Source organism: Fistularia commersonii, chromosome 10, assembly GCF_037954325.1.
Source record: "Fistularia commersonii isolate RoL2024-O1a breed Wild chromosome 10, RoL_Fcom_v1.0, whole genome shotgun sequence".
In the NCBI taxonomy this organism is placed as follows: domain Eukaryota; kingdom Metazoa; phylum Chordata; class Actinopteri; order Syngnathiformes; family Fistulariidae; genus Fistularia; species Fistularia commersonii.
Window position 1 is genome coordinate 17791038 of NC_141293.1, and position 124547 is coordinate 17915584.

Genomic DNA, 124547 nt, shown 5'->3' on the forward strand with positions numbered 1-124547 from the left:
TGGATCATTATTTCTCAAAATTACATGGGTACATAAGAGGTGTCGTGCCATTGGAAGAGCAGTCTGCACATGCAAAAATTTGTGGAGTTTAAGTTTCACCACATATTTCTTGGCTCTAGAAGCAACAAATGAAGAGAAAGTCAATACTTAAAAATAAGGATGCCGTTATTAGAAAATACGTGAGAAATGACTGATTGTTAGTAGCTATGTTACTCTTTTTAGTTAATCACTACTTTATTTTCACGACATTCCATCTTTCCATTTGAATCTGAATGTGATGTTTTTCAGAAAATATTTCAGATTTGTGTTTTTGTTTTTCACAAAATATATGAATTTTTTATTATCTTGCGTGTTTTATTGTTTCCAACCAGTCATTTATTGACAACTTTTTGTATGGCAACTAAATTCAAAATGAAAATTAGTCACGAGAGATAAGGAATAAAAATGTATCTAACTTTAGAAGTTTTATGACAGAATTTCTCCAAAAATCTTCCCTGGGTAATAGAGAATTAAAGGTTCTCAAACTTGCTGCAATTAAATAGACATGATGACATCTAGTGGCAACTGAGATCATTGAATGCACAGCAGCTTCCTGCAAACACTTTTCAGAAACAAATTGGTGAGCGTCAAGGATAAAACCCATTCTCTGTCAAACTAAAAAAGGTCTCAACAACTCTGATTATGACATCAATTCAAGCAAAAGTCCTTTACTGTTGACACTAGCTTGATAATAGTTTCAGAAGAACACCAAGTAGGCATGAAAACAAACCAGACAAGCACCTGCTCCCTAAATGGTCAGAGGCCATCGAACTGTCAAACATGAAAAAAAACACAATTGCTGTAAAATCAACTGACTTTTCGTTTCCCATACTCAAATTGTACTATGTCACAAAAAAGACAAAAAAAAATGTGGGGCACTCTTTGTATTCGAATTGTTGGATTTCTGTAGTTTGAAGATATTATATCATTTGTTGTTTTATTACTCATAATTTTGTACGTTGACATTTTGAACAGGAAAAAAATGAAATGAGTTACAGAAAACAGAAGCATTTACTTTTTACCATTTACCATTTACTTTAATTTCAGGTAAAACGTGCAATGAATAAAAATGATCATAAATGTCTACTTTTAATGTTACGGATACACAGCTACTTATGAGCAGTCATGATTTTCTGATGCGTTTTGTGATTTATTTGATTTTAATGAGGGGTAAAGTTTTAGATCCTTCAATCAATTGATGACATATTGATTAATATCAACTGGAAACCATCCCCAGGAAATAGCTGCAGCTAAAGGTTGCAGCAATTGGGAGATCAATCAAAACTCCATCTACTTACATTGGGGTTGTCCAGCATCAAAAAGTAGAAACCATCAAAACCATAACACCACCAGCTGTTTGAGAGGCAACCATAACTGGGAGTCTAATTCCAAAAATATTTGTAAAATTTTTTCCTCATGCGAATGTAGTATGTTGTGAATTTTATCACCTATGATAAAAAATGTGCACAAAATATAAAAGGTCCTCTTTAATTTAAGCCTTTTTTTAAGCCTGTAATGTAAATATTTAAAATTTTACCTTTCATTGTGGTTTTGCTGTATCGATAAAATTAGCCAGTTCTTTGGTTGAATAATTTAACAAATTGTTGACAAGCAGCTCATCACAATTACATTATGTGAGTCTATAACAATATATCGGTCTAAATACAAAGTAAACAACGGATGTAAACCCAGTAATCACATTGCAATTGCATGCACAAATTTTACAATCTGTAAAAAAGTATCTTATTTCATCTTATCAAAAAATATTTTTCTCCCAAATTGACTTTACAGAGTAAATAAAACCCAATAGCCAGTTTAAGTCACGAGTCAACATTAGAAAATAAAAACATTAACAAAATGCTCCGTGGAAGATTGGTCACGCAATTTTAAACAGCTTTGCTTGAAAGATTGTTACTTTGGATTTTCGCTTTTTTTTAGTCTAACCTGACTTTTGCACGGAGATCTAGAGGTTTTTATCGGATAAATCGGACCTGAACTTCAGCTTTTTCACAGACGAGCGCTGCACTCGGCGACCAAAAAAAAAAAAAGAAAAAAAAAAAAGAAAACAAACTATCGCGAGATGAACGCAGTTCGAACGGAAGGGGTCCAGGCAGAGCATTGTAATATTCCTATTTAGCAACAATCACAACCTTTACGAACGTGATTAACCCGCGGTGTTTACGGGACGAGTGCTTTGTCACCAAACAGTTTTACGCAAAAACATTGACTGAAACCATCGGCTGTGATTTACAGGTAGGTGAAACCTAGCCCGTTGTGGTGGAGCAATATTGATAGCCAGCTAACTGGTTTATTAATAGCTAGCTAGCCAGCCAGCTAGCTTGCTAACGGTTAGCTAGTGTTACAAATAATCTTCGTGATAATTGCTGCAAAACAATTCACCGTGTTGCAATTTCAGCAACATGTTACGAGAACACTCGCCACGGACCACACACCCCGTTTGCAAATTAAGATGTTAATTAGTGCCAGACACGTAAACAAGTTCACGTTTGATAGCTATTGTTAGCTAGCGAATGTTACACGTCTTTAAAGAAGCTGAATGAGCAAGACTCGCATTGCACGCGAGTTGGGAGTTGGCAGTGCAAAACATGTATTCAACTTAAATAGCTACAAGCTATAACGAAAAACATGTTACATGCTTCTGTAATAAACCTGCATTGGATGTTTGCACGTTTTGCTATATGAAATAGCAAGGAGTTAGTTCCAAAAGGCTTACAATGTAGTAATGACACGCCGAGGGTTTCACGTGACAGACGTGAAATGAAAACAATAACGAGGGAAAGGATCAGCCTCCAACTTCAGTTGGAAAATATAAAACCTACATGACAACATTTAGTGCAGGATGGACATAAAACGTCCCATAAACAGAGTGATGATATATTGCATTTGTTGTTAGCACATTTGGCCACCCATCTGTTAGACCGGGTGAGCTAGTGTCTCCATGCAGGGGTCAGGAATGTAAAAATCTTAAATATATGTTGTAGGTGTTTCCAAAATGATACAGGCTGTACTGTGATTAAAATGGTATAAAAGTACATGTAAGTCAGCAAAAACATGATGTTATTATGAGCAAGAGGGTTTCTTGGTAATCAATCAAAATCTAAATTTGACCTTGTTTTTTTGGTTTGCATATCTGATATATTCTAACACCACTATTTAATTTTTCTTTTGAAACATTCCTTACTAGTAAAATTGCTTGAGACATCAACTTTGGAGTTGAACATCCTGAATGTGAGGATTACATTACCCACAAATAAGCAAGAAATAAGGAAACATTGACAAACACTGGGAAATTAGCAAAACATGATTGAGAAGCTTGAAATAAAAAAGTAAGTTTGTGAAGTTCTATATTTATAGGTTATATTACTGATGGTGTGTCCGAATGTTTGTCCATGAAGGGATACACTTCACCAAGTTGACTTTGCTAACTGAAAAGAGGCCAATTAAGAATTACTGGCAAAATTGCTGTTTTATACTAATAGTGTTGCTGTATGTCATTCCTCTGTTCATGACATCATGTTCTTTGTGTTTTGTCAGGAGGGCTCCTCGCTTTTGTGGATGTATGTCAAATAATGAAGATGCAGCAGATGTCTTGAATCATCTCACCTCCTCCTCAAACGTCCCCTTGTCCCCCCCCCCCCCCCCCCAAAATGCCAAATTTCCTCTCCAAATGAGATTTTTTCACGAAAGAATGGCGCCCAAAGCTTCTAATTTGCAACATTTGAAAGGCCGCCATTTTGAGCATTTCCTCATTAAGTCTTAGATGGGATGCAAGCCGTCTCACAAATTTGCTCTCGTCTGTCAATGATCAGGCTGATGTTTTTACCCCAACTCAGTTTCCCTGAGTCACTTCGGGTCTCTGTTGTATGTTTTGAAGTGATTTGATCATCACTTAAGTCAGCCTTTCATAAAATGAACGGCTCCCTTTTGACGCCACCAAGCCCACGGGCGGCAGAGTCCTCCCCCTTACCTCCATCGCCCTCCCCTTCTCCATCCCCTCCATCCCCATCTCTGCTGCCCCTCTCCCAACGGCCACCGCCTCTCCCGCCTCTTGTCAGCCCCCCGCCGCAGGCCCACCCGTCTTCCCTGTCGGAAACGCCCACCCCGTCCCCTTCCCCTTGCCTAAGTTGGACCGAGTTCTGTGAGCTCCACGCCCGCGTAGCAGCAGGCGATTTTGCACGCCACTTTCGGGCTTTCTTGCTGGAAAACCCCCACTACTCACCGGATTCAGCAGCAGCTTTCTGCCGTCGCTTCACCGACCGCTTTGTCCGTCACTTCCAGAGTGAGCTGGAAGGGGCACTACCGTCAAGCTGTACCTCTGGAAGGGAGGACCTGGTAAGCTGGGCTCCACAGTCAGATGCCACGTCCTTGGAGGAAGAAGCGGTCTCGCCCCTGTCGGCATCCGGAGGTGGCCTCCTCCCGTGTCCCCCTTCCAACGCAACTCGGCTCGGCGCCAAACCCGCGCCGACGCGTCTCGTGTTGGAACACCGCGCAGGTGACAGGTTTCAAGATTCTTACGCTCACAGCCAAGTCCTGCCCCCATCCTCGTCGTCATCGTGCTGCTCTTCCGTGGGCGGGAACAACGGCCGGCGCGAAGAGCGGGGGGCTGTGATTGCCCCCGGGAACGGTGAAGCTCCGGTGGAGGAAGAGGAAGACAGCTGGCTAGGGGTGGCATCTGTGGGAGAAGACATTGAGTCAGAGGAGCGGGACGGCGAGTTGGCGGAGGCGGACGGCACAGACACTCCTCAGATAGCATCTTCCTCGCTCACGCCGCCACCCAGCTCCAAAGGAAGTAGCATGCCCAACTCCTCCAAAAACAAACTGAAGAAGCGCTTCTCCCTGCGCAATGTGGGCCGCAGCGTGCGGGGCAGCGTGCGGGGTATCTTACACTGGCGGAGCTCCTCCAGCGACTCGGCTCAAAGCCAGCTGCCCTCCAGCTACAGCTATACCATGGGCGTGCAGGACGCCACCAAGAGGAACTCTGGCACACAACCGCCCACTCCCACTTCCTCCATGCCGGTCTCCTTGTCCATGCCTCTGTCCCTCCCTCACTCGTCCTCTTCTTCCCTGCCCCCCTCGTCCTCGAGCAGCGCCACCTCCTTGTCTTTTTCGGAGGCGGCCCGGGATCGGCGGCGGAGCAACGGGGAAGGGGGCGAGAAGGAGAAGTGGAGCCACCGTCTGGAGAAACTCCGACTGTCTCGATCTCCCCCTCCCGTCCTCACCCCGACCGCAGCCGGCTCTCACCCCGCCTCATCCACGCTGCCCCCCAGCAGTTCGACCGCAGCTGTCCTGGGACCTCCGAGGAAGGTGGGCCGGCTGGTGCGAGAAGGTGGGGTGAGCGTGAGCTCGTCCAGCGACGAGCTGGGCGGAGGCCATAGCTTCTCTGGCTTCTCGTTCGGTCTGCTGCATCACGGGACAGACAACAACAACGCCGCCTCCGCCTCCGCCGCCGCCGCCTCCCATGTGGGGCCAGCGCAGCCCCTAGCAAGCGCCGGGAACGTGCCCTGGAGGGGAGGACGCTGGCATAAATGTCGCCTGGTCCTCAGAGAGCGGGAGAGAGAGGGCGGCGAGCATGGTGAAGAGTACTACTTGGAGTTCTTCGTCCCACCTAAAGTAAGTGTTAAACCCCGAAAACAGGTCGTTGCACGGTCGCTTGACCGCTTCAGGAATATTCCGGAGTCATTTTACTTGTTCTTCTTCGCGGAATCAACGTCAGATCCTAAACTATCAGGCAGATTTTTTTGTCACCGTCCGTCTTTCACCGATGAATATCCACATACTTAGATGAAATGAGAAATGTTCAGATTATATCCGCATTCCACGCAGGACACAGACACTGTTTCGGAGTTTATATAATGCTGAGATGAGGTGTTTAAAGGTCTGGATGTTTATAATGCTCACCATTTGGGAAATTGAAGCGTATGGCATGATGACATTTTTGAATTTTGTTTTTAACTTATGAAATTCCAATGTTCTGCAAATACTCTCACAAAAATTCCATCTTTACAGAAAGTTGTTTTTCTTTGTTTTGTTTTTTTCCATCCAATATAAGAATTTGGTTGTTTAGTTTCTCAGAGGGTTGCTGTTTAGATCCCCAACCCATCCCAAAGTGTGTGTGTGAGCACAAGACCGAACCTGTAACTCCTTATGATGCTCCGTTATCAGTGCAGCCCCGAACTCCCGGATGTGCGTTACTTCGGTTAAACCGTTGGCTAAATGAAATTCTTACATTGTTATAAATACCCTCATTAATATTTCATATGTCTGGAACATTTTTTAGAATATCAATTTTAAAACTGAGGCGTTTGCTTTTATTGCTCTCATTTTGGTTGTAAGGGTGTATCAGGAGATGTATTACTTCTGTCTCCAGTTAGTTTTTCCCTTTTTTGTTTGCCTGCTGGTTGCTGGTCTGACATTTGCTCACTGATTTATTAATCTATTTGATTTGCATTCCAGTCCTCAAAACCCCGTTTAACTATCCCATGCTGCTCCATCGTGGATGTGAGGAGCACCACGGCACTGGAGGTCCCAGACAAGGAAAATACCTTTCTGCTGCAGGTAGCTTATTAGTGACACGATGCGGTTAATTTAAATCCATGCTCAAGCAATCTACATTTTATTTCTACTCGACTGAATAAATCATGTGCAATGGCCTCGGTTTGCTTTTTTGACAATTTATAAATGGTATGACTAAGAGAATGGTAATTGTGGTATTAATCCTTTTCAACCTCATTGTTATATCTTAATTCTTTAAATTCCAGTTTAAGACCCTTAAAATTCATTGTTGAATCAGCTGAAAATAATCAAACTATAAGGACCTCTGCTGATTTTCTATTATTGAATTCTGAATTGGTTCTCACCTGTTTTTTTGTAGTTGTATTCATAGGTTTTGTTATTGATTTTTAAACAGTGTCCCAAAGATTTGGTACATTCTCAGTTTTTACACGATTTTCATGTCATGTCTGTTTTTGCAGATCTTTTAAATCTATAATTTATTTCTGTTTTTCTAGATGAAATATTAAGCAGTTTTTAAAGAAAACATCTAGCTATCAGACTGTCTTATAATTCAGAAAGTGCCTTTGATTTTTTTTTTTTTAGTTTTCCAGGTTATTTATATACTCAACGCTAGTCACTTATGTGTCGCTTATGTTGTTTTTTTTTAACAATACCCAGATATTCTGAAACTTTTCTTTCAATAACTCTGTAGCTGAGAATTTTCTTGAAATAGGTTAATCAGGTTATGAAAAGTATAGTACAATCAATTGCGACAAAACGACGCTTATTGTCACAATCAACATTTCACTTGATTATGCTGACGTTGGTATTTAGGTTCCCCATGACCAAGCAAGCAAGAAAAAAAAACAAAAAGGCCCATGATATACACTGCCCTCAAAAAGTATAAAAACAGGGAGTCCAGTTCTTTTATTTTTTGCCGTAGAAAAGAAAATATTTTGGTTGGACATAAAAGATGAGTATGAGAAAAGAGCTCAGCATCTTGGCTTTTGTCTCCAGGTATGTACATCTGCATAGGAAATGCAACTTAGATGAGAACGCGTTTTTCATGTGAGCAAAATTATGGGAACATGTGAGGTGTCATAAAACATCATATTTATTGGGTTTTGCCTGTGCAGACTGCATTTACAGATAGAGGTGTAACCAACATTAAATCCAGAGATCTGTCAATAGGTGGGGAAACAAGCAATTGCGAAGCTGAAAGAAGGAAAATATCTATCAGAGGCGTTGCACAAACACAAGACTTTTTGAACAAAAGCTCAGAGGATACACCAGGAGATGCGAACCTCTCTTTAGCGAGAAGAATAGGGAAGCCCAACTGGATTGAGCCAAAAAGAGACGAACCTCAAAGATTCTGGGATGAGGTTTAATTGACTGATGAGACAAAGACTAACCTTTCCCAAAAGGGGTGGAAAGGCTAAAAGTTTGGAGAATGTTTGGGATCCTGGGCAGATTTCGTCATACAGGCCCACCTATGAAGCACAGTGGAGGAAATGAAATGGCCTCTGCTTGCATGGCTTCTTCTGGGATGGTCGGTCTACTCCATCTTCCCTGATGTTGTTAAACATGATGGTAGCAGGAAAATGAAATCAGAAGCTGATAGAAACCTTTTGTCTGCCGGTTCACAAAGATGCATACATGCTGATTGGGAGATCCTTCATCATGGAGCAAGATAATGACCAAAAACATAGTGACAAAACAAGAAGGGAGTTAAAAGTTTTAGACTAGCCAAGTCAATCCCTAGACTTACATCCCGTGGAGGATACATTTCACATGCTAAAGAGGAGACCGAAGGGACAAACCCCTCAAAACAAACACTAGCTGAAAGCGACTGGTGAAATCCGGGAAAAGCATCTCAAAAGAATGCCAAAGTCTGGTGATGTCAGTGGGTCACAGTCCTAATATGGTCATTGGAAGCAAAGGACTTGCAACTAGATATTAAATACTATTCATTATTTTCTGTCTGGTCCAATACATTTGGTCAACTTAAATTTAGTAGTGTGTTATAAACAGCTCTGTCTCCAATCCAGATGTAAAAACCTGGAAATAAAAGCTGAAATGTCGATTTGTAGTTTGTTCGTCAAACCCAAATGATTTCAATCCACAGCAAAATTATAGGAATTTGCTTCACTATTCCAACCCCTTTTAGAGGGGTGCGTAATATCGCAGACAATATTCCCACCTAATCAGCCAATGAGTCAAGCTTATTCGTGGTGATCATATTTGCAGCGTTGTCCAAAATTGACAGTCGATTAGTTATACGATGACATTGTTCCGATGAAAGCAGGAAAATCCCAACGCCTCAGTCCTAAAAACCAACACATAATAGTTTAAGAAAGTCCCAACATTTTTATTATTATATTCCTATTTTTCTGACACACAGAAACAGCCAAGCATCACTCAATTCGGCAAGTTACTTTCACAGTTTTTCAGGTCTGGCGCAGAGCGATTATTTCGCGCAATTCAATGGAAATACTAACTTGGATGATTTTGCTGTGGTTTCTTTTCCGTTTCTTCTCAGCTGGAAGCGTCAGTGCAGTATGTGATTGAAACACGAGACGCTGTCCAGATGAGAGCTTGGCTGAGTGACATTCGCAACGGCATCTGCCTCAGGTAAGAAGGAACCAAGAGGAGATTCTTAGAAGGAGCCAGTTCCGCTAATCTGCTCCCATCTCCTGCAGTGAGCAGGAGGACCCAGAGGGGGTGAGCGGTGGCCCGTTAGACATCAGCGGGACGCCCGAGATTGTCGACCGTCTTTCACAAGGTCAGTTCACCACTCCTGAGCCCCAAACTAGCAGCAACAGAATGTTAAATAGTTATATCCTAAGCAAAACCTGTCATGGAAACGTCACGTTACTAAGTCACTTAACAGTTAAAAGGTATTGATTTCAATTTAAAAAATGTGACCTAAATGTGGCGAGTACGGGGAAAACAAAACTTTGATGGATAGAACCTCAGGTTCACGTCTCTTCGGTTAGATTAACTGGTCAGTGCATTTGCTCACCCTAATACCTGCTCATTGTGCCCATCTTATTATTGTATAATTTGAAACTTGTTGAAACAAACTAGCAAGAAGAATTCATGCAACCGCAGTCTTGGACCTCAGCTAAAACTTTCTGTAAGTACTACCTGTGTGAATAGAAGCAGGATTAAGTTTGTTGGTGGCTATATTTTTTATAATGTAATTAAAATAAAAAATGGCTTGTGTGTGTTTTTTTTTTTTTTTTTTTTAATTTTGTAATTACCATGCGGTGTAACCATTCTAGAACAGTCATGCAATACATGTACTGATTATACCACATGTGTCAAACCCAAGGCTTGCGGGCCAAATATGGCCTGTCACGTCAAGAATGCCTTAAACGGTCTGATTGTCTTAAAATAAATGAGTCAAACACGTGCATTGACCATAAACTACATTACCCACAATTCATACCAATCGTGTTCCCCTTGAAATGACGGCATCCCGCCATTAGATCGCAGTGTATCCACATTAATGTGATTTTCAATAAGTGGAATTGAGAAATACAAATGATCCCTAAATGTCTTGTTAGAGAAAAGCTGATGCAGATTGTAGGCTGTTTCAAGAAAGATGGGAATGCATATGTCACATTTTGGATTTGAATGAGTAGTAAATTCAGAGTAAGTTAACATTAAGGAGTACTTACCGTTATTTGACATTACATGTACAGTGATCCCTCGCTGTAACGCGGTTTACTTTTCACGGTTTCGCTACTTCACGGATTTGCATTGTGCATTGTGTTCTGCATTCTGATTGGCTAAAAAGTCACTCCGCCTCGTCTCTACCTGTGCGTCAATAACGATGCAGTTTAATATGTACACGTACGTAAAACAGCTTGCCAAATTTACATGACGTACGTGCAAATTCTCTTGCAATTTCAAGTTTCTCTAAAACCCATAATGTTGACAAAACGCTCTGGAGCGACAAAAGGGCCCAAAAGGCAGCGGAAGATGCTATCTATCGCAGATAAAGTTAAACTTCTGGACATGCTAAGGGAAGCTAAAAGGTATGCGGCTGTAGGTCGGCATTACGGAATGAATGAATCTTCCGTTCGTTCCATAAAGAAGGAAGAAAAAAACATAAGGACGACAGCAGCGATTAGTTTTAATAAGGATGCAAAAAGGGTTGCAACTGTCCGCGATTTTTATCATAATCATTTTTAATATTCTCCCGTTTAATCCAATGACTCGGGTTGCGGTGGGCGGTGCTAATCTCCGCAATTTGAAGCCTTCTGTTCACGTTGATGATTAAAATTATTATTTGACAGTACAGAAGTTATTTGTTGAAAAAAACGTTTCTCAAGTACAGTACTTTTATTTGTGAAACAAATGATTGAGCCTGTAAAATGGTTTGTTCTTTCTTTTCAATGTATAATAGAGTATTTAATTGTATAGCAATTGTAAAAAAATTCTTTTTTACGGGTTCTTTTTGGAACATAACCCCCGTGAAAAACAAGGGTATACTGTAGTTACATTTATACTGTTACTGGTAGATGTGGCCCTTTTGAGGGCAACCGTTATACTGATGTGGCCCTCGGTGAAAATGAGTTTGACACCCGTGGATTATAATTCTTTTAATCTGTGACTGTCAGTGTGTTATGGAGGGATCGGAGGTTCCTCTCCCCTCATGGATCCTCTGCCGCCTGAGTTGCCACCTCGAGCCCCGCTGGACGAACCAGACGGAAGGATCCTCGGGGCGGGCGGCGCCAGTCTGGGAACACAGTTTGCTGAGACGCCAGACACTACAGGTGAACCCAATTTTCGACATTACACAGTCAGGCGTTCAGGGAATATTTTACATCTGTAAATCCAGCTCGCTGAATTAAAACGCCATCGTATGACCGTCTGTTGTTTGACATTAATCTGTGTATGTGTGATCTCACCTAGACGCCCCTTTTAGCACCTGGGGTGGAAAAGAGAGAACAGTCTTTCACCGCTGGCTGAAAACAATAGCAACAGGCTCCCTTGCTTTTACAAAACTATTTGTCTCTTGAGACTTTTCAAAGTATTTCTTTCTGATGTGTTGGTATTTTCTTTTCAGGTTTTAGGTAGCAATCGTCATACTGCCGTCATGCCTTCTTTAAATGTGCCTTCGTCACGTCGCCACATTGCAATGCGCACTAACATCTCACATGCACTCTCGGCCCGTGCAGCCTCCTTCCTGTTCTCCGAGGTGATGTCAGCCGAGGCAGTGGAACACCCACTCAGTGAGTGTCAGTGGTTCCACGGCACTTTGTCACGTCTTAAAGCTGCCCAGCTGGTGTTGGCCGGCGGCCCGGCGAGCCATGGTGTCTTCCTGGTTCGTCAGAGTGAGACACGGCGTGGAGAGTACGTCCTCACTTTTAACTTCCAGGGCAAGGCCAAGGTGAGTTGGACATTAGATGGTCATAGTTTGAAAAAAAAAAAAACAACCAAAAACTAGCCACACACACACACACATATATATGCATATATATATATAAATATATATCAGTGACGTCAGTGCCTCACCAGCCATGAACCTCACAGCACGTCTCCTCCTCATATTCGGACGGTAAATATGATTTTTTTTTAGCGATTTTGAAAGAAAACAACTAAAAATAGTGAAACTACGTGGAAAAAAACTTGATAGTACAAATCACTGAATAAATATAACCATTTTAATTTTTTTTTTCATTTTGCATTATATATATGTGTGTGTGTGTGTGTATATGTGTATATAATATTTTTTGTATGTATATATATATAGGTATACATGACGTATGTATGTGTAGTGAAGCTACGTGGAAAAAAAACTTTATAGTACAAATCACTGAATAAATATAGCCATTTAGTTTTTTATTTTATTTTGCAATATATATATACATGTGTGTGTATATATGTATATAATTTTTTTGTATGTATATATATATATATATATATATAGGTATACATGATGTATGTATGTATGTGTATATATATATATATATATGTATGTATATATATATATATATATATATATATATATATATATATATATTTTTTTTTTTTGTATATTTACTGTCTTCACTCTTGCAGATGTTTATATTGATTTTAGCATTTTAAAAGGTTGTTCAAGCCTCCCAAGCCATTTCATTTTATCTTTAAGGCTTACTGCCCGTTATTGGAATCAGCAAATTAAGAATAAAGTAATTAAATAAGAGCAAAAAGCCTCGGAGATAATAATGACTAGACAACTCATTCATAGATATGTAGAACTTAATTATATCAATATTCATCTTAGTTGAGACTCATAATGAGATAATAGGAGTTCTGTCTATCAGCCAGCTCCATGCATGCAGATTTCATGGTTTTTATTGTAGGAACATTGATTTTTGAAGTTGATAGCTACAGTTGAAGTAGAAAAGCACAACAACTACAAGACTTTAGTTGCAAGGTTGAAGTCTCTTAACAGCTGACAGTCATGTTACACGTCACAACTCTGACAAAGCCAATGGAGGCAGGGCGGCGTAAAATAAAGACACTTGCAAGATTTCCAGTCATATTCCCTGCATCTTCAGCAGAAAGCCGTTGTCAACCATCGCTGAACTTGTAGGTGACAGTGAAAGCAAGATTGACAGAAGTCGCAGTCTGACTTTCCCTGCATCCCTCCAGCACCTCCGTCTGTCCCTCAATGAAGATGGCCAGTGTCGAGTCCAGCATCTCTGGTTCCAGTCCATTTTTGATATGCTGGAGCACTTCCGGGTGCATCCGATTCCTCTGGAGTCTGGCGGCGCCTCGGACGTCACACTCATCAGCTTTGTTGGAGCCACCGCTATTCGCCAGCCAGGTAGGAGGGACTGCAAACATGCCATGAGAAAAAAAAATCATTAACACCTAATATAATGGCTTCACTCGGTTGAAATGTTTTTTTTTTTTGTGAGGGGTTGGTTCTCAGACAGCTGTTTATGAACCCCCAAGTCAAGGTGTAACAGTTTGCCTCTGAGGGTGTTAAAATAGGTAAACGGTACAGCACCGTCTGTTCTTTAAAACCTGGAGATGAGTAAGGAAAAGCTGGCCCAAAGGAACACCTGAAGCAAGAACAAAAGCATTGTTTCCATCCTCGTCTAATTTCCCAAAGTCAGTCGAATCATTACTTTGAAATCTTGAAATAGTTTTTCCTCAAGGCATCTGAGATAGTCGATGACATTTAACATCGCTCTTTCAGTTTCCTACAGCTTGACGAGAGTAATAATGTAATTGGACTTAAATTGAAAATGTGTCACGTGTCTTTGTTAAAACTATTATTAAATCCGTCAAGTGTGTCTGTGCAACAGACGGGCCTTTTCCCCCCCCCACTTCATCACACACAAGCTGCATTATAACTACTTCCAGCATCTCCCTGGAGCCTCTTCATGTCCTTCATCCTCTCCTGCCCACCCATGTTCATCCAATCAGATGATTCAATGATCATTTGAACGTCTACATTTTTTGACATAATGTATGTATCAGAGAACCCCCCCGCCCCCCAATTCAACTAAACAACTATGGCATCAAAAATTATATGAATTATATATATAGTATAGATAATTCTTGGAATGTTCATGGACTCCCAAAGTATAAAAACGGCATTATCTAAAACATCCAACTACAGGTGGTCCTCACTTAACGACGGACTCGGTTAACGGCGACTTTGCGATAATATTAAAATACGCGTGGTATGCACTGGCAGCGGAGTTGTGAGCGAGTATGTATTGTACGTGTTTAAAATTGCCCTATATTCATACAGATATAAACATTAAAGCGAAAAAAAGGTAAAATAGCACAGTACAAATGGTCGATACGTATGCAAATACTGTACGGTAGAAACTCGTTGCTTTACCACAGACCCCTTGAAACGTAACCCCCGTATTTATATCCCTGATCTCCATTGGAGCTTCACCTCTGACAACAGAACTGATTTGTTTTTAAAAACGGTACCTTAAACAATGGTGCCTCCCAAATCAAGTTTCATGAATGTATAAGTACACTATAGTAGAGAATAACACCTTTCCCTGTTCACAGAATATGTACTCCTTAATTAAATGTCCTTGATTGTATACTTCTATAAGCATTGCATGTATGCATTCACCCCTGTGTGTATAGGCCAGGTTTTTTGTGAGCAAATGTGTGCGTGACATATATGTAAAACACATACACACCTTTGTGGTATGTATGTTGTACATGTCTACACCCTGACAATATATATATATAGAACATTTCCCACCTGTCCAGTGTGTTACTGTCCCATCACTGTTCTGACCTCTCTGTTGTATCGTTGACTCATCCCTTGCAGGCCGGGAAAGGGCAGGCAGCCGGCCTACAGTCTGTGACGTCATCACCACGCGCCATCCTGACCCTCCATCAACCCCCATCTCTGACTGTGTGTAAGTGAGACCGGACTCGGCTGAGAGCAAGTCTAGTGCGTGTTTGTGTGTGTGTGTGTTCGTGTGACTGGATGTAATGATGTTAATGATGTCTGTGTACAGATTATTTGTCATTCAGTCAAGTCCACTGAACTCTGTGTCCGCTAAAGGAACAAGAAGCGTTATAGATTTTTGTCTTGCCATGGGAAGTTGTTTTGGCCAAACTTAAGCCTGAAATGGGGGCAGCTGGCCTTTTTTTTTTTTTTTTTTTTCCAAATTCGAACCTCCTTAATACAGATTCAACCAAAAATTGCCCTTTTTTGATATCACCGCTCTGCGATTGGCTGGCAACCCATTCATAGACCCATTCACAGCTAGGATGCAGTTTGAGTAACTGATTCATGTAAAACCCTCAAAAAGTGACTTCAGTTATTTCATAGATTTACTGATGCTATACATGTTTTAGTCTGATAGACACTTAATTTCCAAATCAACCAATCGCTTAATGTTTCTTTCTTTGTACCCTTGCAAATTGAGTCAGCTCCCATAAACTTTTACCTAGAATTACTTACTTAGATTAGAATGTGCGGTGCCACTTAAAGGTGACTCACATAAACTGTCTTGAGTGCCTAGATCTTTTTTTTCCAGTCATATTGGACCTGCCGTGGTATCTGTCCAAGTCTTTAAATTGATTTCCGAGGAGATTGAATCTTCGACATTTCTGGTATTTCTACTGAGGTGTTCGGATATGCACGCTGAAAGTGTATGGTCAAGAGTGTGTGTGTGTGTGTGTGCGCGCGTGTGTATGTGTGTGTGTGTGAGAAAATGACTGCCTCCATGACTCCCATGGACTCACCGACTGCAGACATCTCCCACCTAACAGGCCGCTCACTGTCATTTTCTTTCTCTTTTTTTTTTTTTTTTTCCATCTTCTCTCCTCCAACTTCGTTGTGCCTCCCTTTTCACCTTCTTTTATTTACGCTTCTCTCTCGTTTCCCCTTTTCTGTCTTCCTCTCCTCTCATCTGCTGTGCCCCCCCCCCCCCTCTCCGCTCAGACTTGACCAGCAGACCCCGTAGCCCGCCTCAGCCCCCTCCCTTGCCACCGAGCCGGCCGCCACCCCCGACTCCCCCCCAAGAGAGAGCAGGAAGCGAGGTGGAGCTGGTCGGAGCGTCGGCTGCGACCGGAGCTGGAGCTGGAGCCGGAGCCGGAGCTGGAGCCGGAGCTGGAGCCGGAGCTGGAGCTGGAGCTGGAGCCGGAGCCGGAGCCGGAGCTGGAGCTGGAGCCGGAGCCGGAGCTGGAGCCGGAGGGGGAGGCGCAAGTGGAAGTGGCGGCAGTGGAGGTGGAAGCGGAGGAGGAGTGGAGGACTGGGAGGACCGGGACACTCCCCTCCGTCAACTGGAAGCTGTGGAGGGAGAGGAGCGAGACGGAGCAAGGGTGCCCCGAGCCATTGATAACCAGTACTCCTTCTTCTGATGGAGGGATCCGCAGCAGGACTGTTAGTTTGTGTGAGTGTTTATGTATGTTTGTATGTGGGATTGTTGGACTGTGTTTAGGTGGATGCGTGCGAGTAAATATGAAATTGGATGAGGCGGCGTACATCATAGCCATTCATAACCAGTATTTTTATTTTGTTAGCAAGGTGGAAGTGGAGACGTAAACGTACTAACACTATATGAGAAAGAGAGAGGGATCGCAAGAGAGTGAGAAAGAGAGAGAGACGAAACAGGTGGTTGAACAGTGATACCGGCTTTACAACACTAACTAGCTATTACTATTACCTTTATTTCTTAGTCAGATAAGCTTTGTCTGTAAAACTTTACAATAATGGGGAATTAATTAACATTAATTAAATAGACTGTAACTGTTAAGCCATGTGTTTGGCGATATTTGCTCAGTGTTTACCGAAATTCTTTTGCCTTTGATTTCCAGTTGGAATACATAAAGTCTTGTGCAAAACAAGCATTACTTACGAAGAATTGGCTGCTCATTATTGGAACCACAGATGATTTTATAACGTTTTTTGTAAACTTGTACAAAAAGCATTTTTAAGGATATGCTAGTTACTGTAATGTTTGAAACGAATACCTCAGATAACACAACGATAGCGAGCGAATCATTGCCAAATGCATTCATTAACAGCGAATCGAAGTTTAGTTAATGTTAATTATGCTACTGACTGTACCCTCATTTGTAAAATATTACGGCTTCTGTTTTGCCGGTACGCCTCGCAGTGGGCCGAGCCGAGCCCTGTGATGCCAGTGATACCTCACAGCGGTCCTGCCGACACAGCACTCGCTGGCCAAACTTTTAACAACCAACACATCACAGCCTCCCTGGTACGCAAACAAGGTCACAGGAGAAAATGGTTCGCTTTGGAACCTCAGCGTCATTAAAACGAATAACCATTTGTTGAAGCTGGGCTCAAATAATCAGAACTCAAAATATATGACGATTCATCCATTCGTTTGTTATCTACTGCATATCCTGCACTCAGGGTCGCGGGGATGCCGGTGCCTGGTTCACCCCGGACCAATCTCACAGTCATTCACCCAATCTGAAATGGATACAGTAGACAGATTTAGGGGGCGGCGTGACGCAGGAGGTAGAGCGATTCCCGGCTCCTCCAAGTGTGTTCGAAGTGTTATTGAAATCCTAACCGCTCCCCTGGCGCTGGTCGACGGCAGCCTACTGCTCATGGTTCATCCATGATGGGTTAATCGCAGAGAATGAACTTCCCCACGGGGATTAATAAAGGCTAAATTATTATTATTAGATTTGAAATAAATTAATCCAAGTTGCCAATTTTCAACAGTTACTCTGTAATATTCGTCAGCAAAAAAATGTATGTAAACTAACATCAAGTTTTACAATGTACATTTCCTTAACCTGTCATCTCAAACCACAAGGCTGTTTAAAGATGTCGGGTACCAGAGCTCAGCTTTGACGTCCTGTTTTCCTGTTAATGAGCAGTAGTCAAATGCACGGGTCCTTTTGGCACCACACTAAATCAGCGGATCGGTCGGGTCAGACGACGTATACACTGATTGACAGTGGAAGGGTACGTGTTGATTTTTACGTGTGAGTAGTGGAGAGTTCATTAAGTGCCTGTTCGGCAGCAACGCCACTGCAGCAGAAATGATGCTAATAATTATCTGTATTATCTGAGAGAGAAATGTGACTGAAACAAACACTTTTACTCTGCTGCGAACGCAGCTTACTGTAGAAATGAAGCATTCGTTCGGTCAGGAAGGGCACCCGGACGAGTTGTGTCTCCACAGGCATTTCAACCGTGTCAAATCATTCATAGACAGGAATAACATTTTTTGCACAATCGGGAAGTCAGCATGTAGTTTTCCTCTTAAGCTAGCTTACATTTGCTAATGTGTACCAAAAAAAAGCACGCTGTAAATCAACTGTCCTTTTCTTGTAGGAGTGACTTAACTGGCGACAGCATCTCCCAAAGTATAAGAGTGAATACACTAATAAAAATGAATAAGTAGCAGGAAACAGCTGAAATTTGTTAGTTTTATAAGCAAAGTAAATAAAATCCAAACGGCGTTGTACAGGAGAATGAAGAACAGCAATGATAATGACTAAAGCCATGTCATTTTTTTTTACAAAGAACCCAAAAATGGTTAAAAAAAAGTTTATGAAAATTTTGTTTCCAAGCAAAACATCTGTGTTACACAGCATTGCGTTTGCTACTACAGCACTACATGGTGTTGGTGGCTCTTTTCTTTCTTTTTTTGTTGTTGTTGTTTTTCAGTTTTTTACACATTTCTTTCACAAAATAAACAAAACACACATGCTTTAAGTCAAAATGACAATACATAGTAAAAGCGAGAGGGTGGCAATGTCCTTAATAACAGCACATTTGAATAATTTTTGCAACCAAGCCTCATGATTGACACTATTTTTGACTGAATTGAGAGAATTTTAACTGCAGTGTTGTACGAAGATGTAACGCCAGAGGGTGTGATGTATTGGTGCACAGATATGGTACAAGAGCTGGCAGGAAACATTTACCTCAGTCTCACTCAGCAGCATCACTCACGACTCCGTCTCTCTCTTTCTTTCTTTCTTTCTCTCTCTCTTTCTTTCTTTCTTTCTCTCTCTCTCTCTCTCTCTCTCTCTCTCTTTCTTTCTCTCTCTCTCTCTCTCTCTCTCTCTCTCTCTGCCGTCAAGCTGAGTATGGAGAGACTTCTTTCAGAGAAACTATTGATACCATTAATATTGATGGAAATATTAATAATGATGATAATAATAATAATAATAATAATGCTCAGAATGATAGTATTAATTTTATTTGTTTTTAAAACACCTTTTTATTTTATTGCTTACTCCATGAACTCTGACTACATCTTGTTATTCAGTTGAAAATGTCTTTGTGCCTTTTTTTTTTTTATTTTGGGGATATAAAGAAGGATTTAAAAAAAAAAAATTGCCTCATTCTCCAGGCGACCCCTCACTCTTCCACCTCTTCATCTTCCATTCATCAAGAGTAAGAAAATATAAAATTAGCAGAAATGTTAATGAGAATACCTACTTTTTCTACTCGTGCCTTTCTGTGTTGTCTGGTCATCAGCCTGCACTCTCGTCTTCATGCATCACTAAGTACTTAGTGCTCACCTGTTTTGTTCTTGCACCACATAGATGACCCAGTCATCTCCTCGTTTCTTTAGTCATGTGTTTGTCAATATGCCCCCCCACCCCCTGAAATCCCTAGACCATTATGTTCAGTGTCCTCTCAGTTTCAGAACTCTTTGTGCCTTTCTCTTTCTCTTTTCTCTCTTTGCTGGGACCGTGTGTTGAGGGCGGGCAGCAGCAGTTGCCACCCCCTCCGTGTGGTTAGTTTCAGGTACTACATTGAATTTAATGATAATGATATAATATAAATATAGTGAAACATGGTGCTTGTTGTGTTTTCATTTTTTTATTGACACGCTTGAAATATATTTTTTTTTGTAAGGCTCAGTCGCTGAGTGTGGTCACTTTATTAGTTACACAGGAGTCGGAAATATAATCCTGACTTTTTGTATTTGATGTCCTGAAAATTGATGCAGTTTGAACTGTAACCTGGTGTGTGCAGGTTGCCTTATTGAAAAGAATTCTGTTCAATTTTTTGATATAATTGCCTCTAAAAGTCCCTAGATACTCCAAATATTTTCAATGTATGAGGTCAAATTGACAACCCCACTCCCTTAGTTTAATTTAGAATTGAAAAGTAATCCCGCAGTGGGGAGATTTCAATTTCAATTTTTCAAGTGAAATTTGTGTGATGATACAAATCTTTAAACTACATAACCCAGTCTTTTTATTCTCAGCAGCTGTTGGAACAAGTGAAGTTAAATCAATCAACAAACCATTTTCCTTTGTACTACCTATCCGCATCAATGTCAAATTTTGAAATATTTGTTTAAAGAGTTGTTTGTTGTTTATTTTGGGTCAGGGTCCAGAGGACTTTCAGTTTTTCAATGTTTTGTCCTAAATAGTTTCAACGAGTAGGTACAATCAACTAGTATTTCCATACTGGCTAGCAATACGGGCATCAGTCAGCGCAGTTCAGTCAACCCTTAGAAAAAAACCCTTACAAATGCCGCCCCCTCCAAATATATAAGAAATATGAAAAGTATATGAGAAACCTACAGGCTTAAACAATAAATATATCAATTTAAACTAATCAGTTACAAGGAATCCAAAGTGTTATAATAGGGTGTGTGTGTGTGTGCGTGTGTGTAAATTAGCCCGAGCATAATTTGCAGAAAATGAGATGATCAGAATACAGAACATGAGGTTTGGTTAAAATAGCCGAGTATTAGCTGAGCCTCAGACACCTGTTGAATGAGGTGTCAAGCATATCAATATCATCAATAAACAAGTCCCTTATGGAGACAAGTTTTATGTTTATTCGGTTATAACATTATTGCAACAGAGAGAATCAAATTTTCTGAAAGAAAACAGTGGAAACATATCTGATGATGAAGCGCCGATCCATTTCGGTCCAATTCACCATTTCTGGTCGTATATTAATGCTAATGATAGAACGTTGCAAACCTATTCAGGCGCATTTTTTCTTTAAATAAAGAATATGTCTTTTTGTTTTATTATTTTTCCCATGTATCCACTGCCATGAAAATTTTGTGTTACAAATCTTCAGATGTTCTTATTGATTTAAAATGACAGAGCAATCAAATGAAAAGTTGGAGTAAAAGTCATTAATACAACAGAAACACAAAGGAAGAGAGTCAGTCGTATTCTCAATGAAATCACGCGTGCAGTATTCAATGTTTTGTATTTTTGGGGGTTAAAAATGTCAAATTCTTTTTGATGTTAGTTTAAAATGTTAAAAAGAAAAAGCTTTTACGTGGTCTATTTTGATGTATAAATATGAAAATTAGTCAAAATAACGAAGGTATCCTAGTTTTCTTTGTCAGTGATTTTTAAATGTATTCCAGTCATTCAAGAATCAGTTGTATCAACAACATGCTAATGTTTCACATCCCAATGATTAATTCGATAAAATTATTTCTCCATTTTCCATCACTACAACTCAAGTAACTTTAAAGCTAAATTAAAAAAAAATAAAAATAAAAATAAAAATAAATAAATGACGTCTTCCAAATGTATCGTGAGTTGGGCGGACTCCATAAATTCGACCGTGTGATCTTTGATTGACGTGACAGCGACCAAATTACAAGAGAGGTGAGAAGCGATCAGCAGGACAATCAACCAATCAGCTGTTTCTAAAAGTCAAGGGGCGGGGCGTATAAATATGGCGTTCCCTTTCACCACCCCGCTTCGCCCGGTTAATTCCGAGCCACGCGTTAATTACTGCAACTCCTCACCATTACCGATTGAATCTAAACAATATCTCGAATGCATAACATATATGTTTACGTGGTGATAGAAATGACAACTTAGTAAATGATTGAAAGTTATTGGAGTGTGTTCACCCCGCCCCGTGGCAGGCACGCATTTGTGACCGCGATGTGCCGGTGCAGAAACAAACACACCCGGCGCGGGTTTTGTTGTTGTTTTTCAGCGGCGTTTCATGTTCGGCCTGTCAAACCGTGTGACTTCAGACTGGGACGACGAAGCCGGGATAACAGGGATGCTAATGACTAAAAAGTAATATTTCCAACCGAAGACTTGCTCACCTGTTAGTTTCTAATGTACTGCCAATATTATCTCTAACGGTTCGTTTGTGTCTCTATCGGTTCGTTTGCTACTAATTCGACGTCTAGGCTAACGTGCTAGCTTACTGAGCTAGCTTTCTTTTTAATACCACTCCGAATGTAGCACCCTTGACCTTATCTACTTCAAGCAATTTAGATTAAAATAATTTTTATTATCATAATTAAATCATATCATGTCAGCCAGGAACCAAGCCGTCGTTCCTCTCATGTCCCGACTTGGGTTTTATTGTTCTCCCATGTTGTGAAGTATAATAATAATAAAAATGATGATAATAATAATAGTAATAATAATAATAATAATAAATCTCTTACAGGACGAGAACCACAATGAAACCACCGTCACAGACTCAGTCATCTTCTGTCAACAATTTAGTAAGTAGTGATTCGTCAATGTCAAGAAGCCGAGCCTTTTTTTAAAAAAAAAAAAATCCAACAAGCTAATGAATAATTCATGACAACGAGGTTTTTTTTGTTGCCTTGGCTTTTCCACCCTGAAATCAGTGTGTCTTGTACGTATTTCAAATATAAAAACGCCGCTTTATGACTAGAGTGTATCTTTAACCGTGCAGTTTTTCGGAGTATATTCGGTTAAACGCATCTCTTCCTTGCTGTTCACATTGGTAACTGGCTTCGGCGGAGCTGCAGGTTGTCCTGAAATGAACCGGCAGGGCCGGTGTGAATCACGGCCGGGCCCTGAGCTTCATGACAGGCCCCCCAACTCCAACCGGTTGGAATTAATTCATAACGCTGTGGAAAATCAAATTGAATGAAGAGGTTACTTCTTTTTAAAACGTGGAAAGCATTTCAGTTTGAGACATCTGACAAAGCATGACTGGTTTGAATTTTGAATAAATGGTTTTTAATGATATGCGGATTTTTGTCATTATTTAAGAGCTATATTTCATGGACTGTCTCGTACCTTTTGTCCGTTCTCTTGTAATTCTATGTTTGAAAGAAGATGAGAAAATGTGGTATGCATTTTTAAGAGCTCTGTTTGTAGTTTTCAAAGCATATGATTGGCAAAAGGATAAGCTTAAAGCGGTAGAGGTTTTCTGACATAAGAAGATATTACAATGAATGTAATATTGGCTTATTGACTGGCAATATTGGAAAATGATTGGAATTCAATCATAGAATGTCCCTAAAATTTCTTTCTAGTTTATCTTTATGTTGATTCTGGGAGAGCGTTTTATTTTCTTAGCTTTTCCTCAGGGTTTTGTGAAAAACAATTATAATTAATTATTGTAAATAATTAAAAAATGAAGTAAATATGCAAAAAAAGTCAAGAAGGAGTTCAACGGAAATATTTACTATAGCACCAGATACAACTACAATATTATATGCCAGGAAAGCATCTCAGCTTATTTGAAATAAGTTATTTTAGGTCAGATCAGTAATGCCGTATCTGTGTTTGTGTGTTAAGAGCTTGTGTGATTACCAATGACCATTCATTCATCTATTTTCTGACGCCTATCCGGGGTCGGGTTGTAGGGCAGCAACCTAAGCAGAGGGGCCTACAAATCCCTCTCCTCGACTACATCATCCAGCTCTTCCAGGAGAATCCTGAGATGCCTCTAGACCATCTGAGTGACATTATCCCTCTTGCATGTCCTGGTTTTTCCCTGGGGCCTCCTTTCAGTAGTATGTGCCCACAACACTTCACCAGTGAGGCTGCCAGGGGGCTTTTTGTCCAGAGCCACCTCTTCTGATTCCATGTGATGCAGAGGAGCTGCAGCTCTACTCCGAGCCCCTCCCAGATGACTGAGCTTCTCAATCTATCTTTGAGGGAGAGCCGGCACACCCCTTGGAGGAAACTCATTTCGATCCCTTGTATCTATGATCTTGCTTTTCAGTCACCACCCGTCGGTTGTGACCTTAAATGAGAGTGAGAATGTAGATTGACTGGTAAATGGAGAGTTTCACTTTTCGAATGCAGAGCCCACTTCTCTGCTGAAGCTGCAGCAGTCGGCATGTCAATCTCCCAGTCCATTCTTTCCTCAGTAGTGAACAAGACCCTAATATACTTGAACTCCTACACTTGGGGTAATAAACCAAAAGGTTCCCCTGGAAGAGGGAAGTTTCTAGAACCGATTTAAGCTGGACAGTTCTTTGAACTGAGTTATTAAAACTTTTCTGTTTGAAGGCGACTAATGAAGACATGGCCCGCTCTTACTCAATGTCTCTGGCATCCTTCTCTGCATTGGGGCCAACTAACTACCAGGTGGTGATCAGCTGGCAGCTCCGCCCCTCTCTTTACCCAAGTGTCCAATATATGCGGCTGCAAGTCTGATGAGATGACCACAAAGCGGATCATCGAACATGCGGATCATGTCCCAGTGCCAAGTGCACGTATGGACATATGGTTCCCAGAGTCAGCTCCCGCATCTGACGATCAGACCGCCAAGGTCAACTGTTTTCGGCCTGCTTTTGGCTTAATTCGCACCTGGCCCCCTTGGCCCTTCCTTGTGGGACCCATGTCGTAATTTCAGGCTGTATCCATCCTAGCTCTATGGTTCTGGATGTGGCCACCAGGTGCTTTAAGCGCCGCCCCCTGTGCATGAAAGGTACCCTGGTCAACCATGTCTGGGTGGGAGAAACAAGAGTGATTGGTTATTTGTCATAGGGGTGCATCTGAACTGCATTTTGTCCGGTCCCTCATTTGCCTTGGGTGACCCTACTGGGGGGGTAGAGCTAAAAACTTTGCTCCAGAGTTCATTTGAATATGCAAACCCCTCCACCAGGATAAGGTGGCTGCTCAAGGTGGGGCTAATTGTCAAGGAACTTGCAAAATTGGAAAAAAAAAAAATTACATTTCCACATTGTCATTTCTTTTTTTTTCAATAATTCAATGAAAATTTGTTGAAAACATGAAAGTGATTGGGAAAAACTTCTAGAAATTGAGAAAGAAAATGATCAAATATTCACAAGTTTTTTTTCAGGAAAGCACAAAACAGACAAATGGACCAACGTGAATCCCTAAATTTCAAGGAGTTGAATTAAAAGAGTGTAAAAGGTGTTATTGAGTATTTTTCAGTAGGTTAAAGTTACTTGGATTGAGAAGACACTTTCAGACAAAAGAAATTTTTTTCCCCAAACTGTCACAAGTTTTTTCTATCTCCAAACAAGTCATTAATGTATCAGAACAGTGAGCCTAAAACTGTATCTTGAATTGAAACCTAGCACATTAAGCCACTTTGTTTCATATCTCCCTGCAGATATTTGAGGGAGTCTACAACAATGCACGGATGCTTCATTTCCTAACAGCGGTTGTGGTGAGTTTTTCTTCACCTTTCATTCTCTGGACTGATTTATTTCATCGAGTCAGATCTCATCTTCCCTCTGACGCCTCCAGGGTTCCACCTGCAACGTGAGAGTGAAGAATGGCACGGTGTATGAGGGGATCTTCAAAACTCTGAGCTCACAGGTGACCTCGTCTTCACTTCGCATGTCTTGCTCGTCTTGTTCTCTCACTGATGTATTATAACTTTTATGACCATAGTGCGAGCTCGCTGTGGATGCTGTTCACAAGCGGTGTGACAGGGACGGCGGCGGGGGTGGAGACGAAGGAGGAGGAAGCCGGTCTTCACTGCCCAGGATAGAAGATATCACCGACACCATGATCTTCAGCACCGTGGACCTGGTGACCATGACCTGCCATGACGTCGATCTCAACTTTGCTGTCAGAGGTAGGACTTACTGTACATACACATTGCCTTACAGACACACAACATAATACTTGTGATTAAACCTTTACCAGAATCTTGGAATCGTCTATTTTGGTCAATAGACTTTGCAGATTTTCGGAAAAATGTATTCTTTCATTCTATCTATTTTAATACCTCATATTTCTCTGTTGGTACTTATCCTCAAATCAGAAGTTATTACCTATTGGCGTGATCCATTCAGTTGAGAAAAAAAAAACATTTTTCCTGTATTTACACTCATAATTCTGATCATTTGAAGCTTGAGATCATTATTTTTCCTTTTAATAACCACCAGCTGTTACACAAACATGTGAGGTCATTAAAAAAATAGTAAAACCATTCTTACCATTCTGCATACATGACAACAAGAACAAGAAGTAAGTGTATGTATTGTATGTGTATGGAATGTATGTGTGTGTTTATAATTATTGGTTAATTACACAATTCAAGGCTTATTGTGCAGCAGCTGGAAATTGGTTGTAATCTTGAATGTAATGTTAATTAACTGTCTCTGGTTGTAGATGAAAGTCAAGAGGAATCGCCCTTTTCAAATAGGGTATTCAATTGCTGGAAGGTGAAAAAAGCTAGAGCCATTAAGCTAAATTAATAAATGCTAAGGGTAAGTCCCTTAGGACTGGGGAGGTAACCCTTGAAATCCACTGAAATCCAGCTAAGATTGATTCTCTTGTTCAGGTGATTTTCGTTCCGTCCCCTAAAGAACAGCAGTCAAATAATGGAGTGATAGAAATGATAGAAACTTTTTTGTCAAACAGACCGTGGTGTGTGTGTGTGTGTGTGTGCGTGTGCGTGTGCGTGGTTGCAGACACGTTCACAGATGCTGCCATCAGTTCATCATGGGTCAATGGGGAGCATAAGGAGAAGGTTCTGCAGAGGTGGGAAGGAGAAGGCAATGGAGAAAACTATGACCTGGAGACAGACAATGTAAGGATACACACACACACACACACACACGCGCATGCACACACAAACTTGCTGTGAATAAGTGGAATAGGGGAAATTTTCCATTCACATTATATTCAAAGTGATTAAATGAAGTGAAAGTTTTTTTTCAGTTTGAAGGATTGACCAACGCACCTGGCGGAGATTCATTTTATTCATATTGTGAATTATGAAGAAACTAATCGCCCGGTTAAGCTAAATTGTATGATCTCGTTTGTTTTATTTGCAGTCCAATGGTTGGGATGCCAATGAAATGTTCAAGTTTAACGAAGAGACTTACGGCATCAAGTCCACCTATGATTCCAGCCTCTCCATGTACACGTGAGTGGCATAAACCAGCAAGAGTCAAACAGAATTACAGGTTCAATAGTTTTCTATGTCATTTCCCTTTGAAGACATGGCAGATTCATTTTTTGATCGTGAAATATCAAATCAGTGTATGGTAGCTAATGTATGTGTGTGGAGGTTCTCAGTCATACAGGTCATGGTGAATTCTTGTTTTGGCAACTAGACTTGAATTTCTTCACTTGAAGACGTTTCACCCCTCATCCGAGAGGCCTCTCCTGTTCTAATGACCCAAAAATCTGGCAGTCATATCGGGAAACTCCCAACAGGTCATTAGAACTTAAGAAGCCTCTCGGTTGAGGGGCGAAACATCTTCAAGTGAAGAAATTCAAGTCCAGTCGCCACAACAAGAAGATTTCGACAAGAAGTAGCTTATGTACATTCCCAGCAGACAGCTTGTGGGCTTGACCTCAGTGTCTGGATGTCTAATGCAACCATCTGATACAGTATGCTTGATATATTGTTACTTTTAAGCCATACTCTGGTTTCAACAAAACATCCGTCCAAATGGAGTCCAACATCAGTTTCTTGCTTTTATTCTGTAATACCAATGTGTGTCTATCTCAATTTGTTTTGATGTTTAAACACCCAGCGTGCCGTTGGAGAAAGGGAATTCAGATGTGTACCGGCAGCGGGAGCTCCGGGCGGCCCGATTAGCCAGCGAGATTGAGAGCAGCGTGCATTATCAGAGGCGTGTTTCTTTAGAAAATGAGGACGGCAGAAGTGAGGAGGAGCAATTCAGTGCCGTGATGCGAGAACGCGAGGAGCACGGCAGTCCCAAATTCCCCTCGGCCTGCAGGTACTATCTTTCACACACACAATGTGTGCATAAAACAATCACAGATTAAAGTTGATAAATGCATTACCCAGTAACGGTGTCTATTTTTTGCTCAATAATGCAAATTTCAGATATATTTTAACTGCTTGATATACATGTCATATTACATAAGTTCAGATATAGAATCAAGCTCAAATCATTGTCATGTCATTGTAAGCTAAAAAATATCACGTTGTTGTGTTTTAAGATAAGATAAGATAAGAACAACTTTATTTATCCCGTAGGACATTGTTGTGCTAGAGTTTCAAGTAAAACAAAACAATAATAGATAATAGTAGGAAGGAGGGAGAATAAGAAATACAGTAAAATATAAAGTGTCAAAGTTAAGGCTATCAAGTGTTTTATGGTCTTAAAAAGTACAAAGATTTGAATATTCCCTTCGGCTGATGGAAGAGGAATTAAAAAGTCTGATAGCCTCAGGTAGGAAAGACCTCCTGTGGCGTTCAGTGGAGCTCCTTGGTGGTATCAATCTACGACTGATCCTTTTTGAATCAGAACTTACCTGACAAACTTCAGCCACAGACTTTCCTCTCCGTCTGAAAACTCTTCCCTCTCCTGTATCCAGGGAAGGCAAATATATCCTCCACCCTCAGCGGGCCAGAGAGATCGGCCTGTCAGCCAACAGGCCCGGACCGCTCGGTCGAGCGGCCGGACCATCCTCCTCCAGACACCTTCCTTCTGGCCCATCTTCCCCAAAACCGGTCTCGGAAAGAAACAGCCAGATGTCTGTCAGGAGTGCCTACTCACCCCAACAGTCACAGGGCAGTCCGCCTTACACCTGCAGCCCTGCCGTTGCCAATCACACACTCCCTCACTCCCTCTCACACCCACAGGCTTTGGCTGACACTCACTCGACTGTCAATGGAGGTGAGGAACTGGCCAAACAGAGTAGATTTAACGACATGGATGTTTTATTCGCTTTAAACGATGAATGAAAATCACTCATTGTGTTACTTGTGATCGGTTGTTCGGCCGCACCGTTTGTCTCTGGTTGGTTGTTGGATCACATCTTCCTTTACTCTGAATAGTTGTGTGGCTAGATGGCTGTGTCCACTGTGGTGTTTGGTTTGTTCACCTTGACTGGAAATCTATTATAATCTGACCACACCTTCACAATTTTAGCTGACAATTCCACACTGAGATCTATAGATCATTTCTTGCCAATAGGCTGGAAGGAATATGCAAATTACAGCCTATGTTTGTATGTGTCTCAGTTGCATCCAGAACCTCCCCAAAATCCCAGAGAGTCCAAAGCAACAGATCCCCGCGGACCCCAAACTCCCATTCCTCCCCCGCAGGTAGGGACAACACACATATAAAATACACAGATTCAGTGATGCAGTTGCTTTTCAGTTTTAATTTTAATTTCAATCTCTTTGTATGTGTGTTTTGAACACCCTCTTTCCTCAGTCTTTCGTCCACCGAAGACAGACATCCCTCCCCAGGACGTACTCCTCTCTGGAAGTTCATTTGCAGACTCCTCCACTTCCAGCGTCCTCACAGCGACCGCCACCACCGCCAAACCCTCCGGCCCCACACCCCTCTTCTCTGTCGATGGTGAGGAAGACGAGCATTGACATAGTGTGTGTGTGTGTTTCCGTTATTTCCTCGGTGGTTGTTAAAAGCTGGAACAAATCAAGACTGAGATGGATGGTACAAAGATTACAATTCCTGATTATTTGTAAGCATTTTTTTATTTTATTTTATTTGAAGCCAATTTTCTGTGAATTTCTCAATCTTTATTGTTTTTTTTTAACTCTTGAGTCAATGGTTTCATGTTTTCTGTCAATTTTTTTAGATGTCCTATAAAAAAAAATATGTTTTTTTTGACTCATCTATTTGTAGAATTTTAGGGAGAAATTGCAGAATGTTAAAAAATCTCCCCTGCTTATTCTTGAATAAGATTTTAGGTCATTTTCTGGGCAAGCTTCATGTATTTTGGTGATTATCAAGGTAATCACTGTATCTTTTACATGGAGGGATTTCGATTTGTCTTCTTAGTATTTTGTGGATAATTCCTTGATACTAATGCTATGGAAATTTCAACACAGTTTGTTAGTTTTCCCTTAATCCTGAACAACTTTTTGCCAAATCTCATCTAATATGACAAGGAAAAGCCCCTTTCAAGTCATTTCATTGTAATAACAGGCAATCTTGAGCGACTTTGTAGGTTTTTCTTTTTTGCAAAGCTGAAATTGATCTTCTGTTATTTTTTCTGTAAATGTAAACATTTGTTTTCAGGTAATTGAAATAAAATTCAGTCTTTATGGATAGCATTGAGAGTCCATGATACACCAGTCATGCCGAACATCAAATCCACACCTATGTTCCTATCCTTAACTTGCATGCAGGACTTGCTGATAAGATGCCGCAGAATGGCCGAGTGAATGAGGGCATCTTTCAGGTAGATCTTCCAATATTTTTTCTATCCTGGAAGAATATGCGGGAGCTTTGGCACATCTTGTTACCTCCTCGTGCTTTCTTACATGTTGTACATCTAGTCTACACCCAGCCTTTTCAAGGTTGGCGTGTTCTCCACAAGGCCGAGGCCAGTCCTCCTGCACATCTCTTATTATATCATTGAAAAATGCTGTTGCACACCAAAAGCTTGACTGAGAGGAAGTGCTGTTGATGTTTATCTGATGATTTTCCAGCACCTCAGACAGATATTGTAATTCCTAGTAATTGGACCAGGTATATCTGTATTTATATATATTCATTTATTTAATCAACCCTACGACATTTTATGAATTTTTCGGGGACCAGGAGCCGATCCATGTGAGGGAACCCCTGTCCAAATTTGTTATCGTCCACTCCTTTTGCCATTTCCTGTCCAGGTTTTCAGGTCATCTACGTGTCAGCTGTCTTTTCTAGATGTCAACTTTAAGAATGTTGAAGTCTTTGTTTCTTTGTTTTCCTCCTCTGCGGCCACCACTTCAGCTGCTTCTTTTCACTGTTTTTCTTCCTACTGGGCTTGCTTCGGATATCTTTTCCATCTTTCTCCTCCGCTCCATATTTTTTTCACTCCTGAGCTGTAAATAATTTCCCACATTCTCATTAATCTCCCGAAGGCTGCGTCTGATTGCGATGCTGTTCCAGGATTTGGCCGCTTCCAACAGCAGCAGTTGACTGATGTGACTCATTAGGATATAATATCAATGCTTCTGATGGATTTTGTCTGATGCACGTGTCCTGTCACATCTGCTGTTGCTTCAGGTGATGAAACACCCTGCTGCTATCGTTCATGTCCCAGTTGCCTACAGTTGTTTGCTGAAATGTCACGTTGTGCGTTTTCTCTTGCTCACCGTGGTGCTTTCTATTCAAGGTTGGCTCCAAAGCAGCACCTCTCTGCAGTTTTCTGCTTCCGCGACTAACTAGCCTGCGGAAACCTCGATGGACTGTGTTCACTGACGAGAGCTTTCATTCCGAGTCAATTTTATATTATTTTGAAATTGTTGTAACGTATTACATGCCTACTGTAGGTGTTACCGGTTGAGAGCCGATGCTCTCTTATGGATCACGCTGTGAAAAGAAAAAAAAAAAAATGAATGCCAATTGTCTTGTGGTTGTCTGCAGTGAATGAAATCCTCAACACGGCTGTGAAGGAGCGGACTGAGTGTCTGTCTGGTCTCCAGGAAGGAAAAAACTCCAAAGGTAAATGTTTTTCCTATTACCATTACGTTATTTAATTTCTGTTTTTTTGTTGTTTTTTTTTTCACCAACCATCCCCTGCAGACTCACCCTTTTTGTTATGATTTACTAAAAACTACGATGTTAGAACAATGATGAAACTGATGTGTGTGTTCCCTTGTCCTCCCAGGTCCGACAGCCCAGCAAAGATCCCAGCTGGAGGAGCTCCGCAAGTTCGGCAAAGAGTTCAGAGTAAGAATACTGTGAAACATGTCTGGAAGTTCTCAGTCATCCTGGTCATGATGGATTCTTGTCGAAATCTTTTTGTCTTGGCAACTGGAGAGGCTTGTTGAGCCGCATTTTGTAATAACAGTGCATTTTGTAATAAACGTCCAAAATGTAATAACTTTTTCATTTCTTTTTGTAATGAAGCCGCATTTTGTAATAAACTGCCCCAACGCATTTTGTAATAAATTTTGCCGCATTTTGTAATAAGTCATTACATATTGAGAAGATTATGACAAAATGCACTTGCAACTTTATTATTTTCTAGGAAATGTAATAACATAGTGCATTATGTAATAACAATTCTAAAGCACAAGTTTGTTAATTGTATCTTATTTTACTTAAAAGTATTTGTAAAAGCTAGGCCTATTATTAGTATCACTGTATTAGCCTAGTAGCAGTACTTGGCAATTACTATCAGTACAATATTCAAAGGTTGCATTAACAGAGAATATTCTTTAAATTCCATGTTATTACATTTCCTAGAGAATAAAAAAGTTGCAAGTGCATTTTGTAATAATCTTCTCAAAATGTAATAACTTATTACATAATGTGGCAAAATTTATTACAAAATGCTTTGGGGCAGTTTATTACAAAATGCGGCAGTTTATTACAAAATGAAATGAAAAAGTTATTACAATTTGGACGTTTATTACAAAATGCACCGTTATTACAAAATGCGGCTCAACAGGCTTCTTCAGTTCTAATGACCTGTGAGGAGTTTCCAAATATAAGTGCCGGGGTTTTGGGCGGGTCTAGATTATGGTGGCTTGTTATGTAAATGTAGAGTTGATTGGCAGAAACTCGGTCTAAGAGGGTTGTGATGCTAATGGAGGTGTTGTTCGTTGGGACAAAAGAGCAACTTTTGTGGGATTATCTTGATTGGAATTCCAGGTAATCCCCCAAAGGTTGCTCTTTTAAAGGGAAGAAATTCAAGATTTTGACAAGAATACTGTGAAACTGCAGTCCAAATGAAGGGTTATTAAACTTTTAAGGTTCTAAGAACTAAAACATAGACAGTATCATTAAGTAGTGGACACATCGACAGTAAATCTTCCACTCGCATGTTGAGGCGAACACACATAGGCCTATAATGATGTGAAGTGTTTGAATTTCTTTGACATTTTCAATGTTTTGCAAAAATATAATTTTTGAATACATTATAGAGGAATTTCTGTAGTTTTGTGATTTTTAAAGTTTGCAAAAAATAACTATTTCTATTTATTTCTAACTGATCTTTATTCTGTTTATTAAAGGAACTTTCACACTAAAGGGAAATATGTAGATGCAAAAAAACAACCCCAAAAACCAACCCAACATTCTAATCCATAAATTATTTCGTAATGGAACAGTGGATATGCAAGTGGTGCATAAGAGTTCTAACCCAGGGGTCGGAAACCCCAAACACCCAAAGAGCCATTTAGACCCGCTTTCCTCGGAAAAGAAAACACCGGGAGCCACAATTACTTTTTGATGTCTAAAATAAAGGTACCACTGTATATATTGCTTTTTATTACCTTTACACTTTGTGAATTTCTAATGCAACACACTACACACTTGTTTATACAAAGTATTACGGAGAAAATTATATTTTATTTATGTAATGAACCCATTTTGAGCTTTGCGTGTAGCGGACGCTCGACCTGAATTTAAAAAAAAAATCGGGAAAAAAAATCACTGTCAGTAAACAATAAAAAATAAATGTTTGCAAAATATCTTCATAAATATTTATTTTACCTGGTTTATGGGACTTCTGCTCCTGAACTTCTGCGCACAGCATCTGCAAATTGGGACTTTACCGGGTGGCGGGTTTACCGGCTTCTACGAGTGTGACGTTATTTTGAGCAGCAGAAAATAATAAATATAATTTTATTTAATAATTCAAGATCACAATAATCTTCCAACTTAAAACTAAAAGTAAAAAAAAGGAATTAACACAAATGAAATACACTTCCATTAAATATTTATAATTTATTTTACTAAGACACTCGGACCCGCAGTGTAAAGATGAAAGAGCCGCGGGTTGCCGACCCCTGGCCTAACCAGTCTACCTTTGCTTTGTGGACTCGGCGAGGGCATTTGGCTGTGTCCCTCAGGGATTCCTGTTCTGGGTGTCTAGTCTACCGGGCCCTCTGGTAACGGGTCGTTGGGGTCCTGTAAAACTGGCGTCAGAGCCTGGTCCTCATTGCCGGCAGTAAGTTTCCATTGACGGCTGGATTCTTCCTAGTCTGCCTCTTGTAACTGATTCTGTTTATAATCTTTATGGACAAAGATTGGAGGTGCAGCCGGCGGCTAGGAGGCATCTGGTTGGCTTGCCTCAGGATTGGTTCTCTCCTTTTGGAGATGATGGAGTCTGATAAGCTCCATCTGACCCTGACCACTCGCGGCTGGGATGAAAACCAGCACTTCCAAGTTCCCTCCCCGGTTCGGGGATGAGATCCAGCCCGAAGTTCGGCCCAAGCTCATGTATCTTTGGATCTTATTCAGTAGTGAGGGAAGAATGGAGCAGGAGATTGATGGGCCGATCACCGCGGTGTCAGCAGTGATGCGGACTTTGCATTGGTTTTTCATGGTAATGAAAGAGGTGAGCTGAAAGAACGGCTGCTCCTCTGCATCAAGGGGAGCCAGATGAGGTGGCTCAAGCATCCAGAAGGCATTTGGTGAGGTCTTCTGGAGTCCTTCCTGGCATGTCCCACCCTGGGGGGACCCTGGAGTAGACCCAGGGCACACTCGAGGGTCTACGCCATGGCTGGCCTGGGAACTCCTCAGGATTCTCCTGGAAGAGCTGATTGTAGTAACCAGAGCTTGGGAAGTCAAGGTCTCTCTGCTCACGCTGCTGCCCAATCAGTTCCTCTTTGTTTCCCCAGCTGCAGTCCAGTTCCTCTCCCTCAGTGAGCCCATCCACGGCCGAACCTCCTCCTCAGCCTACCGATGCCTCAAAACCTAAACCTGCCCACTTTAAGGAATCGCAGGACAACACAGAACCCACAACTCCCTCTTCTCCCACCACCTCTGCAACACCCCCTGCCGGATGTGGCCCCCAGCCCTCTGCAAAAGAGGGGCCCCAGGACAGAACGTCACAGCTAAACGACGAGGAACCCGGTTCAGACTGCGCCAATGGAGCTAAAACTGCATCCGGAGCCGTAGCGTGAGTGAAAATCATTTCTGCTGAGTCATGATATATCTTCCAGGCCGACTGCTGGATTCTATGGGAACGAAACCCCGGGATTAGGACTCCTCACTGGGTTTACTGTATTGTTGCACCAAGAGCCTCGAAAGTATCCATCTGCTTCCCATTTAAGTGCAAATCAAATCCCACATCTTTTGAAAACAAGTGTGTTTCTTAGATGATTCCAGACTGCCACAACTTCCCGACACAATTCCAACATTGAAAATATTGTAGATTTATGTCTGTGAAGGTTCTCAGTCTGCCGTGTCTATGGTTGTCAAATGTTATTGTGGCTACTGGATTTTTTTCTCTGTGAAGACATTTTAAACTCTCATCTGAGAAGCCCATTCGGTTCTAACTGACTTTTGGACTTTCTGATATTTGATGTTTGGGGCTAGACTTGGACGTCGATCAAAGAGTTCCTTATGTTGATGGTTGATGTTGTGTAGCAATTGGGTTTAACAGGGTTGTTACATTTACATGTGGGTCATTAAGTGTGTCACATTTGGAGGAAAAAGACAAGAACTCTGGGGACTCACCTGAGCCGCAATCTGAAAAGGTCAACGTAATGCTAATGTGTAGATTGTTGAAAAGAAAAGGTCGATTAGTTTACTTAGGCCGAGGCTCGGGCCGGAGTCACCGGGGCCTGGTTTGGGTTCTTAACCTCTCCAGGTTAGTTGCAGGGCGCAGATAGATCCGTGTGTGCCGATCTGTCGGGTGCCGGAATCATCCCAAGTCGACGATTTGCGTACTATTTTCCTACATCATTTATGCAATAAGATGGGGTTATCACACTGTAAACAAACTGTACCTGCTTTAGTCCGACGTCGGCACCTACTCGCTGATATGGATCGCGGAACAAGGCATTGAAGTTAAAAATCGCTCAAGATTGCGGCACGTCGTCAACCCATTAAGACAATAGTCACTTCTTTTCTACAACAATGAAGTTTGATCAACCATTCAGTGATAACTAAAGAAGTTGGTGATGAATTCAAATTGGCAACTTATTGATAATTGTTGCAAGTCTCTTTCCAACCTTTAAAGGAAGGCTTTCTATTTTTTCCTGTCTTAAAGGCAAGTAAGATCTACATTAAACCCCAATGCGAAGGAGTTTCTGCCTGTCAAAGGAAATGCAGTGCAGGTTAGACACACACACACACACACACATGCACAGAACTCACAGTCGGATTTTCCGTGACATATTTCTTCCTTTCCTCTTCGGGCAGAAGCCACCGTCAACTCCCACCCCACCTCGACCCACGCTGCCCAGCCCCTCGGTGGTGTTGCCCGCCCCTGGACAGCCGGGCGGCGGGGCCGTCTACAGCAGCCCGCCAGGACACTACTTATCATACGTGTCCACCATCCCCATCCCAGGACACTCTATTCAGGTTTGTACTTCCCGGCAGAACATATGCTTTCGGTGGCATGACGGCGAGGGTGACGCTTGTGTTCCTCTGAAGGCCCCTCAGATGTACCAGTATGCGGTGTCAGCTGTCAGCCAGGGCAAATATCATCGAGCAAAAGGTAACCCTTCCAATAATCTACGGTTTAAATGATCAATCAGTGGGCTGCTTTGACCTCCTGATCTGTGCTTTCTGTATGAGCGATCTATATTTTTATATACCGTATTTTCTGGACTATAGAGTGCACCTGTAAATAATCTGCATCCGCTCTATTAAAAAAAAATATACTGCTCCAAAAAATAAAGGGAACACTTGAACAACACAATGTAACTCCAAGTCAATCACACTTGTGTAAAATCATAGTGTCCACTCAGGAAGCAACACAGATTCATTTTGACTTGTTTTAAGGACATTACATCAAAGTTGGATCAGCCTGGAGTTTGTTTTTACACTTTAATTTTGAGTGTGATTCCTAATCCAGACCTCCATGGGTTGATACAATTGATTTCCATTGATCATTTTGGTGTGATTTTGTTGTCAGCACATTTAACTGTGTAAAGAGGAAAGTATTTCAAAAGAATATTTCATTCATTTAGATCTAGGATGTGTTTTTTAAGTGTTCCCTTTATTTTTTTGAGCAGTGTATATACAAGTCGCACCAGGCTATAAGCCGCAGATATCTATGTTGAAAAGAAATGTCCTCCAGGACATTTTCAAGTTCAGGCCACCTGCTTTTATGTCCTCTGAAAGCTTTTTTCGACTTTTGGCATCGCATGAGCTCCTCCCGCTGCCGCCTCCAACGTCTTAGCATAGATTCATTGACGCTAAGCTTGCGTTTCCTTCGTGCTTCTTCTTGTGGTTTCCATGATGAAGGAGCGAGGATTTGAAAATAAGTACCAGTTAGTCATTTTTCGTGCGTGTTCCATCTGCTTTTTATCTCCTCTTTCTGCTATTCTTCTTTGCATTGATTTGTTCGTCTTATCTTATTTTGGATTCTACTTCCGCCCCCTAGCGATGGAAGAAAAATCCATAGAATAGCCGCACTAGTCGAGGCTTATAGTCCAGAAAATACGGTATATTATTTTCACGTTTATTCCATTTACCTTGGGATGTGACCGTCCCGATAGGTCAGTGCAATTCAGGGCTCGCGACTCACAATATCCCAGGATCTCAGAAACACAATTTATTTTTTTCAATGTCAGTCAGTTTACAAACATATCTTTTCTCCCTAAAATCCCAGTACAAAATTCGAGGCGTCGTTTGCACCCATATTTTTCAGTCCCCGTCGTCGGAACTCGCCCGGAACCCCACTCATCCCCCGCCTCCCCGATGATCTCGGCCTCAGCGTCGTCCGCAGGCCCTCCTCTGGTGGCCTCGCCCTTCCCACACTCGTACTTGCAGTACAGCCAGGTGATCCAGGCCGTTCCCCCCCACTACCACGGACAGGTAAGAGAAGCAGAGACGAGACCAAATGATCATAAAATCATTTAAACGGATGAATGAAAACATGCACGAAGGATACTTGCTGCATCGAGAAACGGCGGAATCGAGGATCGTCATCTTCACGTTTGTTATTTCTTGTGCGTTTGCTGTTTTAGCCGGTGTACTCCATGCTGCAGGGAGGCGCCAGGATGCTGACGTCCGCCGCTCCTCCCCAGCCGATCGGACCTCACGGGCCCCCGTACCAGGCGGAGGGCCCGCCCGGGCCCCAACAGGGCATCTTCAGTGAGTAGCGAGTAGTTTGGTTGTCATTTTAACGACGTAATCATTTTTGACTTTTTCATTTTTAGCTGCAGAAATATGTCTTAAATTGCGTTGTGCTCGATAAAATAATCGTTTGCCTTGTTTTGCTCCTCTCAGCCCCCCAGTCCTTCGCTCACTCTTCGGGGCCGCTCCACCCACCCCAGCCCTCCGGTACTCCCACCGGGAGCCAGCATGCTGCTCCTGCTGCAGGGCCCGGCCAGGTGAGACACCTGCCGGTGCTTCCCTCGCTCTCACTGGAGCATCAGATCAAGATCTGCGCCCAAATCAGTGGCGGATTTCCTATTTGATTTAACCCTCATATTATGTTAAGGGTCAATTTGACCCATTTCACCCATTGACCCAATGGGTCAATTTGACCCTTAACATAATATGAGGGTTAAATACTCCAGAAACGTCATTATCTCTTTCGTATGGTTTGTGTTATTTACATATTTCTGCATTTTTTTTTCCATTTTTTTTAGCGTTCAAACACTTCCCCGTTGATTCTAATGGAATAGTCATTCCAGATATAAAATGCATGGTCAAGCAATGAAATGCTTACAACAGAAAAAGCCTTCGTTTATAAATCTGCTTTGTCAGTCGCCAGTAAAATACTTTTATTCGCATTTTGATTCTTATAAAAACGAGCGCGTTAAATCGAGCACTTATTATAATTCTAAAGATGACGGCTCATCTGTTATGTCACAGTCCAATCAGGGGGGACCTCAACCTTCTTCCATGTTCCACTCCGGGGGTCTGACGGCCCCGACGGCCCCGAGCCTGCCGCAGGGCCACGCCTCCCCCGGGGCCTCCTTCGCCATGCAGAGCTACAGCCTCTCCCCCCAGCAGCTGGCCCACAGCTTCCCCTCCATCGGACAACTCACACAGGTGATCCATGACTTCATTCTGGGCCCTTCACCGCCGTTTATAGCTGGAACCGTCGTATTGTTTTATTTTCACCGTTCATCTGCTCTTAAAGCAGGGGTCTCAGTCTCGCGGCCCTCGGAACAATATTTTGTGGCCCCCTGCCTGAAATTGAATCTTTGCGTTAGTGCGGCCCACGTGTTTTTTTCTCACATGCATCTTGGGGTTTCATGCAGAGGGTTTAAAAAAGCAAAAAAAAAAGGGAAAGGAAAAAAATGAAAAAGTAACTTTGCGATGCTTTTTTTGCTTCAAAATTTGAAGAAAAAAAAAAGATTTGGGGATGAAAAAACATCAGGTGACATTGTTAAAACAATCTTTTCTTTTCTTATTTCTATAAAAAAAATCACAAAACCAATAGCACAAAGAAATGGCAATATTAAAAAGATTGCTTTAACAACCAGAATAGTCAGAAATTGGCCTTGTAAGCATTATATCTTCTCTTATACATGCTAACAATCAATTTTCTAATAAATTCTAGTGGCAAATTTTCCCTTTTAACCCAACAATATTTTTATGGTGTTATTTCATCCATTTTTTTTTTAATATTCATTTTTAATATTAATCCCCCATGTATTTTTTTTAGAGGAACAGTCATTACATATGAAGATTTTTACCTCCTTTACACTAAAACAAAGGAAAAATTTGGACTTAATTTTACTTGTTCGTCCCCCCTGACGTCAAATTCAAGTCCCCGGACCAAAGTGACACAGTTTTACATCCCCGTCTTAAAGTATCTTCTGACGTCCGGTTTGTACCTCGCAGGCTCACGTCCAGACCGCCATGCCGGGACCTCACCACCCCGCAGGCCACGGCCCCCCGCCGGTCATGCTGCACTACGCTACTCCTCATCAGAGCAGCGGCGCCACCCCACAGCATGGCCCACCCCAGCAGGGGGCGGCCCAACACTTCTATATTGGACCCCCCCAAGGTGAAACACAAGATATTTTGATATCGAAAAGTCGAGCGAGATTTTATTTATACGGTGCCAAACCACGACACAGTTGTTTGGATGTCACTTTCCATGTAGAGCAGGGTGGGGACACATTTTAAATGACTTTGGGAGACCTAACGTTCCCCAAGAGACAGTGGAGGCAGTGACGAGGACAAATATCCCCAAGGGGATTCATAAAATATAAATTATTATAAGAGTGCGAGAGGCAGAAAGGGTGTGAGGGTTTGCAGGGACAGACGCAAAAGCGCCTCTTGCTACTAATACCAACAGCATGGACATTGTTGCATAGTAATAGCTTTAAAATTCATAAAAGAAATGACAATGGTGGACGTTTAAACATTTTAACACACTCCTAAAATGGGTATCATGTGAACCATCTCTTTCCCCTAAAAAAAGAAACACATTTCAACTGAAACCTCGAACCCCAGCTTAGTTTGAAAAACATGCTTATCGGAGTAGATTAGTTGGAAATTTATGTCGGTATGGAGCCCTTGGAATGGATCAGTCATAAAACACGCAATAACAAGTCCTGGTTCTGATTTTGACCGTCTGTCGATGGATTATTCTCGTACCTTTTCCTTTGGCCGATAACGCGGTGTTTGTTGTCGCGATCCAGCGGTGCAGCTGCAGACTCACCACGGCCAGCAGCTGCCCTTCCACCCCTCCGCAAACTGAGGCGCCCCGTCACCCCCCCCGGGCACAGACCGGATCCAGGAGCCAGGACTCCTCATCACATTCCCGCCCCAAGACGTTACACCGATTTTACCACCCGGTTGATTTTTAGACACGGCAGACGAAGGCGATTTCAACGAGTCTTTTTACTCCTGGACTCCAAGCTGGATTGAAGACAGACTGGACCGACGACAGAGGGAATTTTGTTCTTTTCGCGCTTCCCATCTTTGTCCTTTTACAAATAAAATGAATGAAAAAGACCCCGAACCCGAGGTTTTCTGCATGGATTGGTTGTCTGAATGGAGCCGGGTCACAGCGACAACACTTCCACAAATTCAGATGCTGGGTCTGATGTGTGTGTGTGTGTGTGTGTGTGTGTGTGTGTGTGTGTGTGTGTGTGTCGTCACACAACGCAACATGTTGCATTGGTGAGAGCCGGTTTTGACAATTACAACGTCTCATCATCTCACAGAAATGCAGGAATGACCAGATTTTCCAGAGTCATTCAGTTTACATTTGATGTGTTTTGTTGGATTTTGGTTTCAGATTCTCTAACCACTTGGAAGTGGGCGTCTAATTACACACACACACACGTGCACACACACACATAGAAGAAATTGCATTTCACCTAGTTTTTACCTTCGGGATGGTGGCAATGAGAAATACATGAAAAGTTTGCGTTCCACTGCAGATTCTTGTTTCTTTAAACTTTCCTTTAGACCAGAAGAAAACCCAAGGCTTTATTTTCTTTATGACTTTATTTAATTGTAGTTACCACAGGAACATTAACACTTTACACAGTTTGGAAACGGAAAAGTGGTAAAAGATAGGAAAGAGATTCTCAGGAGTCGTCAGATAAAAAAAAAAAAAAAACAAACAACAAAAAAAAAAGGCTATCTTGAACATGAAATTTTCAATAAACCAGCGGTGAGAAGTCACGCCTTTTTCCAGTAAATAAACTGAACCGCTTTTTAAAACTATTGAAGTAAGTTCCACGTGAACTGCTGGTAATATTGAAAAATCAAAAGATTGCCAAAAATCCTCAATAAATTAGCAAAACTAAAAAATAGAATTAGCAAGAGAATGGTGCTTAATCGCAGGCAATGCTAAAGAAATTAATGTAATGGTATTTTGTCCGGCCCTCAGTGAAAAAATTAGATATTTTTTTAATGAGAGAGAGGAAAAAAAAAAAGGGATTTTGACCTCTTTGTGACGTTCTGTGAAAAAACAAACAAACTCCATGATAGGAGCAAGTTGGACGTCTGTGAAAGTGTGGCGGCGTCGGGTTTGTCGGGTCACTGGTCATCAGGTTCATCAGGTTCCAGCGGAGGCTGGTTGACGTAGTTGGCTTCTTCATCGTCGCTGTCGCTTTGATATGAAAGCTTAGGAGTTTCTGCTTGGAAACACGAGGGACAAAGTCTTTACATTAACACCAGTGTTTTCATTGAAATGCATTATATTTTTAATACCCGTCAAAAGACGCTTCGAGTTTGTAAGATTGCAACTTTGCCATCCGCGAAGAAATAATTATAAACATGCACGCAATTTCCTTATGCAGTTCCATAAATACAGTTTAAAAGTTACTTTAAAGGAATTAGTAAAGGAACTAGTGGATTTTAATCCCAAAGAATTAAGATGCACAAATTCTAGGTAATTCTGTGGATTCCCAGGAGTGATGGATCGATCGATAGATAGATAGATAGATAGATAGATAGATAGATAGATAGATAGATACTTTATACATATATATAAAGTATAGATCGATCGATAGATAGATAGATAGATAGATAGATAGATACTTTATACATATGTATAAAGTATAGATCGATAGATAGATAGATAGATGGATAGATAGATAGATAGATAGATAGATAGATAGATAGATAGATAGATAGATAGATAGATACTTTATACCAATATATATATACAGTATAGATAGATAGATACTTTATTTATACATATATATACAGTATATATACAGTATAGATAGATAGATAGAGGCTTTGTACATACACACATATATATATATATATATACACATATACAGTAGATAGATAGATAGATAGATAGATACAGCATATATATATACAGTATATATGCAGTATAGATAGATAGATAGATAGATAGATAGATAGATAGATAGATAGATAGATCATAAATATATATACAGGATAGACAGATAGATAGATAGATAGATAGATAAATAGATAGATAGATAGATAGATCATACATATATATACAGGATAGATAGATAGATAGATAGATAGATAGATAGATAGATAGATAGATAGATAGATAGATAGATAGATAGATAGATAGATAGATAGATAGATAGATAGATAGATAGATAGATAGATAGATAGATAGATAGATAGATAGATAGACAGACTCACCGCAGGCGGGGCTGAGCTCCACGTTCTCGTAGCTGTTCGCTGACGACAAAGAAGAAAAGCAGGTCAATGGATGAACAGAAAGAAGCCTCTGAATGATGAACGAGTGTTTCAGTGAGTCTGAATAAGGAAAGATGTTTTTTGTTGAAAAGTATGTTAATATATTCGGATTATTACTGAAGAAAACTAGGAACTCAAACTCCCACAACAAATAATAATATAGTCACTCCTCACTCTGCACAGCGACTCGGAGTTACGACTTACACCAATATTCATATTAGGAAAATATGTCAAAGTTGCGACGTCCACGTGAACATTTTTAAAAAGTTATAAGATACAAGAGATTGCGTGTCTGAACCGAAAAATCTGATTGTTTACATTTAGGTAGCAGTCGATGGCATGAGCACAGCACATGGAGAAGAATGGAAGATATACTATCATAATAAATATGATATAATAAAATTGACAATATGAGGCTCGGCTAACTTGTAACTTTTAACCGACAGTGAGTGAAAATCCGTCCCGTTTAGCTTTTTTAACCGGCCCGAACAATGTTCTTTGAATAATTTTTTTAAGTATTTTCAATCGTTATTTTATTTAGAAACGCCTTATTTTTTCCTCAGGTTTAATGTTGTATGGATGATTTCATAAGAAATGACATCGGTACATTTATATGACCATTAATGATTTTAAAATCAAATTAAAGGGCCATAAAAAATGTAAATATTTCAATAGCAATTTTCATTTTGTTCAATGTACATGATACCCAATCGGCCCTCGTATAAATAAGAAACGTGGCCCCCGAGTCAAAATAATTGTCATCAAACGATGAACCGTGAGCGGTTGACCGCCGTCCAGCGGTTCGGCGTCTTCAGAAACACCTCGTGACTCGGAGGAGCCGGGAAACTTTTAATTCCGAGGACGACGGCTTTGCCTTCTGACTGAAAGGTTTCCTGACCAGGAATCGAACCCAAGTGAATCCATGAGGTGAAAGAACAGAAACACCTCAAATAAACTGTGGGGACCAAGGTCACATTCCCGATAGATAGATAGATAGATACTTTTTATATATATATATATATATATACATAGATAGAATTGTACATATATATATATAGATAGATAGATAGATAGATAGATAGATACTATATTTATACATTTATATATATATATATACATACAAACAGTACATATGTGTATATAGATAGATAGATAGATAGATAGATAGATAGATACTTAATTTATAGATTTACATATATATACATATATACAGTATATATATAGATAGATAGATCGATAGATAGATAGATAGATAGACAGATAGATAGATAGATACTTAATTTATAGATTTATATATATATACATATATACAGTATATATATGTATATAGATTGATCGATAGATAGACAGATCGATAGATAGATAGATAGATAGATAGATAGATAGATAGATACTATATTTATACATTTATATATATATATGTATATACATACAAACAGTGCATATGTGTATATAGATAGATAGATAGATAGATAGATAGATAGATAGATAGATAGATAGATAGATACTTAATTATATAGATTTACATATATATACATATATACAGTATATATATATAGATAGATAGATCGATAGATAGATAGATAGATAGATACTTAATTTATATTTACATATATATACATATATACATATATACAGTATATATAGATAGATAGATAGATAGATAGATAGATAGATAGATAGATAGATAGATAGATAGATAGATACTTAATTTATAGATTTATATATATATACATATATACAGTATATATATGTATATAGATTGATCGATAGATCGATAGATCGATAGATCGATAGATAGATAGATAGATAGATAGATAGATAGATAGATAGATAGATAGATAGATAGATAGATAGATAGATAGATTGGACCCAATATTGAATGACAGCTCATTCAACCGTTACGATTGACCGAATCAGGGAAATGAAAGTGTGATTGTTTCCCCTCTGCTTCCTCAAACGGCTCTTAGGGTTTTTGCTGATTCTTTCACAGAATCCAAAAAAAATCTGCTCATTTTTTTGTAAACTCACACTCGGACAAGGATAAGGCGGGATCGGGGCCGAGGAGCTCACCTCCGTCCACGTTCACGTAGTAAGGAATATCTGCGGATGGAAAAAAAAAAACAAAAAAACATTCATTTTTGGACAGGAAAAAAACTCCAGGTAAACTCGTCTCTAAGCAACACCAAATCACTTATTTTATTTTAAATCAAGAATAAAGCAAAACGTGGAAATGAGGACGTGGGCTGCTGACTTGAGCTGGACGTAGACGCCAGGCTCTGGGCGTCCGGAGAGTTTTCTTTTTGGGGCAACACGATTCTGCGGTAGAAAAGGAAAAGACGGTCAAAAACGGGACGAGGAACGCGGGACGCCGATGCAAAGGTCACCTACATGTAGTCGTCGGCGTTGCTCTTCTGGTCGCCTTCAACTGCGGAGGAAACACGGCAGAGAATTTACAAAACATTGAAAACATGACATTTCAAACATTTTCTAAAAGTTTCTTTTTTTTTTTTTTTTTCATCCCTGTATTTTAGCATCAAATAAACATCACGCAATCTGTTTTACAGATATCAGCGGTCTCGAAACCTACTGATATTTACATATTTTGTCCATTTATTCGATTTTTATGAACGATTATTACTAAATTTTATTCACACATCATGAATTTGCATTATTTTATAGCAACGTGGATAACAGCCGGGCAGAGCTTGACTTGGTCCCGGCCTGCATGCATCCTGCCCATTTTTGTTTTTTTATTCTATACATTGCTATTGTCACTTTATTTATTTTGTTGTTTAATTCTGGTTGTGTATTTCTCCCCCTTATTGTTCCTTTATGTTGTCCACTATTTTCATCCCTGATGTTTTTTATTTATTCGCGGATGTCTTGCTATCCTCTGTCTTTTATCTTTCTAGCTATATTTACATTCAGATTTATTTTACCTTTTTATTCAGTGACATTATAACAACAAATTCCCCTATGGGGATCAATAAAGTAAAGGCTGCAAAGGCTGAACACCAGGATGTTAACATCCAATAAAATTCAACATTCTTTCTTTTTTTTTTTTTTTAATTATTTATTAAGTTACTTATTTATTTATTAGTTATTCATTAAAAGCAAACTTTCTCATGTTTTATTCAGTCCAATTTTTATATTTTTGTATTCACACTTTGTAAATACCAGGAGGATTGGATTTTTTTTTTTTTTAACCTTTTTCTATTTTTAAGAAACAAAGACTCGAGAGCTTCTCACCCGTTTCGGCCGACATGTAGGAGGACAAACGTCTTTGCTGACTTCCATGATTTGAGCTACTGAGAGAGAGCGAGAGACAGGTAATCCATATTAAAGAGAAAAAAATAAAAATAAAAAAAAAACAAAGCAAAGCCTCAGACAGTAGAAACCCATTTCTTCTCTCTACAGCCAGGATCCTTAAACAATAAACATTTACCATCTTCTTTCTTGTTAAAATTTTGAGAATATTTGTCATTGAACTCACTTTGGGGACAAAACCTTGGGGGCAGCGTTGGTGCTGCTCCACCTGAGGACCGGCTGAGCTGCAAAAATAAACAAAATCAAAATTTATTATCCAGACGTCATCGATATAGATTTCCAATGACACATTTACTGCCAGTCAAATTGATGCTTTGTAGCTGCAGTGAAAGTTTTGCAATAAATTCAATGACTCGGTCTCAATAAAACAAAAACATGCATCTTTAGTTTTGACCTTGAACTGGATGGATGAGTCGGAATTCGGGAGATCTGTGTGGAAGAAAAAAAAAAACAAAACTGCTGAAAATTGGACAAACTTGTGTAAAAGCAGCATGTTTGCCCTTGAGGGGCAAAGTCACTTCCAGGAAGCCGTTCATTTCTGTGAAATCTTGACAAAAGAAAGATTTGATCACGGAAATACTCTGTGTAATAAAATAGAATAGAATCAAATAATCTTTAAATCATCCCGCTGTGGGGAAATTTCAATACTACTACTACTATTACTACTACTACTACTAATAATAATAATTATAATGACAGTGATAATAATAATAATAATGGTAATAATGATAATAATAATTATCATTATAATGACAATGACAATAATACTACTACTACTAATAATAATGATAATCATAATTATAATTACAATAATAATAATACTAATAATAATAATAATGGTGATGATAGTGATAATGATAATAATAATAATAATAGTCACAGTAATGATACTGGTGATGATAGTGATAATAATAATAATAATAATAATAAGGACAATAATGATAATAGTAATAGTGGTGATGATGGATATAATAATAATAATAATAATGATAAAAATAACAATAATAATAATAATAGTGGTAATGATGGATATAATAATAATAGTAATGACAATAATAATAATACTGGTGATGATAGTGATAATAATAATAATAATAATAATAATAACAATAATGACAATAATAATAATAATAATAATAACAATAATGACAATACCAATAATAATAACAATAGTGGTAATAATAATAATAATAGTGGTAATAACAATAATAATGATAAGAATAATAACAACACATCAGGAACATATTAAAGGAGAACACGAGGGGACCGATGTGTCCCTGGTGTTATCGGGAGCTTCGAGACGGTTTTCCATCACAAACACATTCCAGATTCTCACTTAAATTTTCATCGAAAAGCTTGTCTTTGCAGATGCAAGGTGCAGATGCAGGTGCAAGAGGAAAATACTCACAGCATGTACTCCCCTGTGGGGTTCACTTGGGGGATGGACTCTGAGGGGAGAGGAAAATTGGGGACAAAAAATTGTTTGAGAATAATCTAACATGAAGAAAGTCAATTAAATATAACGAGGGTGAAGGCCGGCGGGTTCCTCACCTGGTGGGCCGTGATTTCTGCAGTCCAGACAGACGGCGGCCATGAGGATGACAGTGACAAAGATGGCGGCTGTCAGGAAAAGGAACCAGGTGACGTCCATGTTTGATCTGAGGAGGACACACACACATCTGTTGGGAGCTTTTGATGCACACACACACACACACACACACTCACTCACGCCAGTGGCGGCAGAGCTGCCATGCAAGGTGCTAACCAGGTCATCAATATCAACTTGGGGTTCAGTGTCTTGCAAAAAAGCTCTTTGGAACTGAACCGCCAAGGCGCTGATTGGAGGGACGTCTGCTCTATTTGTAATACATGCTATTTAATTTCTAATTCAATGCTTGTGATTCAAATTAAAAAAAAACAAACTTTAAGCTCTCTTAATGACGACGAGGCTCGTCTCTATCGCTGCAGCCGCGGCCACGAGCAGGAAACTGTGCCGAAGTCGAAACGCGCCGCTCTTTTTTTTTTTTCCTCAATAGGCCGCGGTTTCTTGTATTTTCCTGCAGCATCAGAAGAAACTGTTTATTTTCACCCTTCTATTGGTGTCACACAGGAAAAGACACCATCATGGGAACACGTGGTGTGAATGCATTCCTCCCTCCACGTTCCAGACCGAGACCCCCACACACACACACCTAAACTTAACAAACTGCAACACCTTCAATAGTGAAACTAACGCGATCTTATCATAATTACTTGAAGGTCTTTCTCTGCACCGACGAGCTTCAGCAAAGCACAGCGTGCAGGTTTTTTTTTTTTTTTTTGCTGGCGACATTTCGGTGACACAAGTTTGCTGTCATTTTATTTTCCCCCCCTGAATCCTCAGAGTTTCTCAGCCTTCCATAATCTGCAGACGCTTATTTGACCTAAAAATGCACTGATATATATTTGGTTATATTGTTTTTAATCTGTACTCTACATTGCCCGCATGCAAAGAAAAAAAAAAAGGATGTATTTTCTTTTTTATTTTTGTCTCGAATGCATCAGAATTTGCTATGAATATAAAAAAAAAAATATCTGTGATGCTCCTTTTAAGAATAAGAGGAACAAATTTATTTATCCCGCAGGAAATTGTTGTGCCAGAGTTTCAAGTAAAACATAACAATATATAAATAATAGTAGGCAATTGTCTAAAAAAAAGGGGGGAGAATAAAGAATACAAATAAAACCATAAAGTGTCAAAGTAACAAGTCATTTTAAAAAAATAAGAAAACTTGACTAAATTGTTACTAAAGCAAGAAGAAGTTAATAGAATAAAAAAAAAAAAAGTAGAAAATTTAGGAAAAAGAGACACTAAAGTGAGGAGAAACTCTGGCCGAGACGGCGCCGGAAATAAGAGATATAATATTCTGATATTCCCTAAAACATTCATAAAAATGTGTGTACGTGAAGCTTCTCAACTGAGTTTTGAGCTCGATTGGATGCTTGGAAGGAACAGCGAAGCACAAGAGGAACCAACCAGGAGACGAACATGGATGAAAAACAGTCTGATGGTGGCAAAGATCAGCTGGTCTGATGAGGGTCTGATGATCTGGACCAGGTGAGCCAGAAATCCACCATATTATTTAAAATGTACACTTTATACCAAAAGCTCTCGGTGAAATTGTTACTTCAAAATACAAAATTGCCTGAAAATTAGTTCAGAAAACATGTGATTAGTTTAAATAGAGAATAAGTTAGCATATATATTTGGTTTGTAGCTACCTGAAAATCAATCTTTGTAGTGACTGCTAACAGTTAAGACAATTCACATTTCATTATATTTCTTATTCTTCCTCCTTTCTACTATTTTTTTACTTGAAACTCTGGCACAACAATTTCCTTCGGGATTAATAAAGTTGTTCTCATCTCATTCTCACCTCTCGAAAAAGGAGCAGAAAACGAACGCATTTACCTGAAAATTAGGGCAAAATGCGGAGCGTTTCGAAAGCAGGAGGCCGTAAAGCAGTCAGGAGTCGGCCATGTCTGACATTTTCCGGGAGTGCGTTCTTCAATCCTCTTCATCGGCGTCTTCGCGCGAGGGGTGATCCCTTCGGCGAAAGACGGGAGTCTCGAGGGTCAAACGTGACCATCGGCGGGAAGAGATCGGCTCGGCCGCCGCCCCGAAATTCTCGTGCGCGGCGGACGGAGGCGCCGCCGCTGCAAAGGCTTCGCACAAACACCTCCAGCCAATCAGGCGGAGGAATGAACTGCCGCAACCGTCTCGACATCCTCCTGCCTCCCGACAGGAAACCACACCGCGAGTGGGAGGGCGGAGGAGGCGGCGGTGACGGGCACACCTGGTGACGACGGCTGACAAAACTTGGCCATTTGGCTTCTAGCTCAGGATTGAGGAGTTCGAATGTCACGTTTCTGCAAGAAAACGTAAATGAATTAATACGTCTTAATAAAAAGCGATGCTTGCCTGCGTTTAGTTTGTCTATCATCTCAGATCGACGCATTTCGACCGCTGATCGGTTGATGAATTCTTCCTCTGATTGCAATTTTCAAGTTTATTTGACTTATCTTGCCCGAAAACATTTGCAATATTTGATGATCTAATCAGTTTGGGTTTTACAAACACTATTAAAAAGTCACCGGTGGATCTTTAAACAAACATGTTAAAATGTCACGCATGCTTTTGGACGGTTTTGAGATTTAGTCGTTTCGCAAAGGAACTTGTCGTCAGCCGGCGTGATGATGTAAACTAAAATAAAACACTATCTTACGGAATGCGATCTGTTATTTAAAAGGAATATTCAGTGAGTGACCAGGTGGATATTTTTAAGAATGAATGGCTTGAAATCTGAACTGACTTTTTGTAAATCTGTGATATGACATCCAATGGGGGAAGAATATACCAAATCACATTGCGGTAATGTTGTACCGCGATCACATAATTACTACAAATACTTATATAATAGTAAAAAATAGGGAGACCTGGTATTCATATTTGTTCATTACAATTTTGCTACAACACATTATATTGAGTAATAATTCTTTTCTACATTTGCAGTCGACCCAACATTTCGGGTCGACCGCAGATGTTTTCCTGTACATTTCAAAAGGTGTCATTTTCTCAGAGGTAAAATCTAACCAAAAACAACCCAAAAAAAGAATTTTTGAAATTTGCCAACCATCAGTTTATGTTATTTGTCCTACTTTCAATTTCCACGGGTCGAGTGAAACTTTCCCTTTGACGGCGCAAAAACACACAGACTTCTCGACGTTTTAATTGTCATTTAATCATTCAAATCAAACGTCTCACTAAAATAAAAGGTTAACAAACAAATCGGATCATTTGCTTAACTTTACAAAGTTTTTCCTGAAAAACAACCGTGTGGTTACCGAGCTTTTCTGTCGTCCCAGCGAAAGCATGAGCGGGAAAGATGTCCGCGCTGTCGTTTGTCAGGGCGAGAAAAAGGATTAAAAACAGAGGTAATGCTTGTTAAAAGTGTTTTTCTTTTAAAAAAAAAAAAAAAAAAAAAAAAAGGATAAGCAGTTCCAGCAAGCTATATTAATATGTCCGAACCCCGAGCAGGAAACTGTAGATTTCAACTTTGCGCAATAATTCAGAAAAGGTGTGTTTTGCTTTCCAGGCATAGAAAAGTCCAACCAAGCAAAATAAATGATCTAAGGTTTATATATCAGATAAGACCCTTCAAACTGGTTTTCAAACCGTTAGTTGAGCTGCGAGGGGCGGCCAAGACCTTCGTGACTTCGGTTCGTCACGAGCGAGGTTAATTTCCTTCAGGCGAGCGTCACGCACTCGACGTAAAAGCGCAAACTTTTCTCTAAAAAAAACCAAAATGTTTTCTTTTGGGGACGACGACGTTTGCGACTGAGGTAGGAGTCACAGCCGGAGCCGGAACTCGTACTCGAGAGAAAGATGGTACTACAGTGCCCACTTGTTTTAAAGTCCCTTTAAAAAATAAAAATGTAATAAAAGAACCGGTTATTTAAAAAAAAATGGAGATGAAAAGACTCCATACACCTACAAGGACGTATCTGTACAAAAACGGCTAAAGAAGCCTCGCGGTTTTTAAAGTCAAACTTGCTATAAAGCTCATTCTGGTTATAAAATAATTCGGGGGGGTTTTCAGGGAAATACTAAAGTCCAACAGCTCTGGTGATCCAGAGTGCAGCTTCTGTGTCTCCCCTCCTCCTCCCGAAAACATCTGGTGTCGTCCCGGCCGTCAGAGGCCGGACGACAAGAAGGAAAAAAAAAAAAAAAAAAAAGGATTCTCCCAAATCTCTGCATAGCAGACACTTCAATCAACAGTCCTGGACATAATAAAATAACAATAAAAAAAAAAAAAGCACCACGCTGACGTGAGAGCTTCCTCTGGTTCTGGTCTCAGATCAGAACGCTGGACACGGAAACCTGCGTGGGCCGGCCGCTCTTCGGCACGACGATCGGCGCGTCACCTGTGGACAAACAGGAAGGGAAAGTGTCGCCGCGTCACATATTTTCCCGTTGAAACAATAACAAAAACAAACGGGCGAGTCGGCGGGAAGCCGACCGGTCGTCACCTGCGGAATCCGAATTCTCGGCTCGCTCCCGGTCCGCTTCGATGTAGACGGCGGTGGCGAGGAAGAAGGCCCCCCCCACCACCGACACGAAGCAGCACAGCAGCATCGCCAGCTGCAGGGAGCGGAACTGCCAGAGGAAGGAGTCGGTTCTTTTCAGAGCGTCCGACACCTGGAACACAGGAGAGTCCCACGCTCGCTTATTCTGATTTTTAATTCCTGATCTTTATGTGATTTTTCCTGGTCACACTGTGTGTGTGTGAGCTTCGACGTACCACTCCTATGAGGTACGGGCTTCCTGCGTCTCCTAGCAGGTGCGAGAAGACAATCTGGAAGGCCTCGGCTGTGGAGCGCCGCGTGGGAACGACCACGTACTGGAGGACGGAGCAGAGTTATAACAGCGGCAGCCGACATGACATTCTGACATGGTTTCATGACGACGTTGTTTCCGCTCTCACCAGCAGGATGTCCGCTACGATGGCCCAGTTCATGGATAGGAAGGTCTCCCCTAGGAAAATAAAAATCTGGATGGGGGGGGGGGAGGGGGAGACAATAATCGACAGCCGAAGAGATGAGTGTCGAGAGATCCAGACCGTAAAAGACACATTCAGGCTAATGTTAGCTTAGCAACTCAGAGCTAAAAACAAAAACAAAACAATCTGAGCGCGGCGCCACTCAAATTTTTGAGGCTGTACGGGCCGCCATTGCGCCAAATGGCAAAGAACTGAATATTCGCCTTTGGATGCCAAAATTCCCAGAGTTTTCAGAAGTCAAGAGGGATTTGTAAATAATATACTGCTCAAAAAAATAAAGGGAACACTTGAACAACACAATGTAACTCCAAGTCAATCCCACTTGTGTGAAATCATAGTGTCCACTCAGGAAGCAACACAGATTCATTTGGACTTGTTTTAAGGACATTACATCAAAGTTGGATCAGCCTGGAGTTTGTTTTTACACTTTAATTTTGAGTGTGATTCCTAATCAGACCTCCATGGGTTGATACAATTGATTTCCATTGATTATTTTTGTGTGATTTTGTTGTCAGCACATTCAACTGCGTAAAGAGCAAAGTATTTCATAAGAATATTTCATTCATTTAGATCTAGGATGTGTTTTTTAAGTGTTTCCTTTATTTTTTTGAGCAGTGTATTTCATCATGTGTTTGTAACCTCATTTTCCCCCAATATATTATACCCTAAAATGATTGTCACAATATAAAACCCAAAGCAAACAGAGGTTTTCTCCGTGGATGTCACGCCTCCCCTGGCTAGAAGACTCTCCATCTTATGTAAATAAAATGTTTTCTTTATTACAGCTGCGATGTTGTGATGCTGCTGTGTTTGCAGCCTTGGTCACACACTCCCACTCAATGGGGCAAACGGTCTCTCCTTCCAAAGCGCTTTAAATACCTCGCGGCTGAAAAGCTTTTTACATTCATTCATTCGCGCACATCCATTAACACGCAGTAAAAGGCGATAACCAGCCCATCAGGGGAAACTGGGAGAAGAGCGTTTTGTGCAAGGCACCAACACAAGGGACGCCCAAATACATTGTTATTTACATAGTTGGGACAAGTTCAGGATTAAAGATGCACAGGATACAGCTGAAAATTTCTGGGTGTATTTATTTTCCTAGTTTTGGGTGTGTGCCATCTTTCGGTATGAAAGCAGTGCAATCCCAGGTCCTTAAAAGTAGGTCAGTGGCGGCAGCTGTCATGAGTTTAAATACGGTGGCGACTGGCAAACCCTCACCTGCATATTCTGCTCCAAAAAACAAAGGGAAAACTAAAACGACACAATGGAACTCCGACCTTCGTGAAATCAAACTGCTAACTTAAGAAGCGACGCTGATTCGTTGTTTTTTCAAAGTTGGATCGGTCTGTCGTGTTTTCCCATTTTTATTTTAAATGTGACTCCAAATCCAGACCTTCATGGGTTCATATATTTTAATTTTTCATTCCTTTTTGATTTATTTTTAATGAACTTTTTGATTCCTCTTCCTTCAGCCACAGGGAATATTAAAATCTTTGTACTTTTTAAGACCTTAAAACACTTTATAGCTTTGACTTTGACACTTTATAGTTATATTTGTATTTCTTATTCTCCCTTCTTTTTTTTAATGTTTATAAAATTTCCTACTATTATTTATTATTGTTATGTTTTACTTGAAACTCTGGCACAACAATTTCCTTCGGGATAAATAAAGTTGTTCTTATCTTATCTTATCTTATCTTATCTTATCTTATCTTATCTTATCTTATCTTTGATTTCCATTGATCATTTTTGTGTGATTTTGTTGTCAGCACATTCAGCTACATAAAGAACAAACTATTTAATAAGTAGATTTCATTCATTCAGATTTAGGATGTGTTAAGCTAGTGTTCCCTTTATTTTTTCAAGCAGTGTTTCTTACTACAATCAGATAAGTCCGGGGGAGTCTGGTTGCCATTTTTAAATATATCTATTGTACATTTTTCTTATCCCTTCACAAATATCCAGCTCATTTTAATAATTTACATTTTCTTGGAGTTACGAGACAATATCCAGGAAAATATAAATTAATAAAAGTCTCTGTAAATTTCAGGTACTTTGATGCAAATTAATTCCCGAAAGAAAACAGGCCAAATAAAGTGGATCTGTGCAGAGGAAAAGATCATTCTTTTACATATTTTAGAGCAAAAGAGTATCTCTCTATATTCGATTTGAAAAAATTAAAAAGGAAGTAAATCAGTCAGAGGAAAAACGTCACTTAAACGGACAAACGCAGGAGAGAGGAGACTCACATATGTTGCTACGGTCGTGGCCTCGGCGAACATGATGGCCAAATAGAGGAAGGGTGCGGAGAGCAGGAGGCCGGCGCTGCAGACCAGCGGGTCGGCTCGCGGCGTCTTGGCCCTCAGCAGCCGGCTGGCCTGAACGCCGCTGGCGACGCCCAGGATGCCGGACACACAGGTGATGATGCCGAACACAAGACTGCGGGAGGGAGAGGACGGACGGACGGACGGACGGGCAGCGAGTTTAGCAGCTCCGTGTTTTTTTTTCAAACATCGGTATTTGACATTCACTGAGTATTCTTAATGTTGGAACTCCATTCTGATTGACATACCAAACTGTTCGTCAATCAAAAATATTCGAAATGTAAAGGTTAAAATGTTGAAAAGAATGTTACCGTAATTTCCAGGACTACTGAGCGCACCTAAATATAAGCCGCACCGGCTAGCCAATGGCTATCTTGGGCTTCCTCTTGCGCACTAAAACCGTCAAAGTCGTCTTCTTTAGTGTCGGAGATGAACAGTTTCAGAATATCCCGGTCATTTCATCGGTCTGATGTGACGAGGATAAATGTTTTAGCGGCGTAAAGCTCATTAGCCAGCCCCCCCCCCCCCCCCCCCCCCACACACACACACACACACAAAAAAAAATCCATATATTAGCCACACCGTTGTTTAAGTGAAAAAAAGTCATCCGGAAATTACAGCGCACTAAGACTTTAAACTGAATTTGAAACACTCAATTTCAAATGTGCTGAAAGAAAAAACCCTGTTGTTGGTCATTTATAAAAAGATCTGCTGGAGTCACTTGTGATATTTAAAATCTAAAATTTTTTCCAGACGCCACATTCATTCACCCAGGGACTTCTGTGACTGGAATGTTCGACAGACTCCGTTGGACTTATTTCTAGAGTCGTCTGGGCTATTTACCTTTCTGAGGATTTGCAGTGCGCCTCAAAGCACGGCGGCCGCTCGCCAGAGAACACGGCCGCCCTGTCGAGGAACGTTGGAGCCCAGAGAGCCAGAGAGCCGGTGACGAAGGCCACCGCCGTGAAGCCAAAGGTGGACAGGACGAAGCTCCGGCTGCAGGAGGAAGACGTCTGCACTTAGTAATCTTATAGAAAGATTTCAACTGATTTTCCTTACGCATTTATTTTTACAAGGCTGGTATTTGTATGCATTTGTTGGTATTTGGTCTGCTCTACACCAGGGGTCGGCAACCCGAAACACCCAAAGAGCCATTTGGATCCGGTTTCCTCGGAAAAGAAAACACTGGGAGCCGCAACTACTTTTTGACGTCTAAAATTAAGGTACCACTGTATATTTTGCTTTTTATTACCTTTACACTTTGTATAAACAGGTGTGAAGTGTGTTGCTTCTGAAATTCACAAAGTATTATGGAGAAAATTAGATTTTATTTATGTAATGAACCCATTTTGAGCTTTCAGAGCGTGTAGCGGAGCCTTGACCTGAATTTTAAAAATAAATCGGGAAAAAAATCGCTGTGTCAGTAAACAGTAAAAAATAAATATTTGCAAAATATCTTCATAAATATTTATTTTACCAGGTTTATGGGACTTCTGCGCACAGCATCTGCAAATCGGGACTTTACCGGCTTCCGCAAGTGTGACGTTATTTTGAGCGGCGAAAAATAATAAATATAATTTTATTTAATATTTCAAGATCACAATAATATTCCAACTTAGAACTAAAAGTTAAAAAAAGGAATTAACACAAATGAAATACACTTCAATAAAGTATGTATAAGTTGAGAAGGTTTGGTCTGCTGTTCTTAAATGAACTTGTAGCTTTTTGAATAATTTAACGGACAAATCATTTGTACGTGTGTGTCTGTCCGCGCACACACACACACGCACCCACGTAAACCCTGAAATGATCCTTCTACTTTGTGAACGTGAGCCTACTTCTTGTAAAGGGCCTTCAGGTCTGTCACCCAGCTGGTCTTGGGCAGAAGATGCTCCGGTCGAGCCTCCACGGCACCTCGCTTGGGCTCTTGAACCACAAAGATCAGCAGCAGTACGGCGAGCAGCCCCAGCCCCGGCGTCACCTGAGTAGAGTAAGACGGGTGACCCGTCAGCATGACGTCCACCCAAACCACCGTGTTTCTACCGCCGTGTGATCCGACCTACCCTCAGAGCCCAGTGCCAGTCCTGAGTGGCGTTATTGACTTCGGAGCCCACGATGTATCCGAGGCCACTGACAAAGATATGAAGGAAGGATCAGCAGAGAAACTCATAACACACTCAAGACTGTCGTTTCTTAATTTTATACAACATCAAATACCATCTGGTCCTTCACTCAGAAATAAGAGTTTGGTTCTGTCTGGGAAAGGTGCAACATTTTGGGCAGAAAGCTATGAATCTGGAACTGATAAATCATTTCATTGTATAAATAATGCGTTCAGATTACCTCTTAATGCTCAGTGACCCTGTGCTTCCACCCAGTTTGTGCTCTGACTGAGAGTGTAATGGGTCTTTCTGAAGCCTAGGTCGGGAAAACCCATGTTTATTCTTCAGAAACATCTTATTAACCTGGGAGAAACTGCAACGGATCAGAACGTAAACAGCTCTTACGAAGCGCTCTTCTTGGGAATCACTACAAACGGCCCATTTAGTAATAATTACCGTATTTTCCGCACTATAAGGCGCACCTAAAAGCCTTTGGTCTTCTCAAAAACCAACAGTGCGCCTTATAATCCGGTGTGCCTTCTATATGGATCAATATTGAGCCGCAACAGGTCTCGCAACTACGGGAAGCAGTCGCCGACTCAATATTCTCTTGTAGAAGTAGCGTGCGGTGCATGCTGGGATATATGACTGTGCGAAAGCGTGCATTTTCATTCCCATTTGTGTGTGTGTGTGTGTGTGTGTGTGTAAAAACCCCAAAAAGGCTTCTTTCAAGAGACACGCTTACGACGCAGTGTTTAAACTCAAGGCGTTAAGTCACGCTTTAGAACACGGGAATAGAGCAGCATCGAGGGAAATCAACATTAATGAATCAATGGTACGGAAGTGGAAGATGCCTCGCGCTGAGTAAAGACAACTAAACAGAGTTTCCGAATAAGACAAAGCGAGATGGCTAAAGTTAGAGGACAAACTTGAACATTGGGTTGTCAAACAGAGAGTGTCAAGTAGAAGCGTCAACACAGTGACTGTTCGAATGAAGGCAACAGCGCTGGCTAGCGACGAGAACATCAATGAATTTAGAGCCGGTCTTTCTTGGTGCTTTTGTTTTATGAAACGCTTTGAACTGTGACAAATGGAGTTGGAAATACATTGTTTTCAACGAAGGCGGCGCAAATACCGGAAGAGATTGTGAATGCATGAACTTGTTTTGGGAGTGAACGGAGTTTTCAGAGCATTGGTTTGTATTCTATTAATAGTGTGACTGACTGACTTATCTGACTGTTTTGTTGACATTCCCTTTAGCGCAGCTTCATCTAGTGGATACATAACGCATCCCCAGCCACTACTGTAGCTTCTATTATATGTGCCTTATAATGCGGAGCGCCTTTTAGTGTGGAAAATATGGAAGTAATTATATGAGAAAAGTGGTCATTATCCAAACCATGACCAAGTATAGCCTATTCTGTGAATTATCTAAACTTAAATATGATATATAGTCCTATACATGTATTTATCTATAATCCTACATTATATACTGGGTGTATATTACATGTTGTCCAATATAATTATACAATACATGCCACCACATATACCATCACCATACATGTGTATGGTACATGTGTGGACAAAAGTAGTATATACACACACACACTAGTATATATTGATCATACACACTCTGTGTATTTGATCAGCAAATATGTTGGATGTTACAACTGAATATACAAAAAATTTAAAATACTGTAATAATGTCACCAAGCATCGAAAATCTTTTGTGAGCTTTGGTTAGTTCCAGCGGGAAGAGTCACCCATCAAAAGCACCTTGTGTTTTCTTAGTTCTTGAAAAGTGGACCGCTCTTTCTCTGCTAAATTGCTCGTTCAGTTTAGCCAGTTGTGAACTGTTCTGAACGGTGGAAACCCCTTGGATGAGCCCAGTTGCCGCTGTAAGATTTTCCATTCCTACAAGGACTGTCTGTCGTAAAGATGAAGCACAGTTTCGGCTCCTACCTGCCAACGGGGATGGCAAAGTAGAAGATGGTAAGCATGTTGGTCCGCTTCTCCTTGACGTAGAGGTCAGCAATGATGGTGGGTGCGATTGTGGAGTAGCTGGCCTCCCCGACTCCCACCAGGCCCCGAGTCAGCAGCAGAGCCCAGAAATGCTGGCGGGACATACAAAACACTCTTAAAAGCTCAGAAAGTTAGGGAGAAATACCAGCATCGGGCGATTCCTCACATCCTTGGGCGTGTAGGAGCTGGCCAGCGTCACCAGCGACCAGAATAAGATGCCAAAACTCATGATGAGCTTCCTGTTGTAGCGGTCACCAAGGTAACCAAAGACCGGGGCCAGGAACATATAGCTGCAGATAAAAACTGCACAAACACAGAATCACTCAAATTGAGTCCTGTAGAAGATCACAGATAGCGGAGGTCAGACGTCACAAAGCCTCCCTGCAGATCCTCTTACCTGTTTGGAGCAGGCCGGATTGCTCGTCGTCAATTCCAAAGTAGCGCTCGATGTCGGTGAGGACGCCTGTGGGACAAACGTAGACACAGCAAGTCAAGGGAAAAGGGAAAATCCTGAGCATACTCATCTACCAAAAATAACAAAACAAAGCATTAAATCAAAAACAACTTCAAAATATAGTTGTAAAAGGTATGTTCTAGCATTTTAAGAGAACGTTGAAGAGAGGAAGAAAAAAAAAGACTTGAATTTCTGAGTAGAGAGCGATATTTTAACTTTGCACATTTCTAAGAGGAGGCTCTACATTTTTAACAGGAAAAATATATTAAAAAAAATATGGTTTCTGAAATCAAGGATTTGATTGGACACTTAGACTTGGGAGTCCTATTTCTAAAAGAGTGGAAGCATCAAGTCACTGATAAGGACTGGAGGCAGATGACCTGCTATGAAGGTGTGACTGCACTAAGTGAATACTAGACATGTTCAATGTTTCTGGCGGTAAATGTCTGGGGAAATGCACAATTTTTCTGCCAAAGGAAAAGAATTTCCACCAGTTTTACAATAAAAAGCTGGGGAGAAATGATCTTAGAGGTTTTTTTTTCCCCCCCAATTGACATTTACTTTGAGAACAGCCTTTACCGAAGAAAAGTGTTTCAAAATAAACCGAGTGCACTGATTAAATGATGTGAACAAAAAAATCCTCTTGTGAGGAAGTAAGACAGACGGAATAAGGAAATCTTACAATCAGCTAATAGGACTGTGTGATCATAATATGAATTCAATTGTCACATGAAAATGATTTGCTCATTACGTGAACAAAAATAGGAGGATAATGTTATAAAGGGTTAGCAAACCAATCATGCAAATACAATCAAAGAAATTGAATAGAATGAAATGTTTATGCCAATGCGAATGAGGTTTTTGCATGTAAAAAAGGTGTGTAATTCTATTGTGATTGAGCCCCGAGGAAATATTCACAATCAGGAAGAAAATTATCCTTCATGGTTGATACAAAAAACATGGTCTCTTATGAAACAAATATTTGTCTCTTCTTACGACGGTGAGACATGAGACTTCCATTTAGTACTTGCAAGGAAAGTCACAAAAGACAATGGGAGCGGACAAAACGAAGCAAAGATTTTCAAAAAGGTTTCAAAGGTTGGAAAAATCAAACTTAGAACAGAAGAATATATCACCCACAATCCAAGTATAATGATAAGAGTATTTAACACTTTCTTTATTGAGTCTTGCTAAAATTTCAAGTGCATTTGATCACTTACTGCATATAGAAGGTGGAGAGTTTTTGTCGCAACTCATGATCAGGTATTTCAGACATTACCGGTCAGTCAGCCATTATTACAGAAGCGTAGCCCTCGTTTTTTATAAACCCTAATACGAATCTCAAAGGAGAAGTTCAATTGGAACAGCCGGTTGCACAGTTAGCTCGTGGCAGCATCATATGTGGCTGAAACGTGGATCTCCCAGAGGATTTCGAATTTCGAAAGTTATCCTGATTGAGATTCTAATCCATCTAGTTTTTTGCAATATTAGGACGAGACCAACATTAACAAAAAAAAAAGAAAATCCACAAACATACATAGAAAAGAAAGCCTACCCTAAAAGGTAAAATGAATTTGAAAAATGAATTCTCCTTCCACTGCCATTCAGCATTGTCTTATCAGCTATTTTCTTGATAGTGGTGATGAAACTATTGACTCTATGGAAGGCCAAACATTTTGACCAACATTGTGCTTGAATCTGTCTGACCTTTCTGTAGTTTTTCCTGGTCACCGTCACCAGGTGTTTACTCATGGAGAAATTTGGGGATTTTATAGAGTGTAACATCTAATGATAGATATTGACCAGACTATTTGGGACATAAAAAAAAAATCCCAGATACTTCAATAATATCGGTCACCAGCTCCATGCAATATTGGGTGAACGTACCTGCCACTGTGAATCTGTCCATGTAGTTGAGCAGGTTGATATAGCAAAGGATGAGTACGGTGAGCAATGCTCGGTCCTTCGACACGCCACTGGCCGTCTCTCCGGGTGGCTGCTGGCCAGCCACCAGGCTGCGCTCATCCGTGCCTTCCGCCTCGCTGTCCTCTGAGAGGAACGGCAGTGTGTCGGATGTGGGCTCGCCCAGAGACATGGCTCCAGCTGGATCAACAGAGGCGTATAAATAAAGCGCACATACAGCTTATCAGGGTAAAAAAAGTTTTATCTATGACTTCCCATGCCATAAATTAATTTGCTAGATGTGGAACACCCACTTAGTGCGCGCACGCACACACACATTCATTCACACCACTCACTCTATTTTTATTGTGTTCTCAAAATGTGTATGTGGGAATACGCAAGCAAGCATCATTAGTGGCAGTTAAATTGAGTTCAGCATTGTCAGTGTAAGTTACACACAGATCACATGACGATGATTTGTCTCCTGAGGTGATTTCTTTGCCTGTTGTGAAGTTTTCATGAAGCAATGATCGATATGCGAGTGTGCTGTAATGCGGAGACAGGCAGTGGAGAGAGATGTCACTATCGTCGATCCAAAACGACAGTCGTGTGAAAAGCCTCACTTTCAGGAAGAGCAAGTTGCCTCAAGGAAACTATGAACTTGACAGCTTCTGTTTTCGGTCAGCAGAAAATCTAGTTTAGCTGGTGGTTGTGCAACTTCAACTTTCGGTAGTTGACCAGAAAATCATGTCATTCTCATTGTATGATCTTGAATAATGTGTATTTTGGATGACTCTTGATAAAGGACAACAAACTATAATATATATAAGCAGTTGCTGATTTCCAAGGAATCTCTCTTTATAAAGGTTTTAGTTGATTGTCAGTTGCTAATTTTAAAAATGGGCTTATAGATTTACGCTGCATTGCTATTGCACAGCAATGACAGCAAACTGGCACAGTTAAAACAAAAATGGTAAAAAACAAATTTCTTAATCATTGTCTGCTTCTACTTAGAAAGTCTGCTCAAATGCCATTTACTTGAAAGCTCTGAAACACTTGCAATTTGCATACTTTTTATTTGTGTGAAGCTCTTGAGGTTAATCCCTTCTTTTTTAAAAATATCCTTTAATTTTTCTTGGTTATCACCCACTCCAATGTCCAAAATAATCAGGATCCTCTTCAAAACAGGTCTATTTAGGCTTCCTAACATAACATTTTAAGGAATTCAAAATGTAATAAAGATTTTAGATTCTTTTTCACCGTATCTGTTTTTTTTATATGCTACCACTTGTCTGTGAAACATTCTACAACAGGAAAGCCAGTGGAGGACAAATTAGTGGCTGCTGGTTTATTCTTCTTTTGCTTGGTTGTCATTCATTCCAAACAAAAGGATATTAAAAAAAAAAAAAAAAATCTTTGTCCAAACAGGGTTCCAAGTCTTTCACCATTTTATCCAATAATGGAGGTGAGCACTTGACAATAAGAGCAAAGTTTTATTCAAAGACCACAGCTATCAGCTAACATATGTCCTTTTCAGCCATCGCTATCGCTGCCGATATGAAGACAAGCTTTTAAACACGGTGACACAAGGTTTGGAGGGTGGCGGGGAGTAATTTAATACCCGTGATAACACAGTTTGTCAAGCACATTGTTTTCCCTTGCAAGGGTTGCAGGGGTGACACGCTCTTCAAAGTTAACTCTTGAGTCATTGCTTTAACCAAAAGCCAAAATGTGCAGTTTGATCCAGAAAGGTTTCTGCTTTTGCAGCTCATCACTTGACTCAGCAGCAAACCATGTGCGAAGATTGAAACATTAACAGCAAAACATTGACAGATTTTTTTTCTTCTATTCAACAAAGATAAAACTCTGACTTAACTTACTCAAGTACTCAAATATAAGGTAGAAAATTAAACTGCAGTATAGACTTTTCTGCTTTAAAAGCTTACTAAAGAGGGGTTTTTGACTCTGGCTTAACTTAATTTTTAGACCGATCAAGAACAGGGGAGACAATAGATGTGGAATAAACAATCAGTTTTATCTTTGCCCCTTTGTCTCAGCATTTGATTGATTACAGTGATTGATCACTGAATAATCACTGCTTTAGTGCTTTCCAGCATTATATTTTGAATGTAGTTTCAATCAAGCGAAAAAATATCTTTGCTGAAATAATACATGGCTCGGACATCATTGCACTCTGATTTATGTTTACATTTTTGTTTATGCTGAGCAAGATATTAAAGTACTTTGGACGTCTGACATGAAAACATTCCTCTGACCAATTCAGAATCAGAGTCAGAAATACTTTATTGATCCCAGAGGAAACGGAGTATTAGGTTTTCCATCAATATTTTAAACAAGAGATACCACTTTGGTTAGCTTTCTGAAACAAATATTAAGTTTGTTTGACCTTAAAACATTTCATCTAAAGATTTAATGGGATGAAATGACTGTAAATTTAGATGGGGGAAAAAAATCAAAGCAAACTCAAAGCGAAGAAAAACTCGTTATTTTTCCTAAATAAAAATATTACTATTACCTTTGAAATGTAGGCGACAGAAATCCGGAATGGGGGTTTGTTTGTCAATTTATATAACGAATACAAACGTAGGGATCGTTTCCAAACTGATCTAAGTAGCGGCAAATGTGCTTAAAAACACCTATTTAGTATTTAATTCTCCCAAAATTATAACGGGTTGTCAGATAGTATTGATAGCAAGAAATGCATGTAGTTACCAAAGTCTGGTGTGCAAATTTAAGACGCAATTATTTCAATTCACTTCAGCTTTAGGGGGAAAACAGTGTTATTTTCTCAGCGGTTGTGGGAAGCAACAACTACGTTAAATGCCGACGATTAAAATTATAAATAACTGCTGGTGTCATTGTTGAGCTAAATGCTATTAGCTTGTTATCTGTGTGTTGTTTACCTCCGAGGATGAGTCAGACCGCTGGCGTTGTCTGTGGTTCTTTCCACGCAAATTTTCTTCCTCACGCAGACTTTTAACACCGCGTCAACCTCATGCTGGTGACTTCAGTCCCGCTGTCGTTTGCCAAGGAAGCCCGTCGGCTGATAAGATTCGATAAAATTGACTTACAGCAGAATTTCTCTGCGCTTTATTTCGCCTGCCGCCGCCATAATAGCTTGGCTGCTCACATGACTCTTTCATCTCTGATCACGTGACTTCAGGGGGGGGGGGGGAAAGTCAGATGTTTTTGTTTTCCTTCAATATATTTTTAAAATACATTAAATTTTTTTTAGTATAAATCATGATTTGAAAAGCTGTGTGGTATCCCTAAATATTGGCGATAGGGGAATGGCAGGGGTGCGAGAAAGCGTAATGAGTAAGTTAAATCATCTTTCTTCACTTAAATAAAAGTAGACACATTTGACCTGCAGCTTTATTTATTTATTTATTTTTTAACTTTACAACAATCAAATAAAAAAAGAGACATTTTCTGAAAGATGAACTTGAAATGTATTACTTTAAGGTTTATTTAATTCTGTCGAAACATTGGGCGTGACTTCGAGCTGTTAGGGACGCTGACTGGCTCAGGCGACTGGCGCCATCTGCTGTTAAAACTTTAAATAAAACAATACAAAGTCGTATTTATGGGCAAAACATTTTTTCAGGCAAATTTTCCCCAAATACCTCCCTTTCCACATAAAAACAAAAACAGACAGTGCGAACCAGTTCCTAATTTTCAACAGAAAGGATAACTAGCATTGTCATCACATCAGAACAAAATTAATATGATTTCAAAAATTACATGACTTAATATGGGAAAATGTGGCAGTAAAAGGTATATTTTGCTGATTTTCATTTGCTGACAGCATGATGTTCAAGTGCCATCATTTCAGCTATTTCCTGAAAAAAGTTTCGCCAAAATACATTCTGTATTATCTAATGATATATAAACACATTTTGTTAAAGTGACGCCTATTCTAGATTTACAACTTATCCCCACAATATCTAATAGATACAGCCAACCAGTCACTCTCTCATTCACACCTACGGACAATTTAGTTTTTGGCAAACTGAGTTCATTCACTATAAGAGGAAACTGCAGAGCCCAAAGACAATGCTGAGGACAAACACTATCTGCTTTCTATCTCTCTCGCTCTATTTCTACCCCTTCTGGTCGAGACTGAACGCCAAACACGCTGAAATCAGATCTGTCCCAGGTTTCTGCCCGGTAAAAGACTGTTTTTCTTTGCCACTGTCACCAAGTGCTGGCCCATGGGGGAATGCTGAGTTTCTGTAAATGTTAAAAGTGTGGTCTGGCTGGATCTGCTCCTCATGTAAAGTGTCATGAGACAACTCTGTTGAGATTTTAGTAGTTTATAAATAATCTGACTAGACAAAAAGGCCCCTGTGTGGAAACTAACACGGTGGGAGTGGAAACCACTCTACCACATTGCACCGTTTTAATTTTTGTATTATGTAAGAGTTGTAACTTTGGGATCTTTTGGGACAATATTTTAAAATCTAATTTTTTCATTCCGAGTGGCCTTTAACGCTTTGAGTAATTTTGGCGTGCAGTATGGTTAAAAATTGCAAACCGATATTAAGTAACAGCTTAGTAAATTCAAAACTTCCAGCGCACAGCTGCGTCGACTGAATTCTAGGGGTAAAAGCATGAGCTCAGTTCCAGACTTCAATAATGTCACCGTCCTCCATGCCGAGCTGAGCTGGCGTCTGACTGCCTATCACCTTTGATCCGTCAAACTGGAAGCAGATATTTTTTTGGGCGTTGGTGGGCATTGACGACATGTACTTGGAGAAAATGGAGCTCAGTGCGGCCTCCTGAGAAGAAGCATACCCGTCAATGATTCATTCTCTGGCGACTTACAGATGTGGGGCACGAGTAGAAAGGAAGCGGTACGTACTCTGTGCAGAGAAAACGTCTTGGATGAAGATCTGTCTTTGCTCTGCAGCCGAAGATTGATGTTGTTTCTGTTTGAGATAACGCCGCCTTCTTCCTCTGTTGCTATGACCACACAATCTGCAACACAGGAGGCAAAAAAAGTGTTTTGTCAGTCAATTGAATCTCTGTGCCTTCTGCCCTGTACATGGGTCCATGGAGCTACCCCTGGCTATTTATCCTACTTCCTAGTTCCAGAAAACCTTTCTCTGATGAATTTGCATGTTCTCCCGGTGTCTGCTTGGGCTCTCCATAGGTTCTCTGTCTTCCTCCCAAAGTCCAAAAAGTAAGTTTATTGAGGTCTAAATTTAATTGCCTTTGGTTGTGAATGATTAGATGTCTCTGTATGATGTACATACATACTCTGTGATTCACAGATGACGACTTCTTTTCCTTTCGGCGGCTCGCCACAGTGCATCGACCTCCTCCATCTGACCTTATTTCCCCCCAGCATCCTTCTACCAATGTATTTACTGCCCCTCCTCTGTTCATGACCGAACCATCTCAGTCTGGCTTCTCTGACCTTCTCCTCAATAAGTCTGAACCGCAACATCACCTCTGCGACCTCCAGCTCTGCTTCCTGACTTTCCTCAATGCCACTGCTTCCAAACCATAAAGCATTGCTTGTCTCACAACTGTCTTGTACAACTCTCCTTTCATTCTGGCTGATACTTTTTATCGCACATTACCCCTGACCCTTTCCCCCCCCCCTTCCAACCTGCTTGAGCCCATTTCTTCACCTCTTTTCCACTCTCTCCATTCTTCTGGACTGCTGACCCCAAGTACTTAAAATCCTTCACTTTCTTTATCTCCACTCCGTCTAGCTTCATCGTTCCACTTGGGTCTCTCTTATATTGTTCTTGCTGTGGCTAACCTCCGTTCCTCTCCATTCCAGAGCATACCTCCGGCTCTCGAGATGTTCCTCCACCTGCTCCCTGCTCTGACTACAGATCACAATGTCATCTGCAACCATAATGGTCCACACAAATTCCTTTCTAACCTCATCAGTCAGCCTGTCCATCGCCACTGCAAAAAAGATACACAAGCTAGATCCCTGATTGACAGTTCAGAGTTAAACACTACCTCTGACCCAAGGGCATCTATGACTGCCTGTTATAAGCAGTAATGAACAAATGAATATGAATTATTCCTGTTTGATATTTCCTATTGATGAATAAATGTATGAAATAATTTCTTTAGTTTTCAACGTCAAACTCTGGATTAATATCATGTGCATCCTATAATACACATCATACATCTCTTCCTTTGTAAGAACAATAAGGGTAATTGAAAAAAAAAGACAGGTTTATTACTGTGACCGACCTATGATATCAGCTATGCCCAGGCCGAGCTCACTGATAGTTGAGTCAGTGGGAAGTTCCACTGCCTCCCTGAGCAGAAGGAGATGCGAGATGGGGACTTTGAGGATGACAGAGAGCTGCGTCATGATGTCACCTAAACGTGTTGTCTGTGAAGAGAAAATGTCACATGTTTAAAGCACCTGCTGCTATTTTTTATTTCTCCATTTATTTGACTGTATGTCTGCTTACACACCGTCAGGACAGGCAGCTTGTGAATTGTAGTCCGACAGCGGATCTTGAGAGGGAACTCCCGGACGGATGAGTTGCATGGCGAGTCGAGGGAGCCGCACTCTGGCTCTATGATGATAACATCATCACTCTCCTGCTGCTTGGGACGCTGGCGGCGGCACCGCCTGGGCCGTCGCCCACCCTCAGCTTCTGGAGAGAGGAGGGTGTTGACCGCCTCAAGCTTCCTGTTGATCTCACTAATACGCACGCACACACACACACACACACAAAAACCAGCATTAAGAGCTGCAGATGCATTATCAAGACATTGTTTTGCTAATATCGATGGCTGGAATGCAAAACCTCCTATTTGCAAATTTTTGGATTTTGGGTTTTTGCATTGAATGGTGAGAAATGGGAGGGCTCCACATTTTCGGTCTATCTGCAAGATAATCCCGCCCTTTCTTTTGACATAAATGTCACATGACAAAACTCCTATGTGCACAATGAAGCAGAAAAAATTAGGGAAAAAAACACTTATCTGCATTGTCAGTGGTAAAAATACATGCTATGTATTTTTAAATTATTACATAAAAATATAGTCTGTGAACAAAAGAATATTCTTGAATATATTTAACAAAGACCTGAATCAAATGAAACGTTTTTTTCATTTCCTGAAAAAACTTTTTTTTTTCCAGATAGGAGGTTTTGTATTCCAGCCATCGATATGTGATTTACAATGCAGAATGAAAGTAAAAATAATAACTCAGAAAAGCATCAAAATGCAATGGCACCTGGCCTCCCGACTTTGTTTTTTTTGTAGTGTTTTTTGCTATTGTATTATTCTTATTATTTATATTATCGTATTGATTTTTACTTATTAATATTATTATTTTTTTTTTAATGGGAGATTTGTGCTTTTACCTATATAATAACTGGTGCACGTATGCTGTGATATAACACCAACACTGTTGTGGTATCTTGGAATCTGTTTATTGGGTGCATTCAATCTGTCGAGGATAAAGCCAGACTGAAGTGTGATTTAGTCACCAACAATCCTGCTGCGGTCTGGAGAACTCTCAGAACCATCACCAGCTACGAAGGAAAAAGCCCTTCTGTCCCTGCCTCGCCCGAACAAGCTGACAATCTCAATACCTTGTAAACCAGGATTGACAGACTGCCAGCTGCTCCACCGTCTCCTCTCACCCCTCCTCTTCTCAGACGCTCATTGAGAGCTCGGTCATTTATCCCCTACGACTCCCTCATTCACCAGCCCCCATCCCTCGCTCCCCAGTTATCTCCCCCACACACCTTCTGGCACCCAACCTCACCTTCTCAATGAGGGATGTTTTTAAGGTCTTCTCTCTCTAAGTTTGCAGATGAAACCACGGTCCTGGGCCTTACATAGACAATGATGAGTGAGCTTACAAGGACACCTTGCATACAGCATGCCGTGAACAGTCTGGAGCGCAACATCAACAAGATGGTCGAGTTAGTCATGAACTTCCGTCGACACGTACGCTCACACCTCCCACAGCTCATTAAAAACTCTGCCGTTCAAGCGGCGGAATCACCAGCGACCTGATATGGAAGAGTCATTCATCTAAAGTCATCAAGTGGGTGCACTTGATGACTGTGGGCTGTTCTGCAAGATGAACTTCTCCCTCAAAGTTTGCACCCAATTCTACAGGGCCGCCCTCGAACGTCCTGGTACCCTGCATCCTGTGCCTGCACCAAAAAGAAACTGAAATGCACTGTGTGAACAGCCAGTCGCCTCATAGGGCACGAACAGGGACCCGCTAGTGTTCAAAAACAGATCCAGGCAGTGGCTGGCTAGAAAGATAGTGGGAGACCCATCAAACCTCAGCTCACTGAATGTTTACAAGGTCACAGGTTCAGGTCCATCAGGACCAGAACCACCAGACATTAGAATAGTTTTTTCCCCGTAGGCTATCACCCTCCCCAACAAACCCCTCCGGAAAACCCCTCCTGTCTGTATTATTTTTGCAGAGTTATTGCTAGTTACTTCTAAGTTAACACCTCTTTTTGTCAAAATGTATTTCCTGGTCCCGAATTCCTACTACAGTATATGGCACACTCATACCATGACAAAGTCCTTTGTACATTGGGAGTGTGCATCTTCACTGCCCTCACGATACGATTACAAATCACCAGTCTGCGATTCGATTGGATTTGATTTTATGATGCATCTCCATGCATCTTTGAATCGATAACTTTAAATAAAATTTTAAATCATTTTAAAATAACAATCAAGCCAGAGATTGGCTAGGCCTGAGCCCGGGGAGGGGAGCAGACATCTGGTCATGGATGGAGAATTCAACCTCAAGTATTTCATAACCCTTGGAACATTCACATTCATCACATTTTTTTTCCTTTCACTACATTCTTGACTTCATCTGAACGACCAGTTGTCATGTTTGCTTGGTTTTGTTGACTTCTGAAGATTTAAAAGTTGAAATGTACAATTTACCTTTATATATTTGTGTGTGTTTTATGGAGTGCTTCATAAAATGGGTTCATACTCACTTGAGCTTCTGCTTCACCCGTCTCGACTGTTTCCTGACAGGACTCTGTGGTGGAGGAGGCGAGGGGCTGCCACCAGCTTTCCTGAAACAGAAACCATCACTCTGTCTGACTGGCAATCTGCTTGGCTTCTTCATTATGATGTAAAAATGAATCAATGTCACAGAAACTTATAGTTGCTCTGCAGACGGGCTCCGTCTTAAAAAAAAAAACATCATAAAGTAGTCTGACAACTTCATTAAGATTAATACAACAGACATCCGCATGCATGCCTCATGACTTACAGCTCCTTCCTCGTTTCTAAGCAACTCGTTCCCATGTCCAGGAGCTCGACTTCGTCATCCTCCAAGTCGCTGAGGGTCTGGACTTTTGCTTTTGAGTCACAGGATGAAAACTGCAGCCACAGACTGTCATCTATAGCGCTGTCTGTTCATAGACACAAACAGCAGTCAGCTATACATAATCAAATGTATTTCTCTGTCTTCTTTGATTTCCTTGTAGATTGTTTACAACTAAACGTTTCTTGATAAAAACATGGAATTATTCCCTTAATCACATTCAAAAAATAGATAACTCAAATACTTGATGGAAAATCTTTTGCAGTAAAGACTAACTACAATTGGGATCTCAGGGATCTCAGTATGTACTATGGGTAATTTTGACCCAATTTAATAGTTATTCTCTATAAATGCTTAAATTCACACAGCTGGTTCCAGATGATCAATATTCAATGAACACTGACAGAATTCTGGGTAATTGATTGAATATTAAAGCATCTGTTGTCTGATGCTACAATGTGCAACCAAAGACACTGATACTGGTAATTGCCATTACAATCGTCTATTTCCCTTTCATACAGAATAAACAAACACGGACAAATGACCTGTATGAAACAGGTACACAGGTGCACAGCCACACATTAACTATTAATAAGTAAATGTACATTTAAACTTTTTGATCGGCAAAAAATATTCAAAATTTACTAGTAAGACTTATTTGGCTTCTTGTTGGGGCAACTGGACTTGAATTTCTTCACCTCTGCTTTGCGAGGGCATTTTCCCTCATAGACTTTACAATTAATTTCTCTTCCACAGGAAGACTCAGCTAATTCTTTGTTTGAACCAAAGAAACAATCACTTAATCATGGACAACTAAGCTCCCAGAAATCCTTTCTTTGTTAGAATGTTACCAAATTATTTATTGCCATATTCTGAAAGCATTGTTATCTTTCTGTTTTTTTCCCCCCAGCTGGGTGATTGGTTTCCTTCATGTGCATTGAAACCACCTTTGACGGTCAGTGACCAGCTAAGAAATGACTTTTTGACATTTACAATAAACACTGGACCTATTCTTTGTCAAAATCTCCTTCTTGTAGCAACTTTACTTGATCTTCTTCCCTTGAAGGTGTTTGACCGCTCATCCGAGAGGGCTTCTTCAGTTCAGATGTACTGCGATGGACCCACATATTTGATGTATATATTTTTGTGGTTTTGAATAAAACATTAAAATTAACTTCAACCTCAGTCGCTCAATTTCTCGACATATTTGGGTTTTAGTGATCAGACCTGCGATCGATGAATTAAAAACGTTTTACCTGCCGTGTTCTCTCTGGTAAACACAGGAGCTCCCATCTCCAAATGCAAACAGCTGTTCACCTAAAAGACGGAGAACAATTTATCGAGCTAGCATTCCGCTATCAGCATCCCCCGATGGTTCCTGAACCGTTGAAAGTCTGCAGATCAGTAGCGGTTTACCTTGTTGGAATAAATGGGAACCGGCACGATGGTTGATGGGTCGATGATTTGTCTGCGTTTGAGCGGCCGCTTCACAAAAGTCTCTTCCGTGTCAGACACCTGGGGACCAGGGAGAGGTTTGTCACTTATGATCAGGCTGTAGTTTTTATCATTTCTGTCAACGCTGATCAATTTTGACCCAATTCTTTCCCTGTCAATCCAAAAGATCATTGTGAATTAAAATGCACTCTCATCAAAGTAATAGGAATGAAAAAAAATGTTTAGAGAAGGTGCATCCGGAATATCTTCGAACGGCATGATTGATTAAAAACTGTAGATGCACAATTTCAATAACTATAAACTGTGTAAAAAAAATCACTATTTATTTGATCTATTTTGCAATTTTCAAAGATTTTTTTCCACATGATTTCTTGCTCACCTCATTGTAACTTGATTTTTAGATGAGTTTTTTATATTATGCATGTTTTTTTTCTCTCATCTACATGCGATTGAGGTTATTAAACGTAATTGTGCTTCCAAACTCTTGCAAACTACCTCAGGGAAATTCTAACGGATTTTGACTGAATTTTTTTTGTGGATTCTGTTTGCGTTTCTCATGGATATAGATCAACACTGACAGTAAACTGTGATGATGCAAGCTGTTAATGGGACATAGTTATTGGAAATTAAGAAGCCTCTGAAGGTTCCCTCACCTTAGTACCATCGAGGATTTCTGCATATGTCAAACAAGAGTTGAGTAGTTAAACTGGTATGTAAACTGGTACATCTAATGGAAATATTCACCACAATACACGACAGTAACTTATACATGGTTCCACTCTCTTGTCTAATTTAACCATTTCACAATACAATACAGATTATCCCCCCAAAAAGTTGCTCCTTTATCCCCAACGAACAAGCATAACAATCCCATTTGACCTAGTTTCTTCAGATTAACTTTCAAATTTACATAACAAGCCATTATAACCCAGACCCACCCAAAGTTATCCGAACATAACTACCAGGGTGGTAGTTATATTCGTAATATATTCGTAAACTCCACACGGGTCAACTGAACTTAAGTAGCCTCTCAAGTGAAGAAATTCAAGTCCAGTTGCCAAGACAAGAAGATTTCGACAAGAATTCACCATGACCTGGATGACTTAGAACCTCCAAAGTCACCATAATATCAGTTTTGAAACTATCCACCCGTTAGTTGACGCTGTTTTTCGCCAAAATACCGGCTTTTATTTTCGAAGAGCTAGTAATCTAGCTAACCTTTGACTAGTAACCCTACGTCGGACAGAATGTATCTCGACCCGAGACGCTCACATTGCACTCACAGTGGATTTAAACTCATTTAAAAAAAAAAAATCAATACTTAAAATTATTGTTCAAGTTGCTATGATGTTTCTTTTTTAAATAAAACCATAGCAAATCTTTGTTTTTTAAATCATTTACCTCTTCGGCCATGACAGTTTCCGCGCGTTGTTCCAGCAGCTGCTGCGTTCAAAGACCGTGGGTGATTTGTGTTTTTTGTTTGTTAATTTTTCTCAGGAAAACGTTGCGTTAACTGACACGCAAACATAGAACGGAAAAGATATATATGATATCATAGCTTCTAATTTTTACACTACTTAGAAGCGGGGGGTATTAGTAGTTCAGCGAGGGACAAAATATAACTTTACGATGGATTCTAGCTTAATTGCATATTATTGGAAATGGATGAACAGACTAAACAAGCCTTCAAAAGTGGTAAATGTAGGGATTGCTGCAGGTAAAGTTAACATAAAGTTGTCAAAGTTGGAGAGGAAGTCGTAATATGGAGCATAATTGTCAAACAGTCAGTAGATGCGGGATGTAACGCACTGAAAGGAGATTTTCGTGATCTAAACGTGCACGCAAAGTGACAGGCTGACTGAATCCCAGAAGTGAAATACGTATTACATTAACTCATACGACAGGTCTTCACTATAATTAAGGTGCTGTAACAGGGACGCACTTTATCTTGCAAAAAAAAACAAAAAAAATTATATATATATCTTTGAATGGCAGTCACGGAGACGCAGAACAGAAAAGTTTGAAGTATGTTAATCCCCATGTGGAATAGGCGACCTAGATGGAGCTGCAAAACTTGTCTTGAAATATTATTGACATCGTGATCCGCAATGTGACATCATGAAGCAGATTTCAAAATATAAGCACGGAAGAAAGGAAAAAAAATCGCAATGTGACGTTATTTCCTTTGAGATGTCGAACTTTTGACAGCTTTGAATCACATGCTGACGTAATCTGTGGAAAGGATGACGTCATTGTGTGATTTCTATGGTAACTGCATGAAAACCTAACCAACATAAACACTTGTAGTTCAAAGTTGAGGCCTTGTTTTTTCCATTTAGCTTACAAAAAAAAAGATTATTCTGCATTTTAGTCATTTGAATGAGCTTAATACTTCCCGCTGATTTTCTCTCATATTTTATAAACATTAAACTTCCCAAATTGGACCAGTTACACCTTGTTTGTGTTTATAAAGCCTTTCAGAAGCAGCCTTTTGGTCAATCATCTACAGCTGATCGTGATTCAGAACCTGAGAAACAATAAATATACTTCCTCCATCGGCGGAAATAGTCCATATATCTGTTTCCTTTTGATAAAAGAAACGAGAAGACACTGTCATTAATAAAGACACTTCTTTTATATAGTAACATGAGCTGACTGAAATCTGATACGAAATGAGGACTTTTTTCTATTACACAGCAGTGAAACACTTAAACGTGTTGGAAAATAAAATTAAAGCCATAAACTGGGGCTTTCTGAAGGCTGAATCGGACGACGATGGCTCCTTTCAGATCCTTCCTTCATGACTAACTTTAAAAATATGCTACTACGTGTAACCATGTTTGTGTTGCCACGCTGCTCGCTTCACCATCACAGGTTAGCGATGAAACAAAAACATTATATACAGCTTTGTCATTTCTTCTTGTTCTCTTTGCAGGCGACCACATAGCGCTGGGCCACGTTGAGGGGAGGGGAATAACCATCAGCGTATGACGTGTCCTCAAAAAGCACCGAGTAGTCATCCTGAGGCTGCCAACAAAAGAAAAACACACACTTTCAATTATATTCCACACAACGAAGTAGCTTTGATAAATACTACTTCATTCTTTCGGTATAAAAGCAGTATTTTTGTGGGATTCCATGGTTAAACAAAATAAAAAGCATAAAAAGGAGTCCCTTTTACAATCATTTCTCTCAAACGTACACCATAACATTAGTTACAGATGGCTCTCTTTACCACTGCCATGCTATGTAGTATCACTATTTAAAAAAAATGAGAATATTTATCCATTTTAAAGCAACCATTCCCATGGTTTCTTTTCTTTTCTTGAAATTATTTTCCAGGACATTTTCAGCTGCTGCAGTATGACAGGCAGGTTATCGCGTCATATACTAACACATTCCCCTGTCTTGCCATGCATTACTCAATGCATATTTTTCAATGCAGTATTTTCTGGAGCTACCCGAATTGTTTCTATGTTAATTCCTCTTCTGCCCCCAGAGGTTTGATTTAAAAGATGTGCATTCTATGGCTGTAAGTTATCTGTTAAAAACATATCTTGCATTCTTAGAAATGATGACAAAACATATAAGTCAGGGACTAAACCTAGCACTCTTCATCGAAACTTGCTAGTTTTGTCTTGAGATGCTTCTTTGGAGTTTAAAAAAAAAAAAAAAGGGGGGGGGTCTGAAATGTTGCTAAAGTTATCAATTAAGTGTTTTTATTTTTTAAGATTTATCAATAAAGTGACATGGAAGCACACATTTTGATTGGCTGGCAGCGTCACATGGGCCGAGAAGCAAAGAAGCGCCGTCTCAACGTTGCCCATTGAAGACAGCAGGAAAACAGACACGGATAAACTAAACTTTTAGTCCATTTGCATTTACACACAAGCCAGAGAGAGGAGAAACAAGTTTCCATAACAACTTGAGCATTTCCAGGACATTTTTTTCCCCTCTATTTCCATGTTTTCCACAGCTGGAAACACATGGGAGCACTGCATTGCGATTAAAACAACATTCTGATTGGTCTTGAGTTTGATTTTCATTTTACCGTATTTTCACGACCCTAAGGCGCACCGTACTAAAAGGCGCAGTGTCAGTTATGTGTGCCATTATTGTATTTAACACACACATTAGGTGCACCTGATTATAGGGCCCAGGTTTTATATACAATTCACGCCCACACTTCCCCCTTTAACGTTCTCATGGTGTCCTCTACTACGTTCGCCTTACAACAACACACACAAGCATACAAGTGTGCGTATTTAAAAACAGAGCGGGAGCTAATCTGAGTTCGGTATTTACATTTTTTTACTGGTAATCGCCATCAATCAAACCCATGGAAGTCCTCATCCTCTGTTTCTGATTTGAACATCTGCGCTAAATCTCCATCCAACATGCCAGGTTCACTTTCTTCACTGTCAGAGTCACTTTCCGTGTCGCGCGGCTCCTCCGAAATGATGCGAAAGCTCCAACAACAGTGCCGGCAGACACGTTAGCCCGAGCGTCTACAATCCATTCGCAAATAGTGGTGTAACTCGCCCAGTGTGTATCGCTACCGTGCTGGTCCCCTTCTTCTCCACAGTGTGACTCACCAGGATGTCGAAAGTGAGCGGCACCTCATCCATGTTAGTGATGTGGCTGGGCTGGATGTGTTTGTCGGAGATGTTTTCAGGGTTGTTAAAACAACGATGCTCCGCGTAACGCACATACCCGTTCTTTTATATACAATCGACGCCAACACTTCCCCCTTTAACGTTCTCATGGTGTTCTCTACTACGTCCGCCTTACAACAACAACACACACAGGGCGCACTGCACATTTTGAAGAAAATCTAGGACTTTTATGTGCGTCTTATAGTTGTGAAAACACAACATGTTAAAACAGAAAAGTCTGAAACAAAGGGCTGTGGTGTAAAAAGACTGAGGACATTTCAGACCCTTTTTCTTTCGGGAGTGGTTTGTCGATGAGGCAGGCACGAGTTAAAGTTGTGTGTTGATTCTCACCCGGTGTGGGGGTGTGTGGATTAGGGCCCGGTAGAAGCAGGTGGTCTGAGGGTAAAGAGCCAATACGAGCTGATCTTTACTGAACAGGGCCTCGGGGTCCGTCTCTGGGTTGGCCTTCCACTGAGGCAGCGGGATGATCCTCCGTCTGCTCAGTGTGTGTCTCCTGATCAAAACACACGCAACATCTGTTACCGTTGAATGTAGTGACTACATGAGACAAACGAAAAACATATCGCTGGTCACAAAATCCTCATTTATGTAGACGACACAACAGGGGTTCGGTCTGATTGACTAAAATTGGAGGCGTTCAATTGAAGTAGTTTTAAGCTCTATGGATCCCCCTGTCAGAATCACTGATATTATTTGAAAATATTTGAAGGCAGAAGGAGAAACAGAATGTGATTTCATTTGAAAAAGTTTCCATTTCTTCAAAAATGCGGTCCGTGTAAATTTGCATTTTTGGTTGATAAGTCGGGGGTGATTTTTCCTTTGAAGGAAAGTAAATAGAAACATGAAATATGAAATGAATTTAGACAAAAATTACATAAAGAGCAAAATGCCGACTCCATTTACATCTAATAAAACTGGAAAACTTACAAGACTGGGATGGTTTCTAACAACTTGAAAAAAATACTTGGAAACTCACTCTTTGCCTTCTTCATCAATGTCATCCACCTCATATCTGTTGGTGGAAAAAAAAAAAAAGGACGGTCTCATTTCTTGAGGTCACTGAGCTGGTCTGAAATCAGCATATCTTGGCAGCATTCTTACTTGTTGGTGGAGTGGTTGTAGCTGACAACCTCGGCCAGGATCCACTGCTCGTCTCCATCCACTGCTTTCACCCTCGCGGCCACCTTGTCACCTTGCTTGGCCACGTAGTCACTGCTGGCGGGAGTCGCCCCGCACAACGGGGGAGGGCTGGGACACACACAAATACACACAGTGATCTAAGCGGCTAGCGGCGGTTTTCACACATCTTCGTTTTTAACGATAGAGTGAAGAAAAATGATCTGTTTTTTCGGTTTGAGTATAAACACCTTGCAATAACCTAATAGAAATGACTATAACTATGAAAATAATGAAGACGGATGGAGCAGGTTTTGTCCTGAAAAGTGACTTGTATGTAGCACTAAAGTCTAAATTGATCATTTTAGTTTTGGAAATTTTGTGTGGAATTTTTGATGTGGAATAATACAGTGGGGTAAAAAAACGGATTTAGTCAGCCACCAATTGTGCAAGTTCTCCCACTTAAAAAGATGACAAGAGGCCGGTAATTTTCATCACACTTCAACTATGAAAGACAGACTGGGGGGGGGTCGGTAAATTCCTCCGAAAAATAAGTATTTAGTCATCAACAAAAAAGCAAGATTTCTGGCTCTCACAGACCTGTAAGTTCTTCTCTAAGGGGCTCCTCTGTCTTCCACACGTTACCTGGACTAATGGCCCTTGTTTGCAGTGGTTATCAGTATAAACGACACCTGTCCACAACCTCAAACGGTCAACTCCAAACCAAATTGTAGATCTGCACAGGCTGGGAAGACTGAGTCTGCAATAGCTAAGCAACCTGATGTGAAGAAATCAACTGCGGGAGTAATAATTAAAAAATGGAAGACATACAAGACCACCGATAATCTCCCACCATCTGGGGCTCCACGCAAGATTTCAACCCGTGGGGTCAAAATGATCGCAAGAACGGGGAGCAAAAATCCCAGAAGCACACGCGGGGACCGAGTGAATGACCTGAAGTTACCCAAAGTAACAAAGGCTACCATCAATGACACACTCCGTTGCCAGGGAGTCAAACCCTGCAGGGCCAGACGTGTCCCCTTGCTTAAGACAGTACATGTCCAGGCCCATCAAGTTTGCTAGAGAGCATTTGGATGATCCAAAAGAGGATTGTAAGAATGTCCTATGGTCAGATGAAACCAAAACTGATAAAAGCTCAACTTGACATGTTTGGAGGAGAAAGAATGCTGAGTTGCATCCGCATGACACCATAGCTACTGTGAAGCATGGCCGTGGAAACATCATGCTTTGGGGATGTTTTTCTGCAAAGGGACCAGGACGACTGAAGAATGAACACCCATGTATAGTGAGATTTTGAGTGAAAACCTCCTTCCATCAGCAAGGGCATTAAAGATGAATTATGGCTGGGTCTTTTAGCATGACGATGATCCCAAACACACCGCCGGGCAACGAAGGAGTGGCTTTTCAAGAAGCATTTCAAGGTCCTGGAGTGGCTTAGCCAGCCTCCAGATCTCAATCCCATAGAAAATCTTTGGAGGGAGTTGACAGTCTGTGTTGCACAGCGACAGCCCCGAAACATCACCGCTCTAGAGGAGATCTGCATGGACGAACGGGCCGAAAAACCAGCAACAGTGTGTGAAAACCCTGAGAAGACTTGCAGAAAACATGTGACCTCTGTCATTGCCAACAAAGGGTATATGACAAAGTATTACGATGAACTTTTGTTATTGACCAAATACTTATTTTCCACCATAATCTGCAGATTATCTAAAAATCAGACAATGTGATTTTCTGGATAATTTTTTTTTTCCTCATTCTGTCTCTCATTGTCTCATAGATTGATACCACCAAGGAGCTCCACTGAACGCCACAGGAGGTCTTTCCTACCTGAGGCTATCAGACTTTTTAATTCCTCTTTCCTTCAGCCGAAGGGAATATTCAAATCTTTGTACTTTTGAAGACCTTATAACACTTTATAGCCTTGACTTTGACACTTTATATTTTTATTTGTATTTCTTAGTCTCCCTCCTTCCTACTTTTATCTATTATTGTTATGTTTTACTTGAAACTCTGGCACAACAATTTCCTTCGGGATAAATAAAATTGTTCTTATTTTTATTCTTATTCTTATAGCTGATGTGTGCCAATGATGAAAATGACAGGCCTCTCCCATCGTTTTAAGTGGGAGAACTTGCATATTTGGTAGGGTGACTAAATACCATTTTACCCCACTGAACATATTCAATTTACAGAGACACGTTATTGAAGGCATGCCTCTCTGGTACCTTTCCCCTGGTTTGCCGATCCATAACGGCAGGGTCATGGCCGACTGCTGCAACAGCGTCATCAGGACTCCTCGCCGCATAGTTTTCCTGGGAGGGTCGCTGTCGCTGTAGACACCTGCCATCTTAGCAGCTGAAACCACAGGAACACGCTCTCATCCTGACGCCACGAAAGGACTGACTTAGATAAATACAACCCAAAATACATACCAATTCGCCGCTCCTCCAGCAGCGACTTGATCTCTGCAATTTTATCCAGTGCACGTCGCAGAATTCTAAGAGAAGAGGCGTAAAATAGAGGGGAGGTAAATGCAGAAGCTGTAATGGCTGCATGATATTCATGTTTTATGAATATTGGCAGATGTCAAACTTCAATGATACGGAAATGTGTCACAGAGACATTTTGAGTAGATTACCGATGTTTGTTGGAGAGGATTCTTCAAAGTATGTTATGAATTTCAATGACATTTCGGGTGACACGGCAGCTCGCTGTCGCCCAAAACGAATGACATTAGCATAGCTAGCGGCAATAAATCAGCAGCTATAACATGGTGCAGCGCAAAAAGAGGAGTACAATTAATATAGGTGGTATTCCTGTGCATCGTGTATTTGCAAGTGTATTTGCAGTCCCTATGTAAAGGCTAGAGGCTTAGGAGCAGGCTTTAAGTTGTACTATTATGGTAATGACAAGAAGAGAAATGGAGTAGGAGTTATCTTGAAGGAGGAGTTTGTTAGGAGCGTCCTAGAGGTGAAAAGAATGTCAGATAGACTTATGAGTCTGAAACTGGAAATTGAAGGTGTGATGCTCAATGTTGTTAGCGGCTATGCCCCGCAGGTGGGATGTGAATCTGAAGAGAAGGAGAAGTTCTGGAATGAGTTAGATGAAGTGATGCAGAATATTCCCAGAAATGAGAGAGTGGTTATTGGTGCAGACTTCAATGGACATGTTGGTGAAGGCAATAGAGGGGATGAAGAAGTGATGGGCAGATTTGGTATCCAGGATAGGAATGCAGAGGGACAGATAGTGGTAGATTTTGCAAAAAGGATGGAAATGGCTGTAGTGAACACCTTTTTCCAGAAAAAAACAGGAACATAGGGTAACTTATAAGAGCGGAGGTAGGAGCACGCAGGTAGACTACATCTTGTATAGACGGGGTAACCTGAAAGAGATCAGTGACTGCAAAGTAGTTGTAGGTGAGAGTGTAGCCAGACAGCATAGGATGGTGGTTTGTAGGATGACTCTGGTGACAAGGAAGATGAAGAGGACAAAGGCAGAACAAAGGACAAAATGGTGGAAGCTGAAAAGGGAGGAGTGTTGCATGGTTTTCAGGGAGGAGTTGAGAAAGGGTCTGGTTGGTCAGGGAGAGCTTACAGATGATTGGACAACAACAGCTAGTGTTATCAGGGAGACAGGTAGAAGAGTACTTGGTGTGTCATCTGGAAGGAAAGTAGATAAGGAGACTTGGTGGTGGAATGAGGAAGTGCAGGAGTATATACAGAGAAAGCGGTTAGCGAAGAAGAAGTGGGATACTGAGAGGACTGAAGAGAACAGACTGGAGTTCAGGGAGGTGCGGCGAAAGGTAAAGATAGAGGTAGCAAAGGCAAAACAAAGGGCTTTTGATGACTTGTATGCTCGGTTGGATAGTAAGGAGGGTGAGAATGATCAATACAGGTTGGCGAAACAGAGAGATAAAGATGGAAAGGATGTACAACAGGCCGGGTGATTAAGGACAGAGAGGGAAATGTATTGACAGATGCTAGAAGAGTGATGGGAAGATGGAAAGAGTACTTTGAAGAGCTGATGAATGTGGAAAATGAAAGAGAGGCAAGGGTAGAAGAGGTGATTATTGTAGACCACAAAGTAGCAAAAATTAGTAAAAGTGAAGTGAGGAAGGCATTGAAGAGGATGAAGAATGGAAAGGCCAGAGGGAGTTGCATTGCGTTTTTGTAGACCTAGAAAAAGCATATGACAGGGTGCCAAGAGAGGAGCTCTGGTATTGTATGAGGAAGTCTGGAGTGGCAGAAAAGTATGTTAGACTGGTGCAGGACATGTATGCTAGCTGTGAGACACTGGTACGGTGTGCTGTAGGGGTAACAGAGAAGTTCAAGGTGGAGGTGGGACTCCATCAGGGATCAGCTCTGAGCCCCTTCTTGTTTGCAATGGTGATGGATAGGCTGACAGATGAGGTTAGACAGGAATCCCCATGGACCATGATGTTTGCAGATGACATTGTGATCTGTGGTGAGAGCAGACAACAGGTAGAGCAAAATCTAGAGAGGTGGAGGTATGCTCTGGAAAGGAGAGGAATGAAAGTTAGTCGCAGCAAGACAGAATATATGTGTGTGAATGAGAGGAACTCGGGTGGAGCGGTGAGGCTACAGGGAGTGGAGATCAAGAAGCTGGAGGATTTCAGGTACTTAGGGTCAACAGTCCAGAGCAACGGAGAGTGTGGAAAAGAGGTGAAGAGACGGGTCCAAGCAGGTTGGAATGGGTGGAGAAAAGTGTCAGGGGTACTATGTGATAGAAGACTTTCAGCCAGAATAAAAGGAAAGGTGTACAAGACAGTGGTGAGACCAGCGATTATGTTTGGACTAGAAACTGTTCCAATGACCAAAAGACAGCAGGCAGAACTAGAGGTTGCAGAGATGAAAATGTTGAGGTTCTCTTTGGGAGTGACCAGGATGGAGAGGATCAGGAATAAGTCTATCAGAGGGACGGCACATGTTCGATGTTGTTGGAGAGAAGGTCAGAGAAGCCAGACTGAGATGGTTCGGTCATGTACAGAGAAGAGATAGTGAATATATTGGTAGACGGATGCTGGAATTGGAGCTGCCAGGCAGGACGTCTCGAGGAAGACCAAAGAGAAGATTTATGGACGTCGTGAGAGAGGATATGAAGGTAGTTGGAGTGAGAGAGGAAGATACAGAGAATAGGGTTGGATGGAGAAAGTTGACTCGCTGTGGCGACACCTGACGGGAAAAGCCGAAAGAAGAAGAAGATTTGCAGTCCCTATGTCCTCTATTGTAAGTCGCTTTGGATAAAAGCGTCCGCCAAAGGCAATGTAATGTAATGTAATGTATTCCATTAATTACCTGGAAAAAAAAGCCTGTGTGTGTGTTTGTGTGTGTGTGTGCATCCCCAGCAAAGTGCTGTGATTTTTGCAAAATACGTATATCAACAACAAAAGCGAAATTTCCTTGTTCACATTATTATTCTTACCTTTTAAATTCTGCAATTACATCGTAAAATAAATTTGAACTAGTCTCGAATTAAAGCTGAATGAAGGACTTAAACAGTGAATTGAAGAATGAATCCATAAGAGTTGATTTGGAGGTCTAGAGAGAAACATCCTCAGCCGCTAAATATTCTTGGATGTTAAACAGCCGATCAGAAACGATTTTTGTTTGCTGACGGCTTTCTAGGATTTTTTTTCTTTTTCCGTAAACGGGAAGTCAGTCGGACGGTTCTGGAAAACGTGTTCCCTCACCCGCACTCGGCCTCAGCGTCCGCTTTAGCGGTGGTGTAAAGTCCTCGGAGCTTGGTACGGTAGTACGGCGATGCTGCGGTTGAACATATTGAATCAAACATCAGGGAAAAGAGATACAACTAACCACCGGGTTGACAATTAAAATAAAATAGAAAAAATCAAGGCAGTGACTGACTCTTGTTTTCCGTCTGCATCCTCTCGTGAGTTTTCTGTATGTTGAGCAAGTTGTGTTCGCTGCGTGATCTCTCATCCTGGAAACAAGGGAAGCATTCATTTGGTTCAGCTCCACCTTGCAAGGCTAGGTGGTAAACCTGCAACTAATACAGATTCTATACATATATGGATTTTGTATAACATCTACTTTGGAATTTGTGCAGTAGTTCGGTCAGTCCCGGGAACAAATGAATATATGCTGCATTAAAATGAGCTTACCTGAGTTTGTTTGATGAGCTGATGGAGCTCAGTCAGCAGCTCTGCAATCTTGGTATCAGCTGACATTTCTGCACCTTTAGATTAAATTGCAAAAGAAAACAGGACCCTTAAAAGCACTACGGGGGTGAAAAATGGTTGAACCTAAATACAAAAATATATAATTCAACAAGTATCCAAAATATCCATTGAATAAAAGCCCAACTAAGTCGCAACTTTGATTTTTTTTTGAGGGGAAAATGCCTTTTGTGAACGAAATGTTGGTTGATTTGTCTTCGAGGATGCACACGAAGATTGTTTCAGACCACTTAACAATAAATAAAACCTGATTCTAAACGGCTTTTGAGTTTTGACATGTAAAAGATAAATGTATCGTGATCTAGTTATCTCATATTATAGCGAGCTACGAGCAAATTAGCACAATGTTTATTTTGATGTTGCTAGTGTTAGCAACGCTGCATTTCTAACTAGCATAACACTCCCACATCTACCAAAAAACGAATTTACACACAAGACTTCACATGTAAAACATCTTTTCAACAGCATTTAAGGTTACTTATGATATATTTACCGTGCACTTTGCGAACAACGCAGTTAGCTCCTTGCGATTCCTTGCTATTCTTCTTCTTTTTCCACGCGGAATTGTGTTGTCAACATCGCTGCCTGCTGGTTGAATACAAAAAGTACTCCAAAAAATATAAAATATAAATTATTTATCTGATCGGATCCCAACGATAAAAATAAAAATCGTCATGTTTTAATCCTATAAAAATTTAAATACATGATTGGATATTGAATTTGAACGTCTGTATACAATGGATTGTTGTACATTAATACATATATACTTATATAAATACAAAATCAAGTGAGATATATATTTTTTTCTCTAACTTTGTTAGTTCCTTTGTGCTATGCTACCTCTTAAGTGGTACACTCCTAAGGTACCCTATTCTTGTCTATTGTCTATTAATTGTAATATATAACTAAAGTTTGTTGTTTGATTACAACAGTGTGTTACTAATATGTAACACTTTTCCTGATAATCATCATCATTATCACATTTGCCCGAAACATATTGGTGGCATAAGGAACATCAGTGTATTTAACAACTTGTTGATTATAATATTAACTTAGATTCACTGACTAGAGTGACGTCAGTCAACAAAAATCATCTTCCAGTGTTTCCAGTAAATTATTTTTACTGAACAAAAGATCCAAGTAAGACTTGATTTTTGATTCAGTGCGATCCACGTGCAGATTGAAGAGAAGATAAAGAGCAAGAGATTTACATAAAGTCCTGCAGATGACGTTTGAAACTCTAATTACAGAGAAAAAGCAGATGCAACAGATAATCTGTTTATGGCTGAGAGCTGGTCCAACTGTAGAAGCACTAAACCGACAACCAAAAAAAAAAGAAAGAAATTGTCTGAAAAATATGATGAAATAATGCAAACATTTAAAACATTAATGAAAAAAAGAAGACATTTCCAGAAAACCCCGGACCTACCTTAAACACCTCCAAAAAAATTCAGCTTTAAGTCAAAGTCAGCTTTGTTGTCAATTTCTCCGCGTGCACTGGACATTCAAAGGAATCGAGAAGATGTTTCACACAATCCCATGGTGACATAATGTTAGAAAAAAAAAAAGATAATAATAATAATTGAATGCAAATTAGCAGTAAAGTGCACTGTTACATTAGACAGTGAACATTAAATTATAACGTGTTAAGTATAAAATGCGTGCAGATACTGACGGATATATGACGGCATGAAAGAGTCGCAGGTTTTTTTTTTTTGTTTATTTATATTATTGTGCCGGATAAGCGGCAGAAAATTGATGGATGAATTATATTAGATAAATATAGATTATAATTTTTATATATATCTATTAATTGCCAAAGACAAGTAACACGAGATGACAGAAAATATACAACACATTTTTTGAAAATAAATGCCAAATCAATTACTTGAACACATATCACTTCCTGAAACATGACATGAAATGATTTGATTCATATGCTGAAATGAAAAATCAGTAATCTGGAATTAAATTTGATATTTTTTGCTGAGTTCTATCACTTTAACACTGAGAAAGAACAGTATGTGAACACACCTACAGCATTATTTGTATACCCTATAGGTCCTGGGTCAACGGTCGGCCCAGACTGGGCTTGATAGGACTCTATTTTTATTCCAGGTGAAGGCCACATCAGGCAGACCCGTGTCAAACTCCACGTATTAAATGCACCAATCGGGAAAAGCAAAACCGCCCTGAGAGAGTGAACGTGAGAAAGATATGAGTTTCAGTGCAGATGTGGGAAAATAACAAGTGATATGGTATCAGTGACCTGTTTTTTTTTTTTTTTTTTTTTTTTGTGCATGTGACTGGCTGCAAGGTCCAGACAAACTGGCACGCATTTCTGCAAATATTTATTTAACCGACAGTCAGGCAGTAGTTGTGGAAACACGTGTCCCCACAGTCACGGCTCAGAGGGGACATCCTGAAGGTACTGGGACCTGAATTTTGTTTCTCCCTCCTAAATGTAATCCTCTTGTTGGTGGAAATACACAGGTGTGTTTTCAAAGGGTGGAGGTGTAATTTGCTTTGAACACATGACGCTTGCTTTCAAATCTTTTATGAACACTCTGCATCGGAGGTTATCAGCCGTCTTTACGGAGCTGTTGTCGTAATAAAAAAACAATATCTAACTCATCTAGAGATATTTAGGTCAGCATTAAGTCACCTTCAAAGTTGTCAAACAAGTCTGTAAGATGAGCTGAAAAAGTATGTTTGACTTTCAGTCACATACTTTTGAATTTTTTTTATTTTTTTATCTTGGTTACATCATTTTAATAACAGTGTCTGCAACCTGGTTTATCAAAATGGGATGATGAAAATCCCCTTGTGTGTTACACTGATTTCCCCTGGCATTGGCTGCTTTAAAATGCAAAAAAACTAATAAAAATACTGGATTTTTATATTTTAAACAACCTTTTTCTGATGGTAGTCTGGAGCCTGTGATACGATTTAACCCCAGACATCACGCAGTCTCTGGCCTGGAGGAAACGCCTCCTCGGTTTGTTTTCTTTCCCGCAAACAGATGGTGGCATCACGTTTCCCTACTTGTCCTCAAATGAAAAATACTGCCATCTGAACCCTGGATTACCTCAATAAACGTCTAAAAAATAAAACTTGTTTCTTTGCCTTTCAGTCTTTTTATTGTCTATATGACACAATTTAACTATGTATCCCACAGCCAAAGGAACATACTCAACAACAATAAAAGAAAACACACAAAAAAGAAGGGCAGTGTAGTTTTCCTTTAAGACTTTGTGATTTTATTATCCCTCAATGTTTTTTTCCTTTTTTTTTTTTTTTTCTTTCTAAAACTCAAACACATTCATGACTCATCAGATCATTGAAACTTTGGCTTTTTATTCACATCTAAATTTGGGGCCTGACAGGGTTTTTCCTTTGGGCTGCAGTCGTTCGCCAAAAAGTCTGCTTAGTTTTCTGATGTTTTATTTTGTTGTTATGGCGGTCATGTGATCGAATCTTTGGACAACTCATACATTACCTAGTAGTTGTCACGGTAAAAATATTCAAATGATCTCATTCTGAGGTAATTCATCATATTGCAGTCATCCATACGAGTCACAAATTACATTTTTTGTGCATGATCGGAATGTGTAATTTCAGGAAACAGTATATTTAAAGAAAACTGTGTTTTTGACACTGACAGAAAAATCGACTTATTTATATGGTACAAGGAGAAACATAATCTTCTTGCCTTTACAAGAAGTTGGCATTATTGGATAGAAAGACAAAAGAAAAAAAAATGTATCTGTCTCACTTTATCATTTTGGCAAAGAGCAAAGCTGGATCAAAAAGGGTATTTATGATACACCCGGCAACGTGCTGTGTAAATTTATGGCTCTGCAGATGATTTATCTTGAAAACTAAACTAACAAGGTTATTGCTGTTGTACATTTCTGATAAGCAGAGGTTCAAAGTGTGTGTAAAATGTCATGAGGAGTTTGGTGGTTGAGGTGAAGGTCTTGGTGCCCTGACAGCTCAAACCGCTGTAAAACAGCAGCTGTATGTAAAAGTTGAACAAAACTAGAGTGAAATCAGAATCGAGGACACAAGGGGGTAGCATAGCAACCTAAAAAAGTAGATAATCATTATATTGACCACTAATCGGCTGGCGTAAACAAAAAAAAAAATGGTTGTGGAATTTATAATTTAGATGATTCAAAGCAGCACATTTAGGTTATTTGTGATTGTGGTGAAAAATAAATCTGTTTTGTCTTAAAAATCCATCATATAACAAACCTGTGATCTAACCGGAATCATTCTGATGGGTCAGGATTGTAAAACTGCAATTGTTGTTGATCTATTGGCATCAGCTTAAGATCATAAACATACCAGTAATTTGAAGACAGATTTAGCTGTTGTTTTGGGAGCAGGACACTCCTGCAGGAGGACCAATCTCCAATTGCAGTTTGACTGATGCAATTTCTCTGCTGTAGACAGAGGAGGAGGAGGAGCAGCACCAAGGTCCGCTATAAAACTCGCCTCTTCCTCCACTTCCCCCAAACTGAGACGGAGTGTCTGCTTTCTGTTCACGCAGCGGGAGCACGCCCAGGCTTTTTTGTTCATCTCGTAGAAAAACAACTTTTGTTTTTACTCTCGATTCCTGGAGAAATCCAAAACTAAGCAAAGAACAAAATGAGTCACGTGGACGTGAAGAACCTGAAACCCACCAGCTTCGAGGACGAGTACTACGACAAGTACGACTACTACAGCCTGACCGACAAATACACAGGTGAGGCCTCCTTTAGACCGCCACATCCCCCGACGAATCGGGCCCCTTTCCGACCCCGTATGTTTTGCTTTTTCCGCAGAGGGTTCGGCCCGTAAAGGGAGAACCAAGAAGGAGGCCAGCGACAACACCAACAGACCAAACCCTGGAGGACACGAGCGTAAGATCGCGGAGAAACTCCAGAACAGCGAGAAGAAAGCCAAGGAGTGAACCCAGGGGTAAACACCTCCACACTCTTTGTTTATGTTTTTGTTTGACCCTGGTGGGAAAACTGTAGTACTGACTGTCAGAGCAGGGGGACTCAAAGAGGCGGGAGAGAACATCTGTTTTTAAGTCATGGATGATTATTTCTTTTTTTAAAAAAAAAAAACAGACAAACTTAAAAAAAAAAAAAGTCAAATTTTCATGTTTTCAAAAAGTCTTCACTTTGACTCCGCCTTCCCTCTGCCTTCTTATGTAAGCTGTTTGCTGTCCAGCTGTAGGACTCAAGCCGAGACCTTTAACTCTTTGTCAGCAGGGAAGCAGCAAACGTCAAACGGTTCTTTCCTACATCAGCTGAAACACTTTCTCTCAGAGGCATTCGCCTTGTGAAAAACCTTAAACCGCGCTTGCAGTTAAAAGGGATTTAAAATTTAACCTCCTTCTCCGTCTTTTAATGCAACATTCACCTTGGGGATTTGAGAAGTGAAATGAAGGAGAATTTGAATTTATCCCACAGTAAGAGAGCGGTGGAGAAACCTGAGCGCAGAAGGGTTTGGTTAAGGATGCTCCTTTCTATTATATTGTTTTAATTGAATAACTCTCTCTGCAACATTACCTGATATTCAATAGGATTTCATTTTGGACTGTGCTCCAGTTTGAATATCAATAATCACAGCTGTCAGTGAACACTGAACTGAAAGCACAATGAGAATAAATATTTGGTCTTATTCTCCCCCGATTATCTCTATTTTGCCATCAGGACAACTCTGACGGCTTCTCCCGGAAACTGACCATGGCCTCCTTGGCGGTATATCGAGACGTGCACGCAGACCGAGTGTCCCGGGCTCCGATGGGGTGTGAAGGGGCCACAGAGCCAAACGCACCAGTGCGACCTGACTGGCGGCGTGGTGTCGCTCCTCCTCCGACCCAGACGTGTTGCGATGCTCTCACCCGCGGTGGTGTGCACGTGGTTGCTGCTCGCATAGGTGCACCTGTAACTGTGGTGGTTAGGGTGACTTCTTTGCATTTTAATTGAATGTTAAGTTCTTTTTTCACCATTAAAATGTTTGTTTTTTTACATATAGTAATTGTATTTCCTTTCAAAACTGTTGGGATTTCAACAAACTTGGTGTCCAAGAGTCTTTATGAAGTGAATACAAGAACTAATAAGATTGATATGAAATAAACAGTTTTCTCAATTCAACAAGTTTCTCCGTTTCCTGAGTTTTTATCAAGGCCCTCTTTGTTTTATAAAAATAAAAAGCTAGCAAATCAGATTTCTATCTGTTGTATTGTCCTGCTTCACCTGCACTTTTCAACCCGAGAAGCTATTTACCATGAACCCCTTTGTGTCATACTTGGACTTTCCATGCCACGATACCAAAAGTACATAGTTTTTGTCTTAAAAAAAAAACAAAAAATAAAAAATAAACCCCAGCTTACTGTTCTGTATATTTCCTGTGCATCTTGTATTCGCAAGTGTTATTTGCAGTGCTTATGTCCTCTATTGTAAGTTGCTTTGGATAAAAGCGTCTGCCAAATGCAATGTAATGTAATGCAATATATCTATGAGCGTTATCGGACTATTCTGCTCCCCTGTTGTGGAGTGTCTTGCAGTGAATCGTAGACCGTTTATAATGGAACTCAGCTCTGTCATTATCATAGTGGCCTATTTACCACCGCGAGCTATTCCGCCCGATCAGCAGCCAATGAATGCTAATCCAGAGGCAGCAGTGAACGGAGCTGGACACTTTAACCACGTGGAACTAAATGCTGCGTTCTCCTCATTCCACAAGTCCCTAAACTTTCCAACCAGAGACTATAATATACCGGATCAAGTGCCACATTCCAGGCGCCAGCAAGGCTGCAGCAGCCTCCCCATCATATCTCGGTGGAGCTGATCTTTGCCTACAGACTTCTCCTCTGCAGGTCCAAAGGCACAATTAGGACAATCCAGGTTTGGACTGGGGAGGACTCTTTGGCCTAACAGGACTGTTTTGAAAACATGAACTGGGGGATATTCAAAGAGGGTGCAGATCTAGAGGAGCACACGTGGGCTGTATTTTATTCATTTCTGCACACATGCTATCCTACCGACAAAGGTAGCTTCTTTGCATGCGTCGATCCATCGAGCAGCCGAGACTTTACATCTTCCTCAACCACAGGTGCACATTCAGCCTCTTGTCCTGAAGCTGCACCAAGTGAGTTCAATGCTGAGGAAGACATGGTTTCAGGTTGGACCCTGAAACCCTAGAAACTATGTGCTGACCAGCCGGCAGGAGTTTTTCTCTACATCTTCAACCTGTTGCTACAGCTGTCAGTGTCTGTCACTGCCTCAGGTCCTCCATTATTGTTCCTGTACCCGAAGGATCAGCCATCACTTGCCTCAATGACTACCGCCCGTTTCTTTAACCCTGGTGATCAAGAAGTGCTTTGACAGGATCCTCCTTAACCTTTGTCTTGTGTTAGTGTCGCCACCAACCCGTTTTGTAATGTCTTTGTAAGAAATCTCTAAAACTAACACAGGAGGAGGGTTACGCCCATCAAGGACACCCTCCCTGCAGGTCTGGACAGCCTACAGTTGGCCAACAGGGGGAACTAGTCAAAGGAGGATGCTGTCTAGGCTCTGTCTCGCCTTTGACAGGATGCTATTTGTGGACTTCAGCTCAACCTTCAACACCATCCTCCCTGACAAGCTGGCCATCACTGACTTTCTCACCAACAAGCGGTGAGGACGGGGGATTCCACGTCTTCCCCACTGATCCTGAACACTGGCACGCTGCAGGGTTGTGTGATCAGCCCTGTCCTCTTTACCTCCAAAACACCCTCATGATGAGACTGACAGAGAGGAGGCCCAGCACTTGACACAGTGGTGCTCAGACAACAAGCTCATCCTGAACAATGGCAAGACAAAGGAGGTCATAGTGGATTACAGGAGGTCCAGGTTCTCCTCCGCATACATGGGGAGATGGTGGAGCATGTAGAAAGCCTCAGGTGCATACTTCACACCTGGTGAAGAAGGCCCAGCAACAACTCTTGTTGCAATGGATCCCATCCAGCTGGGGAACGGTCTGTTTTTGTTGCTTCCATCAGGAAAGCGGAACAGAAATATCAATACCCAGCACATCACTTCTGGGAGACAGCGTCTACCCTAGCGCCGTAAAAGCAATATCCTCCCCTGCAAGCACTCAATCCCCCGGGGGAACACTCACACTTACATGAACCCCTTCCTACTCATTCACACACAAAAACAATGCTCCCCCTGCTAACGACCGCTCAGATCCCCATCCGTGAAACCATTACTCACCCAACACATCCTATACACCGGGATTTGCACTAAGCTTGCATTTAATTACACTAAATTTAATTTCCACCCTGCTGCTACCACCTATTTCTACTGTGTTTATACTATGCCTTTTATACACATATTATGTTTATTTATACTTTTGTGTCACTTTTTTTATGCATACTCCGAGCTGGGAACTCTCACCAAATTAAAATCTCAATTAAAAATCTTGAGTCTTGAATAAAAGATCTAGAGAACAAAATCAAATATTAGCTCATAAGGTACTGGGTTTACACCGAAAGAGTTTGGTCGTAGACTAAAAAGTTGATGGAAATGTTGGGAATCTTACAGCAGTCGCAATAAGACGCAGGCCATCTGAAGTGTTTTCCTCGTCTTGTGTTTACGATATTGATATTATCAAGTCTTCCGGGCTTTGTGGTGACGTAACAAAATAAACAACCAATAGATGAGCTCCAACAAACCGGAAACAGGAAACGCGTAGACAAACAATCGCCAGTCCGATACAGGCGGCATAGGCGGTATTTGTTGTCGGTATGGATGAGGTTGAACGACGAAGGACGTCCCGATCTATATGGACCGTCCAGAAAGAGGAGCGGATGGTGGACTTGTGGGCAGAACAGTCCAGCTTGTACGATGTCAACTCGCCAATGTATCACGACCGAGTCGAGAAGGAAAAGCGATGGACTGAAATAGCGGAGACTCTGCAAATACCTGGTGAGTGTGCTCGTTATGCTAACATGCTAACAACAATTCCACTATATTGGGTCAGAATCAGAAATACTTTATCGATCCCGGAGGAAATCGAGTGGTCTCAGATGCTCCATACAGAAAGAGATAAAATATATAAATAGGAATAAATGCATAATATAATAATGCATTAATATAATATAACCTAGTTAACATAATTAAGTCACAAGCAAATGCAATCAGATGGATAGTGAGATGAGAAGAGGTGAGATAGTGTGGTGTTATTACTGGATTGAGTTATACAGGCCGATCGCCACAGGCAAGAATCACCTCCTGTGTCGCTTGGTAGTTCCTCGGCGGAATCAGTTTGCTATGGAATGAGATTCTGCAAAAGGTCAGCAGGTCATGGAGTGGGTGAGACGTGTTATTGAGAATTGCCCAAATCTTGGACAGCATTCTCCTCTCGCTCACCACTGTCAGAGAGTCCAGCTCCAACCCTTGCTGGCCTTACAGATGAATTTAATAAGTCTGTTAGTGTCAGCCATCCTGAGGCTGCAGCCTCAGCATGCAACAGCGTAAAAGATGGTACTGACCAAGAAGACTCCTAAAACATCCTGAGCAGATGTTGAAGGAACTCAGCTGCCTGGCCCATCTTGTGGATTGCATTCAAGTTTTTGTGTGGTTTAGTTTGCCGTCATTGTGGACGATTAGTTATTTGAAGTCCTCCACAACTAGGCACATCTTTTTCGTCATTTTTCGACAAACCCGGAGCTTCATTTTAAGTCACACCTGGAGAAGAGTCGATTTCCGGGCACAGTGTCAGTGGAGGCACAGAATTTCTCATTTTCAACATACATATGTGGAAAATACAAACTCTGCTTTTATTTAGTTTAGTTTTAGAAATATGCACAGATGTTGATGTAGTTATGACGCTCCAGGTTTGTCAAAAAAGTACGAGAAAGGGGTTTCTAATGCTGAGAACCGTCTTTTTTGGGGTGCAGCGTCAGTGGAGGAATAACGATTTGTCATTTACATCAGAAATGTGCTGAAAATACAGTCTCAATTTTTATTTAGGTTAGATTTAGAAATACAAACTGATGTTGATATAGACATGACACTCCAGGTTTGTCTTAGAATGACGAAAAAAGGGTGTCCAACGTGTCGGTATGTGACGCTAAGACAGAGGCACTAACAACACGGGGGGGTCAAACCATCCGGTTCTGCAGACCTGCCTAAGTGGGGTTTGCTCAGCTGTCTCCCAACTTGCTCCTCCCTGAAGATGATAGGTGGAGGAGGGGTGATTGAGCTAGAGACTCTGGACTGAAGGGGTCACTGAAGGACGGAGAAAAATCAGAGAGAGAATGAGGAGATGATGATGCCGTGGGCGGCAGGATCGAAGCAGGCAGGACCAATTTGGGAATGAGTGGTAGCTGCAGTATCGAATCTATTGGAAAAGAAATTTAACTTGTCGCCCCTGTCAACCCCACCCTCACCCCTCTATGATTGCACGGTCAAGTGCAAATGAAAGAGTAAACGAGCAAGCGAGTGAGCAAACTTAATTTCGTAACTTAACGAAGGAATGAAACCCGTGGCCTGCGCTAATTTGACCAATGCACGTTTCAGTTGCGGAGGTGAAAACGAGGAGTCTTTCTTTGAGGACGCAGTTTTGCCGTCTCCTACGACCTCAACCCAGTGGAAGTGGAGAAAAGCCCCTCACTTCGAAACAGAAGTGGATCTTGAGAAATTTGGATTTTCTCAAACCATTTGTGATCCCACGCAACACTGACCCCAACCTTGTTGTGAGTATTAGCCATGCTATGGAACTGTTTAGTATTTCTTTATGTTCTCTTGATGTGAAACTCTTGCCGCATGTAATTTGTTTTGCTGTGCTGCACTTTGAATCGAATATCATGTGTAAACGGTTCCATATATGTAAAATTGTAACTATTTTGGGCTTCATACCATCACTATACAGTGATCCCTCGCTATAACGCGGTTTACTTTTCACGTTTCGCTACTTCACGGATTTTGCATTGAGTTCTGCATTCTGATTGGCTAAAAAGTCACTGCTTCTTCTCTACCTGCGCGTCAATAACGTTGCAGTTTAATATGTACACGTACGTAAAACAGCTTGCCAAATTTACATGACGTACGTGCAAATTCTCTTGCAATTTCGGATTTCTCTAAAACCCATAATGTCGACAAAACGCTCTGGACCGACAAAAGGGCCCAAAAGGCAGCGGAAGATGCTATCTATCGCAGATAAAGTTAAACTTCTGGACATGCTAAGGGAAGGTAAAAGCTATGTGGCTGTAGGTCGGCATTACGAAATTAATGAATCTTCCGTTCGTTCCATAAAGAAGGAAGCAAAAAACATTAGGACGACAGCACAATGTATAATAGAGTATTTAATTGTAAAAAAAAATAAAATAAAGGTTTCTACTTCACGGATTTTGCCCATCGCGGGTTCTTTTTGGAACGTAACCCCCGCGAAAAACAAGGGTATACTGTACTTTCTAAAGGCTTTTGGAAAAATCTATATTAACAACATAATTACCAATGAAAAAAAACATCTAACAATGGCTTTCAAATGAACGTGTTTAGACGGACGGTCTCTGTAAATATATTTAAAATTCAAATTCCCTACTGCTTACCAGATTTGCATTCCTATCCAACAGCGGGAAGATATTGAGACAGACACTCAGGGGACAGTGGCTGATGAGGAGGTGTCGTCTCCTGTCGAAAATTCCACTCTGGACATGGACATGACGGAGTCGATGCTCAGGCCTTATACGCCTGGTTCATCGCGGTCCTCGAGCCCTCCACAGCCCGTCGCTCAGCAGTTACGCAAAAAGGCAAAACGCGAGGCTGACATCGAGCTCGAGAAGCTTCAATTGCTAAAAGAAATGTCCAGCACGGTCAGATGCGATTTCAACACAGAAAAAGACGAGGACATAGAGAAAGAGTCGAGCTTCGGTCAACAGGTCACTGTTGAGGTCAGTCAAATCAAAGACACGATTTTAAGAACAAGAGCCAAAAAAAAGGTTATGACTGTACTGTATGATTTCCAAGAGGCAGATCAGCTACTGACACGCATAGAGAGCCTCACACGCCGAGAGGACGATCTGTGATACTGTCGTCCTTCCGATGCAGTGTTGGAACCCAAAGGATTTTAAGGTTTGGTCTTTTAAGAAAACGGTATAGATATGTAAGACACACCATTTAACTGTAAAAGAACAGATGGAGACATGCTTAAGGAATTGCAGTTATGTGTGAAAGTTTGTGGACCCCTTTAAAAACAGAATATGGTGGTGATTTTTTTTTTTTTTGTTGGAAGATGAAAAAAAAGACAATATTATGTAGAGTAATATTTTATGTCATAAATTGAACAAAAATACAAAGAAATACAAAAGAAATAATATAGTAATCTTTGATACTGTTGAGCTTCAGATGCAGTATTGGAACCCAAAGGATTTTAAGGTTTGGTCTTTAAAGAAAACGCTATAGATATGTAAGACACACCATTTAACTGTAAAAGAACAGATTGAGACATGCTTAAAGAATTGCAGATATGTGTGAAAGTTTGTGCATCCCTTTAAAAACAGAACATGTTGGTGATTTATTTTTTTTATTAATTTTTTTTGGAAAGATGAAAAGTCTTTTGGGTATATGGGTAAAAAAAAGACAATATTATGTATAGTTGTATTTTATGTCATAAATTGAACAAAAATACAAAGAAATACAAAATACAAAAGAAATGATATGATATAATAATAATAATACAGATGAAATGCTATTTTTGTTCAATTCATGAAATAAAAAAAAGACTATGTATTTTTTTGTGAGAAATCTGTGTTTCCATATACCAGAGGACTGTTTTTACATCTTTTAATTAAAAAGAAAATCACTAAAATATGCTGTTTTTAATGGGGTTACACAAACATTCACACAAAACTCTACACTGTATATTTCTATCGTTGTCATATCTGAGGTCAGCTGGAGAGCAAAACTTTGTGATTTTTCTGCGATCTATTGAATTTTGGCACGCTGGAGTAAAAACATTGTACTTTTCTGCTTTTAACCCATGTGAACCTCTAGTACACGTAGGAGGGTCATGTAGGCCTTTTTACAACAGGAGTGGTAATATCTCATACAAACCCATAGCCAAAAATCTCAGCGTCACAGACAGTTGCTCCCTTGCACTGATGGCCGTCCGAAAATGGATATTTGCTTTGTAATAGACGGCACGTCTCGTTCTAATAAAAAGTAAAAGTCCTCCGATGTCATGCGGAGCGATACCTTAAATACAGTTCTGTGTTTTTCCTGGTTAAAAATGCCAAAAATAGAGCTAATAATTCAGATATTATGTGAGCCTTATAATATACATAATAGGTCAATATTTGCTGGTTATTATTATGTCTAATAATTAATATCCATCACCTTATCTGATAATGCGTGGATTAAATAAACTGCAATATTGAAAAAGATGGTTTTTAAGGTCGGTCAAACGAATTAACGATAAGTTATTCTAAATGATTTGTCCAAGTTGCAAGTGGCGGTTTTTATAACCCACCTCCTGCTCCTTTTGTCAAACAGACCTTATACCCCACATTCTGTTTTGTCTCCTCTTGTTTAACTTAAACATTTCTGCACAAACCTCTGCATAGACTAGGGCTGCTGTAGCCAAATGTTGCTCCATTTTCCATTTTGTAAGTTTGTACGTATATACGTTTTTTTCTATTTTTTACTAAGAGCGTTGCATGTATGGGAAAAAAAATTGCTAAAAAAGTGTAGTTGTAGTCTTGTAAATAGTGACCTGTAATTTTCACAGTCTTTGTAAAATCTCTGTCTAAATCTGAGACTTGGCTGTGGCTGAAAAATTAAAAAAAAAAAAGCAGGTATGAGATGACAGTGTTACAAGAGTGTTCTGAATTTCCTACACATAAGAAATGTATATTAATGTATATAAACAGACAACTATCATTACAATCAGTAAATCAAGGTCTTTGTCAGTTCATGTTTGGAGGGTAAAATCTAGTAAATGTTCCTTTGTTTTAAGATGAAGCACAAATTCCTTTTCAGTGAATTCATTGATATTTGCACTCCCATGTACACAATTAAACAAATGAAGAGGTTTTTCATTTATTACGCTGTTGCTACGCAGCAAAAAATACATCCTGAACTGACAACAGCCCTCTAATGATGACGAAGAGCCCTTTAAGAACCCTTATCCACACAGTAAGTGCTTTTTGTACCCTACATTCAGTTCATTCATCTGATGATACTATGACTTCAGTGGTATTCTATATGCTAAACATCTTGAGAGGGTTTTATTTCATTAAAAGTGCAAGTCTCATCTTCGACCAGTCGATGGCAGTGACGGACAAACCGCATCGCAATGTTGAAATCCGACGCCGCCGTCATCGACCGGTTGTCTTATCGCCTCTGTCAGGAAGCAATTTTATGTTTGTACATATTTAATCATTTCAGCGCAAAACAATGCCTATAATGAAATAAACTGACTAATTGAAATGAACTGCAAGCAGTAAGTTTGCATTGTCCTTCCTTTTTAAAACCCTTATTTAAGACTTTTATCATACCGTTATGTGCTAATGGAAAAACTTGTTCAGACAACCGAACAAATGCTACCATGACAAGACCACAACCAAGCTGCACGACGAGAAGGAGCGATACTGTGTTCAAAATACTCCAGAGTACAAAAGCTGAAATCCTGCCAAGGTAAATTCACCACATACGCCGATCACTAGCTTTATTTACTTTATGCAATACGGGTAAGGTGGCGCCAGTATAACATCAGAAGTGTATTGAAGGATTTAGCACAGGTAGCTTGCTGAAAGTATTTTCCATCAAGCCAGTTTTATGCTATCTTGATGTAAACTGTTTTCCCGTTAGTTAATTGAAACAAATTCAACATTTCTTTTTGTGTTTGATTCTTTCTGTCTATCTTTTAAATTCAAACCAGGCCATATGAGCTATTATATTCTCAATCAAAATGTTTTGGTTTGTCAATGAGTGGTAGAAAGGTCAACAATGTTCTAACGATACTTGGAAGTTTTTAAAATTCCCATTTTTATGATGAAACTATGATGATAAGTCATCTGCAAAGGTATCCATTGTGAACTTAAATATTGGAGTAATGACATACAAATACATTTGTTCACAATATTGTATCAGAGCTAAAAGGTCATAAAATCTTACAATTAATTAAGCGAATTTTCGAAAACAAGCATGAACTAAATGACCTCATTTGAATCTCTTCAAACTTGAAACCATCTTCGAAAACAAACGATTGTGATTCTGTGAAATATTTCAAGCAGCGCTAATTATAAACAGGAGATTTAGGAGTCGGTCGACCCCAGAATCTTCGGGTCTTTTGCATCATCATCATTATCATCATCGCAAGATCCCTCATAATCCAAAAATCATTATACGGTCTCCCGTTCCAAGGTGTTTCCAAGGAAAACACCCAACGCATTATCATATCTTTTCCCCATCACATTTTGAGTTTTAGTTTCTGCCAGCGATGGTGTGATGGAGTTTGCTGGGAGGTGGTAAAAGTGTCGCTGTGGAATCTGTCTGGTGGAGCACAAGTGGGCGGATGAGGCTCAGACTGGAGTACGCAGTAGGGAGTCCTTTTAGCATTTCCTTAATGGCATTTTTCACTTGCTTCTTCCTCTTCGAATGGTTTGACAGCTGCATTAGCGATTCATCACACAGTTGATCAGCGTTTAATAGGTCAAAATTCAAAAGTCATCAGTCACCTGCTCCAGGTTGCACTGTTGCATTTCCCCTTTTTAACTTTCACGTGAAACAAATGGTGCGTTCACAAGTTCAAGTTTAAAAAAAATGGATCATAATTGTTGTTGATAATCAAGTTCTTCACAGTTTTACACATTTTTCAAAAATGTATATCCTTTTCCAATGATTGTGTTATATATTTTTGCAATTTCCGCTGTGCACTCCCATTAAGTTCATCACATCTATAAATGTAATATACATATTCACTGCCATCCTTCAAACAAAACCTCAAGACACACCTTTTCCAAACCACATACCACACCTGAGACTTCTTTCCCAGTACCACCAAATCACCTACATTTTTCTCCCTCCAAATCTTGTGTTTTCCCCCTTTATATTATAAATATAATATATAAATATAATATATTTACGTGTATTGTAGTCTTCCCTTACCTCCATTCAGCCTTTCCCAATAACTGTGTGTTTGTACTGTTTCATCTGTCTCTCACTTGTAAAGCGCTATAGAAAACCTATATATTATTATTATTATACAGGACTGTCTCAGAAAATGAGAATATTGTGATAAAGTTCTTTATCTTTTGTAATGCAATGCCAAAAACGTCATACATTCTGGATTCATTACAAATCATCTGAAATATTGCAAGCCTTTTATTATTTTAATATTGCTGATTATGGCTTACATCTTTAGAAAACTCAAAAATCCTATCTCAAAATATTAGAATATCATGAATTTTTTTTTTTCCCCCTTTCTCAATTGCATCACAGTAGACAAAGAACTTTATCACAATATTCAAATTTTCCGAGACAGTCATGTATATGGTATCTATTGTGAAGAAAACTCAAAAATCCTATCTAAAAATATTAGAATATCACTAAAAAGTAATTTTTTTAATTGCATTACAGAAGATAAAGAACTTTATCACAATATTCTAATTTTCTGAGACAGTCATGTATACGGTATCTAATGTGAAACCAATTAAAATGCATAGACTGTGAAAGTAACATACAAATAGGTGTGTTTAACCTGCAAAGTAACATGATTTACAGCAGTAGGACAAGTGCCATAGCGGTGAGTAAAAAAATGTTTTTTTTTTTTAATTCTTTTATACGTGGGCGGATGAAGCAGACGATGCTCTGGGCGCGTGAGCTTTCTCGACGTCGATCTTCACCCTCCTTAAACATTTTGTGAAGTGATGATGTTCAAGTCAAAGTGGCTGGGTGCCTCTGATATCCCGCGCTGTTTTCATAACGCGGAAAAAGCTTTTTTCGCCCGCTTTCATTCAGCTGATGTACTTGACTGTTCATTAGCAAGCTCTTTCATGTGAATCCGTAAAAAAAAAACAACCAGCAGCTCTCAAAAGGCAGTTGGATCCTCAAACCTTTTTCATAAAATTCAGTCCCGCTTGTTGCTTTCACATCACTTCAGAGAAAGCGTCACGCTGAAAGAGCCCTCTGGGAACCCGGGGCAGGGGACTCTTTCGACTTAGCGGTGGAAAATTCCACTATGGAGGCTTTTTCCTGGGATTTACGCTGTTTGTCGTAACACCGCCCTTGCAGACCCTCCTTCTTGCATGACAAGAAACACAATTTCTAGATTGTGAGAGGTCAGCTTGATGTCCCCAGTATCCATAATCATTAACCCGTTTTTTTTGCTGTTTAAGAGCAGTAAGCTATTATCACACTACAATGTCACATTATGAGCATCCCCCCCGAATAAAGCCTCATTAGTGCCTAATATTGGCCCGATATATGTCATATCTTCCACAGATTTAGCTCATAATGGTATTCGAGTCACAGACGCACTGATACTCAAGTCAAAATGCATAAAGGGACAAGATCAGTAAACAGACATTGTTTTCAGGCTGATTGTGGAGGATGTGTGTTATCAACCCTGCTGTTGGTGAAGAGGAAAGTAGCAATGTAAACGTCTGAGGGTCGAGTTGCATGTAGAAGCGCTTACGAATTGTGGCGTTTGTGTTTTACTTTGATTTTAATGTCAAGTCTGTGGACGTCAGTGTTACGTAGATGCTGCCGCCCTTTTTCATTGATGTAGTATAAATATTAACAGCAAAAACATCATGTAGAACAGTGACGTGCAGTCAGTAGAGGCATCATGGAATGAAAAAAATGTAAAAAATAAATTGAATGGTTCTATTTATTCAGTGATTTGTACTATGAAGTTTTTCAAAATCGCTGAAAAAAAGAATCACATTTAGCGTTTAAATATGAAGACGAGATGTGCGGCGAGGCGACAACCAGCGGTTGCGCAATGATTCTGCTAACTGCGCTGCTACGTGGCTAAAACTGTATTGATGTCTCTGTGAATGTCACTATTCAAAAAAACACTTTTAATATATGAATTATATTCCCATCGTTTAGCTGATGTGTCTATTGTTTTTCGTCAATAACTGTAACGTGTTTTTTGTGTTTCTCGTAATCATAAAACGACTGCAAAGAGACATTAAGTGAGGCACGCAGTGACGGTGCCTCATGGCACCACTTTAAGCACTAATATATGAACTAATTTTCCATACTTTAGCTGATGTGTATATTTTTTTTTCCGCCAACAACTGTAACATGTTTCTCGTGCTGAGCGATCGTAAAGCGGCAGCGAAGACACGCTAAGTGAGGCACGCAGTGACGGTGCCTCATGCTAGGGGGCACCGCTGATCCCAGGGATGCTTTTTATTACTCGGCTAAAGAATAATAGAATTAGCAATAGCAAGCTACTGTAAACAGTTAGCAAGTCAAGTGCAGCCATCCAGTCATTTTTTCCTCTTGCTTGGCTTTACATAGCTAAACTGAAAGAATTTTCAAAACTTGACTTTCAGTCGAAGCAGGAGATAATAAGTAAGGGAAGACCGACGCCGGCTCTAACGGATTTGCTTTAGACAAGGAGACGGAAGACTGACTTTTCAAAGGGAGTGGTACACTCGAAAAGGCTGTGTGGATGTCCAGTAAGAAAGCGCCTTTTCTGCTTTTCCTGCATTCTTTTCTCAACTTCTGCCAATGTCTGGAGTCAAATGGGATGTTGTGACCTGAAGAATCCGCAAAGAATCCTAATCAAACATGAGCGGTCGGCCACTCACATTTAAAGTCAAATTGCGCTAAAAACATTCGGGATGTCCAGGACAGATTTGGCTTTGAATGAACAGCAAAGACTCAACATCCACAATGCTAAGCTAAAGGAAAACCGCTCAGCTGCGCATGGACTTCATTTATAAGTAAAGGTAAGAGATAACGTTTTCTTTTAAATGTGGTTTTTTCAATGCTACAGTTTTTATGTTAAGAATGCTGATATGATATTTTAAACAAAACACGTTAACTGCTGCCGATAAAATTGTGAATAAGCTACTCAGAGGGGTTCATATGTTTGTAAATCTGACTGATGACGTCAGTGCCTCACCAGCCATGAACCTCATCGCACGTCTACATCGTAGACGATACAATAAGAGTGCAGTCCATCGCCGAATCCGGATACAGACAAGTAGGTGGATTTAAAATCGGCAAAGACTGGGAAGAACTTTGTCCATTTGGCACCTGAATCACATATTTGCCTGGCGAAAACAAAGCGCAGGTGCTCGATACATCTTCCTGCCTGGGAAGAAAACATCTAGCTTGACTTTCCGAGCGTAACTTGAAAGGATGTTTTTCTGAAAAATTTGCATGGAAAAAAGATCGTATTTCTCATATTGTTCATTTCTGGTTGTAGCTGAGATTTAAATCAGCCGCTTAAAATCAAATATCGGATTGCGCTGCGGGAGATTTTTGCAATCCAACGCAGAAAAGATGGAAGTTTAGTTACAAAAGGTGATCTTGGTAAAACAAGCCAGCTCAGAAGTTTTAAGACAATTCAAATTCTCACGTACGCGCAGGCATTTTTCCAAGACCACAACAAGCGTGGTTGTGTCTTACGTTAAATAATTTAAAGCCACTGACACTTTTGGCGTGCAGTGAAAAAGTATATCTTTCAAATCCAAACACACCTGAGCAAAAACATGTAGCATCGGCAAAGCCTGCTCTTGTCCATCATACTCGTCGGGACTTCTTTTTTTTTTTTGTCCTGTATTCATGACCAAATATTAACTTTCAGATCCATTGAGCTGGTTTGAAGTGTTTTAAATGGAGTTTGAACTACTCAATACTATTGATTCTTTAAAACTAGGGGTGATTTCGATCTCATTGTTCACGACCGCGAGTACAGTTTAGTGCAAAGGTCAGTAGTTGGTACTACAATGGCTTACGTTGCAATTTCAGCATGTTGGTAGGAGTCGTCCAAAAAAAAAAAAAGGTTATGTTTTGTGGACAACAATCTCCTTAGTCAGGAGGTTGCCGTCTGCGCACCACATGATCAGAAGGTCGACCTCATTGATTGGTGCCGTAGGACGCATTCGCTCTACTGTTCTTTCATTTTGGATTGTTTTGAGAAATATTAGCAAGTACTGAGATAAAAGAATGCGAGGGACATGGACGGGAAAGAAAATCGGACTCTCGATTCAGTGCTGATCGTTTTAGGGCAAAAAAAACAAATATTTGAGCTTATTGATTTAAGTGATCAGTGAAGTGTTTCGTTCAATTAGTCAATGATAATACTGACATTTCAGCTTTTATTTGGATACTTCAAAAAGGAACAAAGTGTTTACTTTGTGTAAGATAAGCTGCACTTGCGCAGGGTTTAGTTTATTTTGACTGCTGTTCTGTGCCAAAGCTAGCAAAGTCAAATATCAGCCCAGATGATTATCTACCAAGTTTTGCACAATCTTATAAACGAACAGAACTCGAAGTATTTGTCTTGAAAAATCAGAAAATATGTTCTTTGACGGCGTTGTCGCTCTGCAAAGCTTCAGAGGAGTATCACCGAGAAAAATGCAACAGTCTGCTGTTACGTAACGAAAAAAAAGGGTGAATGCCCTGGAGTGCGGAGCTTAACAAAAGCTAAGAGCCCTCCCCTCTCTGACAAAAATATAAATAAATGAGTTGAAGCATCTTTATTATCCTGCAGACCGAATCCATGAACACTGCAAATTCTAACGAAGTCTAATATCATTTGTGTAGTTCAAATCAAAAACAGTTTACCTCCAAGGACTGAAATAGTTCCTGCAAACTCCAATTCCTTGCAAAAAGAAAATACAATGTGTACATTTCTGATGATGCGAAAGCAACACATGGATTAACAAATAAGAAATCTCAGCATTTTTCATCTTTTTTTTTTTCCTTTCAGCTTTTCTACTCAAGAATCAAGATGCTTTATCGTCAATGTACAGTGACCCATATATTGAAATGATTGTTTTGAATTCAGTTCATTTTTTTTCCAACTAGGCTAAATTTTGCACAAACATGGGTCAGACCTTTATTCCAAACCCAAAGAAATGTTTGTGTCCGACGTCCAACCCCGATCGATCTGCTCTGTCTAACATATTGTGATAACAGTCGCCAATGTAGGACTCTGTTCATCTGAAAAGTCACAAACAAAACATATTAATTGTCTTAACAGGATTAGTTCTTGTCTGACAGCGAACAAGCTGGGGTCGGATCTGCAGTCACACATCGAAAATAACACCAATTGGACCGGAGACTTAAGACGGTAAGACGCAACATGAGATCCAGATGCAACACAAAATGTTAAAATGAGGAGAGATTGCTTCTGCTAATCCATGTTGAAACAAAAAAAACCAAATATAATCAAAGAATAAGATATAAACAATGGGTATTTTGGGGCTATCTGGGGTTAAAACAGTGTTCTGCCTGTTGCTGCACATAATGAACATCGTAGTGTCCATCGACGGAAAAATAGGCATAATAATAGGCATAATGGTACCAGTAGCTACCAGGATCAAGCACAAGACCCTGACCTTCAAAACCACCTCAGGAACAGGTCCAGCATATCTGAACCAAATGATAAGACCTTATGTTCCCGGCAGAGAGCTGCGTTCCTCTAATACAAACCTACTAACAGTACCTTTTGCTCGCTCTAAGCGATCTCAGGAAAAACTGTTCTCAGTTCTACTACCTCAGTGGTGGAACAAACTTTCGGAAGCAACAAGACTAGCATCATCTCTCTCAACCTTCAAGAAACAGGTAAAAACTGTTCTCTTTCAGGACTTTTTACTGCGCTGATGCCCCAGATCAGGTTAGGCAGCAAGTTAGGCTATGCAGTGTGCGTGTTTGTGTATGTCTGTCAAAAAAAAAACCTCCCTAACCCCAGCTTACTGTTCTGTATATTTCCTGTGCATCATGTATTTGCAGTCCCTATGTCCTCTATTGTAAGTCGCTTTGGATAAAAGCATCTGCCAAATGCAATGTAATGAAGACCTTAAAACACTTTATAGCCTTGACTGACACTTTATAGTTTTATTTGTACTTCTCCCCCCCCCCCCCCCCCCCCCTTTTTTTACTGTTTATACAATTTCCTACTATTATTTATCATTGTTTTGTTTTACTTGAAACTGGCACAACAATTTCCTTCGGGATAAAAAAAAAAAAAAAAAAGGTTCTTATTCTTTCCATCTTGGAGTTAAAACACATCATTTTTGAATGTAGATACATTTCAGGTGAATTCCAGAAAATGTAAAGCGTATTCATTCCTGATTACACATTTCTCGATTGTCAAAATGAATGAATGCAAGAACAAAAACATTATTTCGTAAGAAAAATAACATCTCAGTCTCAACTTTTTACCAGACAAGCATCACAATTTATTTCCTTTTTAATTCATCCATTCATTTTCTATTCCGTCTCTGCTATCGGGGCCAAAATTTCGAGACAAAACATTTCTGTACAATTTATAGCCTCCGTTGAACCTGTTGCATGAGTTTGGACTTCTAAACTTATCTTTTGGATGCAACTCTCGTTACATTGTCATTGAAAAAAAAAAAAAAAAACCATTTCAGCCACTTTCGATGAAACCAAGCGCTTCATACTTTCTCTTTTAATTCAGTTTAAAGTCTAAGGTCAACCCGACGCATCTACTGGCGCCTTCTGCGTACCCGTGAGATGAGGCGGGAGATTAAAATTTAATTGCCTTTACAGAGGCTGCTTTTTTTTTCTGCTCATAATTCAGGTAGTGATATTTTTGTGTCGAGATACAATGCGGCTCATTTAAAGGAGATGCAGCAGCGGGCAGCGGCCGCTCTGCAGCAGACGGCTGAATTTAAATGAACTGCTGTGGATCCGGGAAGCGTCTGTTTCATAGATCATCTCTTTTCTGAATGGAAAAAGGACTTCCGTCTGGAGTCAGTTTGATGTTATGAGAGGAAAATGGAGGATTGACGCTCAATTTCCTGGCATTTCCCAAAACAATCTTTTTCTTTCAATGGTCATTTATCACTTCTTACGTCCAGATCTATCTCAGCCTCGATCTACAAGCTCATGTATTAATTTCCTGAATATTTAAATTTATTTTTACATCTTTCTCATTGATTAAAACCAAATATATTACCACAAGCTAAGATAGAGGTTGTCCAATTTTGTTATGTTACAGAGCCCAAAGCTGTTCCTCAATAAATAAATAAGAGATTTGATTCCCACTATGTCCATAAATCTTCTTAGGTCTTCCTCTAGACCTCCAATTTCAGCATTAGTCTTCCAATATACTCTCCATCCCTCCTCTGTCCATGAGCCAACCATCTCTGACCTTCTCTCCAGAACATCTAACATGTGCTGTTCCTCTGAGACTCATTCCTGATCCTCTCCATCCTGGTCACTCCCAAAGAGAACCTCAGCATCTTCATCTCTGCGACCTCCAGCTCTTCCTCCTGTCTTTTGGTCATTGGAACGGGTTCTAGTTCAAACATCATCGCTGGTCTCCCCACTGTCTCCTCCACCTTTCATTCTGGCTGATGATCTTCCATCTCTTCGTACCCCTGACACTTTTCTCCACCCATTCTAACCCGCCTCTTCACTTCTTTTCCACACTCTCCGTTGCTCTGGACCAAGTACCTAAAATCTTCCAACTTCTTGATCTCCACTCCCTGTAGCCTCACCGTCCCACCCAAGTTCCTCTCATTCACACACACATATATTCTGTCTTGCTGCAACTAACCTTCATTCCTCTCCTTTCCAGAGCATACCTGTCACGTGGACGGGTTCCAGGCAGGGTGACGGCAAGACGGGCCCCAGGCAGGAAGGACTGGGTCTCACCAGGACGGATCCCAGGCAGGGTGAAGTCTGGATCTCGGGCTGGGTCAAGGCTGGATCTCGGGCTGGGTTAAGGTCCGGTGGTTCACCAGGGGGTCCCGGTCTACACGCAGGGTCTGGTGGCTCACCTGGGTCAAGGCAGGATCTCGGGCTGGGTCAGAGTTACACCGGCCGGGTCCAGTCTTAACGGGGTAGGGGTCCGGCCATGGCAGGGTGAAAGCAGGGCCGGGTCTCAGACAGGGTCAGATGTTACACCGGCCGGCTCAGTCCGGTCGTAACAGGATGGGGGTCCGATCATGGCAAGGCGCCCGCAGTGGTCTGGGATAACCACAGTCCTCCGACGCCCGGCAGAGTGTGCCGCTGCCCTTTATAGGGATCTTGATTAGCGGCAGCTGCTGCAGCTGGCGCGGATTGCGAATTAATCCCAGCCGTGTCTCCTCTCGGCAGCCGAGAGGAGATCCTGACAATACCTCCACCTCTCTAGATTTTCCTCTACCTGTTGTTTTCTCTCTCTACAGATCACAATGTCATCTGCAAACATCATGGTCCATGGAGATTCCTGTCTCACCTCATTTGTCAGCCTGTCCATCACTACTGCAAACAAGAAGGGGCTCAGAGCTGATCCCTGATGGAGTCCCACCTCCACCTTGAACTTCTCTGTTACCCCGACAACACACCGCACCACTGTCTCACAACAAGCATACATGTCCTGCACCAGTATAACATACTTCTCTGCCGCTCCAGATTTTTTACATCCAGATATCATCTTGTTATTGTTGATTTAAATTTTGATCCACTAATAACCGTTTGAAAATACATGAAGGCAGAATAATAAACACCCAAGTAAAGTTAAGTCATTCATTGTTAGTGTCCTTTAGCCAAAATACACTAATATAGTGCTTTTCAAATATACAGCCGGAAGCATCCAGCAATGGAACCATTCTGAAGATTACGCATCTAAAATAATCATTGTGTTTACATCCGATGATAAGAACGCCCTCGTTCTCAGTGAAATCATATTTTGGTTTGGCTGAGAAATGACATCCTCTGCATTGAATATTACACCGTGCGGCTAATGACTTTGACAATACCCACAGAGTAAACAATTCAGTGAACGTCAGGATAAAAAGTTAAAACAGTCAGCGGTAAAGGCCGATTGTAACCAGATGAAGGCATAACAGAGACATCACCTATTTGAAACGCATTTTTATGTATCATTTTCTAATAATTTGAATATTTCCATTTGATTCTGTGTTGTTGCAAAGCAGTTGAACTAAAAATTAGCCAATTTTTGAAAATTAGCACTTTCAATGCTTTTATGGTAAAGTAATAGGATACAATAGAATAGAACTTTATTAATTATGAAGGAAATTATTTTGCCAGAAGACTCCAAAATGACAGTACAGTCACGACTGAACGTGATATTTTTGTTGTTTTACGTGCATCGGAGAGTGCTTGCCAAGCTTGTGGTTTCAAAGCTGTGGAAGTTTCTAACCAGGCAATCGGGAGCAACTGGAGGATCAGCGTTCGGCCCAAAGACACTTTTCCAACTAAGCCGCATAATATCTCATGCTGGTTTCATTATTCCAAGCGGAACCACCAGAAGTTTGAGATGTTGCCGCTGTAGATGTACCAGGTCGGGGGTCGGCAACCCGTAACACCCAAAGAGCCATTTGGACTCGGTTTCCTCGGAAAAGAAAACACTGGGAGCCGCGATTACTTTTTGACGTCTAAAATAAAGGTACCACTGTATATATTGCTTTTTATTACCTTTACACTTTGTATAAACAAGTGTGTAGCGTGTTGCTTCTGAAATTCACAACGTATTACAGAGAAAATTAAATTTTATTTATGTAATGAACTCATGTTGTGCTTTGGGCTTTCAGAGCGTCTAGCGGAGCCTTGACCTGAATTTTAAAAATAAATCAGGAAAAAAATCACTGTGTCAGTAAACAATGAAAAATAAATATTTGCAAAATATCTTCATAAATATTTATTTTACCTGGTTTTTGGGACTTCTACACAGCATCTGCAAATCGGGACTTTACCGGCCGGCGGGTATACCGGCTTCCGCGAGTGTGACGTTATTTTGAGCGGCGAAAAATAATAAATATAATTTTATTGAATATTTCAAGATCACAATAATCTTCCAACTTCCGACCAGTTTGGACTGGTTTTTAACGGTGAAACCACCGGCAGCCGCTCATTCTGTGCCCCGATCCGTTTGTTAAATCAAGTTTGCAAAGCTCCATCGTGCTTTTCGGCCTGCAAGGTGAATAGTTTATTTCCTAAATTCATGAATTAATTACAGCCCACCGGGGGGGAAAAAGGGGGCAGCAACTTACATCATCCCTCGCTCGTCTTGTACTGCTGTCGATTTAAAAATAATGATGCCGCACCCTCTGCCTCGGTTAAAGGCAAGAGCTCATTATTACACTTCATCCTTGCGTGACTAACACAATTTCAAGTTTCCCTTTGCTTTTCATTTGGCCGAAGCACCTTCCCTGCCCGCGCTCCTGCCCTGGCGCACCTACGATGCACCGATGCTAATGTGTGACTTTAGCGTCCGTTTAAACTTTTAACAAAATGCAGTTTATTTCTAACAGAGTATGGGACTTTCGTCGGGTTAGGGTTAATGTGGCCCCTGACGACGTTAAATAACGTGGTTTGTGAGCCTAAAACTCCTGTTCAACAACCCTAAATCAACCCAAAAATGATTTAAAGCTCAAAAAATACCAGGGCCATTAATTCATGACCTCCACGACCTCACGTAGGTGTTTTGAGTCAAACTGAAGGTTTTCTTTATACACGGAAAAATTTATGTGAATTATAATTGTCATGTTTTTTTTTTTTTCAATTTTAATACAGTATCATTATTATTTTACTTGCAGTTTCGAATGCTGAACTCTTTTTTTTGGCACTTCCTTTGAATACCACGGCAATTTCAATGCTAATTTTGGGGTCATTTTTTCCCTATTTATTTAAAGATTCTGTAAACAGATCATGTATATCAGCTGAAAAAAGGCAATTAGAAAATAATAAATAATAAACGTTATTGAAATTCCTTTGTCACAGCAGCATAATAGCTATAATGTCCAAAAAAAAAAAAATCAAAAAATAAAGATTTAGAGAAATAATTAAATGAAATAAAGTAATAGAAAAAAAGAACCAACCCCATCTCCCTACCCAGTATGTAGCACAGTATAATTTATTCAAATTCTTAATTTCCAGATAATAAATAATAAATAATAAGATAAGATAAGATAAGATAAGATAAGATAAGATAAGATAAGATAAGATAAGATAAGATAAGATAAGATAAGATAAGAACAACTTTATTAATCCCGAAGGAAATTGTTGTACCAGAGTTTCAGGTAAGACATATCAATAATAGATAATAGTGGGAATTAGAATAAGAAATAAGAAATAAGAAATAAGAATAAGAAAAACCATTAAATTAAAAAGTGTCAAAAAGTTAAGTAATAATAAATAAATACATAAATAATTAATTAAAAATAAAATAAAATAAAACAAACAAACGAACAAACAAATAAATAAATAATAATAAAATCGATCCAAATCCACTTCGCATCGTCGATTTTGATGATGACGGCGCACAAGTTAATCCCGATTCCAAATCGAAATGATCTCTGAGTTCATGATCCGCACCGGTTAGTTTATTTCTGTTCAATCCTGACCCGCTGTTCGCCTCTGAGACGTCGCTCCACAAACAGGAAGCAGAACGGTTTTGAATCCACGCAAACACCTGCAGGATTTGGCTGCGACACGGAAGCAGGATCAGGAATATTTATAGAGATGATCCAACTTCAAGACCGCCTTACATAATCTGCCTTAGCCTCAATGCGGCATCCAACCCCCCAGCCAGCTCCCTGCGCTGTGGAACTACAAGTGATTTTAGAAACCCCCCTGGTTGCCTAGCAACTATCGCTCAGAATTGCTAATGGAGACCTTGTAAGTTATGAGTCTGTAATATAATACCGTGTGTTTTTGACACTGGAGAGAATGGATTAACCACAGGGGCGATTGGTTCAGTGACCCACAACCTCCGGAGGCCTCCATCACATCCGGCTGTAACATTAAACGTCCCTTTTTAATGAACAAAAGCGCATTAATCGAGTCCATCCTTCGCAGCGGGGGAAGAATATTCGTTTTTATCCCAATGCTGGTGGAACATTTTTATGATTTGCCATCTATTTGGAAGATCATTTCGACCAATTTTTTTTTTTTTCCCAACAATCTCCAAGAGAACACGTCATGTTAAAAAATGTACATTTGTACATTGTGCAGGCTACAAATCAGACATACAGCGTCTGCTCATGCTCATGAATGCAAACTCGTCACGCCGAAATGTCCAGAATGTTAGTAGTGGGGATTATAAAGGGAGCGAGATGAACGTAAAAGAGGAACCACATGAGGAGAATCCGCCGTGTTATTAAAGTCAGCCTGTAATGGATCAACCTGCAGATATTGTTTCTGGTGTCCACGGTGGCCTTCAGGTCAACTAATAGTTTCACATCCTGTTATATGAGCTCTGGTTTGTGACGTCCAGATCCAATCTGTTGACACGCGTCACAACAAATAAATCAAGGGGATTGTATATGTACATAAAGTATATATATCATATAAGTCCCAAATCTCCAGACAATTTTCTGCAACATTATTTATGTCTGTCATCGTAACAGAAACACACACACACACACACACACACAATTCACAAAACCACAGTCATCATTATAGTGACAAACCCAGTATCATTGTTGACACTGAATAACACTTGTTTTTTTTTTGCATGCTTGATATTTTGCTCTGTTAAAATGTGTTTATTTTTGATTAATATAATGTATATAGGTTTTGCGAGTCATAACGTGGCTGAGGGAAAAAATGGCACCATTTAATTTTCTTTTCTTTGTTTTTTAGATTTACAAGGTGTGATATGGTGTCATGCAGCCCCTCTGAGGGTTTCTCTTTACTCTTAAGATAAAGGTTTATTTATCTTAATTATTTTATTTGTAATTATTTAGTTAAGTAATGGTAATAATAAGTAATAATAATAATAGTAACTACAACAACAACAACAACAACAACAATAAAAACAATAATAATAAATATTGATAATAATAATAATAATAATAATAATAATAATAATAATAATGATGATTTATCCTTTGTTAATTCCTGAACTTTTATGTACATTTAAATTATTTCCAGAACTTTTTTAATGAAAAAACTGTAATTACTTTTTTTTTTTTTTTACATTTTACATTTTATACATTTTACAAAGATAAAAAATGCCCCGATGTGATCTGTTAGGTATTTGTGGTCACAAAAAATTGTAACAAAGTCGTAGATCACAGAATCATTTGGATTCCAAAACGTTCAATCAATTCCACACTTTTCCATTTTTGCTATTGCAATTTTTGCTATTTAGTTATTAATTGATCATCACTTCTTTAACTGTAAATTGACTCTCCTTTTCCTTTGCAAGTAAAATAATATCAAATGTCCCAACCTGTATAATCATCATCAATATTATGAAATTGTGTTATCATTTTGTAATGCTATCATCATATTTATTTCATTCAATCTGGCGTTTAAAAGGAAACATTGATTCTTAAAACAGACGGGCTGCAAAAATGAAACACCCCTAAAGGCGTTCTTAGCTTCCTAAGATTGTTTTCAGTGTCTGGCTGCTCGGACACATGACTGGATGATGTTTCCATAAGATGTATTAGTTTCTTATTTTTGGAATAGCCCACCTTAAATGTGTTCTTTTGACCAAACAAGAAAATATGATTATGAGAAAAAATTGAAATGAATGAAAGCTTTAGGTCCCATTACAACTCGACTCAAATAAAAAAATGAATAGGTATTAATGTTTTCTTCTAATTGGTGCAAAAAAAGACTTGCTGAATTTCTAAACCTATTTGGTAACTATGGAATTTTCCCAATATGTGGATAAGATAAGATAAGATAAGATAAGATAAGACAAGATAAGATAAGATAAGATAAGATAAGATAAGATAAGATAAGATAAGATAAGATATGATAAGATAAGATAAGATAAGATAAGATAAGATAAGATAAGATAAGATAAGATAAGATATGATAACCCTTATTGATCCCCATAGGAGAAATTCCTGTCACAGCAGCATAACAGTTATAATGTCAAAAAAAGGAAATGAATATAAGAATAAGAATAAGAATAAGAATAAGAATAAGAATAAGAATAAGAATAAGAATAAGAATAAGAATAAGAATAAGAATAAGAACAACTTTATTTATCCCGAAGGAAATTGTTGTGCCAGAGTTACAAGAAAAACATTACAATAATAAATAATAGAAAAAAAAGTATAAACAGGAAACAAAAGGAAGAAGGGGGGAAATAAGAAATACAAATAAACTATAAAGTGTCTTAAGGTCTTAAGTACCAAGTGAAAGATAAGGAGTGCACAAGAGTATGAAAATATATACAGATAAATTATAACAATTTACAGTAATTGTTTTTTGTTTTTTGTTTTTTCTTTTTTTAAGGTTTAAGATTTAAGATTTTAAGATTCCCTGCGGCTGAAGGGAGAGGAATTAAAAAGTCTGATAGCCTCAGGTTGGAAAGACAAATATTGGTATAAATATAAATAGAAAGGCAGAAGACAGGATATAGCAAGACAAAAAAATTTCCACGAATAAATAGATAAAATAGACAACAACAAACAACAACAACATCAGGGATGACGATGGGCAACATCAAGGAACAGTGAGGGTGAAAAATACACAACATGAACTCAACAACAATATAAATAGAGCGACAAATATAAATAGCAATGAATAAAATAAATTAAAAAGACGGAGAGGCAGCAGAGTTAGGACATGACGTGAGTGGGTGAGGGTGTGAATCTGTATCAGACAACTAATAAACCCCGTTAAAATGATTTGTGCGCAAAATACAAAATACATCTGTTTTTTTGCTTGTGAGCGTCGTGTTGAAAATGCACGTGGGGTCTTTGTGTTCAAAAGACGTGAAAAAACAACGACAAAAACCAAAGAAATCTCCACATTGAAAGTAGCTTCCTCTTGTATTTTTAATTGGGATCTCCAACATGTAACACTTTTCCCTCGCACTAATTGTGAGCGTTCCTTCAATGCCGTGTTATCGAACCTCTGAGGTTTCCATGACAAGAGGCATGAAAACATCAGCGACAAAGAGAGCAGAGCCCGAAAGCTGCCAGAGGAAGAATTAATGATACCTAGAGGGAGCCTGCGGGCCAAATCCCGCCGCTTTCGATGACCTCGTGCACCCGAGACGTAGCGATCGCAAACACTCCGGAGTGCTCGGCGCCGTCCGGACCCACCGCGTGGGGGATTTTTTGTTTTCGTTTTTTGATCTAGTGATGCGAGGAGCCGGTGAGAGACCGGCAGGTCGGCCACCTGTCGGCGCACAGGTGAGAAACACTGACAAGATGAAACGCGCAATCTAGTCACCACCGGCGAGGGGCATTTTCATTATCAACTCGTGGTCGCAGATTGTTTAATTTTTAAATGAGGCCCAACTAGTATCATGCAAATTGAACAAAATGAAAATTTACATTTTTACCCATTTTTTTTCAACTTTAAAATCATCAGTGATCATATGTAACCATCCATACAAAATTAAACAAAAGGGAAAAATAAGGAGTTTCTAAATTCAATATTGATTGAAAATACTTTAAATATTAATATATTAGATGTTAAATATTTAAATAAATATATACATATAATAAAGTCATATAAATATATATTATGTATTAAAATATTCAAAGAAAATAGTTTTAGTCATATAAATATATATTTAGTATTGAAATATTCAAAGAAAATAGTTTTAGTCATATAGATATATATTTAGTATTGAAATATTCATAGAAAATAGTTTTAGTCATATAAATATATATTTAATATTAAAATATTCAAAGAAAATAGTTTTAGTCATATAAATATATATTGAATATTAAAATATTCAAAGAAAATAGTTTTAGTCATATAAATATATATTTGATATTAAAATATTCAAAGAAAATAGTTTTAGTCATATAAATATATATTTGATATTAAAATATTCAAAGAAAATAGTTTTAGTCACATAAATATATATTAGATATTAAAAATATTCAAAGACAATAGTTTGGCAGGATGGATAATGCCCATGTCCGGCTTAAAGTATCGCTAAAAACAATCTGATATTATAGTTCATCACTCTTCCGCTCAGAGTGAAGTGAAAAGGAAATCCCTGTGATTGACAAAACAGCGTCAGAGCAACATGTTCATCACTATCAAGGCCAACATGCCGTCCCACATTCCCATGATTTCAAAAGGATTAAAACAAAAAAAAAACATCTGAAATCCTTAGCAATTCGAATTTGTGCTTTTTTAAGGAGCCATTTCGAGTTCATTTCTTTCTTATTTTAGAATAATTGAAGCTGTTTTTCTGTCATTTTGAACTTGCGTTCCCAAGTAAATTCAAGTTTTGAGTGTCAACGCATAATAAACTACTGGACTGTTTTAGAAAATTAGACTATTGTGATAGAGTTCTTTATCTTCTGTAATGCAATTAAAAAAACAAAAATTGCTTTTTCATGATATTCTAATATTTTGAGATAGGATTTTTGAGTTTTCTTAAGATGTAAGCCATAATCAGCAATATTAAAATAATAAAAGGTTGCAATATTTCAGTTGATTTGTAATGAATCCAGAATGGATGACATTTTTGTTTTTGTAATTGCATTACAGAAGATAAAGAACTTTACCACAATATTCTAATTTCCTGAGACAGTCCTGTATTTTATTAACATGATGAACTTAATGAGAGTCCACAGCAGAATTGCAAAAATATATAACACAATCATTGGAAAAGGATATACATTTTTGAAAAATGTGTAAAACTGTGAAAAACTTGATTATTAACAACAATTATGATCCCTAAGAATAACTTGAACCCCTTAAAGAGTTCTGTTTGTCTTCTTGAGGGATTTAAGATTGTAAACACAATCTAATTTTCCCCTGTTGATTCAGAAATTGATCGGTGATTAGCTTTAAGCCGCATAAGCACAGTTTAATCCTATATTTTTATCCAGAAAATACTCTAATCAAAACAAATAAACAGATAAAAATCCATCATTTCCCTGCCAGAGTGTCAGTTCAAATCAGGGGAAATAAAAATAAACTGTAGTGTCAGTGTGGGAAAGAGAAACTCACTGACAGATACATTTCAAAATGAAACAGCAGATTTTCCCATCGATATAAAACATTTGGGTCCAAAACAACAACAACAAAAACGCCAGATAGGAAGAATCCTCTCAGACTCAAGCTTGTCCCAAAATCAACATCCGAGAGCCGGGATTGTCTTCAGAAGATTTACTGAGCAATATTTGCCGTCCTCGAAAACTTCCTATCTATCAAATTATTTGGCTGTTTGGCATGTGGGGAGAAAGGAAACTCTATTTTCTGTAGCTATTACAATAATTACTATATTTTAACCGTCGCACATTGGACTCTTGACTACTTTCTCGCATTTTTGGGATGCCGACCGAGTTTTTTTTTTTTTTTTTTTTTGCAAAACGAAAAAGTACAAGGTGACACTCTTGCACGGCAGGGAGCACTCCGACCTCGTCGCCGCGAGATTCTTGATTCATTTCCAGACCAGATTCTTTGTGCGCGAAGTCTCGGTGTTCTTCCCCCCACGCCTGCGTGGGTCCCGACTGGCATCACCGGTTTTTCTCAGCTCAGAAAAGGCAGCAGGTTAATAGAAGACTAAATTGTCAGTGGGTGTGAATAAGAGAGTGACTGTTTGTTTATTTCTATATGTGGCTCTGTGACTGACGGGCGACCGGTCCAAGATAAACCCGACCTCCTGTGCGGCGCCGGCTGAGATTGGCTCCGGCACCCCCGCCGTCTTTAAGTATAGGATGATTGGTAGAAACCAGATCTGGGTATTTTACGTGCTGCGGGGTCACATCCAACCCGTTTTGCTTTTTTAACTATTTTCTTTCAATATTTGAATATGTTTTATTCAATCCGTATTGAATTTGGAGACTCCTTTTTCCTTTTGTTTAATTTTTTATGGATGATTACATACAAAATAATGTCAGTATATTTAAATAAAATAAAATGAAATAAAATGGATGATTTTAAAGTTGAAATAAAATGCCCCAAAAAAGAAATTTCAATTTTCATTTTGCTCAGTTTACGCGATACGCGAAGTTGGCCCGCAACATACAAAATGTTGGTACATTTATATAAGATAAAATAAAAAAAAGAATAAAAAAATAAAAAAATAAAAAAATAAGTAAATAAATAAAATGAATGATTTTAAAGTTGAAATAAATTGCCCAAATAATGAAATTACAATTTTCATTTTGCTCAGTTTACATGATACCGAGTTCGCCCACACATACAAAATGTTGGTACATTTAAATAAAGTAAAATAAAAAAAATAAAAATAAAAAAAAATAAAAAATAAAAATAAATAAAATAAAATAAAATAAAATAAAATAATTCATTTTAAAGTTGAGATAAAATGCCCCAGGAGGGAAATTTCAATTTTCATTTTGCTCAATTTATATGATACCAAGTTGGCCCACACATACAAAATGTTGGTACATTTAAATAAAACAAAATAAAATAAAATAAAGTAAAATAAAATAAAATAAAATTGATGATTTTAAAGTTGAAATAAATTGCCCAAATAATGAAATTGCAATTTTAATTTTGCTCAATTTACATGATACCGAGTTGGCCCACACATACAAAATGTTGGTACATTTAAATAAAATAAAATAAAATAAAATAAAATAAAATAAAATAAAATAAAATAAAATAATTAATTTTAAAGTTGAGATAAAATGCCCCAAGAGGGAAATTTTAATTTTCATTTTGCTCAATTTATATGATACCGAGTTGGCCCACACATACAAAATGTTGGTACATTTAAATAAAACAAAATAAAATAAAATAAAATAAAATAAAATAAAATAAAATAAAATAAAATAAAATTGATGATCTTAAAGTTGAAATAAATTGCCCAAATAATGAAATTGCAATTTTCATTTTGCTCAATTTACATGATACCAAGTTGGCCCGCACATACAAAATGTTGTTACATTTAAAAAAAAAAGATAAAATAAAATTAATGATTCTAAAGTTGAAATAAATTGGCCAAATAATGAAATTGCAATTCATTTTGTTCAATGATACATGATACCTAGTGGCCCCCGCCTAAAAATGTAATAAGAAACGTGGCCCGCCAGCCAAAATAATTGCCAACCCGTGGTAACGACAATGAATGCGTGAATAACAACTATCAACTTTATTTTTGATAGTTGCGGTCATGTAATATTGTCTGCATCGTCAGAGAGAATCTGGCCACAGTTTAACATTCAGGACTAAAAAGAGGTCGCCGGCTTCACCAGGGTTGCTTTTGTTTGTATTCTTGATCACTTTTGTGTTTGAGGAACACATTTTGAGCCGCTTACTGCCTGTTTTGCCACTTTTGCAACAAGTTTCGCCACTAGCTGAGAGGCCAACAGCAGCTGGGGTGTGAATGTGAATGTGTGTGTGTATGTGTGTGTGTGTGCTTGTGTGTTTGTGTGCTTGTGTGTGAGCACTGCAGTGGCTCAGTGGTTTTTATGTAAAAGGGCATTTTTTGAGTGCAGTAGCCTCAGATGCTGCTGGACTGGCCTTCTGCATGTGAAACATGAATGGATGGAGAATTGGTTCCTTCATGGAAAAAATATGAACGTAAAAACAGAACAATAATTTCAAGAAACGCTCTAGATTCGCAGAGTTCATTGACATGCAAAAAAAAAAAAAAAAAGCCAAATTTAAACGTGGTGATGTGAGATGCTACAAATGCTTCAATTATCGCAGTGCAGTTGTGGTTTGTCAATTCAGCTGTTTGACGTTAAGTCTCGGACGCCTGGTTTACAAACATCAGCAAATACAAACAGGGATGTCGAAAAAAGTGGCTTACTTTAATTATCAAACAGTAAGCCTCCATACGGACCGCGGGACGGGCCGAGGGAAACTGCTGGCAGAATAAAATCGAGCGACGAGAAGGAATAAAAAGGAAATGTCCCCCGTCTAAGTTGACAGTATATGGATTTCCTTTATTATGCATGGATTTCTAGTTTTGCGAGTCTGGAAAGACTCTTAACACAGATGCAGAGACTTTCTTACTGTACGGATGAAGGGGAAGAAAAAGAATAATCGGCTCCTGGAAATAAACCGAAATGGCAAAACAGCATCTTGCAGAATGCTCTAATTCTGCAGATGTTTAGAGGAATCATTGCAGGGAAAACTGCCAATGTTGACGATTGCTTTTTCTCCACAGATACAATGACATATAATGATATTATATGTCATATAATGACAGCCCGGACTTATAATGGAAAGGTAGTCGTGAATAAGAACCATGAAGAATAAATCGAAAAAGCAAAATATTCTCTGCAGGAACAAAGACTCTTCATTGCCAAAAATTGATTCAGAGGATTTAATGGTTTTTACAAGAATTTTGTGTCTTCAGCCTCGTCAATTAATAAGATCTGCCGAAATGCTGGCGGTGGGGAAAAAGGATTTTTTTGTGCGGCGTTTTGCGAAACCCAGGAATTAGAACGCTGAAGTACTCCGTTTGCCAATCGTTCGTATTTCATTGAGGAGCAAGTGGGTATTCTTAAAAGACGTTTAATTAAGAAACACCACTCCAGCGGTTGCGGCAAGTGCACCGAGGAGCCACACATTGCTGAAGTTGCACGAAAGAAATTTAGAAAAAAGTCCATACTCACCTATTCCTGGACATGAACACTGTTATGGAGCAATAAGATCAGGTTCTTGGAGAAGGAGGATTTATATTGGCTGCTCGTATAAAGTCGTGCAAACTTGCAGCTTGAGACTAAATATTGTTTAGAACTACTAAAAGAAGAAAAGTGCAGATGCACAGAAGGACAACAACAATATAGACGGTGTATTGGACACCTCCCTGTTTGCACTCCAGATAAATGACATTTAAAGGCAAGAAACCTTCAATTATAGCGCAAAGCGATTATTTTCGCTCGCCGGAGGTCAAAAATCTTTTTCCGCAACGAGTGTGACGGACAAACGGAATCCGTTGGGAAGGCAAAGCAGGGTTTTGGCCCCAAAAAAAACAGAGGAGAGGTGTAAAGTGACGGCTGTGGGAGTGGTTGGCGCTGCTAGAGATTTGCACAGTGAAATGCAAGACACGGTCGCTCCGCATCGGCTGCTTGGTTTTTAAGAATAGCAACCCACGACAACAACATTTGCATTGGCGGTCCGGTTTGAGAGATGAGTACCGACCTGAAATCAAGCCCATGAAATGTATGAAAAAGCTCAGGACTCTGGAACAACCGACATTTACATCGTGCACGTCGGACGCCGTCGGATCGAGGCTTCGTTGGACAGTAAACGCAACGCTTGGGAACGATATTTGTGACGATCCCGCGTTCCTTTCTGTGATTTAAACACCAAAATCGATGACAAAATGATCATCGAGGGACGACTGTTACTTCTCGGATGAGGCCAACTGCTATTTTCACCTTGTTACTTTCGCCTTGTCCTAAAGTCAAATCGAGTCAAATTTGATTTATGTTGTCTTATGACACTTTACATGTAGAATTCCTTTTTAAAAGTTATCTTTCAAGAATAGTGTTTGTTAAAAATGCATGCCAAACACACTGCATGAGCAGCTGCGTGAATAGCTATGCCTGCAGTAAATAACACCAAGAAAAAATGTGCAAAAAATAACATTGTTTTTGTTCACATTTTTCAGTATTTCTATTAGAATACATGAGTCACTTTCTTGCAAATATCTTGCCATATAGAGGAAATATCTTTCAATTCTTGCAAAACAGGGAAAATACATTTTTGACTTGATATTTTGCATGATCATTGATTTAATATGTCACAATAGACTCGTGGGAAAGTTCAACAAAAATCCTTAAAAATGAATGTATTAAATATTTATAATTGGTTTAGAATTTCCAGCAAGTATTTACTAATGAATTATTTGTACAAGTCATCCCAGTTTAGCACAGATTTGTTGATGAAAAAAAAGGAATAAAAGGAGACTCATGGACAGGAAAACAAAGATATAAGAATAATAAGAATAAGAACAACTTTAATTATCCCGAAGGAAATTGTTGTGCCAGAGTTTCAAGTAAAACATAACAATAATAAATGATAGTAGGAAATTGTATAAACAATAAAGGAAAAAAAAAAAGGGGGGGGGGAGAATAAGAGAAACAAATAAAACTATAAAGTGTCAAAGTCAAGGCTATAATGTTTTAAGGTCTTAAGTGCAAAGATTTGAAGATTCCCTGCAGCTGAAGGAAGAGGAATTAAAAAGTCTGATAGCCTCAGGTAGGAAAGACCCAAATAAACCCAATTTAACACGAATCAAGAAATCGATCGCACCAATACTCCTTCCATTACAACATACGGGACAAACTTTGCTTTTCTTTTTATCTTTTGAGTAAACGGTGAACTTGGAGCTCGGGGGGGAAGCGAAAAGATGGGTAGATTGCGGGTGACAAGTTCTCCGCATCATCATGAATAACGGATGATGCCACAGATATCGGGCTCTGGACGGCTTCCAGGTGATGATGGCGAAATATGGAAGTAAGAGAGAGCTTTGAAGTCTGGACCGCCGAGACCAAAGCTTCCCCAAACAAATGATGACAGGTAATGCGAGCTGGGCCGGGACGGAAAGAAAACATCAAAAATCCAAAAAACAAAACAGTATTGTAATATTCCGTAGGAATATATTGGTGCCTTCATGTTGATGTCATAAGGTTGATGCCTTAGTTTGATCCTTTAATGTTGAGCCTTTAATGTTGATGATATGTAAACTATATAAGCGGTATCCTCCAACCGACATTGGGGGCTTCTTCTTCTTATTCTCACTCTGGAACATGCTCTGCCATTAAAGCCTACACCCGTTCTAACGTCCCAAGAATCGTTCTTGTACACAAGGTACATTTCTCAAACCGAGAAATATTACAAGTATGAAGCTCAGCGGTGAAGCCTCGTGATAACAGTGAGGTTCTTGAGTCCGTCCAATATCTTCTCGCGCAAATGAAAGTGTTTAACGTGAAAGAGACATCAAGTCTGATTATTTTGTGATGTTATATTTTTTCACGTAGGTGCCAGGATTTAGATCAGGGGTGTCAAACACACGGCCCGCGGGCCGCGACCGGCCCGCACGGAGGTTCGATCGGGCCCACAGGATAATTTGAAAGTGAAAACATGCATAAAAGACAGGGATTTAATTTTTTTAATTAAATGCAATTCAAGAATTTTCTGCTAGCGGACGCATTATTTTGGTCAGAGTAGAAGACAAGCCGCATCACTGAGACGGACCAATCAGCAGACGGTATCAATGCGCCGTCTGCTACTTGTTAGCATGTTGTTTCTACCCTGTTCGCTACTCCCTCATTAGCCAAAATGTCGTTATCAAAACAGAGAAAAAAAGATAAAGAGTGGAGAATTTTCAAAGATAAATGGACTACGTCCTATTTATTTACGGAGACGCACGGGAAACCTTTGTGCTTGGCGTGTTTGCAACAAGTTTCGGTATTTAAGGAATATAATATTCGACGCCACTACGAGACTCATCACGGCGAAAAATATGACAGCTTGCAAAGACAACTGAGAAGAGATAAGATCGACCAATCGCTGGCGGGTCTGCGGAAACAGCGTCCACTTTCACCCATAGCCGAGAAATCAGTGCAGCAGCGGTAAAGGCCAGCTAGCTAATAGCTAACGAAAATGTGCATTTTCATGTTAGTCAGCAGCTTCACTACAAAAGAGTGTGTTGGAATTCTACTGTTCATGCAACTCCATACATTTTCAGTATGTATTGTATGTGTTTGCATGTT

The 124547-nt window shown here is 39.9% G+C and overlaps 8 protein-coding genes and 1 long non-coding RNA gene across 14 annotated transcripts; 5 read left to right on the top strand and 4 right to left on the bottom strand.

The window, feature by feature from the left end:
- The first annotated feature begins 2149 nt into the window (after positions 1 to 2149).
- On the top strand, positions 2150 to 19901 carry sh2b1 (SH2B adaptor protein 1). Of its 2 annotated transcripts, XM_086154131.1 has the most exons (10): positions 2150 to 2292; positions 3595 to 5670; positions 6514 to 6615; positions 9092 to 9183; positions 9252 to 9334; positions 11181 to 11336; positions 11742 to 11953; positions 13201 to 13375; positions 14861 to 14951; positions 15986 to 16141. In XM_086154131.1, exons 2-10 carry the CDS (start codon positions 3970 to 3972, stop codon positions 16005 to 16007), a joined length of 2634 nt encoding a protein of 877 aa, XP_086010257.1. In that variant the 5' UTR covers positions 2150 to 2292; positions 3595 to 3969; the 3' UTR covers positions 16008 to 16141. The 2 variants fall into 2 exon arrangements, with proteins under 2 accessions (XP_086010257.1, XP_086010258.1); XM_086154132.1 differs by lacking the exon at positions 14861 to 14951 and having other exon boundaries at positions 15986 to 19901.
- Positions 19902 to 21945: 2044 nt separating this feature from the next.
- Positions 21946 to 41012, top strand: atxn2l (ataxin 2-like). Of its 2 annotated transcripts, none has more exons than XM_086154128.1 (23): positions 21946 to 22059; positions 22442 to 22499; positions 25343 to 25399; positions 25480 to 25551; positions 25627 to 25813; positions 26655 to 26773; positions 27021 to 27112; positions 27729 to 27935; positions 28540 to 28841; positions 29189 to 29272; positions 29385 to 29531; positions 31551 to 31628; positions 31795 to 31856; positions 34757 to 35037; positions 36133 to 36199; positions 36285 to 36446; positions 36519 to 36582; positions 37741 to 37907; positions 38060 to 38186; positions 38322 to 38425; positions 38913 to 39092; positions 39891 to 40056; positions 40697 to 41012. In XM_086154128.1, the coding sequence occupies exons 1-23, from the start codon at positions 21983 to 21985 to the stop codon at positions 40753 to 40755; spliced, it is 2919 nt and encodes a 972-aa protein (XP_086010254.1). In that variant the 5' UTR covers positions 21946 to 21982; the 3' UTR covers positions 40756 to 41012. The 2 variants fall into 2 exon arrangements, with proteins under 2 accessions (XP_086010254.1, XP_086010255.1); XM_086154129.1 differs by having other exon boundaries at positions 21992 to 22059; positions 27842 to 27935.
- Positions 41013 to 41480: 468 nt separating this feature from the next.
- LOC147230685 (uncharacterized) lies at positions 41481 to 50118 on the bottom strand. 3 transcript variants are annotated; one of them, XM_086154157.1, is made up of 11 exons: positions 49984 to 50118; positions 48084 to 48190; positions 47941 to 47980; positions 46927 to 46961; positions 46699 to 46756; positions 46455 to 46510; positions 45594 to 45630; positions 45457 to 45521; positions 45234 to 45305; positions 43146 to 43184; positions 41481 to 42145 (listed from the first exon to the last, which is right to left on the bottom strand). In XM_086154157.1, exons 1-11 carry the CDS (start codon positions 50091 to 50093, stop codon positions 42048 to 42050), a joined length of 717 nt encoding a protein of 238 aa, XP_086010283.1. In that variant the 5' UTR covers positions 50094 to 50118; the 3' UTR covers positions 41481 to 42047. The 3 variants fall into 3 exon arrangements, with proteins under 3 accessions (XP_086010283.1, XP_086010284.1, XP_086010282.1); XM_086154158.1 differs by having other exon boundaries at positions 45276 to 45305; positions 46455 to 46513; XM_086154156.1 differs by having other exon boundaries at positions 46455 to 46513.
- A 1175-nt stretch (positions 50119 to 51293) lies between these two features.
- spns1 (SPNS lysolipid transporter 1, lysophospholipid) lies at positions 51294 to 65086 on the bottom strand. The gene is made up of 13 exons (XM_086154137.1): positions 64863 to 65086; positions 61924 to 62139; positions 59980 to 60045; positions 59749 to 59885; positions 59523 to 59674; positions 57522 to 57588; positions 57297 to 57439; positions 56302 to 56454; positions 55384 to 55573; positions 53057 to 53122; positions 52874 to 52972; positions 52602 to 52770; positions 51294 to 52496 (listed from the first exon to the last, which is right to left on the bottom strand). Exons 2-13 carry the CDS (start codon positions 62129 to 62131, stop codon positions 52426 to 52428), a joined length of 1521 nt encoding a protein of 506 aa, XP_086010263.1. The 5' UTR covers positions 62132 to 62139; positions 64863 to 65086; the 3' UTR covers positions 51294 to 52425.
- Positions 65087 to 65320: 234 nt separating this feature from the next.
- On the bottom strand, positions 65321 to 74188 carry nfatc2ip (nuclear factor of activated T cells 2 interacting protein). Its single transcript, XM_086154146.1, has 9 exons — positions 74126 to 74188; positions 72686 to 72784; positions 72526 to 72586; positions 71216 to 71357; positions 70935 to 71015; positions 68413 to 68644; positions 68182 to 68326; positions 66824 to 66939; positions 65321 to 66740 (listed from the first exon to the last, which is right to left on the bottom strand). The coding sequence occupies exons 1-9, from the start codon at positions 74135 to 74137 to the stop codon at positions 66579 to 66581; spliced, it is 1050 nt and encodes a 349-aa protein (XP_086010272.1). The 5' UTR covers positions 74138 to 74188; the 3' UTR covers positions 65321 to 66578.
- Positions 66740 to 67979, top strand: LOC147230688 (uncharacterized). Its single transcript, XR_015106726.1, has 3 exons — positions 66740 to 66815; positions 67115 to 67144; positions 67754 to 67979. It is a non-coding gene; the product is annotated as an uncharacterized LOC147230688 (long non-coding RNA).
- Positions 74189 to 75340: 1152 nt separating the features above from the next.
- On the bottom strand, positions 75341 to 85407 carry sgf29 (SAGA complex associated factor 29). Its single transcript, XM_086154148.1, has 10 exons — positions 85248 to 85407; positions 84680 to 84753; positions 84423 to 84498; positions 84248 to 84320; positions 80970 to 81034; positions 80763 to 80892; positions 78502 to 78648; positions 78377 to 78412; positions 77731 to 77893; positions 75341 to 75751 (listed from the first exon to the last, which is right to left on the bottom strand). The coding sequence occupies exons 2-10, from the start codon at positions 84743 to 84745 to the stop codon at positions 75635 to 75637; spliced, it is 873 nt and encodes a 290-aa protein (XP_086010274.1). The 5' UTR covers positions 84746 to 84753; positions 85248 to 85407; the 3' UTR covers positions 75341 to 75634.
- Positions 85408 to 89263: 3856 nt separating this feature from the next.
- nupr1b (nuclear protein 1b) lies at positions 89264 to 90974 on the top strand. The gene is made up of 3 exons (XM_086154166.1): positions 89264 to 89504; positions 89584 to 89719; positions 90463 to 90974. The coding sequence occupies exons 1-2, from the start codon at positions 89408 to 89410 to the stop codon at positions 89709 to 89711; spliced, it is 225 nt and encodes a 74-aa protein (XP_086010292.1). The 5' UTR covers positions 89264 to 89407; the 3' UTR covers positions 89712 to 89719; positions 90463 to 90974.
- Positions 90975 to 93515: 2541 nt separating this feature from the next.
- On the top strand, positions 93516 to 99232 carry LOC147230691 (uncharacterized). 2 transcript variants are annotated; one of them, XM_086154155.1, is made up of 4 exons: positions 93516 to 93723; positions 95320 to 95495; positions 96375 to 96692; positions 96769 to 99232. In XM_086154155.1, exons 1-4 carry the CDS (start codon positions 93543 to 93545, stop codon positions 96784 to 96786), a joined length of 693 nt encoding a protein of 230 aa, XP_086010281.1. In that variant the 5' UTR covers positions 93516 to 93542; the 3' UTR covers positions 96787 to 99232. The 2 variants fall into 2 exon arrangements, with proteins under 2 accessions (XP_086010281.1, XP_086010280.1); XM_086154154.1 differs by having other exon boundaries at positions 96375 to 99232.
- Positions 99233 to 124547: the final 25315 nt, after the last annotated feature.

Bases quoted from the DNA above. Each gene is read 5' to 3' on its own strand.
- sh2b1 (XM_086154132.1), top strand. From the start codon at position 3,970: ATGAACGGCTCCCTTTTGACGCCACCAAGCCCACGGGCGGCAGAGTCC. The intron at 5,671-6,513 runs GTAAGTGTTAAA...TTTGCATTCCAG, and splicing joins AGTTCTTCGTCCCACCTAAA to TCCTCAAAACCCCGTTTAAC. The intron at 6,616-9,091 runs GTAGCTTATTAG...GTTTCTTCTCAG, and splicing joins AAAATACCTTTCTGCTGCAG to CTGGAAGCGTCAGTGCAGTA.
- atxn2l (XM_086154128.1), top strand. From the start codon at position 21,983: ATGTTCGGCCTGTCAAACCGTGTGACTTCAGACTGGGACGACGAAGCC. The intron at 25,400-25,479 runs GTGAGTTTTTCT...TGACGCCTCCAG, and splicing joins ATTTCCTAACAGCGGTTGTG to GGTTCCACCTGCAACGTGAG. The intron at 36,200-36,284 runs GTTAGACACACA...CTCTTCGGGCAG, and splicing joins TCAAAGGAAATGCAGTGCAG to AAGCCACCGTCAACTCCCAC.
- LOC147230685 (XM_086154156.1), bottom strand. From the start codon at position 50,093: ATGAAGAGGATTGAAGAACGCACTCCCGGAAAATGTCAGACATGGCCG. The intron at 46,757-46,926 runs GTCAAAACTAAA...TTATTTTTGCAG, and splicing joins ACTCATCCATCCAGTTCAAG to CTCAGCCGGTCCTCAGGTGG. The intron at 45,522-45,593 runs GTAGGTGACCTT...TTTCTACCGCAG, and splicing joins AGCAACGCCGACGACTACAT to AATCGTGTTGCCCCAAAAAG.
- spns1 (XM_086154137.1), bottom strand. From the start codon at position 62,131: ATGTCTCTGGGCGAGCCCACATCCGACACACTGCCGTTCCTCTCAGAG. The intron at 57,589-59,522 runs GTAGGAGCCGAA...TATCTTTGTCAG, and splicing joins TTTGCCATCCCCGTTGGCAG to TGGCCTCGGATACATCGTGG. The intron at 53,123-55,383 runs GTGAGTCTCCTC...CCCCCCATCCAG, and splicing joins CCACGACCGTAGCAACATAT to ATTTTTATTTTCCTAGGGGA.
- nfatc2ip (XM_086154146.1), bottom strand. The intron at 71,016-71,215 runs GTAAGTCATGAG...TTTCTGTTTCAG, and splicing joins TTAGAAACGAGGAAGGAGCT to GAAAGCTGGTGGCAGCCCCT. The intron at 66,741-66,823 runs GTACGTACCGCT...GCTTCTTCTCAG, and splicing joins AGACGTTTTCTCTGCACAGA to GAGGCCGCACTGAGCTCCAT.
- sgf29 (XM_086154148.1), bottom strand. From the start codon at position 84,745: ATGTCAGCTGATACCAAGATTGCAGAGCTGCTGACTGAGCTCCATCAG. The intron at 81,035-84,247 runs GTGAGGGAACAC...CTCTTCTCTTAG, and splicing joins GACGCTGAGGCCGAGTGCGG to AATTCTGCGACGTGCACTGG. The intron at 77,894-78,376 runs GTGAGTTTCCAA...TGTTTTGATCAG, and splicing joins ATTGATGAAGAAGGCAAAGA to GAGACACACACTGAGCAGAC.
- nupr1b (XM_086154166.1), top strand. From the start codon at position 89,408: ATGAGTCACGTGGACGTGAAGAACCTGAAACCCACCAGCTTCGAGGAC. The intron at 89,505-89,583 runs GTGAGGCCTCCT...CTTTTTCCGCAG, and splicing joins CCTGACCGACAAATACACAG to AGGGTTCGGCCCGTAAAGGG.
- LOC147230691 (XM_086154154.1), top strand. From the start codon at position 93,543: ATGGATGAGGTTGAACGACGAAGGACGTCCCGATCTATATGGACCGTC. The intron at 93,724-95,319 runs GTGAGTGTGCTC...TGCACGTTTCAG, and splicing joins GGAGACTCTGCAAATACCTG to TTGCGGAGGTGAAAACGAGG. The intron at 95,496-96,374 runs GTGAGTATTAGC...CCTATCCAACAG, and splicing joins ACACTGACCCCAACCTTGTT to CGGGAAGATATTGAGACAGA.